Source organism: Pleurodeles waltl, chromosome 8 (assembly GCF_031143425.1).
Source record: "Pleurodeles waltl isolate 20211129_DDA chromosome 8, aPleWal1.hap1.20221129, whole genome shotgun sequence".
NCBI lineage: Eukaryota > Metazoa > Chordata > Amphibia > Caudata > Salamandridae > Pleurodeles > Pleurodeles waltl.
The window spans coordinates 1,493,818,556-1,493,924,851 of NC_090447.1; the positions used below are offsets into that span (position 1 = coordinate 1,493,818,556).

At 44.8% G+C, this 106,296-nt stretch overlaps 1 protein-coding gene across 1 annotated transcript; it reads right to left on the reverse strand.

Annotated features, from left to right (window-relative positions):
• Nucleotides 1-15,171: 15,171 nt before the first annotated feature.
• On the reverse strand, nucleotides 15,172-105,328 carry FBXO40 (F-box protein 40). The gene is made up of 4 exons (XM_069202713.1): nucleotides 105,200-105,328; nucleotides 77,969-78,001; nucleotides 48,421-50,325; nucleotides 15,172-20,484 (listed from the first exon to the last, which is right to left on the reverse strand). Exons 2-4 carry the CDS (start codon nucleotides 77,969-77,971, stop codon nucleotides 20,278-20,280), a joined length of 2,115 nt encoding a protein of 704 aa, XP_069058814.1. The 5' UTR covers nucleotides 77,972-78,001; nucleotides 105,200-105,328; the 3' UTR covers nucleotides 15,172-20,277.
• Nucleotides 105,329-106,296: the final 968 nt, after the last annotated feature.

The following is a 106,296-nucleotide window of genomic DNA, read 5'->3' on the forward strand; positions in this document are numbered from 1 at the left end:
TTTTTTTATTAAAGGAGAGGAAGTATGTGGCTCCACGCAGTCTCCCCTCCTGAGCTATTATCAGCTCCACCCTTCCCCCCGGGGCTTGCATTTCTTAAATGTGGATGCTTTGGTGCCCACCCAGGGCACCCACCATATACTCAGTGAGGGCCACAGGGAGCCTTATAGTCCTTGTGGCCCCAGCCGGCTCCCCGCATGCAGTGGGAGGCAGCATTGCTTTTGCTTGTAGGGAGCAGCTATGTATGCTATGGGAGCAATATTTTGATCTGTTTCTCTGCCTGCATCACTGTGGACAGGGAAACAGATAAAAAGTCTGCCCTCAGCCGGCTGGAGCATTTTCAAAGATCCAACTTCACCACCCAAAAAGCTGCAGTTACTGAGCTGAAGACTTCGATGCCCCCACTGGCGCCTAGAGTTAGGCACTCCAAAGAAGGTGTAAACCTTCAGATCATCGCTATATTTCATAAACCTAATCTTGGCCGGGAGCACACTCAGGCTCTCTGCCAGCCGAGTCCATCCAGTGCACCCCCGGACAGGAAACAGCCACTTTTCCAGGGCCGCACACCAGAATTATGCCACTCACAGCCTAAAGCACGGCCCTCTTGGCAGGGACAACAGATACAGGCTCCAAAACCACACCAGGGAATTGTCAAACCAAGGAGTGCCTGCCTTTGTGGGTTTGTGGCTAGGGAGTTGCTCGTCTCATCACCAAAAATGTTGTGGTTGTCGTATGGAACAACAAGAGATGCCAAAGGTAGAAATAAATGTAGTTCATTTTATCGATGTCCCAGAGCATGCACTCAAGCCAGGGACGGCTGCAAACTGACATTCCACACTCAAATCCCAACAATCCCAAAAAGGTGCTGTGCTCCATTCCACATAGCCCTGTACCAGAATATAAAAGTGCAGATCCCAGATCCACAGGAAGTGGCTCAGTTTTTGCCTCCATTAAGGTAGTATAGGGGAGGAAGGAGATGTAGACAGAGGTTAAAGTTGGTGGGGCTTCCAGGAAGGAGGATCCTCGAGGTACCCCTTTAAGACCTGCAATGGAGGAGGGGCTTCGCTTCCAATAACCTGCAGAAATTCAGGATGGCTCCCAATGTGTGCAGTTTTTCTCCTCAAGAGCTTTATAAAGCCCACAGGCAGGTTATAAATGGGACCTGAGAGCAAAGGAAGGATATTTGACATCCTGCCTTTCTGCATCCCAGGCAAGAGGGTCTCAAGACAAGGGGTTGGAATAGGTAGATCGAGGGAGGGAAAGATGCAGCTTGGTGAAAAGAAGATACTGCATTCCATTTAATTCTGCTTCATAGGTACCTTCACCCTTTTTAAACATAGGATTGCTTGGAATGGGGGAAACGTTGCAATTGAGTACCTCTGGTTAAAATAACAATATAGGGGAAGAGACTGTACCTGTTTATCGTGAGCAGAATACTTAGGCCTGAATATAAAATCCAAATTGAGGAACTCAGGAGAGACTAAGTAATATGAAGTAATGTCCACATGAGAGTAGTGATGTACAACAGGAAAATGGAAAGAAGAAGAATAGTCTGTGAGAAGGCCCTTATTCCACCTCCTGTGCCTTATTCGATAATGGAAATGTCACAGGTGCGCTAATACATTTAGTTGTAAAATCACCCTTGATACAAAATCAGTAATGTGGTATGACATGCCACTTACCACTCTCTGCAACCCAGCCCGCTACCTTCAATCTCATCTAAGGCCTCCCAGGCACATCAAGGACTTCATTGATGAATTCTCAGAGCTTCTCACTACCTCGTCCATCCAACACACCCACACCACCCTGTTGTGTAACTTCTACATCCAAACGCCACATCCTCAACCTCGTCTTTTCCACATCATTTGTTGCAAACCACCCTTAATCCTGGACTGGACTGGACCAAATACCTTGCCATTCCTAACTCCTTGATCACCATTCTAGCAACAAACCAAAGTCAACTCAAAAAAGAAGACCAAACTTTCAGATCCTTAGAAGAGTTCTTCATCGACAACCTTATGCATAAACTTATCTCTCACTTTGGCCACAACTGTTTAAACTTCTTTAGGTCTTTTTGGGGGGAAACTGTGAATATCCATTCACCAATGTAAAGACCTTGCTGACAATAAATGCTCCATACCCAGATGGAAAGAAAATGGAAGAAAAACAAAAACTGAACTCCTGATGCCCTCATGAAACTGAAGTCCCTGGGTGCACCATGCATACAGTTCATCACATTAGTCAACCCAAAGTACTATACCAACACCATAAATAAAGTCCATAGCAGAAGCAGACCACTTTTCAAGACAATCAAGCAATGAATCAACCTTCCTGCCTAAACCACCTATCTAACATATAACAGACAAGTGCAATGCCATCAACCTCTTCTTCAAGGGAGAAATAAATAAGATCGACCAGCATATTGACAAACCCAAGCCTGCTTCTCAACTTATGCCCACCCCTCTTCTCCTGGAATTTCATAATAGTCATCTTCAAACCCCAGTTTCTCAAAGCTCTCACCAACCTACTCAAATCCCTCAAATCAAGGATGTGGAATTTCTATTGCCCGATGACCCGGGACCTTTCGAAACAACTTGTGTCCGATGGACTAGCAGACAATCTTTCTACCCTCCTGCGTCTACTATAACCGGACTATCAATTATGTTTAACTTGCAGCCTAAGATCCATGTAATCACTTTCATCCATAATTACAGTCATTATGGGAAGCAGAGCCAGCACTACGGCGTGTCTGTGCTCACAACTGTTGAGAAACGTGGAAGCAAATCTCAACAGTGGAGGGAAATGTTTTATGGCTCTGGTGGGCTATAAGTCTGAGCCTTCGCACTAGACTGTGATTGCTGTTGAATTCAATAGGCTTTTGGGCCTTTAGTGTGCCTTTTCAATGGTGGGCGGGGTTGGGAAATTAGGGCTTCATTTAGATCTCAGCGGAGGGAAATACTCTGTCACAAACGTGATGTATATTCCATCCGACATATTACAATCTCTTTATATCCTATGGGGATCGTGATATGGCAGACAGGAAATCCGTCACATTCATGACGGAGTATTCCCTCCGCCAAGATCTAAATCAGGCCCTTAGTCTAATTTCTTTGTTTCAGGTGCAGTCTGTCATATTTTGCTAAAAAACATTTCTCCACGTTAGTGACAAGTGCTCAGGGTCAGCTGAGAGGTAGCCGGCAGCTGTGGAGAGAGATTGCACAACAACCCACCCCTTGTTTTCTCAAAGGAAGGCAGAGAACCCGGGGCGCAGAGGGGGACACAAGAGCACTGAAGAAGCACAGGGACATTACACAGCACACAGTCAAGCTTTCTCATATTCAGTGAACCAAATAATTAAGATATTGGTGTTTTCCATCTGGGCCAGTGCAAAGCAGTTCTTTAGGGCACACCTTACTGCTCTGTTCAGAGGTGCTGTGAGAGTTTGGAGGGCTTCTGAAGGATGTGAAGAGTTTAGGAGGGCGCAAGCACGCATTGCTACCAGAAAATAGCTAGCTGAGGCAGTATGAAAGGTCTGTTTACGTAATGCAGAGTAAAATGGGATTGTTCTTCAGCTTAAAGGAACTGACTGTGTCCAACTTCAAATTCTCACTTCACTGCTTAGTTATTATCAAACCAAGGCTGCAATGGAAACCCGGATGTTTGCCTTACAATGGCTTACAGCGCGCTGTGTGGGGTTCCATAGGAAAGAGTCCCAAACCCCACCTATGTCTTACCTTGCACTGTAAACACATAGAGAGAGTGCAAGAAGCAATGACTCGCAAAAGGATACCTGCCGAAAAAGCTACTTACCTCCGGTAACACGCATTCTGGTGAATAATCTATCTATCTGCAGATTCCTCACCTTTTGAATATCCCAGGTGCTAGTCTGGATCCAAAAACTCTACACTAGCTCTCCACACCAGTAGGGGGCGCTAACTCCACTTCAGTGCCGTATGCAGCAGCCCTGTGACATCACAGGAACTATAAACCGCCCCTGTCAGTTTCCATCCTTTTTTTACACATCTTCGAGGCAGATGGATAGAAGTAACATTAGGAAAAAAGGTGTAGAATTTGTTTCATGTAGGGACCTCATCAAGAGTATATGTGGGAAAAACAGCCATGCACCGGGGAGGTGCGTGGTTCAGTGAGGAATTGTCAGGTAGGTAGAATATCCACTAGACACAGCATTACTGAAGGTGAGTAACTTTTTCTTCCGATGTATACGTCTACCTACAGATTCCTCACCTTCTGAATAGACTCCCCAAGCACTATCCACCAGGAAGTGGGTGCACAGCAAATTGTAGCAAACAATCCTGTCCTGAACGTCTAAGCGCATGAATTGATCTTTCCTCCTCACTTCAAGGTCCAAACAGTAATGCTTTGCAAAAGTATGAAGGGAAGCCCAGGCCGCTGCCCGGCTGTTACCGACCCAGTGCAGAAGTAGAAGACTTTGCCCTGGTTGAATGAGCTTCAATACCTTCTGGAGGTTCCTTTTGCACTAAAGCATAGCACATCTTGATGCACAGGATTATCCATCTTCATAATGTCCTCTTATGCACTGCCTTGCATTTCATCTTCACCACATAGCCCAGGAGGAGCTGGCCATCCAGTCTGTTTTCTCATGGTCTGTTGATGTAAAAGCTGACCACTCTCTTGGGACCAAGTCTGTGAAATCTCTCTTTTCCCTTTGTTAGATGTGAAGGAGGGAAGCTATTCGGTAGGGTGATAGGTTAGCCCAGATGGAAAGGATTAACCACTTGCATCAGGAAACAGCCTTGGTTCTCAAGTCCATCTTGTCAGGGAAAAAAGGAACTGAGTAGAGTTTCACGCTATAAGCTTGTAAGTCACTAACACGTCTAGCTAACATTATAGCGATCAAAAAGACTGTCTTAAAAGGCAACAGTTGCAAGGGACAACTGTGTAATGGCTCAAATGGGGGACACATATGAAATGTGAGGACAAGATTGAGGTACCATTGTGGCATTATAAAATGAGTTGTGGGTAACTTGTTTGTTAGCCCTTTCAAGAACCTCATAACTATGGGTGACATATACAGAGACGGCTGGTCAGGCAGGCGGTCGAAAGCTGACAAAACCGATAAGTAACTTTTAACAGTGCCCATTGTGCACCCTTGCTGGGCTAGTGAAAGTGTGAAACAAAGAATGTCTGACAGCCAGGCCTGAAGAGGGTATACCAAGTTGTCCGTACAGCATTTGACAAACGTGTTTCATCTATCTGAGTACACCATCTTGGTGGAGTGTCTGCAGGCACATAAAATAACATCCACCACTTCAGAAGGCAAGGAAAAGGAACCCGGGTTGCCCCGCTCAATCTTCAGGCATTTGGTGGAGCCTCTAGAGCCCGGGGTACAGAACCTGCCCATGCAACAGTGAGAGGAGGCCTACCCTGTGAGGGAGACAGAGTGGAGTGCACCGGGTGAGGTATAGGAGGTCTTCACACCACACTAGTTGTGGCCTGAAATACTCGGGGATGGTTGAGGCACATCTTCCTCAAGACACAAAGAATCAATGGTATGGTAGTAAACATGTAGTGAAGTGGGGAGTTCCACTTCAAGCGAAATGTTCCTCAATGCTCCCAGCATCGGATACTGGAGGGTGCAGAATTTCCGGCAATGTGCGTTCTCAGGAGTGGCAAAGAGATCCACATGAGAAGTCCCCCAGAGATAGAAGACGTACTGGGCTACCTCCGGGTGTAGGCATCACTTGTGGTTGGCAAGATGACACTGACTGAGATTGTCTGCTCTCACATTGAGCACTTCAACCAGAGGATTTGCTGCTATGCAGATATGATGGTTCTGAGCTCAGGGCCAGAGCCTCAGAGCTTCTTGACAGAGAAGATGTGGCCCTACTTCTTCTTGTTTATTAATGTACCACATTGTGGTCATATTGTCTGTCAATATCTGGACAGACCGGCTGCAAAGGGAAGGAAGAAAGGCCCCAGGAGCTAGATAATTCACCTGTTATTCTAACAGACTGATGTGAAACATCTATTCTTCTGGAGACCGGAGGCCCCTGATCTCCAATTCCTGCAGATGAGCTCTCCACCCTAGTGGAGGCCTCCATGTTGACTGTTTCCATTGGAGGAGAAGAGTGAAACAGCTTTCCTTGGAAAAGTTTGTTGAGTACACTCCCCCCATTGTAGAGCCACTGCAGTGTCACTGGAGATTTTGATACAGCTGTGCAGTTTTTTATTGTGTTGCAACCACTGCCTTTCAATGCACCATTGGAGGGCCATCATGGGCCAGCATGTGTGGGTGACCAACAGAATGCGGAGGCCAGCAGTCCAAGCAGGATTCAGACCATCAGGACTGTAATGATTGCTCCATTCTGAAACATAGGAATCACAGCCTGATGTTGTGGATCCTCTGAGGAGGAGGGAAGGCTTGAATCAATGTGGTGTCCAGTACTGCCCCTATGAACAGGATGCACTGAGAGGGCACAACATGATACTTGGGCTTGTTGGTCGAAATTCCCAGATAGAACAGCAATATGGCTGTCATCTGCAAGTGGAGAGACACTATCTCTAGAGAGGTGGCTTTTATAAGCCGGTTGTCCAGTAAGGGAATGCCAGGATTTCTGCTTGCCTGAGATGGACCCCAGCCACCGCCATCAACTTCGTGAAGACTCGAGTGGCAGAAGTGAGACCAAATGGAAAAATTACATACTGGCAGTGTTTGAATCAGAATGTTTGGATCAAACTGCAAAGCAAAGGTATGTAGAAATATACATCCTGCAGGTCGACAGACCCCATCCGGTCTTCTAATTGTAGCACAAGCAGAACCTGAGCCAGCAATAGCATTTTGAACTTTTCCTTTTTGAGGAACCAGTTTAAAATCCTGATGTCTAGCATCGGGCAAAAGCCACGGTCCATTTTGGAGCCCAGGAAGTACCAGGAATAGTACTTGAGTCCCTGTTTTTGCCCTTGAACCAATTCCACTGCGCACGTTCGATCAGGGTTTGAACTACAGGACTCCCAGGTGAGAGTGCATCAGGTCAGTGAGGAAATGGTGGATGGTTGTGCTGGGAGGGCAGGGCATACACCCTTTACACAATCTGTAAGACCCTGAGGTCTGAATTAATGGCCCTCCATGGTTGTGGAAAAGATACCCTTTCTCCAGTGGGCAGCATGTGGTCAGACAAGGGAAAACTAGGGCTGGGTCCCTTCAGTGGCAGGAGAGAAGGGGATGTGGGAGGAAGCAGATGGGTGCATGCTCTTCCTTTTCCTCAACCTCTATTCTGCTTATAAGGAGGGTTTGCCTGTTACTTCTATTGTTGCTGTTGGGCGTGTTGCTGCTGACCTCTTGTGAAGGCTCAAAACTTTTAAAACTGCTGGTAGTTTCTTGTCAAAGTCTGATTGTCAAGAGATCTAGCTGGGGATTTACTGTCTTTAAGCCTTTCAAAGACCAAAACAGTTTTAACTGCGTAGAGGTAGGGACCATCAAAAGGGAGGACTAATAATGTTGTCTGTACATCTTGGGAATACAGATGGTGCAGATGAGATAGATGTCTCCATGACTCTTGCAACAGAGTTCACTGTGACCAGGCCAGATTGTATGACCTTTGGCCACTGTTCGACTATCTCTAGGCTGTCCTGATTTCATTTTTTATTTTTTTGTCGATTTCAGTGGTACTTTCTCGGTGTTTTTCAAACCTTGTGCAATCAAAGTTTGTTAGCGTTTATCAACTGTCTGTCCCCTTGATATAGAAAAAAATGTGTTTTTACAGTGTTTACAAAGCATGTTGTTTTTTGCAGTGATTATTACAAAGCACATATTTAACTTAAAGGAGACATAATGCAGGGTAAGTAGTGTCTTCCCATGAACAGTGTGCCTAATGAACTTATGTTAGGCTGGTTTAAACATAGAAAGTGTGTGCAGTGCACTCACACTCACATCTCATTACCTTCTCTCACATCTCATTACCTTCTCTCACATCTCATTACCTCTCATGCTCACTCTGTCAGGACTCTGGGGCTGATTTAGATTTCGGCGGACGGGTTACTCCGTCACACTGGTGATGGATAGCCCGTCCGCCGAAATATGAATACCATTACATTCTATGGCAAAGCCGCTGCAGCCAGCAGACCGCCAGTGTTGGCAGTCTGCTGCCCACCATTTAACGAGTCCAGAAAGGACTTCCACCCATTTACGGTCAGAAATCCAACCTGACGGAGTTGAAGAGACGGTTCCACCACCAGCACCGCCACGACAACAGACACCGCCAGCCATTATACGAAATGTAATACGGTGTGGTGGAGTCTTGTACGGCGGTGCGGTGCTGGCGGTGGAAAACGCAAGGACCATCCCCTTCTAGATGACCACGTCGCCGGAAAAGGTAAGTTGATCATCCAAAAGGAGGGGGTGAGGGGTGTTGGGTGCATGTGTGTGCGAGTATGTGTGCCTGAATGGGTGTGCATGAGTGCATTTCTGTGTGCATCGAGGGTGTGGGTGCATGTGTGTGGATGAAGGGAGTGTGGATGAAGGGGGGTGTTGATGAGTGTGGATGAAGGGTGGGGGGTGTGGATGAGTGTGGATGAAGGGGGGTGGTGGGGTGTGTGCATGTGTGTGGATGCAAGGGGGGTATGTCCATGAGTGTAAATTTGGAGGGGTGTGTGTGCATGTATGCTGATGAGTGGGGGCGTGCAAGGGGGTTTGTGGACGTGTGTGTATGTGCCAGTGACAGTAATGGGGATTCCTGTTGCCAGGTGCGTGACCGCAGGCTTTTTGTGGGGGGGCAACCGCTGCAAAAAGCCTGGCGGTATGCTGCCTTGTACTGCGGCCAGCGGTCTGAGGCCTGCCGGCAGCCCGGAGTAACTCACCGCCGGCCTCATCAGTGCGACTGAACAGGTGGGCCAGGTGGCGTTGTGGCGCTTTGCCTTCGGCCAAACCTCACAACTCGTAATGTGGCAGTCTTTACCATCAGGTCCGCGGTGGTAAGTGCGCCGCCGCGAGGCTGGCGGTCTGATGACCACCAGCCTCATAATAAGGGCCTAATTGTTTAAAGACAAACATTTAGCCTTCCCACTACGCTGGCATTGCAAAATGATTGACTGTTCATTAAAATGTATTGTTTAGATGTACTGTTCAAAATTTTTGAAAGATGTAAGGGACATTATTAGGAAAATGCTTCATATTTTCGATAGTCTCTCAGATAACACTTATCTGTATATCTATTACCTTGACTACTAAATTATTTGACATACATAATACATTATTTACCTTTCTGTTATCTTCAGCTATTAAATAAAATACAACTACCTGGAAAAATGCATCTTTACTATCAGTTCCTCGTTGTGGTTTTGGATTGCATTTACTCGACAAAGAGCACATTTATCTGTAACAGTTTTGTTAATTTAACTTCTTCTTTTCAGTTGTTTTGTAAACCCGCTGGTGATCATACTGCGTTGTATTTATAATGTCCAATGCATAAATATACAGATTAGTATTCCAATCTAGGTATTTCATTCTTTATAAGGGAAGTGGCTTTTGTTTGTTTCCTTTATGTTCAGTTTCAATTCATGTACAAATTACATCAGTGCTTCACGTTTACTAGTACAGTATTAATTGAATATATGAGGACGAAAAGCAAAATGCACCATCAGAGAATACAACAATTCTCTTATGTTCGTAGGATCCCTAGAGAAACATGGGGCACAGGACTTTTTGGATGTTTGTGGACCTAGAAAACCAAGGTCTGTTTTAAAGTGGAATTTTCATTGCATCATTGTTGTAATTCTTGTGCTAGGCCCAGAAAACTGCAATGCAACTCTCTCTCGTGATTCCCTGCTTTACATATGATTTAAACAGAAAAAGACTTCACAGGAACGACTCTTGCTTCAGTTCGGATTGTGACCCGCCAACAGAATTCTCAAGTCAAGCCATCATCTTGAGGAGGGTAATAATTCATATGCTTAACCTTGCCTCTCCCTTTAGAATTATGGAACTGGCTAAATACACAAAGGAGACCAAGTTTAACATCCTTTGTCCAGTGCAATATTCCACAACTCTATTACCACCCATCCTGGCTAATGCCACCAACATCTTTCCGGCTGACGATGAACCATCAGCGCGGCCCATGCAGCAAGACTGCTCAGCTATACACTTGGCGTAGAATCCAGCAGCACTCTGCCTGAGTTTGCAGCCCCTGCCCAACCTTCCTCTGTCCATGGATTTGACAGTGGTTTTCTGGAATACCCAATCCATATCCTATGAAAACACACATTAAAGTATTCTGAAACCCCAAAGATACAATGCTTATGCTTTAACACATTATTGTATGCCCACCCCTATACGGTCACAGAAATTAAAATACTCACCTCCAAGGGGTAAGCTTTGGCTTGCCCCCGAGTGCTCTGTTCCTGTGAAGTCACACATTAAAATACTCTGAAAGCCCTCAGACACAAATGCTATGCTCCGACGAGTACCTGCATGGCTCTTTTCTGTGATGTCACACCTGAACGTACTCTGAGACTCCTCATATTCAGGGGCTCACCTTTGGTGTTCTCGGTGTGCCCAATTCCTCTGTAATTACTCTTTAAAATAATCTGACTGCTCTCAGATATAACAGTAATCGCTGAATGCCCCCTCTCTATCTGTCAAAGAACAAAGGGAAACACTCCAGATGGGCTTTCCAAAGCCATGTCTTCAGGTAAGTTGCAGGTTTCTTTGATTGGCCCAGTACCATCATCTAAACATTCCAAATGGGGCAGGAGTCCTTCATAATATTAATGGTGGTTTCCTAATCCCCATTTTCCTGTTGTCACCACCAGATCCATGAAATGTGTGACAGTAACCACTAGTAAACTGGAAAGTATTACGTAATTCCTGCAGATCTCAATAATCTGCTATGAGGTCATTCTAAACTTCTAATGATGTGAAGGCAACCTTGAGATGTCGGCCCTTGACCAATCACAAGGACCATTTTGGACTATGCTCAGTAGCGTTTTGTGATCTCCAATGGTAAATAAACAAAGACATATGATTCAATTCGTTTTTAATCAACCAGTTTATTCTGCAAAACAGTCAAGTGGAAATACAAAACATGTGTATACTAAAACACACTTTCATAATGGTAAACACAAAATACATCTTTGGCCTTCTGTGCAATAGCTTGTCCATTTGGCATAGCAGTAAAAGTGCTTTTCATAATGTCTTAGTTGAGTAAATAGAAATATTGTATATTTTAACATATGATTTTATAGATCTAGAAATGTGAAATCCTCAACATGTTTAAGGTATCACAGGTTGAGAAATGTATTCAAATTACACAAGTCCCACATCTGGTATGGTCTTAGCAATGGTAAGCTGGACAATGTGGTGATCAAGTGCTTTCCCTCTGTATGACTTTGTCCACATGATTATGTACTGGTAGGCAAACAATAGGGTAAATGGACTTCAAACATTGTAGGGAAAGTGAATCACATTCCGATGAGGATCAGCTTCCGCAAAGGTGCTTCTCTAGTGCAGTGGTTTGTAACCTGGTACCCGTGGAGCAGTGGGGGTTCATGACACCTACCCACAGGGTCCGTGACTGTTCAGAAAATTAAATATTTGCATATCAATACAGTATATGTACATAAAAAAACAACACTGAAAAATGTAAAATGTTCTGTAAATGCGAAGGAATTTAAAAATGGACACTAAACTTTGGTTTGGTATCCTTAGATTGGTTTGTAGGAGCAGCGCAAGTACAGCAAACATAACCTAGTCTGGTTGATTAGTGGATTCATTCAAAGCTCAGGAATACACCAGCAAAATAAGAACATGCATTTCGACCAAAAAGACAGAGGACATGATTTGGAGTTTATCAGAAAGGTTACTCCATTACAGACATACAGATATCCCTTCTGCATTATATGCTATGGCACTTGTAAGAAGGCGGGATATCCGTCATGTTGTGATGGACTAATCCATCCTCCAAATTCTAAATGAGCCACAAAATGATATACTAAAGTCTCCCATATCGCATCATCTTTTAGAAAAAAATCTAATTTTTAATTTTTAACCTTCCAGTTAAATTATTTTGTTTGTTGATGAAATAATATATTTCACCATTTGTGTATGTGTTTGATGTATACTTTGTTATGTGTGTTTGTGTACTGGATTGAGATTCAATTCAACTAAATTGCTTAGGCGGGATATTTCTAGCTGCTAACAATGATTCCATGGGTGTCCATTGACATCAAAATGTTAAGAACCGCTGATATAGAGTATATGTTACTGTACACCAGCCACATGTATATGAGTTTGACCTTTGTGTGGGAGGACATGGATCAATGATCCATTTGATTTCAGTCAACAATTTCTCTTTGTTTAAACCTGCCATACTGAGTGGGTGACCTACCCTTCACTTATCAGGACCTTCATATTAACCAGCTTACTGGTCTCAACTAACTTTTAGCAACTTGAATTAGAATGCAATTTATTTCATGCTACCTAATACAGTACAGTATAATAATTGATTAGCCATCGATCAAATGCTATTTCAAACAATAATACCACCCTTCAACATCAACACAACATTTTATCAACTTGATTTTTTACTTGCTTATTCTGTTGTACGGATACATGGGAAAAATGAAAACCTGTTCATAAAGGCACCCAGCAAGTACAAACATTATATTGGATACAGGAGAAGATCATTCTTTCCCTACTCCTTCCCCTGCTATTTTACGGGTTGAGGATAGTCCTGGCCAGAACAGTTCAAGTCTAACTACCAAGGACTTTGAGTGCAAGTCAATGGATTCAAGCCCACAACAAATAGGCAAACAACCCCAAGATCGGGGACTGATAATTACCCACAAACAACAACAGTCAAGCGTGGATCAATCAATCTTAAACATCTGACAAAGTCACAAAATAGGCAACCTTCAATTCCTGATACTTTCATTCCAGCAGGACAACTGCAGACAACGGCCCTTCATAACATTGCTGACTGATGTAAAACAACCAAAAAATCTTCTGTTATCTCCCTTGAGCCATCACAACCACAACAGAGATAAACTTCATTCCACGTGACCAAACTTTATTAGCTGGTGATTGCAACAGTGACACCATCTATGGGAAAGAGGAGATAGGGCTTCAGGATTGTAAAGAAATCCCAAGCACAATATATTGATTAATCACCAGCTCATCAGGCTATTGGAATTAGATGATCTTCCTGGAACGATTCTTCGATCCAAACAAGAAAACAATTTGTCTCTTACTACAAACAGATGCTTTTTGTTCAAACAATTTGTCTCCTACTATAGATGCTTTTTGTTAAACCTCTGTCTTATCTGAAGAGATAACTCCTCCATTGGAGGCAGCCGTGAAAGCTGTCAGTGCCACACTAACTTAGGCCCTCAATACTAGTGTGGCGGTCTCAAGACCGCCACACTCGTGATGGTGGTCGTACCGCTGCAGTCCGACCGCCCCAATATGATCGTGGCGGAGCTGCCATGGTCAAACCGCCGGCACCACCAGGCTGCAGCCAGGCGGTTGCAATCCACCAGGGCAGCGCTGCCCTGGGGATTATGAGTCCACATCCGCCAGCCTTTCCATGGCAGTAAGCACCGCCATGGAAAGGCTGGTGGAATGGGAGTGTAGGGGGGCCTCTGGGGACACCTGCACTGCCCATGCACTTGGCCCATTGTTCTTTTCACTGCCTGGATTATGGGCAGTGAAATGCACAACGGGTGCTCTCACACCCGACACACCACAACATTGCCGCTGGCTCAATTATGAGCCGCCGTCAATGATGTTGTGAGTGCTGTGCTGGGCCAGCAGAATACTCCTATTATGGAGGTCAAAAGACCTCCAGGACTGGCGGTCTTTTTCCTGCAGCGGCTTCGGTCGGCCTAGAAAAGGAATGCCAAAGTCATAATGAGGCCCACAGATATCAAACACCTTAATTAGTCAATCTTAATTATTTTTGTAAAAGGTGTCCTTATTAAAAAGCATAAATGCTGACCTTAAATCAATACAGGAGAACTCAATGAGCATAGCAAGCATTGAATCAACATGTAACAAATATGAGCCCATTATTCCAAATCTGTCCCATATGGAAGACATAGATTTACTTCAAATAATTCTAGGAAAGTTAAAAATCAACAAGCAGATTTCAATATCTCTGGACCTTTTCAGCCTGTTACTTCAAATACAAGATCCATTACAACAACATATGACTGAAATGGTGTAATGCATCTATGTACGCAAACTCCACATGAATCAGCGCTGAGGGAGTTCAGGTGTTCATTTGACAAGAGCATTTACAGCCCACCGAGAGCATGATAAATATTTCAATGGAAGAGTTTAAACCCTACATCAGCAAAAGGTGACTAAAGAAGCTGTGGAAGTTGCAGAAATTGGGAAAAATCTAAAAAGCAAACAAAGTAACAATGCAAGACTCACAACAGTAACTGAAAATATCCCTGGAAAACAGAAACTCTATACTATATTTACTCAGGCAGACCCAAGTAGCCTGGAAAATGAGGCAATATAAAGAATAAGTCCACTCCACATAATTCCGACAGAATTGACGAGGATCCTGTTGAAGACCAAAATATTACTGTGAATGATCAATCATTAAGCTTGCACAAACTATTGCAGAACCTCTGGGACACCTAGAAAGAACATTAATACGTTCAAACTGTAATTATTGACCTTCACTTAATATGTTCAGCTATGATAGGAGTTCAAGGAGCTTAACCAAAACATCAATTCCAATAAAATGAAGTTGAATATGCGTAAGGCATTGGAAGATGACCCAGCCACACTTCATACACAATCATGATTATTGAGTAAAGTGGATAACTGTCAGCCAACAACACCAGATTGGCAAGGGGACAATTCTGAATACATTAAATTAGATTTATACCAAACTTATAAATTAGAGAGAAAACACAACATTTTAACCCAGAAAAACATATTGAAATGACTTGGGCATTTTCCAGAACTTACATTAATCAGTGCTTTAGTGGGTGCCGTTTATACAATTCAGGGCCTGATTCTAACTTTGGAGGACGGTGTTAAACCGTCCCAAAAGTGGCGGATATACCACCTACCGTATTACGAGTTCCATAGGATATAATGGACTCGTAATACGGTAGGTGGTATATCCGCCACTTTTGGGACGGTTTAACACCGTCCTCCAAAGTTAGAATCAGGCCCTCAATCTTGATTCACTATAATATTACACAAACAGCAGGAAACATCACCGCTAGAGTTTGGGCCAGATGGGCCGGCCTGGAGGCATGGGCTATTATTGCTCTTCAGGTTAAAAAAACAAAATAGTCATATAAGAGGATAAGATTCTAAAACAGAATATCCCATGACCCTAGTAAACACAAACACTCACTTTAAAGGTCTTGAAACCCTAAATGTCCTGGGGAATTCGACAATCACTACTTTTTGTCAGGATATCACAGCCTCCTTATGCTAACAGCATCAGCTAAAATGTGATGAATTACTTCGGCCTATCCACATTAACTCTAACAATTCTTTCACATTAACAACATTGTAACATACTTTTGGAACATTGCTGGAACTGAAAGACAAATGTGGTCTAACAATCTGAGTACTTTTCCAAATACCATGTTATATGTTTGCAAGAAACTTGGAAAACCTTGTCTTTTCATTTACCAAACTTGACTACCTTTGAAATATTGGCAAATAAAAGTACATTAAGCTGACTAGGTGGTGGCCTAGTTACATTATTTAATAAGAACCTCCATATGAAAGCTAAGGATCTTAACTCTAACTCTAGGGAGCTTTTAGTAGTTTGATTAGAAGATAGAAACAAAAATCAACTTTTCATTGCAACCTTGTATTTTCCTCCCTAGTTAGCAGAGAACAAAGCTCAATATCAATTAATGCTCAACTAAAATAATTGAAAAATATGCCGACTTTTTTTTATAACTTTGACTGGTGATTTAGTATTTAATCTTCGCCAGATGATTCACCAGTTCTGTGCTTCAGAAATCGAAGTAAGCAAAGAACACTGACTATTGGTAAAATACTAACTGAAAGAATAAACAGTTATGAGTATTTAGGGATAATCAATGACAAAACATTAAATTGAACTCTGCATATTGTTACTAAGAAGCAAAAAGCGTGTATAATGACTAAAGAATGATAGGTCATTTGGTAAATGTTTTAAGCATAAAACTAATTCCCTCACTTCTTTATGCTTCATTCATCTTTGGTGATACGGTAGTATTGGACCTGAACGAAATTTGTCAAATGCATGCTTGACTTCCTCCTGCTACACCTCACTGTAAACAATGCCTTAAATTACATTTGAAATTAATATTCTCCATCACATTATAGCTCAAATAAATTATATCTGTGACTGCAGCACAGCAAGTACAAATATATTAAAGTGTTAATTGTGAAAGAGTTAAAAATCCAGGCACTTTAGAAAATTAGCCTGGATTTTTCAACACTTAAAAAAGTAATCAAAGTACAAAAACTACTATGACTGGTCGATCTGGCCAAAATGACTAGGAACTCGAGTAAGAAATTATTAAGGAAGACTTTGCTGAGTAGCATTCATAATGGAGGTTTTTTTGTCAATTTTGAAGTGTATTCATACCAATTAGATATTTTACTCTTATTTCACACTAAAGCAACCATATATCAAGAGTAATTTGGAGGCTGCATTAAAAAGAAAGTATTTCTGTTTATATTAATGTACATTCAGTTACCTCAGTTTGAAGGATCATGGAACACCCATTTAACTGGCACCAAGGGATGCAGACTGTGAGGCAATGTGGACAAAGCCATTTACCATATTATCCACCTCTGTCTACAGCTTTTAGACTTCCACAAGAAATATGTACAGTCAGCTTTAAAGAAGCCAAAGTAGGGACGATTAGTGAGACTATAAATTACTGTTCTACTATGGAAACTAATTCCTTTATTAGCACACATCACATTTTTTGAGTATGCTTACTGTCATCTTAATCAAACTGTTCACAATAAGCAATTTTAAATTTACTCAGATTGTATACAATATATTTTCAAGGTTTTTAACTTCATATGCATGGTATTTATTGAGCAATATGCCAAATTAAGAAGTGATTTCATGTGTAATTTTATTTTATCTTTATTTCTAATTGTAATTATTTTTTTTTAAAATGCTGTAATCAGTGATCAGTACAATAACCTTAACTCTCTCTCTCTCTCTACAGGTAGCCTTCTTTGCACAGCTAGAATGCCCAGCAACATGTGATCCCAAGGACACATTCTGTCTTCCCAGTAATACAACGTTTAGGATTGACAGGATATTCAGCAGAATGGTTGTTGATTAATTTACCTCGATGCTGGTCCTCTCAGAAATTACAGTAGCATGTCATCCCACTGAAAGAGAATTGTACATCAACACTGAGTGAATGTTTAGGCACCAACAACAGAGTTTGGGGCTGTCTGTTCAATCCTGTACCACCGACTCAAACGAGTGACAGCCTAAAAAATGATGTCTGCTAACTTTCGCTTTTGATCTGGGGGCTTTCCAAATGTCACTCAAATTTAAAACCCACGGTCTCCCAACTGGTTGAATGTTACTCTATTTTATGCCACTATACAGTCCGAGAAATATATCAGGGCCAGTACATTAAGGAGACCTACACTGTTTTAGAAGATGGGGAAACTCCTGTGACCTCCCCTTTTATTTTTTTATAATTAAATTACAATTACCTTTTTTATTTAATTAAGTCTTACCCCTAAGAAGTACCCCACAAGTTAGTGTAGTGGGGGTATACTTTCCAATCAATTACTCTCTTCCCCCAGGCATAGTTTCTAATATACCCAATGCAGAGCAGCCCCTGGGTTTGTCACCAATCCAAGTGTCCAGTTTCAGTGAGAGTCCTGTAGTTACCAAAGCACCTCCCATCCTTTAACAAAAAAGCTCCAATGAATTTAATACAAAATTTGTTGGTGGCTGTAGGATGTGCCTCATTGGAGCTGACGCTTCCATTTATTGTGCACCAGTTTAACCACATTTTGCAAAAAGCATATTTAGCTGTTTCTGATATGAAATGCCATTCCCTTTAAGAAAACATAAACATGTGTTATTGTTGCCTTAAATGTTTATGCTTCCTTGCACATGCATATTACAACCTGTACTGTAATATTATATTACTGAACTGGATATCATTTTTTATTAACCTGAAGGGCTCATCAGCCTTAACAAGCATGCAATGTTTCATGATTTTAATAGGTCTAGAAGCCACTTTATTTGAAATAATGTATCTGCACATTTCCTACATCTCCTAGTAAAGCGTAGCATTATTTTCAATGTTGACAAAGAGAAGCATAAATTTAGCAGCATTTTTATGTCAAAGACTTCTTGCATTCTCTCATGAGAAGATCCTGCCTCCTGCTTATAAGAGAATTTTGTTGCAGTAACACTGTCAAGTGTTTATCCTCCATATTGTGCAAGAATCATCTTAAATTGCTTGCATATTAATGCTGTATGTTCCAACTGGCATTCTAATCCAGCGATATGGTTGATTAAAATAACAATTATCGACTGATTATGTGCTGTGCCACATGCAATTTTTGCCTTAAATGCATATTGGACCTTTAGGCCTTTCGACTTGTATTTTACTTCAACACTTGTAACCTAATTCTACACATTGTTTACATTCGCATCTATCACAATGCGGCATGTGACAGCATTTCATGGCACTATTACTCTGTCTGAGCAAATGCTCCACTCCATCAATATCCATTTAACACTTAAATACAGCAATCAGCAACTAAAAGGTGTCAAGTTAACTTTTACAAAGGGACTACCTCTCGCAGCATCATGTGAAATGGGTGGCAGACGTATTGTTTAGTAACATTTGATCCATTAAAGTTATATATATATATATATATATATATATATACATATATATATTTTTGCTGCTAACGTCTGTCAATTCTGCAGCATATGATGAAATCTGGGGGAAGTGCAGCAAATCCATAATTCTGCAGAAAACACCGCAGTTGCATAATCACATAATTCCAATGTTCTTGTTATAGGGTCTTAAATAGCAGATTCATTGGTTTAGCACTGGCAGTGGAAATCCATGAACCCCGCCATTACATAAAGAGTTTTAATCCTGGTTGCTGGCCACAATATGCCAAGGCCGGCCATCTCCAGCAGAGTGATCAACTGGCAGTAAAATCCATCCAAATAGATAGATTGCATTCACATGGAGGCCACATGTACCTGAAGTCCACCGCAGGCAGTGTTATACAGTTTGGTGTTCCAATGCTAGCTAGAATAAGATGCTAAGATTAAGAATCAAATTAATTTTTGTTTTTACCCTTGTGTTCCTTCAAAATGAGTACTTCAATAGCACTTAAAAAATACAGCCAAAAACAAAGCTATATGCATGCTGTCATGATTCAGTTTCCTTCCTTTAACATTCAATAAGAAAACCTCCTTCCAGAACCCAACAAAATGGCTGCGACATGCAGGTGGAAATGCTTTCTAATACCTCCAAACACTAGAAACATAAAGAGTGTCTAGGCTGCCAGTTGCTTATGAGATAAGAACAGTAGGAGAATGAATGTCCGGCCAGGAACTGTTATTCATGCTCTAAAATGGTGCACTGTGGTGTCTCCTAAGAACCTGAAGTAAGGAAATTAAGTATAGACAACTATCAATCATCAAGGTTCACAAAACTAATTATGTGTGGTTCAGGTGACCATAAACTGCTCTTGACGCGTGGTTCCACTATGGGAGACAACAATGCCACAATTCTATACCATGTGCACAGGATGATCACATATGTAAAAGACACAGTAATGCATTATATCTACTGCAAGTAGGTCTGTTCTGTCTAGTTGAAGTTGGTTTGTAATACACACATTGATGTCCTGCTATATCTGACTAACTTTATCCCACTTTGGGTAAGAGGTGTACTAACGCGACGAGAAAAGCTAGCTATGATATTGTACGCATGACAACTTCTTTTTAAAATGTGCTACTAACATTATTATAATCATTTTGTTTAAAGAGGTCAATTTCGCAGGGAGCAGGCTTTCAAAGGCTACTGTCCTTTAGAAGTTGCCCATCTTTAGAAATTAAGATGACAGCAATAGCTTGTTATCTATTTGTTTGCATTACTTGTTGATGTATGAAAAATGGAGAACAAGCAGACAGTAATTATTTACTGAGATGCCATGATGCTGCAGTCTTGCTCTGAAGCGTTTAGAAAGTCTCCATCCTCTAGAAGTCACTCAGCTTCTGATATACAACACGGCAAGTCTCTAAAGTTTCAACTGCTCAGAGCCTCTCCCTGAAGCTGATGAGTCGTGCCTGTGAAGGCCTGTTGGCCCTTTCTTTGGGTCCGCACATGCTCGTTAGAGGGAAAGGGTCCTTCTTCGGTTCTACGGCATAGAAAGGGCAGGTCTTTAGATGTTCGGACATCGACGGGATGTCATTGAACTGCCATTTGGACACCGTAGAGAAAAGGCTGCTGAACTGCCAAATCTGGTTGGAGCAAGAGAGAAAATACAGATTAATAAGTAAAATAAAAGATACTAATTATTATTAGGTTTTTAACATTACCAGTCAGTAAAGTCATATTTAAGAATATGAAAATGTAATACATTCTAATAAAAAAGCTAACATTGTTAAAGATACTTTGAAAAATAAAAAAGCTAACATTATTAAAGACAACCAGTGTTGAATAACACATAAGGCAACTCATAATATAATACTGAACAGCCTGTTTATGAAAGTTACCTTACCTAGAAATGGTCTTATGACATATATCAGGAAAGGCGGACTCATTGAGAAGCTTTTCCTCTTGTCTAAAGTGTAATATCATTAATAACCTCCCTAAATGGTTTCTACTACTGTCCAATTCTTGCAGAAAACAACCCGTTTACAAGTTTCTAAAAGTATGGCGGAGTTTTTTTGCATTGTGTGGGTCATCTCCTTGAAATATGGTCGTCTAGGTTGATGAGTGACCTGGACTCACACAGTATATAAATATTTTCCACGCCACTGAGTGGGTTACTGAAAATGAATCTTTTTAGAAATCCATCCACAATCTGACGCCCATACAGAAACCTTTTTTTGCACTGAGTTGTGGTTCTTAGAGTCTGGACGGGGGCTTATGCATAAGTCGCTTCTTTATCTAGACCAGTGGTTCCCAATCTTTTGACTTCTGTGGTCGCCCACTTTATCATTACTGGAACCTGGGGACCTCCACTGAATCATTATTGAAATTCAAGGACCCCCCACCACTGAGACATTAGTGTATACGCTGGGGACCTAATCAGTTAACAATATTTAATTTTCTAAGCTGTCGCAGACCCCCTGAGGAGGCTTTGCGGACCCCCAGGGGTCCCCGGACCACGGATTGGGAACCACTGATCTAGACAGAACCTTTTTCTCAGTAGAGGCACTGAATGACATATATTCTTTTACTAATGCCTTCTCTTCTACCAGCAGAATGGATTTAGAAAGGGCAACTCTTACAACAAGAGAGAGACCAATAAATGCCAAGTCATTGCTGGATTCTACCACTTGGTGATCATTCTCTTTCATCATAGGGAACTCTTGGTCTACCAAGCACTGTTCATTGGCAATGTATGGCACTGCCGTAAACTCTGTAATAAATAAATACATAAGTAAATAAATATAAATAAGATAACTCTTCTTGAGGGCTCAGAGAAAGAACCAAAGCTACTTGATCTTGGTTTGGACCCTGTTGAGCTTTTTCAAGGCACCTGAAAAATGTTGATATTACTTTGAGACAAACCAACTTGATTATAGGCTGGTGTTTCAGAAAGCCAAATTCAGAGAACGAGAACAGAAATATAGGACTAAACCCCCCTTGATGTGGTAGAAGATCCCCACTAGGAGCTCAAAGAAGTAGGGATCCATTTACCAGCCCCTGAAGGCTACAAAAAAAAAAAAACAGTTGTCCTGCTTAATACCCACAAGAGTAATCTACCACTCTTGGATTTTCCAACATATATGGGTGAAGGCGGGAGGATAGCATTGAGAAACTCTTCCCCTGTAGATCAAAATACATCAGTTAGGGAGTCTATGGCTCGATGTACAAAAGTTTTATGTAGTCGCAAAACCTGCCATTCTCAATATTTTAGCCTTGGCATTCACAACATCTTGTCTCACATCATACGGAAGGCAGATTACCACTTGCCAATGTTCTTGTGACTAACAACGTATACATTGTGCCCAATTACAAATCAGTAGGCAAGGGGGTGAAATGAGAGCCCACATCCTAAAGGTCTACAATGAGGTGAATACACTGTTTATAACTGTATTTGCAGTGTCATGCCATTGTTTGGATACCAACATCTGAAATGTGCGGTATCCACTTGTAAAGGGGAAGCTGCTCTGAGAGACTGGAAGAAAAGATCCATTTCAGTCTTTTAAGATATCTGTATATGATACATTTAAACTCAGTGAATTTAAATGGACATCATCAGTGGGTTTCTGAATATCTAGCATAGATATGACCCTCGTGGATTGCGGTTGGAGACTTCAATTCTATAGCATCAGATCACCTAACCTACATTTTAAGTGTAAACTGCAACATAGAGTATCCAACCAAAGAACTGGGACCTTAATTGACCCAAGAACTGCAGATCCCCACTATGCACTTACAGACTGAGCTGGAGGTGTTCTGGCATGACAACTCAGCTGTCAAACAATGGGAGGCAAATGGGTTAAGAGCTATGCCCAAGATATGCATCTTGAAGCAAGGATTGACTCAGCTGGTGCCACATTTACTCCTTAGGAGGCCCCATTCATCTCCGAAGCAGATGAACAGGGTAGCCCAGTTCCCATCCATAAGAACGTCAATCGTTAAATTGACCTCCAGAAGTTGGAACTAGGAAAGAAACACCATGACAAAGGACTGATGATGAAAGAAACTCATCATGTTTTTAAGACCACCCAGCCTCCTCATCAGCCCAATTAGGGATAGCTGGCTGTTATCCAGTAAGACTTCACCTCATTCACAGCGAGTCAAAGCATGAAGAGGAAAACAGTCACTTTGTGCGTCTTGTGAAGATGCTCTTGTCAGCCAGTCATCAAGTTAGGGGTATGTGTGACTACTGCTTCATCTACAGCACACACGTACATAGCTCTGGGGCCATTACAAATGCTCTTGGCGTGTGTAGGCTGTTACAGCCATGAACTTGGAGAAAAACATGAAGTGTAGTTCAGGCTTCAATGACCATGCATACGTGGTACATTGCACCCAGTCACAAATTGGCATGTTTTGTGTGAGACTACCAGATGTCAAAATGGAAATATGCATCCTACAGTTATGTCACATTGCAGGTCACCGGTAAACTGTACCAGATTTGGGCCTTGGTCCTTTCGTTCCCCCAGTAACTTGGCAGGTTAATGATCTGGGGGTTTAAAATGGTATGACAATTGCTTTGCGTCAAAAAGAGAGGTGCTTTGTAACCTCTCTCAAGTGTTTGTAGGCACTGGCAAGAAGCAAAAGATACTTTTCAGAATCCAATCGAGTGATCTCCCTCTGCACTAGATGGAATAAGGAGACTATCCTAAAATAGGTACCAATAGGTCCATAATCATTGCTGATCGAACATCTGTTTAGCCCCTTGTACACTATAAGCTTAGCACAAGCATGGAATTTCTTGCAAGGACCTCTGATATATCTAATTCTGTCTGATATGGCACAGTAACACGGGTGATGTCACAAAAATCATGGAGGCTCTAGATCTACTAAATTTGGATACAACCACTAACATTGGCTTGTGAGGGAAGATCACAGAGGTAATAGACAAGAAAAGAACAATCTCATTAAATTAAAGGTATGTCCTCTTTTCCTGTGCTTCTTATGTTAGATATGAGAAGTGCAGTCAAGTTTATCTGTGCATTGTGACTTCTAGGGACACTGTTGGTCTGCCCACCACATGTTCTTAAGCACCAAGAAGAGTTTGAGCAAAGCAGATTTCCTATTACCTATCAATCTCCTGGCATATTATTTTTTAAACTATTTTATTAGTTATATTATTTAAAAACAGCTGGAACCACAAAGTAGCATTTAGTCTTTACATATTTGAGGTATACAACAGCTAGTTCCACAAATAACTGTCTTCTCAGAGGATACCTGGAGGTGAACAACAGACTACTGAGTTTTCCTCGTTTAACCCACTCATAATGTGATTGTCCAATCAGTGGGCTGTATCATTTATAAGTCTACACAGTCCCTACCATTACTTATCATCCTTTTATTTAAGGAGTACTTTTTTCCAATTTGTTTCTGATATTTTCAGCTGTCAGACTCTTTCCTATTTAGGTTTAATAGCTTCAGAGTTCTTGGAGCAGTGTCTGCTATAAAAGGCATAGCAGGTGACTTTCTGGTATAGTCTTGCTGTAGAACTTATAAGAGGGTTTTTTCAATTTCACCATCTTCTTCCAGGGAATGTAGGCTCCCAGGGCCATGTCTAGATATATCACACTCAGTTCAGTTATTTCTAACATTTCTACTGATAGAGTTAATACATTTAGCTGAACCTTTGCTCAATTAGGAGGAAGGATATGTAAACCTGATTGTATCTAAGGATGAAAGGTAAAACAATGCACCTTCTTCTCGGTTGCTCTGCATTTGTTGTCCAACATTTTAGCAACAAACTAGCCGGATCACTGTTGTACGACATCTTGGCCAATATCCTGTGAATCTGGCCTGCCTGGAAAGAGGTGACTTGTAGGTAAATGGGATCTGAAGCACAGCAGCCAAGATGTCTTTCATCACCAAGTAAGGCACCATGGACTGAAGCCCCATTTAGCACACAGCATCATTCAGAAAGACATGAAATTAGCACTTTGGAACAGATCCCCTTCAAGTTTTCCTCGCTGTTCATATTTGAGTCTTCACCAGTCAGTACCCTGGGCAAGAGCATTAATCCTGAGTGCCCATGATATATTTAGATCAAAGTATTGAGGGGCCTGCAAATGTGGCCTCTCAAACCTGTAAAGGCTTAAATGGAAAAACTGAGATTAGTCATGTGTTCTGTGAGCTCCTTAAATAGATATTTCCTGATAAGCAACTTCATAAGCATGCAGGGCCAGCCCTTGGTCCAACATTTGTCTTGGTGGAACAAAAAACTGGCTCCCCCTTTTAAAGAAAGACCCGCCCCTACTAGGCTCCTCCTCTCCCAAGAACTACTCCTTGTCTTTAGTAAATAGTGGTTTATCCCACGCCAAAGATTCAGCTGAGCCTTATTGTGACCTGGAGCCTGATGCCCATTTTTATTTTATTGTCTTCTCAATGTTGAGACTACTAACAAGTTTAAATACCCCCTCGATATGCAACATCTTGCAAAACTTGACACACAACAAATCTTCACGAACATCTCAGTAAATCTTTTCATTTTTTTTTTAAAAAGCCAGCTCTACAGGCTGCTACTGCTTATTAAAGAATAGCCAAGTGCAGCCAATAAAAGTAATCAATGCGCTGGTACAGTTCAAGCCAAAGTGCTTTAAAAAAAATACATGCATATATAGGATATAGAGGCCACTTTAAAAAAGCATGATGACCAGAGTTAAATGCACAAGTATAGTAAAGACAAGCACATGGAATAAGCTATCCCTTCTTCCCGGGTGCGCTGCCATACTTTTAATTGCAGAGTAACAACACGTTTCTTCACAACATGTATTCCAAATCTCTCTGGTGAAATCCAACATATAAGGAAGCAACCAAAATAAAATACTCTGGTCCTAGAATGTCAAAGGCCAACTAGGAGGAAAGCAAGATTGAATGGACCAAAGCTTAGGGATCCGAGGCATCATGTTCAACCTGAGTAAGTATGTTTATATAGATAATTGTCCATAAAACCAGTACAGATTACATTAACACATTTACCTTAGTAATATTAAGTCCCACGTAAGATTATCTAAATTATCTAAAGTAACTGTGATTATCTAAATTTTTCACAGATTGTAAAACAACGTCCCGCCTGACTGCAACATCTAATAAAAATCGCATTTTGATAAAAGGTCAATCACAGTAGGGTGCATTTAAACACCATACTTTAAGAACAATGGTTTTAACAAAATGTTGATGCATATTTAAAAATAGCTGACAATTAAAACATGAACATTAGTACATTTAAGTTTTAAAGTGCATATGCAAAGACCTCCGTTTGCTCAGATTTTTTTAGCCAGGCTTGGCACACCCATTAGAGGATTACTTCCTAATCCAGTGTTTCCCAGACTATGGCTCACGACCCACTAGTGCGTGGTGAAAGGATATTTGGTGGGTGGCGAAAGTCCAAGCAATATATAAAGATGCCTTTAAATTCTGTATTTATCTTGTCACATTTGATGTGCTTGCTGGGGTACAGAGAGTGTGAACAGAAAAGCTGTACTATGTCTTTTTTGTAACAAAATGTAATTGCCTGTAAATTAACTATACACATTCAGAAGTTAGGAAAGTAAAAATGAAGCACATTTTTTAAATTCTGAAATGTGATGGAAACAACGATTGCAGTACAATCAAAATCAAGACACTTCAGTCGGCGATACACCAATAATAAATATTCACTGAACCCTGATTTCCTCACATTATCGTTTGTGTTCAGTATAGTTTTGTCAGTAGCACTGTATGTCTGTGCAAAGTTAGGGCCCAATGCAATGGAAAATGTCTTGTCTGTAAATGACAGTGTGCTGCCACACGGTGCTTTGTTACGTCAAAAAATCGCCTGCCACATTGGCCATTAAAGTGAGGTGGGTCACAAATGTTTGCCATTCTGAAAAGTGGGTTGTGGTTCTAAAATGTTTGGGAAGTACAGTTGTAGTCTATATTTTAAGATTTTATGGAGAGGGGTGAAGGACCTGGAAAGTAAAAAATATATGAAAGCATAACTGACTTTTCAAAGTCGGTAGGGTCATCCGAAATTACATTTTTTTCGGGGTGAGTACAGCTGAGCCTTTTCATAAGACAAGATTAGTGTGTCCTCTTAAAGTTGCTTATTTTGGGGAAATGGTTCTAACTATCACAGACAGGAAATCATTTAAAAAAAGAATTATATACTTCAAGAGAGCCTGTGCCCATTTTAACCCTCTTCCTTGAGCATCACACCAACAAATCCAAGAAATTCTATTTGGGCTTCCAGCCATTGAAAGTCTGTTTAGATATTTAAAAAGCATACTCCAGCTATATGAGATCATGAGAATAATTTTAAGTCACACTCTGGATCATTTGGGAGGTTTAAAATTGTTTTTAAACACACTCTGCACAGAATCTAAAATATCACTCTTTATCTATACAAAATATTTCTGAACCATAAAGTGCTAAGGGGGGGGATTTTGTGCAAAAATGCTTTCAAAGGTAGGGTAAAAGACAACCCCACGTACATAAGATTATGCTTCACACACAATTCAGATACGCATTTCATTTCAGATTTCCATTAAAAAGAAGTCCTAAATATTAATATGTTTTGACTTCCTCTATTTTAATTTTTGTCTAAAAAACACTCTTGTCCTAAAACCTAATACTCTATTCTTTTCCATATGAATCGTTTGGTGGATTGTCATGCTCCTAATGTGTTAAGTTTCTCCTGTAGGCCTCTTAGAGTATAATCTAAAATAACAAAGTCATCAGCCTATATTAAGCAGGGTATTATTGATAGGTTCCATTTTTGAATAGAAAGAACTTGAATTACTTAAAACACTTGGTAGACAGGCAATCTATGAACTAGTGAGAATCGGGGCAAGGGCGCAACATTGTCACAATCCGTTACATATTTTTATCTTTTTAGTAAGGTGACCCTTGTGGTTTATTACCAGATGAGTCCAATCTGAAGTGTGTAGAGCAAGGAGCATGGACAATAGGCCCCTCAGAAAATCCCAAGATTGCAGTTTAACCCATAGATACCGAATCAAATGAGGTTTATGTCTGATTTATGTCTAAGGATGTTTTTATAATTGACAAAAGGGCAAAACAAAGGGCAATTGTGGAGTGTCCTGCTCAAAAGCCACCTTGTGCAAATGGCATAATATTTTTCCATAACCCAAACTTCATGACTCTTGAGTGGGATTTCAGTAAAATATTTTGCAGACACATCTAAGGCCTAATTAGCCTATAATTTGCAGTGACTCTCCCATCAATTGTCTTCAGTAATAGTTTAATCACCAATACCCTCCATGAGCTGGAGATATTATCAGTTTCTGATTTCCATCTAAATAGGAGCATTACGTTTCTCCCCACCAATTCTTAGTTTTTAAAATAGTTGCTGGTCCAGCAGCCCTACTTAATTTAAATGTAGATATTGTTTCTTTTATTTGCCTCATTGTAAATAATGTAATTGTGACGGTGTCTGCACTATAGCTATTTTCTTGTATCTTTAACAAGGGAGAGACATATACATTTTGTACCTGTTTGAACCTATCCTCTTCTGATATCACAAAGCATGGTACTCATTGCGTGTACATCAAATATTTTGTTTACCAATCCTCACAGATTTTTCTGATCACCCACTTGTATAACCTATTACATTTCATTTTATTTTATATTATAGAAACTCACTGTGTTATTTCTAGTAAGATCCTTGTATTGTTTTCTTCAGCCCTAGAATCTATTCTACATTTGCCTCCATTAGACCTCTCCTGTAAGAGGGCTGCGATTTCGGCACTACTTTCTCATGCTCTTTACTCTCTTCATCAAACCACGCCTGATTAGATGAAAGACCGCCAGACTCGCGGTGATGGTCGGACCGCCGCAGCTGTGGCAGTCTGACCGCCACATTACGAGGTTGTCAGGCAGACCCGCCAACCTACCGCCATCCCCACCAGGATCAAGATCCTGGCAGGCTGACAGAGGTCCAGTTTATAATCAGGTAGGTCAGCGGTGAACAACCTTGTTCCCCGCCAGCCTTTTCGTGACAGTTTCACCACCATGAAATGGCTGGCAGATAACAAGTGCCACGGGGGGCGGGGCTGCACTGCCCATGCCTGTGTCCTGTGGCATGGGCAGTGCAGGGGTCCCCCTGCCCAGCACCATTGAAATGCGCATTTCAAGGGTGTTGTTCACCCTGCGTGCAGCAGCATTGCCACCGGCTCACTCATGAGCTGGGAACAATTCTGTCACACCTTTCCCACTGGGCTGACCAGCGAAAACCTTGGTTTTCACTGGTCAGCCCAGTGGGAAAGTTGTAATGGAGCCGGTGGGGAGACCGCCAACACCACATCGGTCTCCTCGTCGGGAGTTTGGCAGACAGATGTTTCCATCTGCCAAACTCCTAATGACCCTCTATGTTTAGTGAGAATATTATTCCCCCCCTTTCCAGCTAAGATCAAGTATAACTGTAAATATGCAAGTACATTCTCAGTTAGGGAGCAACCAATGTAATGTATTCATGTAAGAGAACATTTATTACCCGAATCATAAGACGACTGCAATTCCATAAGCACCTGGAGCGACACTGGACCAAGACGTTTGTGTACTCAGTCTTCAGGGAAAATCCACATTAATAGTTAAAAATGTTCTTCTAAAACTGGTTCCTTTGCATTTTAGACTCCCAAATGCTATGCATATTCACCACACACTCGCTTAATGGTGAGAGCAATTGCTTTTGTTCAAGAATTTAGTACAACTCTCAGTTAAATATCTCTCATTGGTAAAAGCAATACACAAGTTGTTGCTGGTTATGCTGGGTTGGCTTAAACCTCTGCCTCTCATTTCTGGAATAATTATGATATATATATATATATATATATATATATATATATATATATATATATATATGTAATTATGATATATATATATATATATATATGCTGTTGGTAAAAAAAAAAAAAACTTGATTATCCATCAGATCACCATGTAGAGGCAAAACATCACAGTCACAACTATGTGACAGAGAGATTACAGCCCATTGGGTTCAATCCCTGTCCAGTTTACAGACTGTCCTTGCAGTGAGGAGTGAAATTAAATCTACTGTAGTCACTCCTCCCCCTTCTTTAGTTGTCAAGTTGCCACAGCTTTAAAATCTGAAGAATTAACATCTGTCAATCCTGGGGTTTGTTTAAACGGGGAGAGAGGCTTCGATGTAATTAGTATTTTTGTTTTGCTCTTTTTCTTGTGAGAAGGATGTCAAAGACCAGGGTGCATGACCCTGTTCTTTTGTGATCTGTTTGCATGGCCTACTATAGTTTTGATTATTTGATACTTTGTCAGACTGAATATTTAGCTTTCGTTTATAATTACTTTTCTTTAAACTGTTGGATTTTGCAACTTTTTCCATAGACTTATTTTGTGCCAACATTTGACCATACGAGTTTCTTCTGTTTTTCTTTGTACCTTGGAAAGAACATCACTATTCTGTATTCTGTATTCTGTTGGTAGTTATAACTGCATTATGTTGGCTTAGCACAATTCCCTTTTTTATTATCTCCTGAAAGTTGAACAGGATTTTTTTTTCTCGATGTTCTGTAACCCAACTGACATTGCTTCCTTTGTTATCTCCAATAAGACAAATTGTAGTTGTGGGATAGCTTTAAATACCCTAGATTATAAAATCCAGGTTTGATAAGCATTGGCCGGAATGAGATAAATTGAGTCCACTTTTCGTCTACTTCATTATTTGACAAATCATTAGGGAGTAAATACGACTGGAACTTGATCTTCTCCAGATTACTCGGCAAATTGATAAGCCTGTTTTATGTGGACATAGTTATTGGTATTATTAAAGTAGGTAAACAAATATTCACTTTTATTAGTTCCCCAGTTATATTTTGCAGGAGAGTTGTTTGAGCCTGTTGGTTTTTGTTTAGAGCTCTTAGGGCTTCTAAAATACTCTTCTGAGACCCTTGCATTAGCAATAATACATCCAATAGAGTGGAAGGCATTGTAGGATGTATGTTTACACTTGATAACAATAAAGAGGGTAAACTTCTTTGCCCATAACCGACTGATCTCAGTTTAATGAAGTGCCTGTTAAACCTATTTGTTCTTTAGACACGTGGGAGTTTTCTGCTCTGAAGTTGGACCCTTTGGTGTCATTCAACATTATCCTTCTATACATAGTGATAGGCTGGGACCTGGAAAGCATCAAATAGACCAAGTGATCCTGTCAGAGTATCTACTGGGATACATTTGCTGAAAGGAAATGCTTTGATACTAATTTTCTGCTAGAGTATGATAAAGGGGATCTGATATCTTTAACATTTGAAAATGTAGTTTTTTTCCCCAATTCATATTCACTGTTTATCATTGGGGCTTCTAAATACACTGATTTGATGCTTTACCTTTTCCCCTGAACTCCATTTGATCTTTACTGGACCTCAATGCACATGAAGATACTTGAGTTTTTCTCAGTCAGGTATGGGAAGGTGAGGCACTTCTCCTTTCAGGTAATGGCAGAGAATCCACGGTTCCTTGCGGTATGGCTCTTAACCAAGGTGGAGCGTGCTCCAGGGTGCCACAAGCGGCACGGGAGCCATCTTCACTCAGTTAAAAGACCACAAACTAACAGAAGCTGCAAACAGTCGACCACAAACACTGCTTTTAAGCTTATAAGGTCAGCTACCTGGGCTGTAAAGTAGCTACAATGCAACAGACAACGACGTAAAGCAAGTTGATGTGGCAGCTCAAACACAAAGGGCACTCTCCTAAATGTTCCTCCACAATGTTGCATCACTGCACAGCTCCAGCTCATCTCCACAGCACTTCTTGGTCACCATCCCACCACATTCCCTCCTCCTTTGAGTTGGGGCATAAAGGGGCAAGTGAACAATGAGACCCTGTTAGTAACTTTGTCAGCGATGGCCCTCCTCTTAGTGCTGTGTAGGTACAGCCTAAACAAGCACAAATAAAGAGGATTAATGGAAGCTTCCCTTGTTCTCATACTCATTCCAGACTTGAAACTACCACTGCAGACCCAGGTCCCAGTGGCCAAGAAAATTCAAAATATATTGCTGAACAACCAGCAGAAGTCCACAGCCCATGGACAGGGGCCACTGCAGAAGTCAGAGGCAGCAAGAACTTAGACATGAAAGAGTGCATGGGCACTAACCCCAGAGGCCATTCACGACCATGCCTCCCTTTGGCATGCCCTTTGGAGAGCTCTTCCGGCCCATTGCTCAGTTTAATGCTGCTATGTTAGACCTGACAGCCTTAGGGTGGTCATCTCCCAACTTTTTGCCTGCCTCCCTCCATTTTTCTGACACTGTTTTTGCTGGTTTTAGGACTCTCTGCACTTTACCACTGCTGTCCAGTGCTAAAGTGCAGTAATGCCAGCACTGATGCCGCAGCTTGCTCCTGCTCCATGGACATCGCTGCACGCAACGACCGCAGCCTGCAACACAAATACAATGATGCCGTGAACCGCTGACATCATGCCGGACCATCACAACGCCGCAAAGCCAACACATCACATCTTGACTGCCTGGATCCACCGTCCCCGCCGGGTCACAAGGGACCAACGCATTGCCGCAGACGCTGCACCAGCTCCCCCAGCAACTGTGTGGAACCAACGCCTCACCTCCACTTGCCTCGCGATGCAGAACCAACGTAAGCGACGTCTCATCTCCCTGACTCTGTGCAATGTCTTTGTTTCTTTGTTCTCAAAAGGTACTGTACCCTGATGTCCGTGTGACTCCGTGACCGGCGCTAATGGCGTCGGATTATTGGGAACAACTCTGGGATAGCCCCAGTTGGAGCTATTGTGTTTCTAAGCGCTTTAGTGGGATTTAATCTTTCAAAATTCATAACTCTGCTTGTGTACATTGGATTTTCATTGTTTTATTCAGATGAATATTATCTATTTTTCTAAACCTGTGTGGTGTCTTTTTGTGGTGTTTTCACTGTGTTACTGTATGGGTTATTGCACAAATACTTTACACATTCCCTTCTGAGCTAAGCCAGACTGTTTACTGCCAAGCTACCAGAGGGTGGGCACAGGATAATTTAGATTGTGTTTTGACTTACCCTGACAAGGACTGAGGTCCCTACTTGGCCAACGGTGTAGATCACATTTCTAACATTAGTGACGGCGGTGGGATAGGACTTGTGTTTGTGCAGTGCCATACAATAGCTATGTGTACACTACTTTCCCACAGTTAAAGGGCAATCTGATTTGTTTCTTTTTGCTGCAATTCCCCTGCCTGACATTCTTTAATCAATCCTATACATCATGGCTGGGTCCACAAGTGGAGCTGGAGAGTTTGACCTAGCTAAGCTGGAGGGATACACATTTAGCCAGCTGAAGGGCTTTTGCAAGGGGATGGGGGTACCTACCCATGGAGCCTCCAAGAAGGAGAAGTACCAAGAGGTGCTGAGGGCCTGGGCAGAGGCCCGCTCACAAAAGCATGAGGAGTTGGGGGAGCAGGTGGATGGCTCTCCTGAGGAGCTGCCAACAGAAGTGGGGGTTAACAACCCTGGATTTGAGCCCCCTGCTAAACCAGGCAGCAGTGTCTCAAGTCACGGCCTGACCGTGGAGGAAAGGAGAAAGGAGAGAGAATATAGGCTGCAGTTGGCAAGATTAAAAATGGAGGCAGGGGAGAGAAAAGCTGAGGGGGAATCTGGGAGAGCTTTAGCAGAAAAGAAACTACTTCTGGCTCAAGAAAGATCTGGACCTCAAGGCTAGGCAGTTTGAGTCCAGAAGTGATGGTGGCAGCATACATACAGGACCTGATGGAGACAAGAAGGTTCGTATACCCAAAGATTTGGTGCCAAGTTATGTGGTGGGAGATGACATTTATAAGTGGTTTTCTGCTTATGAAGTTGCACTGAGGGCATATGAGGTCCATGAAGAGCACTGGGGGGCAGACGTGTGGAAAGACGTGCCAACACTTAGAGGGGCACACTTCTAACATTAGAGGCTGGGGACCAGACCAAATACACTCCTATGAAAGCCATTTTGACTGCCAAATTTGGACTGACCCCTCAGAAGTATCGCCAAAGATTCAGGAACAGTAGCAAGCTCCCCAACCAAACCTGGGTAGACTTTATTGATTTTTCCAGTAAGGCAATGAATGGCTGGGTGCAGGGCAGCAATGTCAGTGATTATGTTGAGTTGTACAATTTAGTGCTGAGAGAGCATATGCTCAGTATTTGCTGTACAGAGTTGCGTCAGCACCTAGTTGACAGTAGACTGATCCCAGAAAGCTTGCTGAGGAGGCAGACCTTTGGGCTAGCACCAGAGTATCCAAAAAGGTATCTTGGGGACACACCCAAAAAGGTGGTCAGGGTTCCTGTAGGAGGCTGGCCTGGCTTGTAGTAGGTACCAGAGGTACTTACACCTTGTGCCAGGTCCAGTTATCCCTTATTAGTGTAGAAGATGTGTTTCTAGCAGCTTAGGCTGATAGAAGGTAGCTAAGGCAAAGCAGCTTAGGCTGAACTAGGAGACATGTAAAGATCCTACTATACCACTGGTGTCATATGCACAATATCATAAGAAAACACAATACACAGAATTACTAAAAATAAAGATACCTTATTTTATGTCAATATGCCAAAAAGTAGATCAGTGAGTACCCTCAGTATGAGGATAAGTTATATACACAAGATATATGTACACAAACCAAACTTAGGTAAGTAATAGCAAGAAAAGTAATGCAAACAGTGTAGAATCACAATAGATTGCAATAGGGACACATAGGTATAGGGGTAACACAAACCATATACTCCAAAAGTGGAATGCGAACCACGAATGGACCCCAAACCTATGTGAGCTTGTAGAGGGTCGCTGGGACTGTAAGAAAACAGTGAGGGTTAGAAATATAGCCCACCCCAAGACCCTGAAAGGTAGGTGTAAAGTTCACTTACTACCCCCAGAGAGCACAGAAGTCGTGATAGGGGGATTCTGCAGGAAGAACAAACACCAGCAATGCAAAAACAGTGGATTTCCGGACCTGAGTACCTGTAAGACAAGGGGACCAAGTCCAATAGTCGCAACAGTGTCAAGGGTGGGCAGGAGCCCAGGAAATGCCAGCTGAGGGTGCAAGGAAGCTGCCACCGGATGGAAGAAGCTTGGAGTTCTGCAAGAAAGAAGATGACTAGGAACTTCCCCTTTGGAGGACGGATGTCCCATGTCGCGATGAAGCTTGCAGAGGTGTTCCCACGCAGAAAGACCGCAAACAAGCCTTGCTACCTGCAAGGGTCACGGTAGAGGTTTTTGGGTGCTGCTGTGGCCCAGGAGGGACCAGGATGTCGCCACTTGGAGGAGGAGACAGAAGGGGCGCCCAGCAACTTAGGGAGCCCTCACAGAAGCAGGCACCACCCGCAAAAGTACCTGAACAGGCACTTGGAAGGAAAGTGAACCGGAGTCCACGCGAAGTCACAAAAGGGAGTCCCACGACACTGGAGGACAACTCAGAAGGTTGTGCACTGCAGGATGGAGTGTCTGGGACCCAGGCTTGGCTGTGCACAAAGGAAATCTTGGAAGAGTGCACAGGAGCTGGAGCAGCTGCAAGTCACGCGGTACCCAGCAATGCAGTCTAGCGTGGGGAGGCAAGGACTTACCTCCACCAAACGTGGACTGAAGAGTCACTGGACTGTGGGAGTCACTTGGACAGAGTTGCTGAGTTCCAGGGACCACGCTCGTCAGGATGAGAGGGGACCCAGAGGACCACTGTTGCAGTCTTTTGGTGCCTGCGTTAGCAGGGGGGAGATTCCGTCGATCCATGGGAGATTTCTTCAGAGCTCCTGGTGCAGAGAGGAGGCAGGCTACCCCCAGAGCATGCACCACCTGGAAACAGTTGAGAAAGCCGTAAGGATAAGGCAATACAAGGTTGCTAGTAGTCGTCTTGCTACTTTGTTGCCGTTTTGCAGGCGTCCTGAGCAGTCAGCAGTCGATCCTTTGGCAGAAGGTGAAGAGGGAGATGCAGAGGAACTCTGGTGAGCTCTTGCATTCGTTATCTAAAGAATTCCCCAAAGCAGAGACCCTAAATAGCCAGAAAAGGAGGTTTGGCTACCAACAAAGGAGGATTGGCTACCAAGACAGGTAAGAGCCTATCAGAAGGAGTCTCTGACGTCACCTGCTGGCACTGGCCAACTCAGAGCAGTCCAGTGTGCCCCCAGCACCTCTAAATCCAAGATGGCAGAGGTCTGGGACACACTGGAGGAGCTCTGGGCACCTCCCCTGGGAGGTGCAGGTCAGGGGAGTGGTCACTTCCCTTTCCTTTCGCACCAGAGCAGGGCTGGGGGATCCCTGAACCGCTGTAGACTGGCTTATGCAGAGATGGGCACCATCTGTGCCCATCAAAGCATTTCCAGAGGCTGGGGGAGACTACTCCTCCCCAGCCTTCACACCTATTTCCAAAGGGAGAGGGTGTTACACCCTCTCTCAGAGGAAATCCTTTGTTCTGCCTTCCTGGGCAAGGGCTGCCTGGACCCTAGGAGGGCAGAAACCTGTCTGAGGGGTTGGCAGCAGCAGCAGCTGCAGTGGAGACCCCGGAAAGGCAGTTTGGCAGTACCCGTGCTACTATGCTAGAGACCCGGGGGATCATGGAATTGTCCCTCCAATGCCAGAATGGCATTGGGGTGACAACTCCATGATCTTAGACATGTTATAAGGCCATGTTCAGAGTTACCATTGTGATGCTATACATAGGTAGTGACCTATGTATAGTGCACGCGTGTAATGGTGTCCTCGCACTCACCAAGTCCGGGGAATTTGCTCTGAACGATGTGGGGGCACCTTGGCTAGTGCCAGGGTGCCCACACACTAAGTAACTTTGCACCCAACCTTCACCAGGTGAAGGTTAGACATATAGGTGACTTATAAGTTACTTAAGTGCAGTGGTAAATGGCTGTGAAATAACGTGGACGTTATTTCACGCAGGCTGCACTGGCAGGCCTGTGTAAGAATTGTCAGAGCTCCCTATGGGTGGCAAAAGAAATGCTGCAACCCATAGGGATCTCCTGGAACCCCAATACCCTGGGTACCTCAGTACCATATACTAGCGAATTATATGGGTGTACCAGTATGCCATGTGAATTGGTAAATTTAGTCACTAGCCTGTTAGTGACAAATTTGGAAAGCAGAGAGAGCATAACCACTGAGGTTCTGGTTAGCAGAGCCTCAGTGAGACAGTTAGGCATCACACAGGGAACACATATAGGCCACAAACTTATGAGCACTGGCATCCTGGCTAGCAGTGTGAGAAAGTAGCCTCTTTCTAGCCTTGTTACCCCCACTTTTGGCCTGTTTGTGGGTATATGTCAGGGTATTTTCACTGTCTCACTGGGATCCTGCTAGCCAGGGCCCAGTGCTCATAGTGAAAACCCTATGTTTTCAGTATGTTTGTTATGTGTCACTGTGACCCTGCTAACCAGGGCCCCAGTGCTCATAAGTTTGTGGCCTATATGTATGTGTTCCCTGTGTGATGCCTAACTGTCTCACTGAGGCGCTGCTAACCAGAACCTCAGTGGTTATGCTCTCTCTGCTTTACAAATTTGTCCCTAACAGGCTAGTGACCAATTTCACCAATTCACATTGGCATACTGGAACATCCTTATAATCCCCTAGTATATGGTACTAAGGTACCCAGGGTATTGGGGTTCCAGGAGATCCCTATGGGCTGCAGCATTTCTTTTGCCACCCATAGGGAGCTCTGACAATTCTTACACAGGCATGCCACTGAAGCCTGAGGGAAATAACGTCCACGTTATTCCACAGCCATTTACCACTGCACTTAAGTTAAGTAACTTGTAAGTCACCTATATGTCTAACCTTCACCAGGTGAAGGTTGGGTGCAAAGTTACTTAGTGTGTGGGCACCCTGGCACTAGCCAAGGTGACCCCACATCGTTCAGGGCAAATTCCCCGGACTTTGTGAGTGCGGGGACACCATTACACGCGTGCACTATACATAGGTCACTACCTATGTATAGCGTCACAATGGTAACTCCGAACATGGCCATGTAACATGTCTAAGATCATGGAATTGTCACCCCAATGCCATTCTCTAGCACAGACCCGGGTACTGCCAAACTACCTTTCCCGGGGTTTCACTGCAGCTGCTGCTGCTGCCAACTCCTCAGACAGGTTTCTGCCCTCCTGGGGTCCAGCCAGGCCTGGCCCAGAAAGGCAGAACAAAGGACTTCCTCAGAGAGAGGGTGTTACACCCTCTCCCTTTGGAAAAAGATGTCAGGGCTGGGGAGGAGTAGCCTCCCCCAGCCTCTGGAAATGCTTTGATGGGCACAGATGGTGCCCATCTCTGCATAAGCCAGTCTACACCGGTTCAGGGATCCCCCAGCCCTGCTCTGGCGCAAAACTGGACAAAGGAAAGGGGAGTGACCACTCCCCTGACCTGCACCTCCCAGGGGAGGTGCCCAGAGCTCCTCCAGCGTGCCCCAGACCTCTGCCATCTTGGATTCAGAGGTGTGCTGGCACACTGGACTGCTCTGAGTGGCCAGGGCCAGCAGGTGACGTCAGAGACACCTTCTGATAGGCTCTTACCTTTCTTACTAGCCTATCCTCCTTCCTAGGTAGCCAAACCTCCTTTTCTGGCTATTTAGGGTCTCTGCTTTGGGGAATTCTTCAGATAACGAATGCAAGAGCTCACCAGAGTTCCTCTGCATCTCCCTCTTCACCTTCTGCCAAAGGATCGACCGCTGACTGCTCAGGACGCCTGCAAAACCGCAACTAAGTAGCAAAGACGACTACTGCAACCTTGTATCGCTTCATCCTGCCGGCTTTCTCGACTGTTTCCTGGTGGTTCATGCTCTGGGGGTAGCCTACCTCCTTCTTGCACCAGGAGCTCTGAAGAAATCTCCCGTGGGTCGACGGAATCTTCCCCCTGCTAACGCAGGCAACAAACGACTGCATCACCGGTCCTCTGGGTCCCCTCTCAGCACGACTAGTGTGGTCCCTGGAACTCAGCAACTCTGTCCAAGTGACTCCCAGAGTCCAGTGATTCTTCAGTCCAAGTTTGGTGGAGGTAAGTCCTTGCCTCCCCACGCTAACTGCATTGCTGGGTACCGCGTGATTTGCAGCTGCTCCGGCTCCTGTGTACTCTTCCAGGATTTCCTTTGTGCACAGCCAAGCCTGGGTCCCCGACACTCTAACCTGCAGTGCACAACCTTCTGAGTTGTCCTCCGGCATCGTGGGACTCCCTTTTCTGACTTCGGGTGGACTCCGGTTCACTCCTCTTCTAAGTGCCTGATCCGGTACTTCTGCGGGTGCTGCCTGCTTCTGTGAGGGCTCCCTGACTTGCTCATCCAAGTGCCGACATCCTGGTCCCTCCTGGGCCACAGCAGCATCCAAAAACCCTAACCGCGACCCTTGCAGCTAGCAAGGCTTGTTTGCAGTCTTTCTGCGTGGGAACACCTCTGCAAGCTTCTTCACGACGTGGGGCATCCATCCTCCAAAGGGGAAGTTTCTAGTCCTCTTCGTTCTTGCAGAACACAAAGCTTCTTCCATCCAGTGGCAGCTTCCTTGCACCCTCAGCTGGCATTTCCTGGGCATCTGCCCACTCTTGACACTGTCGCGACTCTTGGACTTGGTACCCTTGTCTTACAGGTACTCAGGTCCGGAAATCCACTGTTGTTGCATTGCTGGTGTTGGTTTTCCTTGCAGAATCCCCCTATCACGACTTTTGTGCTCTCTGGGGGTTGTAGGTGTACTTTACACCTACCTCACAGGGTCTTGGGGTGGGCTATTTTTCTAACCCTCACTGTTTTCTTACAGTCCCAGCGACCCTCTACAAGCTCACATAGGTTTGGGGTCCATTCATGGTTCGCATTCCACTTTTGGAGTATATGGTTTGTGTTGCCCCTATACCTATGTGCTCCTATTGCAATCTATTGTAACTTTACACTGCTTGCATTACTTCCTTTTGCTATTACTGCATATTTTTGGTATTGTGTACATATATCTTGTGTATATTTGGCATCCTCATACTGAGGGTACTCACTGAGATACTTTTGGCATATTGTCATAAAAATAAAAGTACCTTTATTTTTAATATATCTGTGTATTGTGTTTTCTTATGATATTGTGCATATGACACCAGTGGTATAGTAGGAGCTTTGCATGTCTCCTAGTTCAGCCTAAGCTGCTCTGCTATAGCTACCTTCTATCAGCCTAAGCTGCTAGAAACACCTCTTCTACACTAATAAGGGATAACTGGACCTGGTACAGAGTGTAAGTACCCCTTGGTACCCACTACAAGCCAGGCCAGCCTCCTACAAGCAGGATCCCAGTGACACATAACAAACACACTGACAACATAGGGTTTTCACTATGAGCACTGGGCCCTGGCTAGCAGGATCCCAGTGAGACAGTGAAAACACCCTGACATACACTCACAAACAGGCCCAAAGTGGGGGTAACAAGGCTAGAAAGAGGCTACTTTCTCACAGTTCCCAACAAAAAAAAGAGGGGGGGGGAACTTAAAAAGAAGGAGTTCTCTAAAAGCCCTCAAAATAATTCCCACAGGAATAGTGGTATTCAGTCCCAGTCTGATCCTAAAAAGAAAGGGTTCCTTGATCATAAGACAGGGAGGTTTGTCCCCAATGTACAGAGTGATCCAGATATGGTCACTCTAAGGGCGACTACAAATGTCCAAAAAGGGCACAGCCCCCTACTGGTAGGAAGACACCTGGGTTGGCTACTTTAGCACTCGGGGAGGAGGTAGTCCCAGTTAATTTGGGGAGCAGACAGAGGTAACCCTAGTGTCCTTGGGAGATGTAGAGATGGTGCCAAAAGCCCATATGCCTGCCAATATGTCGAAGTATAGGCAGTGGGTCACCATTAATGGGAAACGGATGAAGGCTCTGCATGACACAGGAGCCAGCATGACTACTGTTAAGGGTCAACTGGTGCCAGCAGAGCAGGTCCTACCGAACATATTCTACCAAGTCATAGTCACTGACAATCGGGAGAGCCATCTACCAGTGGCTCTGGTTTACTTTGACTTGGGGTGGTCTCTGGTACTCTGAAATTAGCTGTGGCTCCTACCATGTCTGTAGACTGCCTGTTAGGCAATGACATAGAGCACACTACCTGAAGGGAGATAGAGCTCATGTCTCACTTGGAGATGCTGAGATTGCCTGAGTGGGTCTGCATGACCACATGGTCCATGGCGGCCCAGGAGGGAAGTCAAGGGTGTCTGGAGCCTGGAAGAATAGCCCAGACAGCTGCCAAGGGGAGGGGTAAGGGGTGCGGGATACCGGTTCCAGAAGTTCCTGCGGTGGAGGTTGATGGGGTCCCTGAGGAGGAGGTCCCTGACAAAAACGGGGAGGACAATGCCGCCCTAGGTGAACTTCCTGCGCTTGCTGGCTGGCAAGTTGGGGGTGGCCCCACCAGGGAGGAATTCTACAAACAGCCAAAAGAGTGTCCCACTCTTCAGGGCTCGAGGCAACATGCCTCGGCTCATGCAGTAGGTGAAGCCTCTGACGATCACCTAATTTCCTGGGAGAATGAGCTCAGATATATGGAGCTTAAAACTCTGGGTACGGGGGCAGCATGTGTGCTGGTGGTCCCCCAGTGTTACCAGGTCTTTCTTCTGGGTTTGGCTCATGACATTCCCCTGGCAGTACATTTAGGGCAAGACATGACCTTTGCCAGGCTTGTCACCCACTTCTATTGGCCCCGAATGAAGACAGCCTCAGATACATTCTGCAGGTCCTGCGTCCACCTGCCAGGCCAGTGGGAAGACAGGGAGGAAGCTGAAGGCTCCCCTTATCCCACTTCCCGTCATTGGCACCCCCTTTGAAAGAGTGGGCATCAACGTCATTGGTCCATTGGACCCCAAGACAGCCCTAGGCAACAGGTTAATCCTAGTCTTGGTGGACCATGCCACCCGCTAACCAAAGGCAATCCATCTGAGGATGGTGACTGCACTGGTGGTGACCAGAAACTTGATGGGGATCCTTACCCATGTGGAGTTCCCAAAGAGCTAGTATCTGACAAAGGCACTAACTTCATGTCTGTGTACATGAAGTCCATGTGGGATGCGTGTAGTGTAACCTACAGGTTCACCACACCCTATCACCCTCAAGCCAATGGTCTAATTGCGAGAGTCAACAAGACCGTGAAGGGCATGATTACAAGCCTACCTGAGGCCATGAGGTGTAAGTGGGACGTCCTCTTGCCATGCCTTCACTTTGCTTACAGAGAGGTGCCTCAGAAGGGGGTAGGATTTAGGGCCAGATGTAGGAAAGGTTTAGCAACTCGCAAACGGTGAAAAACGCCGTTTGCGAGTCGCTAAACCCCATCTGGTATGTAGAAATGCATTTTGCGAGCCGGAACCGACTCGCAAAATGCCTTTCCGAGTCGCAAATAGGAAGGGGTGTTCCCTTCCTATTTGCGAGTCGCAGTGGTATGCAATTCCATTTGCGACCGTGAAAGCGGTCGCAAACGGACTCGCAGTTACCATCCACTTGAAGTGGATGGTAACCCACTCGCAAACGGGAAGGGGTCCCCATGGGACCCCTTCCCCTTTGTGACTGGACCAAATAATAATTTTTCAGAGCAGGCAGTGGTCCAATGGACCACTACCTGCCCTGAAAAATACCGAAACAAAAGGTTTTGGTTTATTTTTCAAAGTGCAGCTCGTTTTCCTTTAAGGAAAACGGGTTGCACTTTGAAAAAAAAAACTGCTTTATTTAAAAGCAGTCACGGACATGGAGGTCTGCTGTTCCCAGCAGGCCTCCATCCCCGTGAGTGCCCTGAGTCGCTATGGGGTCGCAAATTGCGACCCACCTCATTAATATTAATGAGGTGGGTCTTTGCGACCCCATAGCGACTCGCAGAAGGTGTCTGAGACACCTTTCTGCATTCCAAATTGCGAGTTGCAATTTGCGAGTCGCTGGGACTCGCAAATTGCAACTCGCAATTTGGAACCTACCTACATCTGGCCCCTAGTCCCTTCGAGCTTCTCTATGGCTACCCTGTCAGGGGGCCATTAAGCATTGTCAAAGAGGGGTGGGAGAAAGCTCCCAGGAAACCCCCCTAGGATGTGGTCAGCTACATGTTGGCCCTCCGCAACCAGATGCACTGCTTTTGGAAGAAGGCCAAAAGCCACCTTGAGGCCAGTCAAGAGGTAATGAAACGCCGGACGAACAGAAGGCCACGCTGGTGGAGTTTCATCCTGGAGACAAAGTATGGGTCATGGAACCAGTAGACCCCAGAGTTCTCTAGGATCGCTGGACTGGCCCATATGAGATAAAAGAGCTTAAGTGTGAGGCCACTTACTTGGTGGACATCCAGGACCCTAGAATCCCCCTAAAGGTGCTCCATGTAAACAGACTGAAGCCTCACTGTGAGAGGTCTCAAGTCAGAATGCTCCTAGTGACAGATGAGGGTGTGGAGGACAGTGAACCACTCTCTCCGACCTCCTTTCTGCACAGGAAAGTGCTGGGTCAGTGGAGGATGTCAACCTCTCAGACTACCTGACCCTAGATCAGCGAGGTGACTGTTACCAGTTACTAGAACAGTTTTCCTCCCTGTTTTTCCCTCACCCCTGGACTCACACACCTGTGCGTCCATGATATTGACACGGGAGACAGTCCACCTGTAAAGAACAACATTTAAAGATTGTCTGACAAGGAGAAGGCCATCATCAAGGATGAAGATGCCAAGATGCTAGCTTTAGGGGTCCCTGGGCCAGCCCAATGGTATTGGTACCAAAGCCTGCCCCACCAGAGGCCAAACCAGAACTTCGGTTGTGTGGACTACGGAGGTCTCAATTCCATCACAAAGACTGACGCACACCCCTTCCCCCGAGCTGATGAGTTCATTGACAGACTAGGCGCTGACAAATTCCTCAGTAGCTTTGACATCCAGGTACTGGTAGATCGCCTTGACTGAGGGGGCAAAAGAGAGGTCTGCATTCTCAACCCTTGAGGAACATTACCAGTTCCGGGTGATGCCCTTTGGCTTGAAGAATGCCCCAGCTACCTTCCAACGGTTGGTTAACAGGGTCCTGGCTAGTAAAGGGCCATTTTGTGGAGCCTACCTAGAAGACATTGCTGCCTACAGTGCCAGCTAGGAGGAACACCTGTACCACCTTCAAGAGGTGCTGCAGGCCCTGCAACAGGCAGGACTGACAATCAACGCCAGCAAGTGCCAGATTAGGCAGGGTTCCTTGGTGTACTTGGGACACCTAGTAGGTGGTCGCAAGGTGCAGCCCCTCCAAGCCAAGATTGAAACTGTTATGACGCGGCCACTCACCTGAAAACCAGGCTGTCTGCAGGGGCAATGACTGTTCTCCCGACCTCATGAGGCACCTCTCGGTGCTGCTGATTGCACCAGAAGCCCCGGCAGGTGCCCCAAAAGGGAAGGGGGTTTGGAAAAAGAGACGAATAAACACTGCACTCCTTTTCACCAGTTCCAGCCGGTTGCGGTTCTTCTGGTTATGGAGGACTGTCTGTGGAGCCCCTGGAACCTGCCTTTCTGTGATGAATTACGGTATTGGTGAAGCTATGTGCTATTAAAAGACTGTTTCACAACATTCAATAAAGCATGCACTGGTCTCAATAAACAACATTCAAAAAGGCACGCACCATTATCATTAAATTCGTCTAATTTGGTTATCACAGCACATTCACCTGGTAATATCAGCAAATTGGCCCTCTCTTTCTTCTCACGGATTAATATACACAAAAGTTGACAAACTCTGAATGTCTCTAAACAAATTAGGAAGTCTCTTTCATGGAGCTGCACTTTCACATTAGGTTTTCTATGGTAAAACTACAACATAAAACGAGTTGCAACCCAAAAGAAAGAAAACTCATGTGTAGACTATTCCCAACACTGAATTGCATAATCACTATTAACATAAAATGAATTGTGATACCAAAAGCAAGTAAACTCACACATAAAGTAATCCTAGCACTGAATTGTGTAATCACTATTAGTACAAAAAATAAACAAGTGGAAGATAGTGAAGTTCTGTCACAATTTTCAATTACAAAACAAAAGTTGTCAAGATCTCTGCTGAGGCACTTTGCTGCCAGCCAGGGGGCAGTGGTTCAGGCCTGGAGGGAATTCCAGAGTGCAGAGGGCTTTCCTTTCCAGACAGGAAGAAAGCCAAGCAGAATCATGTGCGCAGCAAGAGTATTTATAGCCAGCATGACTCATGTTTTTGAAAAATAAAAACTGCTCCCTGGAGACCTTGGGGGCGTGGTAGTTGCCTGACAATCACTAAACAAGTGCACCTGACACATTTAGAAGCAGGAGGACTTGACACAGTCACATGTGTTCAACAAGCATTGTTGAAAACAACTATATAGTGCAACAAGCATTGGTAACATCAAGTACATATCAAACATTGGCAATATCTATCCTGAAATGCAGACAGTACAATGACGTTACAAGCAACCCAGTGGTGCTACACGCACATGATTAAAACAATGCCCCTGAGGATGTTGACAAATTAGGCAGATTTGTTGGGTCCTGACAGAAACAATCATGGCCTGGCAGCCACCTAAAACTCAAACTGAAGTGAGGGCCTTCCTGGGCCTCACTGGTTACTACTGCAGATTTGTAAGGGATATGGCACCATGGTGGCCCACTTAACTGAGCTGACTTCCAAAAAGCAGCCCAGTTTGGTGATCTGGACAGATCAGTTTGGTGAAAGCCTTTGATTCTCTTAAGGAAGCCATGTGCTCAGCACCTGTGCTCAGGGCCCCTGATTACTCCAAGGAATTCATACTATAGACGGATGCTTCAGAGCATGGCATAGGGGCAGTCTTAGCACAGCTGAATGAGGAGGGCCTAGACCAACCAGTAGCCTTCATTAGTAGGAGGTTACTTCCACAGGAACAGAGGTGGAGTGCCATTGAAAGAGAAGCATTTGCTGTGGTCTGGGCACTGAAGAAGCTGAGACCATTCCTGTTTGGGACTCACTTCCGGGTTCAGACAGACCACAGGCCCCTCAAGTGGTTCAGGTGAAAATTCTAAACTCTTACTCTTACCCTACAGGGAATGGACTTTATGGTTTGAGCATCGTCCAGGGACCCACCACACTAATGCTGATGGTCTCTCCTGATTCTCCCCCAAAGTGATGAGAGCTCTCAAGGGGTTGGGTAGCTCTCCCCACTTTCAGCTGGGGGGACACAAGTTAGACCGGACAGCCTTAGGCTGGCCTACCGCCAATTTTTTGCATGCTTCCCTCCATTTTTCTGACACCATTTTTGCTGATTTTAGGACTCTGCACACTTTACCACTGCTGTCCACTGGTAAAGTGCTTATACTCTCTCCCCTAAACATGGTAACATTGGTTCCTGCTAAACTGGCATATTTAATTTACCTGTAAGTCCCCAGTTAAGTGCACTACATGTGCCCAGGGCCTGTAAATTAAATGACAGTACTGGGCCTGCAGCATTGATTGTGCCACCCACATAAGTAGCCCCTTAACCATGTCTCAGGTCTGCCACTGTAAGGCCTGTGTGTGCAGTTTCACTGCAACTTCGACTTGACATTTAAACCTACTTGCCAAGCCTTAAACTCCCCTTTTTCTACATATAAGTCACCCCTAAGGTATGCCCTAGGTAACCCGTAGGGCAAGATGCTCTGTAGGTAAAAGGCAAGACATGTACTTATGTGTTTTACATGTCATGGTAGTGAAAAACTCATGAATTCGTTTTCCACTACTGTGAGGCCTGCTCCTCTCATAGACTAGCATTAGAACTGCCCTCATATACTCTTAAGTGGTAGATTCCGATCTGGAAGGAGTAGCCATGTCTTCTTTGGTATTGCCAGACTGGTAATAAAAAATCCTGCTTACTGATGAAGTTGGATTTAATAGTACGATTTTAGAAATACCACTTATAGAAAGCGGCCATTTCTCTGCACTTACTGCCATCTGTGCCTCACAGCCTGTCTCCAATCCACGTCTGGTCTGTGCTGGTTGACAGCTACCCTTGTGCATTCCACCAAGACAACAATAAACACAGGACTGTCAGTCACATCTGCATTCATCTGCATAATGAATGGGTCTTCCTGGGCAGGAAGGGTGGATAGGCTCACATTTACATTTCAAAGGCCAGTGGCCTGCCCTCACACAAAAGACTGATAACACCCCACAAGGATCCTGGCAGACAGGACTGGGCTGAAAAGGGAACCTGTGCACTTCAAAACCACTTTTCGAAGTTTCCCTCACTTCAAGGGCGTTTTTGGGTATATATAAGCTGGGTCTTTGGCCCCACCAAATCAGACTCTTCTGGAGCTACACCTGAACTCTGTCAGAGGAGCTGCCTGGCTCACCAACGGACTCATCTGGACTGCTTTGCTGAGAAGAACTGCTGCACTGCTGTTGCCCTGCTGGCGAATATGTGACAGAACAACTAGGTCCTAAACAACTATAGCCTAAACCACTACTGCTAAACAACTAAAAAGTCTCTACAACTAAGTACTGAACAACTACTGTCTAAACAACAATTGTGCCTGAATAACAATTGCCTGAACAACTAATATATATATATATATATATATATGAATATATATATATATATATATATATATATTCTAAACAACTAATAAACCATAAAAACCAAAAAGAAAACCTTACCTTAAAATTAGTTGTTCAGGGCAAAGAAAGGGGCTAAAGTAACTGTCTTTGAACTCTCAAGATCTGATGCTGGTACACAGAGAGTATGTTTGGAACCTCGAAATGCTGCCATACAAGACAGCAGAAGGTTGAGAGAGACTGCTGAAAGCTGCAGAGAGTTCAAAGTGGACTAAGGTCGCTGGTCCTCCTTTGACCCAATAGCAAATGACCAGTTTTAGGCTGTCGAAGAACCGATTGAATCATGCATGAAGGATATGTGTTTGGGTGCTCATGATTCATTAACTACAGTTAGAACTGAATGTGTCACCTTCGAGAAAGCTCCACTGTTTAGGTGAGTATTTTGTAAGTCTGATGAGGTTCTGGAGAAAAACACTTGCACCTACCGTGATATTAAGTTGCGGAAAAAGCAACTAAATGAATATACTCTGGTAACTCTAAATCTACCTCTTTGGCCTCAGAGATAGAAAAGAATTTCATTAATCCATCTCCATCCAACACATTTCATTACATTTTTAATTTGAAAAAAAATACATTTGACATGACCATATGATTTGTTTTTTTGGGGGAGGGCTGTTTAGGAGTGGTCGCTCTACTACAACAAGTCTTTTCATATTTTCTCAACCATAGTAGAAGAAAGCAGATCAAAAATTTCAAGTATATATAATTAAAGATTTCAGAGAAATTCAGAAGTGTGGTTGAATGATGATTTTCTAATCACAAACATCGAAGACCCAATAAGAGCTGCCATAGCAAACCACACTAAACTGTACAGTACCATTACATACTATTGATACTTCATCGTAGCACAATCACTTATAGACACTATTACCTATGTCTCTGGTACTCTTTGACATTGACTGTTCCTTGTGTATTAACATGAGTGTGCATGGTATCAGACATTTTACAAGGACTTCCAGTTAATTATTTCTTAACATATGTTGCGTTAACTTGCCTTTGCACGAGGTCTCCATGACTCGCCTCCATGTGAGTAGCTCTTCTTCTCCCACTTCAGGAGGACCATTCCTCGCTGATGCAGCAGCGTAGAACTGACATCTCTCATTAGACAAGACACCTGGGACAGCTGCGACAAGCTGAAACTGTCCAAATAACTAGCAATATGGTGGAGGATCTCCAGCGGTAGCGTGCTGAGAGCATCTTTGCTCTTTCCTAGCTTGCTCCTGGAAAGGTTGGGCTTGACACCCTGGGAGAGGACTGGGGATAACTGTGGTTGATTGGCAAATGTTCTGACCTCTTTACTGTAGATAATTTTTGCCAGTAGCCCAGAAGGACGGAACTGGTTCTGGACGAAGGTGCATCCCAAGTAAGAAAGTGGACAACGCAGTTGGAACCAGCCATTGAGGGAGGACTGGACATCCGAATGAACGTTCTTAAAGTGAGAGGGAAACTCATCCCTTCGGAAGAAATGATTACATGTGAAGGTGAAAGCGGAACTGTTTTTGTTATGTCTTCGGGTCACACACTCACTTTGGAGTCCCAGGTGAAGCCGTGGGCTGTTCTCAACCTCAAGATCTGCAAGGACAGTAGTAGGGGAGAATGGCGGCAAGCCAAAATCATATGTTTGGGTTGCAATATCTACCAGCAGGCCATCTGTGGCATTTGTTTGAGATATAAAATTCATTTTTAATTCCCTTTCCATTGAACACAGCAACGCATTCGCTACAGCATCCATGTTGGGAGTATCCTTAGGAGTTAATTCCAAATCTGAGGTATCTACAGTCTTATCTGCCTTTATCATCTTGAAGCCCTCATTTCCTATACGTGCTCTGTTGCCACTTCTGTAGCTGGTGGGAACCCTAAATGTGTTCACAATCTTCAGCTCTTGCGCCTCAAGGTTACCGTACACAAAATCCTTCTCCCTAGGGGTGCACGCTGCCATCTGCCCAAAATGAATGAGCATTCGTCCATGATGGACGAGGTACATGTTGTAGTCACTCACAGGAGCTTCTTTTCTCAGTCTCTCCAACACACCCTCCTGCCAAGGAGCAAAACCAGTTTTCTCTACATCTATCTTACGTTGCTCTTCTATTTTATGTTCAGCAGCTCTTGCTTCTGTCTGCTTATGGCTGCTGTCACCGCTTGCAGCATTGACATTCTTGGGTCCATCCTTTTCTTTTGGCTTTGACTCTGGTTCCTTGTTGAGAAGAATAGATGCAGAACGCTCCTTACTGAATATTGCCTCCCATTGTTGGTACTGAGATAGGTCCATTCCTTCCTTACTTGTGGCCAGTTCTTCAAAGTCTATCTGGCTGAGCTCTGCCTGGTCACTGTCATTCATATCCACGGTGTTAGCCTCAGCTGCATCACCTGGTTCATGAAGGATGCCACCAGTAGCACCTTCGTCCACGCTAGTGGCTCCGTTGATATCTTCCAGATCTTTGCTGTGTTCCACAAGTTCCGGGAAGAGGGAAGACATTTTCAGTGAGTCAAAGAGGGTGTTCTGGTCCCTGAGGGCCAGAGCGGTGTCTAGGCATTCCTCAGCTTGCCCTTCCTTCATCATGTTGTTATGAAGCATAATATCCGCGCCAATTGTGGGGAAGCGGTTCCACTCCATGGAGCAGCAGACCACGCTGGCAGGGCATGACTTCAGGTGTTTGGCCAACTTACAGCGGAGCATGGAGAAAGGGCATCCATAGGCAGAGTTGAGGCATGGGACCTGCTGCATGGGGCAAAGCAGTTGATGCTCCTCTTCCTTGCACAAGTGGAAGGTGGTACCACAGTGGGAGCGGCATTTGATCATCACACAGGAGACGGCGGGATCCACCGGTGCTCTGCAGTGAGTGTTGAAACATTTTTCACAGTGTCGGTGCTGACCGGGGTTGGTTCTGTGTACTCTTCCCTGAGAATGACAGGAAGAAGAAGAAACAGCAGTTACTTGCTTCATGAGCAATTCATTTGTCATTAGATATTGTATGCTTTTTAACATATATTGCAAAATTAGAGCATTATGTGGAGACTTTGAGGTAACATGGTTCAATTCAGTGCTGTCATTATGGATGTTGAGTTCAAAATATAAATCACATTTCCTGTCTCTTTCTGGAGTTTGGTCTGATTTAGCAATGTGCCCACATTAAATTATTCTATTGTCATTTATCTACCACAGGATTTACATCAGTGACTATCTAGTTTCCAGAAGCACGTGAAAATGTAGACTTGAAAGCCATCTTTTACAAAAAACATGGACTCCAAAGCAGAGACTACCAAAATCTTGACCTTACATAAAAATATCACTACGTATACTCCTTCCAACCTGCAATTAACTCTGCCATCCAGCACAAGTGTCTAGATCTGCTACCACTGGAGCTAGAATAGTAAAATAATCTGGGCATAAAATATTTGGGTAGTGAGTTTGGCTGGCTAGAAATTAGGGCGTGGTCCACGAGTGTTGTTCACTAGGCCTAGGCATTTTTTGCACATGGGGTGAAATATTTTGATATGTGAATCTGGTGAACTTTTGTGTGATTTTGTAGACTGATAAAACAACATTAATTAATTGAGATACTGTCAAGTACATTTTATGAAATTTCACATAACTTCACAAGTTTGCAGAGATTTTGCCTCTTTGACAATTACACACTGCACCAGTCCCCCTCTTACCCCTCCCCCCCCGGGAAATGCATTGGAAATCTCCTGATAATGTATCTCGTGATTCTTTCAATCATCAGAGAAGAGTATCCCTCCCATGTGGCTGCGATTATACTGGTTAGAAATTAATACAGTGAAATATGACATTTCCAGCACTGACTGAGCAAGTACTTGACTGCTTAAATAATTCAAATGTGAATAAACCGAGCAGCAAATAACTGAAATATAAATTGCCTCATCTGCATCTACCGTAATGCATATGCTAATGGACCAGTGCAGCATCTGAGAGGGCAAAAACATGTGTTCCAGCACTGACTGTTTAAACAAATGGGCACATCAGTAAAGTGAATTTCAAGATAACTACCACAATCCATTGAAGGATAACTGGTGCAACTTGTCAGAGTGTAAACCACGCCTGGGAGTTAGGATTTAAACACATGTTGAACTTTTTGTAGGGAGATATTTATGTAAGGTCTAGATTTTTCCTTTCTTTGGAGCCGATATGTTTACACAGGCTGTTGTCTGCAGTATGTTTTCAAGGGGCAATCTGAAAGTCCAGTGTGATGTCCTCTCTATGCAATCAGTTTCAATCTCTTTCACTCTATGCTCGATCCCCCACATCCTAGTGGCAAATGGAAATGCCCCCTTTAAGTTAACTTTTCCATTGAGTACTACAAAAAATTACCATTCTTTAAGCACTTAAATTCCTCTATTTGTAACTCCTGCCCAAAACTCTCATCATACATAGCGGTCCGGACTAGCCAAATCTCTTAAAGGGGGCACCCAGTGTGGAGGAAAAAAAGTTCTCTTCACCCAGCCCTGCCCCTTTAACAATCACCTACAATAGGCATTCTAGAATGTTGTTTTGTTTAATGACGTCTGCAGGGGTTTGACAGATTATACTACTGAATATCCACACCAACAATATCATGATATAAGGATAACTAGGGAGGGAAGGATATCAAGGAACAAAATATTGAAAGGTGGGTGCATACAGGAAGAATAAATGTACTGTTCCTTACTCCACAGTTACATATTTTGAAGATGTATGTACCGCATATGTAAACATATAGAGCTATAGAAAATCTAGACTTACCTGTTTATATTTAATTTTCGATATTCTGTCCTCGATATTGTGTTCCATTGTAAGACATTGGGTTGTTGGATTACTGGGGCGAGAACCCTGGTCAAGCAGCAACCACAATCCTTATCAGGGTAAGGCACAAGCAAATCCAAATTAACCTGTGCCTAGTCCCCTGATAGCTTTGCACAGAGCAGGCAGGCTTAACCTAGAGGCAATGTGTAAAGTATTTCTGGAACACTTAGAACAGTAATAAAGTGCAAAATACCAGACAGCAAAGGATTCCACACACTTTAGAAAATAGTACTTTCCTTAATAAATAAAACAAGAGCAAAACAACAAAAATTCAATCATCAGAACCGGAGATATTAAATTTTAAAGGTTTAAGTGAAAATAGTACCAAAAAAGCACATACTGCCAACTTTGTATATCTAGTCGTGCCAGATTGGGGACAAAGTCAAATGTTTAACCTGACTGCAATACAGCGCGGGCAGGCTACAAGGGCCCGGTTAAGCTCGCTGAATAAAGTACCTCAAATCCTGTTTTTCTGAACTTTGTGAGAATCCACATCGGAGAAGAGTAGCACAGTTGAAGCGATGCATCTGTTTCAAGATGCGGCGAGGCTGTGATGCAAGGGCCTATCGTCATCTTCGAGGATCACATTGATGGGGCTTGCGATGCGAAGACTGGTGTCGAGGATGGGGAGCGCAGTCGAGGTGATGCGTTGTTTCCAAAGAGCTGTAAGGCTGCAATACGGAGTCCGGTATCCTCGTTGAGGCTGCCGTAAATGAGAGATGAGAGGGCCTGCGCTAAGGATGCAACACACAGTGGCGGTTCTGAAGGCACGACGGGCTGCGGGGGCAATTTGGGTCTTTACGACGGGTCCAATCCACACAGCAGAGGAGATGCGTCAGTTCCTCTGGATCCAGAGAGGGTGGCAAGCACCTTAGGCCCACTTTCAAGGGTCCTGAACTGGGGGGGCACCACTTGGCAAGGTAAACTCACAGCGTTCCGGTGCAATGGTGTTCGAAGCCTATTGTGTCCCTGAGGCTTCAGATCAGGAGGTCAGCTAACTAGTGCTTAGTGTCACTCTGGGTTCTGGGTCCAAGAGATGCAGGACCAGTCCTTCTCAAAAAGGAAAGAGGGCAGAAGGCCAGCACAGCAGGGCAGCAATTCCTTCAGAGCAGCAGTCCAGCAGAGTGGCAGTTCTTTCAGCAGAACGGCAGTCCCTCTTCCTGGCAGAGTATCCACAGGTCCAGAAGTGTACTGAAGGGCTGGTGTCTGAGGTCCAGTAATTATACCCAGTTGTGCCTTTGAAGTGGAGAGAAGCTTCTAGAGACATCACTTTGAAGTGCCCAGGGGCCCTGCCTTCCTGGCCCTGGCTCCAGGCTAACTACAAGAGTTATGCACTCCTGTGTTTGAAGACAGGACACAGAATATTCAAGTGTAAGGGGGACTGGACCCAGCTCCTCCCTCCCATACTGTCAGTGATGGCCCATCCAGGCACACCTAATGTACAGTACTGAAAACAAGGGGAATGGATTCCCATGTTTGATGGTTATAGCATTTAAGTCTTGGTAATTGACCCAGAGCCTCAACTTACCATTTTGTTCTGGTACAAAAAATACAGGAGTTCTATCAGGAGACGACAAATGTCCAATGAAGCCCTAAGCTAGAGTCTCCTTTAAACATTTTGTAAGAACTTATCTTCTTTGAAGAGCAGAGGGTAAATATGTCCAGCCAGGATAAAACATAAGCCTCTTTTTCACTGAAAATGTTTTTAAACTCTCTGTAAAGTGCATCAATACAAACTGTTTCTCCCTTTCCCAGTTTTACTTTTAAGTGCAGAGGGAATCGGAGGTGAAGAGCTACATGAAAAACAATGCTCTTTACAGAAGTCGGACTGAAAACTAATTTTAGTTCCCTTCCAGACTATGCTAGGATTATGCTATCTAAGCAACGGTGTTCCTAAAACTATAGGAAAAGTGGATGAATCAATTAAAACAGACAGACTCACAATGTCCAAATCCATAACTAAAGTTAAGTTTTCAATCTCCTGGCATACATCCCATGAAGTTAATGGAGCCCCATTGAAACTTTCATTTTTTTTTTAAATGTAATGCTTTACCACTTAGTATTACTCCATATAGCAACCTGATTCTCCAGAACTAATTTACCCCAGAAAATGAAGATGTCCTATCAGGGTAACAATTGTAACTCTGAGCCGAAAGTGTTCTTGACTATTTGGAGACACTTGATTTTTTGATACATTCGAACCATGCCTGCTAATTAAAATGAGGTGCTGCTGTTAGCCTTTAATTGAGGACATTTGCAACCAAAGTGAGCAGACATGCCACAATAAAAGATTGAACCATTTCTTCTCCACCTTTCTCTATTGACTGTTCTTCTAATTTGCCTTAGTTCTTCCACTATCAGTGGTATAGAAGTTTCAGAAGGAATAGGGGTAACCCTGGTAATGTGCAGTTCATCTCTTCTCTGATTTCTGGTGTTTAAGCTGATGGTCAATTTAAAAGGCTGAATATGTCATCTCAATGGTTAAGGTTGGTAAGCATGGTAACTCTGAGAAGGAAGTGTGCTTGACTATTTAGAAACACATGAATTTTTGATACTCGACCCATGCCTGCCAATTAAGATCAGGTGGCACTATTTGCCTTCAAGTAGTGTAGGAGTTTTAGAAGGAACATCTCTTATCTGATTTCTGCTGCTTAAGTGGATGGTCAATTTACAAGGTCAAATAGGTCATCTCATTGGCTGTGGGTGGGCAGTCAGTAACCCTGCATAACACATCCTTAAGTCCTTGCTTTTGTCCATGGTAAAACACTTGTGCCACAAACGTTTCTATCCTTGCCGTCTCTACTTTTAGTTGACTGAACTGAAGGAGTTTGAGAAGGAAAAGGGCAAACCTGGTGGCGTAGAGTTCATCTCTAGTTTGATCCCTGCTGCTTAAGCTGATGGAGTATTTGCAAGGTCAAATCTATCAACAGAATCGTTGCAGCTGGACTATCGTCAATACATTCTTAAGCTCTTCTTAAAATCTATGGTAAAACATTTCTGCTGCATATTCTTCAGTCCTTGCCGTCTCAACTTTTAGTTGGCTGAACTGACTAATATAAAAAACTAGGAGCCAGATGTACCAAGAAGGCCTTTTGCGAGTCGGAAATAGCGATTTTTAAGAAATTGCTATTTCTGATTCGCAAAATACAATGTATCACATTTGCGATTCGGTAATAGCGATTTCTTAAAGATCGCAAATGCTATAACTGAATCGCAAATTGCGATACCGGCCCCATTCGCACCTATGGGCCTGTAGGCCCATATCTGTGAATTTTTTGCATTTCCAAAATTGCGATTTCTTAACTGGAAATCGCAATTTTGGAAATGCAAAACCCCAGGGTGCTGGGGGCCTAAGGCCCCCTCTGCTGCACCCCAAAAAGTTTTTTAGGACATGTAAGGTGCACACATGCCAAAAGGGCATGTGTGCTTTACATGTACATTTAAAAAATGTCTTTATAATGCATTTTTAAAATTTGCACACGGTTACCACCAAATTCAACTTGGTGGTAAATAGCGATTCCTTAATGCCCAATTCGCATTAAGGAATTGCTTCTTACATGTGCCTAGCAATCGCAAATAAGGAATCCTTATTTGCGATTTCTTATTTAGAGAGTCGCAATTTGCGACTCTCTAAAAAGGGTCACAATTTTAAGGAATCGCTATTTTAGAGATTCCTTAAAATTGCTTTCAGAATGCCTTTAATATATTCTGAAATGGCTTTTTGCATTCGCAAACGGGCATTCGCACCGTTTACAAATGCAAAAAGCTTTCATACATCTGGCCCCATATTTCTTAAACCTTACTGCAATGTTAATAAACCTGTTTGAGCACCTTCCAAAAACTCCATTAATGTCAATCATGAAGGTGCCACTTTCCTGAAGCATACAAAAAATGATGGAGGAAATTCTTGATTTAATCTCAGTCACTGGTAACTACTTGAGGCTGCAACTCTGCCCATCATTTATACGCACACTGTCACCTCAGTTTGAACACAGCCATCTGCAAATCAGTTTTGACCCTACTCCAATAGGAACAGTCCACCTCAAACTGCCAGGCCAAGTCCTCCCTGAACCAGAACACCAGCATCCCAAGACCTCTTTCTGCTCTTGCTAGGGCTCATCGGTCGGGCATAGCTTGGTTCCAGTGGCTCATTGTGCATGGGACCCACATTTGTACATACCCATGCAATGAAGGGCATCACACTGAAGCATACAGAAAGAATGATGGGTTGGAGTGCAAACATGAGTGATTGCCAGTGGTTTGACCTAATACAAACATTCTTCCCATCACCTCTTGTGTGTTTGATACCACATTGCTGTACACATGAGCTTTTATTTAAAATTAAAGGCAATGCCCATGTTATCAACAAGCTTTGAAAGGCATGACAAAATAAAGGTGGGTTTAGCGGAATCTAAGGCAAATTGAGCTGGTCTAGAGATGAAATGTAAGGGTTGTTGTGCTAAAAAGTCTTGGAACATCTGTGGATGTTCCAAGTATTTTCCTGGTGCTGCTAAACGTGGCTCATCAAAGCAAGATCGTGTTACATTGTGGCATGCTATTGCTTTACTGAAAGAACCTCTACCACGTGGTAAGGACTCCAGTGTTTCTTCCCTCTGGATTTTGCAGCAGTTGGTTCAATTTGTTAATCTGAAAAGGATAGTATTGGCACTTCTCAGAAGGTCTGAAGAGCTTTTTACTAGAGAGTACTCAACAGAAGTGCAGTGCTCATGATGAGAGACTACCAGTGCTTCTCAGTAGCACTTTTTATTTATGTTTCAAGAACTACTGGAAAGGAGCTATTTCCGTAACACTGCATGATTTCTCAAAGAATTGATTGATGTTCTCAATAGTATAACTTTGTTTCCCCATTCCTAAAGGATGTATCTATAGCTAGGAATAGCCTGAATGACTGCACACACTACAGAGGGATAACTCTTCCATAAACCCCAAAGTGATCAACAGAGTCGTCCTCAACAGAATGAAGTAACATGTTGATGCTCAGTTGTGAAACCAGCAAGCTGGCATCCACAAAGATAGATCCTGCACAGACCTGACTGCAACCCTGCACATAATCATTGAGCAGTCAATGGAATGAAACTTCCCCCTATATGTCAACTTCATCAACTATGAAAAGGCATTTAAAAGCATGGACAGAGAGACCCTTTGGGAACTCTCCTGCCACTAGGGTGTGCCAGAGAAACTTGTAAAAATCACAAGGAACTCTGGCAAGAGAATAACCTGCAAGACAGTACAGGAGGACAATCCATAGAAGGCTTCCAAGTGAGGTCTGGAGTCTGCCAGGGTTTTTTGCTCTCGACTTGTCTTCTCCTGAAGGTCATAGACTGGATCATAAACACATCCACAGCAAGGAGAAGAAATGGGATCCAGTGGATACCTTGGCCACAGGTCAACGACCTGGACTTTGCAGATGACCTGGCCCTGCTCTCCTATACCCATCTGCAGATGCAAGAGGAGACCAACAATGTGGCAGCCACATCAGCACACCTTGGCCTCAACATCCACAGGGGAAAAACCAAGATCCTGAAGGTTCATACGGTGAGCACAATTCTAGTCACCCTTGCAGATGATGCACTGGAAGAGGTTGAGGCCTTCACCTACCTGGGCAGTGTCATGTATAAGCAGGGTGGCACAGACACTGACATCAAGGCAAAAATCAGCAAAGCAAGGGCTGCCTTCATTTAGCTAAAGAAGATCTAGAGCTCCAAGGACCTAAAGCTGCAAACCAAGATCAGGCTTTTTAACGCCACCATAAAATGGTTCCTCCAGTATGGAGGACAACAGTGACCACCACCAACAATGCCCAGACCTTCATCAACACCTGTCTGAGGAAAATCCTCCAAATGCACTGGCTAAGCACCATCAGCAACAATGACCTATGGCAGAAGACTTTCCAGCTACCTGCTCATGAAGAAATCCCGAGAAGATGCTGGGGATGGATAGGTCACACCCTCCACAAGCCTGCATCAAACATCACTAGGCAAGCCCTGACCTGGAACCCTCAAGAGAAAAAGGTAAAGAGGAAGGCCAAAAAACATTTGCCACAGAGGCCTTGAGGCTGACTGCAAGGAGATGGGTTGCACCTGGAATCAGACTGAAAGAAAAGCTCAGGGTACAGATGGCTAAAGAGTCTAGGTTGATGGCCTATACTTCAGGAGGGGTAGTGACCATAAGTAAGTATTCCTTGGAGAGCAAGCCCATAAATCATTTACATAATCCACAAAACAAGTACATGTCTCTTGACTTATGATAACTATGCCACTTTACTATCAGGTGACAGCTGAATCAGAGATAACATGACTTGGCAAGGCCCTTAGATTTCAAATTGAACATACAGAGTTTAGCAATATCACAAGGACAATTTTTTGCCATGCTACAATCTACCACATAAAGAAGAAATATACTTTTTTGTATCACACCGGTGAATGCATCAGAATTAGTGGCTGCCGAACCACATTCCTCATTGGCTCCAGTAATACAGCATAGGATATGATGGCCAATAAGCTTTGGCTGATTTGTGTATCATTTACTTATTCCAACACAGTATTAGATCTGTATGCAAAAGTGAAGCTCATCTGTCGGGCTTTAAATGACGAAGGTATCAAAAGCCAGTTAGTTTGCTTGTTACAGTTTATTTGATAATGTAACAAGGAATTGTAACTTCACATTTTAAAACAGAGGCTTTATATGGGGATATTGTTCAATCAATACAATTGAAAATGATAAGTGGTAGAAAAACAAAAAGGATTTATATTTGGAGGACGGATCACTCTGTTACAAATATGATAGATATCCCATCCACCTTATTACAAGTGCAGTACATCCAGACTCTAAATCAGACCTTTTATCTTTTTGTGCTGTTCTGACCCAACGGCCAGCTCCTGGTGGCAGCCAGACACAACTTCAACAGATGATTTTGTGAAGGGGAGCTATCCTTAAATACAGCTGAGTATGTATGACTTGTGGTGCAGGGTAGTCCCCAGGCCTTTGCTTACGTCTTGTAGGAGTACAATGTATGTGCACACACCAACTCATTGCGATCCACGGCTAGCAACCCGAAAAATAGTCTATGGACTCTCCACATGGTAACAGTCAAGAACAATATTATTCCTAGTCTCTCCCTTGCGCCTTTACACCACACCCTTCTCTAGTATGCCACTCTGCTGCTACACAACTGGATCTGCACTTTATCAATAAGTTAATTTAACTTAGCTCAGCTTAAATGCTCAGTTAAATTCACCTCGCTTTAACTCAACACAGATTAACTCAGCTCATCCTACCTCAACTCAGATTAACAACTCAACTCAATTTAGCTCATCTTACCTCAACTCAGCTCAGCTCAACTCACCTCATTCAAATAAACTCAACATACCTCAACTAAGCTCCGCTTAACACAGCTCAACTTACCTCAGACCCAGCTAAACTTGACTACAAATAAATGTAAAGTGAATTAACTTGTGTCCTTTAGCATTTCCTGTGCGTCCATGTTTAAGTTAACAGTGTATTGCATGTGGTCTAGAGTCGATCATCCATAGATGCTGTGCCCAGCTATCGCCTGTTGCAGCTTGAAGTCTGCAGATGCACATATGAGGCACACTCTACCTTCATCCACATTTCACGCTGTGGTACCGTTAATACCCCAACTTATGTCACATATGCCAGTCCAGGAATTCTGTCTACCAATCCCACACTTGGGAGAGAGATCAAAGAGCAGGAAAGTTCTACCTTACACCCAAGATCATCCAAACATTGCCACCAGAACTGGGTCTTTTCTTTACAGAGGCAAGTTAACACAATACTACAAATCATGAAAATCCTTTAGGCAGCAAAGTAATCATCAAGTTCAACAAAATGTTCATTTTTACCTGACATACAGGCATTACTTTGCGACAAGGAGCATGAGGTGACTTCCTCTGGTACGATCATAGTAGTCTATTTCCATTAATGCTCAAGAAATATTACATTCCCTGGGTTCAAATGAACATGCCAATTCTGAACGACTCTTGAACATCATGAGGTGTTGTCAGCAAACTATGTAATCAGACGTTTCATGGTTTACAATTATAAATCAGAGTAAAGAAAAAAATCAGAGTGAAGAATAGGGCAAAATGATGTTGAACCCAACATGCATAAGGCGTGCAAATGTGGTGCAGATATATACGATTGAAACATACGGAGATCCGAATACTATTACCAATGCGCAAGGTAACTGACCAAATGTTTCTGTAGACAACATACAAGAAGCACGCACAACAAACATTGCAGAAACGTATGCACAGTTGTTTCAATGAAGAATGTTTATTCGCTTTATTAAGTCTAAATGTAGATAATCACAAAACAATCAAGGCATCCACGTGCATACATAAAGAAATATCTCTCAGACCTAAGTGAAACAACAGGCCTTCAAACAGGTGTTTGTCAGGATCAGCACACCAGTCACATCCATGGTTGGTGCTGATAGCAAACAAAGGAAGGCTCCATGCCAGTGGAGCAGACTTCAGTATTTTACCCACCACAGTCCCAACCTATCTGTAAAAGTCACACTCCTGTGCATTCATTAGCAATCAAACAGAACCAAATAAACTAGTAAAGCTTCTCTAGGCATTTCATGAATACTACCAGAAGCTTTTTGGGACTGATGTAGAGTTTGGTGATAAATGAAAGTCCTCTAATTTCTGGAGGATTCTTTAAACTTGGAGTAAAATCTGGTCACCGCACTTACTGCACTAAAGGGATAGGTGGATAAAATGCTACCAATGGATTCTCCACCTTAAGTATTAAATATACCACAGCCACACACAACTGAAAAATGCAGACTACACCTGACAAGACTGTATGCAAGATTCATTGCCTCTCTGGATACATTGTCAGGTGGTTAACCACTTCGCTGCCAGGCCTTTTCCCCCTCCTGTGCCAGGCCTTTTTTTGCCTATTTGGGGCAGTTCGCGCTTAGGCCCGCATAACTTTTTGTCCACATAAGCTAACCAAGCCAAATTTGCGTCCTTTTTTTCCAACATCCTAGGGATTCTGGAGGTACCCAGACTTTGTGGGTTCCCCTGAAAGAGGCCAAGAAATTGGCCAAAATACAGGGAAAATTTTGTTTTTTTCAAAAAAATTGGAAAAAGTGGCTGCAGAAGAAGGCTTGTGGTTTTTCCCCTGAAAATGGCATCAACAAAGGGTTTGCGGTGCTAAACTCAGCAGCTTCCCAGCTTTCAGGAACAGGCAGACTTGAATCCGAAAACCCAATTTTTCAACACAATTTTGGCATTTTACTGGGGCATAACCCATTTGTGCAATTTTTTGTGCTTTCAGCCTCCTTCCAGTCAGTGACAGGAATGGTCATGAAACCAATGCTGGATCCCAGAAACCTAAACATTTCTGAAAAGTAGACAAAATTCTGAATTCAGCAAGGGGTCATTTGTGTAGATCCTACAAGGGTTTCCTACAGAAAATAACAGCTGAAAAAGAAAAATATTGAAATTGAGGTGAAAAAAACATCAATTTTTCTCTACTTTTTACTCTGAAACTTTTCCCTGCAATGTCAGATTATCGAAAGCAATATACCGTTACGTCTGCTGGACTCCTCTGGTTGCGGGGATATATAGGGTTTGTAGGTTCATCAAGAACCCGAGGAACCCAGAGCCAATAAATGAGCTGCACCCTGCAGTGCGTTTTCATTCTATACCGGGTATACAGTAATTCATTTGCTGAAATATAAGGAGTAAAAAATAGCTATCAAGAAAACCTTTGCATTTCCAAAAAGGGCACAAGATAAGGTGTTGAGGAGCAGTGGTTATTTGCACATCTCTGAATTCCGGGGTGACCATAGTAGCACGTGAATTACATGGAATTTCTCATATAGATGTCTTTTTTACACACACCCCTATATTTGGAAGGAATAAATGTAGAGAAAGACAAGGGGCAATAACACTTGTTTTGCTATTCTATGTTCCCCAAAGTCTCCCGATAAAAATGATACTTCACTTGTTTGGGTAGGCCTAGCGCCCGCGACAGGATATGCCCCAAAACACAACGTGGACACATCACAGAAAACAGAGCTGTTTTTAGCAAAGTGACTACCTTTAGATTTTGGCCTCAAGCTCAGCCGCCACCTAGGGAAACCTACCAAACCTGTGCATTTCTGAAAACTAGAGACCTAGGGGAATCTAAGGAGGGGTGACTTGTGTGGCTCGGACCAGGTTCGGTTACCCAGAATCCTTTGCAAACCTCAAAATTTGGCTAAAAAAACACATGTTCCTCACATTTCTGTGGCAGAAAGTTCTGGAATCTGAGAGGAGCCACAAATTTCCTTCCACCTAGCGTTCCCCCACGTCTCCCGATAAAAATGATACCTCACTTGTGTGGGTAGGCCTAGCGCCCGCGACAGGATATGCCCCAAAACACAACGTGGACATATCACAGAAAACAGAGCTGTTTTTAGCAAAGTGACTACCTGTAGATTTTGGCCTCTAGCTCAGCCGCCACCTAGGGAAACCTACCAAACCTGTGCATTTCTGAAAACTAGAGACCTAGGGGGATCCAAGGAGGGGTGACTTGCGGGGCTCGGACCAGGTTCTGTTACCCAGAATCCTTTGCAAACCTCATAATTTGGCTAAAAAAACACATGTTCCTCACATTTCTGTGGCAGAAAGTTCTGGAATCTGAGAGGAGCCACAAATTTCCTTCCACCCAGCGTTCCCCCACGTCTCCCGATAAAAATGATACCTCACTTGTGTGGGTAGGCCTAGCGCCCGCGACAGGATATGCCCCAAAACACAACGTGGACATATCACAGAAAACAGAGCTATTTTTAGCAAAGTGACTACCTGTAGATTTTGGCCTCTAGCTCAGCCGCCACCTAGGGAAACCTACCAAACCTGTGCATTTCTGAAAACTAGAGACCTAGGGGAATCCAAGGAGGGGTGACTTGCGGGGCTCGGACCAGGTTCTGTTACCCAGAATCCTTTGCAAACCTCAAAATTTGGCTAAAAAAACACATGTCCCTCACATTTCTGTGGCAGAAAGTTCTGGAATCTGAGAGGAGCTACAAATTTCCTTCCACCCAGCGTTCCCCCAAGTCTCCCGATAAAAATGATACCTCACTTGCGTGGGTAGGCCTAGCGCCGGCGACAGGAAACACCCCAAAGCGCAACGTGGACACATCCTAAATTTTGGAAAAAAACAGAGCTGTTTTTTGCGAAGTGCCTACCTGTAGATTTTGGCCTCTAGCTCAGCCGCCACCTAGGGAAACCTACCAAACCTGTGCATTTCTGAAAACTAGAGACCTAGGGGAATCTAAGGAGGGGTGACTTGTGTGGCTCGGACCAGGTTCGGTTACCCAGAATCCTTTGCAAACCTCAAAATTTGGCTAAAAAAACACATGTTCCTCACATTTCTGTGGCAGAAAGTTCTGGAATCTGAGAGGAGCCACAAATTTCCTTCCACCTAGCGTTCCCCCACGTCTCCCGATAAAAATGATACCTCACTTGTGTGGGTAGGCCTAGCGCCCGCGACAGGATATGCCCCAAAACACAACGTGGACATATCACAGAAAACAGAGCTGTTTTTAGCAAAGTGACTACCTGTAGATTTTGGCCTCTAGCTCAGCCGCCACCTAGGGAAACCTACCAAACCTGTGCATTTCTGAAAACTAGAGACCTAGGGGGATCCAAGGAGGGGTGACTTGCGGGGCTCGGACCAGGTTCTGTTACCCAGAATCCTTTGCAAACCTCATAATTTGGCTAAAAAAACACATGTTCCTCACATTTCTGTGGCAGAAAGTTCTGGAATCTGAGAGGAGCCACAAATTTCCTTCCACCCAGCGTTCCCCCACGTCTCCCGATAAAAATGATACCTCACTTGTGTGGGTAGGCCTAGCGCCCGCGACAGGATATGCCCCAAAACACAACGTGGACATATCACAGAAAACAGAGCTATTTTTAGCAAAGTGACTACCTGTAGATTTTGGCCTCTAGCTCAGCCGCCACCTAGGGAAACCTACCAAACCTGTGCATTTCTGAAAACTAGAGACCTAGGGGAATCCAAGGAGGGGTGACTTGCGGGGCTCGGACCAGGTTCTGTTACCCAGAATCCTTTGCAAACCTCAAAATTTGGCTAAAAAAACACATGTCCCTCACATTTCTGTGGCAGAAAGTTCTGGAATCTGAGAGGAGCTACAAATTTCCTTCCACCCAGCGTTCCCCCAAGTCTCCCGATAAAAATGATACCTCACTTGCGTGGGTAGGCCTAGCGCCGGCGACAGGAAACACCCCAAAGCGCAACGTGGACACATCCTAAATTTTGGAAAAAAACAGAGCTGTTTTTTGCGAAGTGCCTACCTGTAGATTTTGGCCTCTAGCTCAGCCGGCACCTAGGGAAACCTACCAAACCTGTGCATTTCTGAAAACTAGAGACCTAGGGGAATCCAAGGAGGGGTGACTTGCGGGGCTCGGACCAGGTTCTGTTACCCAGAATCCTTTGCAAACCTCAAAATGTGGCTAAAAATACACATGTTACTCACATTTCTGTGGCAGAAAGTTCTGGAATCTGAGAGGAGCCACAAATTTCTTTCTACCCAGCGTTCCCCCAAGTCTCCCGATAAAAATGATACCTCACTTGTGTGGGTAGGCCTAGCGCCCGCGACAGGATATGCCCCAAAACACAACGTGGACATATCACAGAAAACAGAGCTATTTTTAGCAAAGTGACTACCTGTAGATTTTGGCCTCTAGCTCAGCCGCCACCTAGGGAAACCTACCAAACCTGTGCATTTCTGAAAACTAGAGACCTAGGGGAATCCAAGGAGGGGTGACTTGCGGGGCTCGGACCAGGTTCTGTTACCCAGAATCCTTTGCAAACCTCAAAATTTGGCTAAAAAAACACATGTCCCTCACATTTCTGTGGCAGAAAGTTCTGGAATCTGAGAGGAGCTACAAATTTCCTTCCACCCAGCGTTCCCCCAAGTCTCCCGATAAAAATGATACCTCACTTGCGTGGGTAGGCCTAGCGCCGGCGACAGGAAACACCCCAAAGCGCAACGTGGACACATCCTAAATTTTGGAAAAAAACAGAGCTGTTTTTTGCGAAGTGCCTACCTGTAGATTTTGGCCTCTAGCTCAGCCGCCACCTAGGGAAACCTACCAAACCTGTGCATTTCTGAAAACTAGAGACCTAGGGGAATCTAAGGAGGGGTGACTTGTGTGGCTCGGACCAGGTTCGGTTACCCAGAATCCTTTGCAAACCTCAAAATTTGGCTAAAAAAACACATGTTCCTCACATTTCTGTGGCAGAAAGTTCTGGAATCTGAGAGGAGCCACAAATTTCCTTCCACCTAGCGTTCCCCCACGTCTCCCGATAAAAATGATACCTCACTTGTGTGGGTAGGCCTAGCGCCCGCGACAGGATATGCCCCAAAACACAACGTGGACATATCACAGAAAACAGAGCTGTTTTTAGCAAAGTGACTACCTGTAGATTTTGGCCTCTAGCTCAGCCGCCACCTAGGGAAACCTACCAAACCTGTGCATTTCTGAAAACTAGAGACCTAGGGGGATCCAAGGAGGGGTGACTTGCGGGGCTCGGACCAGGTTCTGTTACCCAGAATCCTTTGCAAACCTCATAATTTGGCTAAAAAAACACATGTTCCTCACATTTCTGTGGCAGAAAGTTCTGGAATCTGAGAGGAGCCACAAATTTCCTTCCACCCAGCGTTCCCCCACGTCTCCCGATAAAAATGATACCTCACTTGTGTGGGTAGGCCTAGCGCCCGCGACAGGATATGCCCCAAAACACAACGTGGACATATCACAGAAAACAGAGCTATTTTTAGCAAAGTGACTACCTGTAGATTTTGGCCTCTAGCTCAGCCGCCACCTAGGGAAACCTACCAAACCTGTGCATTTCTGAAAACTAGAGACCTAGGGGAATCCAAGGAGGGGTGACTTGCGGGGCTCGGACCAGGTTCTGTTACCCAGAATCCTTTGCAAACCTCAAAATTTGGCTAAAAAAACACATGTCCCTCACATTTCTGTGGCAGAAAGTTCTGGAATCTGAGAGGAGCTACAAATTTCCTTCCACCCAGCGTTCCCCCAAGTCTCCCGATAAAAATGATACCTCACTTGCGTGGGTAGGCCTAGCGCCGGCGACAGGAAACACCCCAAAGCGCAACGTGGACACATCCTAAATTTTGGAAAAAAACAGAGCTGTTTTTTGCGAAGTGCCTACCTGTAGATTTTGGCCTCTAGCTCAGCCGGCACCTAGGGAAACCTACCAAACCTGTGCATTTCTGAAAACTAGAGACCTAGGGGAATCCAAGGAGGGGTGACTTGCGGGGCTCGGACCAGGTTCTGTTACCCAGAATCCTTTGCAAACCTCAAAATGTGGCTAAAAATACACATGTTACTCACATTTCTGTGGCAGAAAGTTCTGGAATCTGAGAGGAGCCACAAATTTCTTTCTACCCAGCGTTCCCCCAAGTCTCCCGATAAAAATGATACATCACTTGTGTGGGTAGGACTAGCGCCCACGAAAGGAAAGGGCCCAAAACACAACGTGGACACATCACATTTTTTTATAAAAAGCAGTGCCTACCTGTGGATTTTGGCCTGTAGCTCAGCCGACACCTGAGGAAACCTAGCAAACCAGTGCATTTTTGAAAACTAGAAACCCAGGGGAATCCAAGATGGGGTGACTTGTGGGGCTCTGACCAGGTTATGTTACCCAGAATCCTTTGCAAACATCAAAATTTGGCCCAAAAAACACTTTTTCCTCTCATTTCGGTGACAGAAAGTTCTGGAATCTGAGAGGAGCCACAAATTTCCTTCCACCCAGCGTTCCCCTAAGTCTCTCGATAAAAATGGTACATCACTTCTGTGGGTAGGCCTAGCGCCCACAAAAGGAAATGGCCCAAAACACAACGTGGACACAACATATTTTTTCACAGAAAACAGAGGTGTTTTTTGCAAGGTGCCTACCTGTGGTGTTTGGCCTGTAGCTCAGCCGGCCCCAGGGGGGGGGGGGGCAGAAATGCCCTAAAATAAATTTGCCCCCCCAACCCCCACCCTCCCCCGCCGGGAGCGACCCTTGCCTACGGGGTCGCTCCCCCTGCGTGACATTGGCACCAAAAAACAAATCCCCGGTGCCTAGTGGTTTCTGCCCCCTTGGGGGCAGGTTGACCTAAACTCAGCCAATCTGCCCCCAAGGGGGGCAGAAATGGCCTAAATACAATTTGTCCCCCAGGGGAGCGACTTTTGCCTGATGGGTCGCTCCCCATCTCTAAAAAAAAAAAACAAAGAAAAAAAAGAAAAATTCCCCTGGCGCCTAGAGGTTTCTGCCCCCCCCCCGGGGCAGAAATGGCCTAAAATAAATGTGCCCCCCCAACACCCACCCCCCGCCCTCCGGGAGCGACCCTTGCCTACGGGGTCGCTCCCCCTGCGTGACATTGGCGCCAAAAAACAAATCCCCGGTGCCTAGTGGTTTCTGCCCCCTTGGGGGCAGATTGACCTAAAATCGGCCAATCTGCCCCCAGGGGGGCAGAAATGGTCTAAATACAATTTGCCCCCCAGGGGAGCGACCCTTGCCTGATGGGTCGCTCCCCATCTCTAAAAAAAAGAAAGAACAAAAAAAAAAAACACAAAAAAAAAATTTGCCCTGGCGCCTAGAGGTTTCTTCCCCCCCTGGGGGCAGAAATGGCCTAAAATAAATTGCCCTCCCCCCCAGGGAGCGACCCTTGCCTAAGGCGTCGCTCCCTTTGTGTGAAATTCACGCAAAGAAAAAACTCCCTGGCGTCTAGTGGTTTCTACCCCCCTTGGGGGCAGATTGGCCTCATCAAAATAGGCCAATCTGCCCCCAAGGGAGGCAGAAATGGCCAAAATATAATTTTCCCCCAAGGGGAGCGACCCTTGCCTAAGGGGTCGCTCCCCACCCAAAAAAAAAAAAATGAAACAAAAAAAAAAAAATGGTCCCTGGTGCCTAGAGGTTTCTGCCCCCCCTGGGGGCAGATCGGCCTAATAGTAGGCCGATCTGCCCCCAGGGGGGGCAGAAAAGGCCTTCCCGAAAATATGCCCCCCCTGGGAGCGACCCTTGCCCGAGGGGTCGCTCCCTTTTGTCAATAACAATAAAAATAAAAAAAAATCCCTGGTGTCTAGTGGTTTCTACCCCCCTTGGGGGCAGATTGGCCTCATCAAAATAGGCCAATCTGCCCCCAAGGGGGGCAGAAATGGCCAAAATATAATTTTCCCCCAAGGGGAGCGACCCTTGCCTAAGGGGTCGCTCCCCACCTCAATAAAAAAAAATGAAAAAAAAAAAAAAAAATGGTCCCTGGTGCCTAGAGGTTTCTGCCCCCAGGGGGGGCAGAAAAGGCCTTTTCAAAAAAATGCCCCCCCTGGGAGCGACCCTTGCCCAAGGGGTCGCTCCCTTTTGTCAATTTCAATGAAAAAAAAAAAAATCCCTTGTGTCTAGTGGGGTTTCAAAAGCCGGATTGCAAGCAATCCGGCTTTTGAAACCCTCGGAGGGACTTCAAAGGGAAGGAAATACTTTTCCTTCCCTTTGAAGCCCCTCCGGGCCTCCCAAGTGATTGAAAAAGAAATGCTTTTGCATTTCTTTTTCAATCGCGCTGGAAGCAGAGCTTCCAGCGCGACTAGGGAGGCCCCTGTGACAAATCAGCGCGCGCTAGCGCGCTGACGTCACAGGGGGGAGTGGGGGGGGTCGGGGGTGGAAGGGGAAGGGATTCCCCGGTCAGCCCTGACCTAGGGGGGTGGGGGGGGCGGCCCTCGGGAGGAGCGCTAGCGCTTCTCCTGAGGGAAGCATTCAGGACGTAATGGTTACGTCCATGGCGCCACACGGGCGCTGCCATGGACGTAACCATTACGTCCGTGGCGGGGAAGGGGTTAAAACGCAGCTCACAAATGTAGTAAGCCACTTCTTCTAGATGATGCATCACTGATTCTGGACAGAAGTCAAGAATTGTGGTAAAGAGGAAATCAACATTTTGGTTTGACTGCAATTTTCTTACTTCACTTTTTCATGTTTCAAGTGTAAAACTGACTGGTTGTAATATTAAATAAATGATTATTACTGTTGAAAGATGGGAATGCAGAGTGGGCGAAACATGTGTCAGCTGATCCTGTGATGGATTAAACATATAGGCTGAGGATCATTCCTAATCATAGAAACCTGCAATGAAGAATACTGCATGGAGTGCATTGTACCTTTGCATTGCAGTACAACTATAATGTGGAAAAGCATATTTTTTCAAATTGAATTCATAAAAAGTGAATCCATATTCTCTGTTGGAATCTCTTTGCGCTGTGGAACCGTCTGGACCAAGATGTAACACCTGTCTATTAAATTAGGCATGGAAACTCCTTTTATCTTTGTGAAGAAGTTAACCTTTTTCTTCTAATTTCTCCTTTCTGCTACTTAAACCAATCATTAGAGCCACCGGCAACTTAGGCATATCATCCCCACCAATCAGAAGTGCATTCAGTTCCTCACTCTTCTCTTGCAGGATGAAGGAATGCTGCTGGCATTACGGCCTTGGAACACAAGGTCCTCCCAGCACTTAGAATTACCACAACATGAAATCTGTAATGCAGTGGTTCTACCTTTGAAACAAATCTACTGTATCTCTAAAATCACTTAACTAAAGTGCCTCAAATTTTAATGGCACAACAGTCTTTCTTTCATTTTGTGGCATTTCTTGGTTTGGTGAATTTTCACCCAGCCGTTTTAGAGATTTAAGCAAAACATTTAGCTGCCTGATACAAATACTAAAACTATCTATATATGTGTATATATATATATATATATATATATATATATATGCTCACGTTTATTGAAAAATATGGATTTCAAACTATAATTCCTTCTTACTGGCAGATTCTTCTGGGTGAACCGATCCATCTACAAATGAAAAACCACAATTTCTGTGAATTTGCACTTGAAAGTTACAGTATTTGTTCAGTGTGCATTACATTTGTGAATAGAAACACAAATATTTGTCTAAAATATTTTTGGGTTGTGTTTTCTCATTTATTTATATGATTTGAAAAACTAAAGACATGAGAATCCCGTAGGAAACAATTGTATTTAAATTTTGGTGGGTGGGATATCCGTCACCGTTGCGATGGAGTATCCTGTCCACCAAATCAGGCCCATGATCTTTTTAACATATTTCATTGACTATACCATGTAATACGTATACAGCGATTCAAAACCACATATTGTTTTTTCAAAAATGCATGTAATTTAAGATATGATTAAAATTTTAAATGTATAACTAAGCAGCAGAGAGAATGAGGTTACTGGGATGAAGCAAGGGAGATTTAGATTCAGTGACAAGACTCCTCAGATCCAGTGCAATATTTCATCAATGCATTTGCATACATCCCCATATTACTGTGCTTCAGATTGCGCACGTAATTTCGAGTGAGTTTCCATGAGACATTAATAATGGTGATTTGAGTTACTGTGAACTAAGCAGATTTTCTTTCTCATCTTGTATAATGATACTGAACACACTTAAAAAGCATAAAATAATGATTTGTGAATCAAATTAGCTTCTCCTGTCTTTATTTCAAAATCTCATTAGTAAGTAGCCAGTGGTAATTTTCTTGCTTTAACATTTGCACCTATCCTTCCCAGTACTAGCATGATTTGAGTTTGAAGTGGAACGACTAACTGATGCAAGCGTCTCAGACCTTTGCATTCTATTACATTTATGTTTTTGTCCTTTAAGCACAATGTATACTGTTGCATCTTACATTACTATACTCAACATTTTGGAGTAGAAAGCCTCCAATACCAGTTGTAAAGAAAGGCCACATTAGTGGGTGTTTAAAACCACTTGCTACTGGTAAGAGTTTCTAACTGAGTAACCTGGAGGGAAGAGAAAGTGGGCATTAAGATGGTGTAGCAGGTGGGGCCAATGAAGGGGGTGGTGGCAGGAAAAACTAGGAATGGACAGGGGGACAAGGGAATGCCAGAGGAGAGGAAAGGAGCTGGCCTGGGTGTTGTATGCATATCCTATCAACAGATCTAGAATGGCAATTCTGCTAAAAGAATCTGATCTCCATTCTCTCCATAAAGCCATGACCTTATCTATTCAGCGGATACCTGTCTTGGAATTGCATACTGTAGACAGTCTCAGCAAACCTTTGAGATTCTCCACACAAGTGATTGCTTTAGGGAATAACTTCTACATTCAATTAGTAGATATTTCAGAAGAAGTCTGAGCAACCATTGTGAGACCACATTCAGAAAACAAAATCAAAAAACCTATGCCTTGCACTAACAAGGTTATTTGAGGTATCTTGGAAACCCAAGCCATAAAACCAACTGAAGTGCTGATTCATGCTACACATTCTTGCAATGTTCCAATTGTAAATTGTCCTGTGATGGACAAAGTCTGCAGTAAGAACATCTGAAAAGAAACAGGGTAAGCCCAGCGAAGGCAAAACTAAGCAAACAACTTGCTTGCAATGAATAATTGCACTTTGCCTTCACTGCTGGCTCAGTTTGTTCCTCTTTTTATTGTTCAGAATAATGAAAGGAGTAGTCAATGGAGCGGTGCAATTGTTGGCTGTGTTCTCAATGAGCTGCAATGTCCTCATTACAGAGCCCAAACTAGTTCCAAGCACAACATGTGATGGTTGCACGGAAAGCACTAAAACATCTAATGATGGTTCAGCAATATCATTTGGATGCGACTGCACTGAACATTGGCTGGTGTTGTGTCTCATCATAAACCTTATTGCCTTTGATAAAACAGCCATAGCATAGCATTCTCTGACCTGTTCCTATCTAAAATCTTACACCATGTTTACTTGTATGCTGTGCTTTTACAACTCATAAGCTGTGGTTATTTTGGAGGTCAGTATTTTAACTGTGAGTCATGGTCTCTTTCATTAGCTTCAGAGTATCTTGAGATATTCAGTGAGCATCTCTGGTTGGTTCAGACCTCTCTGGCCTCATTTGCTATATGATTTTGTTTTCTCTAGAGCATCTCCAAACCTGAAAATGTGCTCAACGTTATGACTCTCCCTATATCATCAAAGTGTATTTGAACAACCTCATGTATGTAGGGACTGGGCACCTCCAGATTTTCTCTACTCTTTAGTACAAATCTTAGTACACACCATCAAAGAGACCTCTCCAAAGTCTAAGATGCTCCTCTATATCTTCTAGGATTCCTCCATATGACAGGGAAAAATGACCACAGGTGTTACCCCAAGGGTATACACATTGAAGTTATATACAGTTTCTGATCTGCCTCTATATTGATGTAGGAAGGAGGATTACATCACTGTGAGTCTGCAAATGCTGTTTGTGATGCACCACAATCATGTGTTCATTGATCTCCTACCGCTTCTCCCTCTAACTGTTGACTCCTTACAGCAGTGGTTTTCAACCTTTTGACTCCTGTGGACTTCAACTTAATCATTATTGGAACCCAGGGACCCCCAATGAATCACTATTGGAATCCGGGGTTCCCGAATGAGTCACTACTTGAAGTAGGAGACCTCAGCCTAAGCATTTTTGATGACTTGAACCAGAATAGAATACGCAGAAATATAGAAACCAGCATTTATCAAACAAATACACAAAATGTTTGATCATTTATTTAATTCCCAAACAAGTATAAAAAAATCTAAATTTTAATGGGAACACTGGACCTTTTCTAAACTCAACTGAGGCCACTATTCGTTCATACTACATTCCATTTGATGCACTTGCACTGCTTTCAATTCCTTCCCATTTACAGAACATTTTAAAATGTTCACATAAAAAAAAAAATTTAATTTATATACCCTTTATTAATCTGTCAATATTATGTCATTTTCTAAGCAGTTCCAGACCCCTTGAGTATGCTTTATGGACCCCCAGAGGTCCACGGACCACAGTGAGTTGTGAGCATTAATTACTGATGCACAACTGCATCTGGTTAACAAATGTTTCTCGTAAAAATAGGATAGAATGAAGGACTGTGGGGAAAATTTCAGGGCGACCCGGAAGAGTCAATACATGAAAGAAGTTAAACAAACCTGCATATTTTTATATGGAGGAAATGCTGGCTGCCAGATCAAAGACTTTAAATTGTCTTCAGGAAGATTATAGGTGTTGCACATGCAAACAAAAAGAATGATTAACATATGTTATTTAAAAGCACTACTGGTGATACATTATGGGCTGAAATGTATATGACAGCGTTGGTGCAAGTTTATATATAGGCATTAAACAGCCAACATTATGATCCTTCCTAAGAAGTGAGAGTTTATATGACATCTGCCACAAATCACCAGATGTACTGTCCGTCCATCTCTGCTTTCTCTGCCCTCATTTGCAGGTGGAGGAAGACCACTTTCATGATAGGGGAGAAGATACCAGTCCATTAACTGAAATTCCATGTTTGTGGGTGAGGAATCCCCAAAATGGTGGCGGACCAGCTGCCAATGAAGGGTTGCTGGTTTGCCACCATTTTCACTGGTATCCCCTCAATGACAGACCAATGTGTAAAACGTGCAGTCAGCTGGGATGAGTAACGTGGCAGAGTCAGGGTCATTATAGGATCTTGAGCTGGGTGGTAAGAGATAAGGGACACCAACAAGAACTGTAGAGGAGGGAATACAAAATACTGCAATAGACCAGGAAGACCTCATCAGATTCCACAGCTGACTGGCAGGGACAGTATGACATTTTGTAAGAGGATACAGGCGGTTTCATGTTCGTGATTATTGGTGGTATCTGGTTCATTAATTTAATTGGATCATCTATGGTGGTATTTCAATGGAAAAATCACACTTTATCCATGGTAGCACTGTGTCTACATCAACCTGCTCAGAAGGAACAAACAAGCAATAATAATGAGATGGAGAAGGATGACCCCAACTAAAGGTGCAGAGGAGATGCACTGTCCTACAGTTCTACAGTAGGAAACTCCCAACACCTGAACCACTCTCCAGTACGAGATACCCAACACCTGGACCACCCTCCTGTAGGAGGCTCCTGGCATGTGGATCACTCTCCAGTAGGAGGCTCCTGGACCACTCCTCCAGTAGCAGACTCCCAACACCTGGACTGACCACTCTCCAGGAGGAGACTACTGACACCTGAGTCATCCTCCAGTAGGAGACTCCTGGCAACTGGAACACCCTCCAGTAGGAGACTCCCAGCTCCTGAACCACCATCCAATAGGAAGCTCCTGACACCTGGACCACCCTCCAGTAGGAGACTCTGGGCACCTGGACCATCCTCCAGTAGGAGGCCCCAGACACCTAGACCACCCTCCAGTAGGAGGCCCCAGACACCTAGACCACCCTCCAGTAGGAGACTTTTGACACCTGCACTTACCTCCAGCAGGATACTCCTTACACCTGGTCCATGCTCCAGTAGGAGACTCCAGATACCTGGACCACCCTCAAGTAGGAGGCTCCTGACACCTGAGTCGCCGTCCAGCAGGAGACTCCCATCCTCAGTACTACCCCTCCAGTAGGAGACTCCCGGCACATGGACCAACCTCCAGTAACAGAATCCTGACACCTGCACCACCCTCCAGTAGAAAACTCCAGACACCTGTGACACCTTCCAGTAGGAGACTCCCGACACCTGGATCACTCTCCAGTAGGAGACACCCAACACCCTGAACACCTTTCATTAGGAGACTCCCGATACCTGATTTACCCTCCAGTAGGAGACACCCGACACATGGACCACCCTCCAGTAAGAGACTCCTGGCACCTCAACCACCTTCCAGTAGGAAACTCTGACACCGGGACCACCCTCCAGTATGAGCCTCCTGGGACCTGGCCCACCCTCCATCAGGAGAACCCCAATACCTGAAGCAGGCCCCAGTAGGAGATTTGCAGCACCTGGACCACCCTCCACGGAACAGGATGGCGATGGATAAAGGAGAGGTCTGGGTGGTCGTGGCTGTGGGTAAGGTATCACAGCTGAGCATATCCAGCAGACTCTGAATATGAAAAAGATTACTGTAGAATAAATGTTAAGGAATTTTTACCAGTCCCAGTACTGGTATACTTTAACTGTGCAGAAACTTCATAGCATTAAGTTACTGGCACTTCCATGCATCTTCTCACATATGTGATACAAGTTCAAGTCCCTTGCCTCGCAGTGTCTAAGATGATTAGGCGCTGATTCAGCACACCTGTGGCAACAATCACTAAAAAAAATTTTTAGTTCTGTTTTTCTCACTGTTGTAAAGTCCCCTTTTTGGATGGTCACTCCCACCCTACTTTTTGCTGCTGGATGCTTTTGCTTTTGACCTGAAAGTGTAAGTGAAGTGGTAAATAGTAGGACAGGGGGGCCTCACATTGCATGTACTGAAAGTGTAAGGAGACCTGCTAACCAGACCTCAGTACCAGTGCTCTTTCCCTTAAATTGTAATGAGATTTTGCAAACCCAATTGGCTAGTACATGGTACCAGTGGTACCCAGGGCAGGGATGGTAAAGGGGCCAGCAGGGCTGCAGCACTGATTGTGCCACCCTGTGTGACCCAAGTAAAAGTGAAGCCAGCAGAGCTGCCATGTCAGACTGCACGAGCAGCTTGTCTGTTCGAGCTCGACTCTGCCCACACCAAGTGCAGACACAGTCCCTTTACTGCCCACAGCACAGGTCAGTCACGCCTAAGGCAGGCCTATAGCCCAGGAGACATTGTTCACTGTGTTATGAGTGTGGACATATATGACCCTGTGATAGCATTTAAAACTTAATGCTACCACAAGTGAACGGGTGTCAATAGGATAGCATGGGCTGGCACCCAGGCAGTCCCCAGATTGCCACCTCCATGATTGCCCAGCTGAGTTCCCCCGTGATTGGTATCAAACACCGTGCTTTTTAACCGTGAGCATGATTTTCGTGCCCAGGATTAGGGAGCATGTACCCTGGTGGCATCCTTAGAGGATGCTCACCAAGATACCAGCTTTCTCTAGCCTTGACGGACTTCTGAGCTATTTGCTGCCAAGACTAGAGTCTGCCATCCTGCTGGTCATGCTAACACTTCCCCCAGGACAGAGACAAAGGACCTGGGCAGGAAGGAGGTCACACCTCCTCCCTCCCTGCCAGGATGGCTAATGTTTACAGTAATTAGGGTGGTGAGCCTCAAAGGCTTTCATTTCCCTTAGTGTGTAATCTCTTGTCCCCCACTTGAGAACAAAGCTCTTCCTGCCCTGCCCAGGTTGACAGGCGGGAAAATTAGTTATTCAGGAGGTATACACCTTCAAAAGGCAAGCCACACCTTTAGGGTGGGTTAGGTGGTCTGTACATCTGAGGGAAGGTTTGCCATGTTGGCAAACCTTAGAAATAGTGTGTTCTGGGAAGAAAAGTGACGTACTCCCACAGGAAGTCATCACTTTAGGGGTGCACTAGCCGCAGGGACCAGTAGCCCATTGGCCACTGCCCCTCACGCCCTTAACGGCCCTAAACTAAGGATTTAAGGGGCTCCCCTGGCACCAGAACCTCAGTTCTGCCTTTGAATCTGAGAAGAGGCACAAAGAAGATACCGTCAACGACAACAGGACCTTGGGCTCCGCTGCCGTGCAAAGAGAGGACACTTAAATGGCCTGAGGAGACCATATACTGAAACTGCATGCATGAAGGATGTGTGTCCGTGGTGAAAACTCATTGCTCCCAGCAAGAGGGACTCAAGTGGATGCCAGAAACTAAAGCAGACTCCCCTTATTGGTGGAACCAGTCACCGGCAACCTGCAGAAGAATCGTTGTGCTCTGTCCAAAGAAGTGCAACCCAGCGGACCCCTCTTTAGTGAGCCCAAAGAAAGCCGGTGACCTGCACCTCGGGAGTAGTAGTGAGGCTATCACCAAGTTTTGAACTGCAACTGCCTTCTGGGTGACCTCCAGCTAACACAATAATGATGAACATTTGCCGCTGTCAAGGCTTGTCGGCTAGCCCAAGACCCCGTCTTGGACATCACCAACTTCAAAGCAGTGTCCAGCTTAGTGACAGACGTCAGCAACGACCCCCCTCTGCACTCCGAGCCGCCAGGCATGCTCCAGCTGTGGAATCCAGGTCGTGGGACCACAAATGCCTCTACTTTCCGAGGGTAGAGTACGAGTCCCCCCAAAGTGTGCCTTGGGCAGTGCTGCAATTTTGACAGCATCCGCGGATCCCGTCAGCACCCAGGACCGCCAGAGCAGCTCTGCACCCAGACACCCTGAGAAAGGTAACTAGAAATTGACTGTTAAGGCTTGGACTAGGGACCAGCAACACCTTACCTGCAAGTTTGTTCCCCCAAGCTCACAAGTTACCAATTGCACACTGAGTTCCACCATTGACTTGAATGACAGTGGTTTGACCATTAAAAGTGCTTTATTTTTCAACGCTTTAAAAATTCAGAACTACCGTTGTATGTAAGATACAAAGTTTGTTTTAGTGTCTAAATTAAAATAAAAATTAGATTTTTTTTTTTTAATTGGTGTTGGATTTCTTTAAGTTGTGTCATTTACTTATCATCCACGCGGGTGTTGTGAAATGCTTTACACATGTTTCTCCAAGCAGCCTGACTGCTCTTTGCCACACTACCAGGACTGAGCTAAGGTTTATTGGTGTGAACCCAAGGTTCACTACTGGGTAACATGCTAGTATTACATGGTAAGACTCCCCAGTCATACCACATAATATTACCACTTTGCTACACTCACTCATGCTCATCTGTGTCATTAAATACAAACTTACAATGAAGATCACACTTACCATGGCACCGACAGTCTGAAGGCCGCACAATCCCTGTAAACCAAAATGGGAAGTAATTAGTTTTATGAATTGTTTAACTTTTAATTTGTTATATAGAGCGTATTAAAAACCTAAAATAAACAACAATTAAACTTTGTGAGCAAGAAAGCATATTTGATTAAAACCGTTGTTATGGCATCTTAGCTATAAAAGCGCTGCAATATGTGGCCAGAGTTACCGACTTTGGAACTAGGGAACCACGTCTGAGTCCCAGCGCCGGCTAAACATCCTTTGATTCTGGGCAAATCACTTAATGGCCTCGCGCCTACCAAAAATGAATGTGTCCTTATGTAATGTAACAGGTGCTCATGTAAAGCGCTACAATGGCTTCAGATCGAGTTGGCGCTACATAAAACTACTTTTCAAAAACTTCCTGCCTTTCTCATAACTTCTATTTAGTGATTTTTAAGGCCCCTTATGACTCTAGTGCCTACGTTTGCAAAGTGCTATGTAGGAACTGCAAAGGGGATTAGGGCAGTTCAATCTCGGACTAGGATAACGGAGAATAAGGCATATGAGAGGTGCTTACTGCGTCGTGATGTAGTGTTCTTTAAAGAGACGTGTCTTCAACTGGGGTGGTCCTGATGCTGTATTGATGACTTGTCCAGTGTAAATTGTAATGCAATTTTCTGTAGTCTGGCATGGTGACCTGAACTAATAAATATAAATATTTTAACAAAAACACATGTCCCCCATCAAACCCAGCCAGAGGGAAGGTTCCACTGGTCTGAAGTATTCGCCTAAAGGTAAGGATGGATGTGCATATATAAGGCTTTTGGCCTCCATCAGGTAACTACAACCCTTCTGTGGTGAAATGGATCACATATCTATAATCAGCACAACCTCACTTTGTACATCTACAGGTGTATTAAGATTATCTAGAAAGAGACAGCAATAATCAATAGTATTGATTGGGAAGTTGTTGGGGGGTCACACTCCTGGTGTGAAAAATGTCTGAGCTTCGCACCGCCCAACACCCACTCCCAGAAAAAGAACTACATATAAAGAAAGGTGTGGCAGCTTCAAACTGAGTACCCATGGCTCCCCTTTGGTAGCTTAGTGTGAGCGACAAGGCAGGGCTCAGAGAAACGTGTAGTGATAGAGCACAAAGTAAAGAATTGGGGACATAGTTATGACATTTGTGGCGCAAGGCAGTGCAGTAAGTCACCATGCTGTACTGCCCTGCGTGACAGGGTAAGGGCAGGAATGCATCAAATGTATTCAATACAGGGAATTCCTGTCCTTTTCCCTTGCGCTGGCAGGCTTTTGGCAGTCTAGCGCCAACTCAGGCACCCTTGCACCATGGTGCAAGGGTATCTGTGTTGTAGGCACAATTGTTTTTGTGAGGGAAGGGGCACTTTCCTACTCAAAAGAAATCTGTTGAGGTGGTTTCCAGAATGCAGCACACGTAGAAAGAGGAAAACCTGAGGAGAAATAAAGATACTTCTCCTTGTTACGTCTCTCCTGAAGATGCTTATCTTTTTTGCACATTCCTAGGTTTACCAAGTTTAGTGAATCTGGAAATGCATAAAAAACCATGGGTGTTCCCACGCAACGCCCATGGGACGCCTCCCTGGCGCAGAGTAATGCAACACAACGATTTGCGCTCTCATCCGTCCAGCGTGGGACATCTTATGCCACCCAGAGAAGCCCAGGCAAACTGTAAGTCACTCCTATGGTAGGCCCTTTCAGCCCAAAGGGCAGGGTGCCGGTCCCTGTGTGTTTAGGTACCCCTGCATGAGCAGAGGTGCCCCTATGAACTCCAGTTCCAATTTCCTGGACTTCGTAAGTGTGGGGAAGCCATTTTAGCTACGTACTGGCCACAGGTCAACAGTACCTGTGGTCCAGCTACATAATGATAACTCCGAACCTAGGCATGTTTGGTCTCACAAATGTTGGAATCATACCCCAATACTCATTCCAGTATTGGTGCCAGGATTCCATGCACTCTGGGGGATCCTTAGAGGATCCCCAGTACTGCTCACACCAGTCTTTCGGGGTCTGCGAGCAGCCCACGCTACTGCAGCCTCTCAGACAGGATTCTGCCCTCCTGCTGCTTGACCAGCTCAAGCAGGGAAAGGCACACCTAAGGATTTCCTGTAGGAGAGGGGATGGAGCCTCCTCTCCCTTGGAAATAGATGCTACTGGGCTGGGGAGGGGCACATTTGGTACCCTCCTTGCATAATCTGGTTTGCACCAGTCCAGGGACCCCCGGTCCCTGCTCTGGCGTGAAACTGGACAAAGGAAAGGGGAGTGACCACTCCCCTGTCCATCACCACCCCAGAGCTCCTCCAGGTGGCCACTTGGTTCTGCCATCTTGAAAATAAGATGTGCAGAGGCCCCTGGGAGCATCTGACTGGCCAGGTTAGGTAGCTGATGTCAGTGACGCCCTCTGAGGTCAGTGATACAGAGTGCCCAAGCCCCTTTTTGGGCTATTTAGGGACTCCCTTGAGGGTAGGTCCTTGGATTAATCATGCAAGACTCCACCAGGACTCCACGGCAACGACCTCTTCTGCTCCTGGCCACCGGAACCGTTAATGGACTTCACAGGAACCGAACAATACTGCAACACTGGGACGACCTCTCTTTGCAACATTGTTTCCATGGCTCCGGTCACCAACTTGCAACATTGCCATGGCTGTGCATCCTCTGGTGTTGGCAAGACTTCAGCTGTACCAAAAAAAGCGAGAAAGAATCTCTCTTGGAGTGAAGGTGTCACTCCCCTGCATCCGCAAGCACCTAAGGCAACGACGTCTGGCTGCTGGGATTTGCTGTCCTCTGGACCTGAGAAGATTCTCCAACACAGGTTGTGGTTCTGATGGGTTCTCAGAGTCTTCTCTGCCTTCTGTCCAACTTGGGAGACTGTGAGCCCTTGTCTCTTTCTCCAGGACAGTGTACCACAACTGTTGCAGAAACCAAGGCTTGTTGACTCCTTCTCTGAGGAATCTTCAGGCTCAAAGTAGCCCCGGCCCCCAGCACTCTACCTCTGCAAGGGCAGTCTCCTCTCTGCTGCTCCAGCGATTCCTCTCCAGGTGTGCTGACTGCTGCCAGTGGGTTGCTCGTGGGGGATTCAATTGCTTCTGATGGCTCTCTTGTCTGCTGAGGATCAGCCCAGACTCCCCTCCGAGGGTCGAGTCCCCAGGACCTTACTGGTCCTCTTCAGCTCTGCAAAGCTCCAACAGAACCAGTTGCATTTGCTTGTGGGTGGTCCTCCTAACCACAGACCCGTCTGCAATCCAATGAACATCAAGGGACAGCTCGTAGGTGACTTCAGGGACTCCTCTGCAGCTCCTGGACCCCACAGCTGGGACACAGTCATCCCGGATCTTCACCCACAGAAGGGTGGGCATTGCCTCCTGCCCTGCCTGGACACTTCTGCGGGACTGGACTCTGTCCCTTCTTTTTCAGGTCCTCTTCATCCCGAATCCACAAGTGGATTCCAACGGCCTGGTCCTGTTCTTGCAATATTCCAATCAGAAGTCCTCTTGTTAGATTATGGGACGATCATGTAACTTACCTCACCTCTCCCGGTGGATGGGGATCTTCTAGATACTTACCTCATGGGGTTTTACTCTCTCCCAGCCCTTAACTAACTGCATATCCTCTGGTGGGCACTTGCCATTTTATGTTATTTCCTAATACCTACCTGTGTATATTTGGTGTGTACTTACTTCCAGTAGGGGTCTACCTATAGTAATCTAGTTTGGTGTTCCTGTAATAACGTACCTTTATTTGTGCAACACTGTGTGGTTCCTTTCAGGTGTGATAAGTTACTTTGTGACTACTGTGGTATTGCAAGTGCTTCACACTCCTCCTGGATAAGTCTTGGTTGCTCACCACAGCTACCACTAGAGTACCCTGGCTTTCTTGACACCGTAACACTATTTCATAAGGGTTGCCTGGACCCAGTATAAGGTGTACAAACATAGGTGTCCACCACACACTGGGCCAGCATCCTACAACGTGTCTTTGTCCAGGAGAGTCTGCCATGTGAGACTGGTCGTATTACGAGAAGGGCTCAAGTGTAGGGTTTTAAATACCATCTCGTAAAACCAAAGTCTATGCCTCTGTATAGACCCAGTGCATATAGAAATTGGAGGATAGGTGACTAGAATAGGTCGACAGGGGGCACACCACAGGAGGTGCATAGACAGTGGGCTAATTGGTGGTACCACCAATGATCTGTGTTTCGGAGCCCAAATTCATGCTGCAGGTGACAAGTTCATTTTGTAGCCTGATGCTATGCTATTGTATATGGATTTCTAAAGCGCATGGCTATCCGTAGGCTTCCCAGCGCTGGCTAAGACATACCATTGCAGTGGGACAAATGGATAAGCACAGGGGGCTATTAATGTAGTTATAGCCATATAGCATGCTTTTACCCTTTTTCTGAGCGGTGATTTGATGTTTAGGCATCTTAATTCTATGAGGAGCATATTCCAAAGTTTAGGGAGGAAATGTGAAATGGACCTACTGCCCCATCTGGCCTTGTGAATTCTAGGTATCTTCAATAATCGGCCCATAGAGGTGGGACACTTTGTCATTAAAAGACACCATTGTAGCTATGGGCGTGGGTGGGGCAGAAAAAGCAAAATATTTTCCACATAGAATAGGGCCTTTATCTCGTCTCCTTCGGTAGAGATCCCTTCTACATCTTGCACTAGTCGGATTGCTAATGCTAAGGGTTCTAATGCTAAAGAGAAGAAAAGAGGGCATCCTGCTGGTACCACATCCAATCTTGAAGGCCTCCTAATGGAATCCTCCACATGGAACCTCCTCTGTGGGTTCATCAGGCAAGAGGTGAACCTTGGGTACGAAATCCTCGACCACTAATATAGGACATGGCGCAAAAGACACTACCCCCAGTCAAAAGATTTCTCAACAGCTAGTCAGAGTGCCAGCATCTCAGTTAGGTCATATTTCATCAGCTTTCAAAGGTGTGCCACCATCCGCAGATGATTGCAGGAGCTATGGCCAGGGACAAACCCCACCAGAGATTCACAGATAAGTTAAGGGATCAGTTTAACCAGGGGTGTCGCAGGGATTTTAGCCATGATATTTAGATCCAGATAAACTGAAGCGATCGGGCAGTAGCTGGCACAATCTAGTGGGTCTTTGTTGTCTTTGAAGAGAAGGATAATGGTCGCTTTATTGGACACAGTTTCGAGGATGCCAATGACCTCAGCCTCCCGGAATGCTTGGATTAAATGGGGTGCCAGAAGATCCTTGCTTACCTTATACAACTCCCCCAGGAAAGGAGTTATTATTAATAGTAAATGAGTAGGCCAAAATAGATGGTAATTGGCCATTAATTATCTTATAACTGCCTTCTAGAGGGAAGCAATGCACCAAGAATCTCCACCCAGAGCCAAGTATCTTCACAGGGGCCAGTGGGAGGGGGAGAAGTCACCTAACTTCTCCCCCTCAGCTGCTGCTCAGGCACTTCACTAAAGCCCATAGTTCTCTATTGCTCTATAGCTTTGTTCAGAGATTACTTCTGGTCTGTTTACACAGCTACAGTCCTCTTGAAGAATGTTGTAGGTTCTGCCTGCACCTGATGTAGGGGTTTCTAGCTGGCGACAAGGGGCCTGAGCTCTATAAACAGGTCAGGTGCTAGGAAATTGTCACTCAGGAATCATCCAATGCCATGGTCTCCCAGTATGCATCTCAAACCCCAGTAGTCTCAGGATATTGCCCAAGCTGGCTTGGGTATCTCTGAGCCTAGAGACCAGCCAATGAAACTGGCTACCACAATCCTGGAAAGTGTACTGGAAGCAGAGATTCAACCATTCATGATGCAGGGGAGAAGCCTTCCCAATTGTTTAGTTTTCAGACTTATTCTGAAGCGAGACAGGGTTCTTGAAAAGGCCTCTAATGTTTTGTTGGATTGTATCACTAGACCAATCCCTAGAAAATGCCTCTAATCTATCCCACTACTTTCTTGTCACTACAGTGCCAGTCCACCCCTACTGATAGGCTTGGTAGACCCTTTTTTCTACAGTCATTTTGTTAGAGCTAAGTCCAATAAAGATGAATTTTCAGAACTGTTGTTAGAACTACTTAGTCTCCTCCACCCCTAGTTGATCTTGTTTAACTTAAAAGCCCACGGATAGTCTATCTCGTGGGTCAATCCACAACCACTGGAGCCGGAGGATCTTCTCAAAGACCACCTTTGGCCACTGGCACTGGACGTAGGGGTTGAGGGCGCTATAGCACCCCCAAATACCCATGATGCAGTTCAGGTGGGAATCTGAAGTAACCTATTACCTTTACCTATTAGTTCTGAAACACTTACTGTGCATTCAAGTACAAACTTCGTCATGACAGACAGCTTCATGCGACATACAGCTGCTAATTGTTTGTTAACATGGACAGCAGTGTTTACTATTCCTTTCTCTGGCTGTATGTCTAGGGTAATTTGCCTTGTTGGGATGCAGGTGAAAGAGAAGACCACAGTATTCCAGACTCTATACAGTATATATATATATATATATATATCACCATCATGGAAAGGACACTCAAGATCAAATCAAATCAAATCATTAACATTTATAAAGCGCACTACTCACCCGTGTGGGTCTCAAGGCGCTAGGGGAAAGGGGGGGGGCTACTGCTGCTCGAAAAGCCAGGTCTTTAGGAGTCTCCGGAATGCGGAGTGGTCCTGGGTGGTCCTGAGGCTGGTGGGGAGGGAGTTCCAGGTCTTGGCTGCCAGGAAGGAGAAAGACCTCCCAACCGCCGTGGAGCGGCGGATGCGAGGGACGGCAGCGAGCGCGAGGCCAGCGGAACGGAGGAGGCGTGGTGTTTATGGCCAGCACCCCCACTCTGAAAACTGTTCCATCTCCACAATCTTTGGCAGCGGTGACAGAGGCCTCTGGACCCCCCTAGGAGAATATATCATTCACAGATGAAGTCACTTACCTTGGTCTCAGGAAATCTACATTCTGTTATGTTTGCAATATTTCCTCATTGACATTTTCAAAATGAAAGACTTAGTGCATTTTCTGATACCTTGAAGTGTACATTTTATATTTAATAAGACTCAGACTTAAAGCAATTAGATCAAATCTGATTTCATACGTGGCTTTTCAGGCCAAGCTCTCAATGGAAACTGATTCTGTGCCCTTAGCAGCCACCAAAACCTAACTTTATGTTTGTATTTTTTTTTTTAAGAGAGACTCTCCACCCCCAGGCCATCCTAGCAAAGACCTATCGTTCTGGAATCCTGTTTTGGGCTGGGTTTGCACCCTTTTATTATCATATTTAGTTTGGTCAAAACAATGGACAGCATGTTTTGAATGTGGGAAAGGGTGTTGCTGTGTGTCAATAAAATCGCCAGGTTCCCACAGAATTCCTGGCTCGCAGCATGAATATTGTTATGAATAGCGTAGATGTAAGATCTCTGGCAGGTTAGCAATGTCTTCTGGCGTGCTCCAAGCAACTATTGTTAAAACTTTCCTGACTTAGGCCTACGTTCCCTTATTCTACACCTGTAAAGTTGCCCACCCTATGAATACAGAAAACGCAGGGGTTTAAGGTTACTGTAAATGAAAAATGCCCCAAATATCCAAGAATTAGAGAAAGAAGGGCCTTGGCTCTGCTCGGCCTGTTTATCTTCTTTATGGGCATTTGATTGGTCAATATCTGTGTTACTCCGCCTATGAAGTAGTTTCATTGCTCATAACTGATAGAGACACGGTTAACGCAGAGCCCGTTCCACCTATAGGGCTAGGGTGTTTTGTTCCTACACAGATGTCTAGTTTAAGAGGGACCCGAGAGGTTTTGTTTACATTGTGTACTTTATGTTTTATTTTGAGTTGTTTGTAAATTTAACCATTTCTCGTTTTAAAATAAAAAAAACACTGTTTGGACATTCATTCATTCCATGATATTGCGCACTTTGTGGATCTCCGAGTTTCTAACCCACACCACCTCTCAGTAACTGAGTGCATGGAGGGAGGGGTGAGTGACAGCATAGATGGAAGCTTTCAGACACTTTCACCGCAAGTCTTTGCCAATGCTCGTTTATTCTGTGTATGGAAAATATATTTTCCATGTGAAAACGTCCATTCCCCTGCGACCCCTGGAATAATGTGTGTGTTACATGCTCTTCGGGGACTGTGCTAATAACGCCCTGTGCGTTTACGTGCAAGTTTGAAACTGCAGATACGTAAGAGGAAGATTCCACACCAATTATACTTTTTGTTTCTGACTCTCAATCTTACCTTATCATTGCAACGTTTAAATTGCACTTAGGCGGATATTTCATTTTGCGCATGGAGGCCAACACTACAACATCGTCTGGGTAACTTGTGCACTTACAAAGCTCACTGAAACGGGGAGGGAGCTGTGGTAATTGGATAATTACGTAAGGGGCGTTGTTGTTTGGCAGCTGCCGTCGTCCTCCACATACCAGATGGTGACGCACGGGTTCCCATGAAGGAGAAGTTTGCCCATTTCTATGTTTGGGATGGAAACAACAAGGTGGCCCGAGGCCAGTCACACTTCACGCTGCAGGACCGGGGTGTCCGCACCAGCGGCGAGAAACCAGACAGCCCATCCGTTCCTGCGTCTGCAATAATTACCCAGAGTGTATGCAGGGACGTAACTATCGATGGTGCAGCGGGTGCAGCGGCACCGGGGCTCCGTGGTGGGGGGGGACTATTTACAACTTAATCACACTTGGTTTTACTGCCCAACCATTGGCCAGTGGGCGCATTTTCCTTGCTTGCATTAGGCCTAGGGCACACTTTATACACCACTGGAAACAGGACACAGCATAGTACATGCCATGGACAGGGCACGGGCATGTTTGCAACCAAAAACCATATTTAGCCAAACCTACTCAAAGTCGATATCATGAGTAGCAGTTTTTAAACTCAAGAGAGGGATGCCAACTTCCAAATCCCCTAAGGCGGGTACAGGCACATTTCAGCCTTGAGGCACGGCCATTGGTGAAATTGATGTAGCAGGAAATTACGTCACAGAAAGTGGCATCCAGTGTAAATGACATTTTATGATATGTGGTTCCCTGAGGAAGCCAGAGGGCCATGAGTGTGTACAAAACTGAGCTCAGAGGCGGGTTATTTTGCAGTTTGGTACTGAGGAGGTGGATTTACATGAAGCTGGCACTGAGTGATGGCACTGGGACAGGTGAGGGTGCATGGAGACTGGCACTAGATGCTGGTACTGGTAGAGGTGGGGCTGCCCAGAAGTTGGCATTAGGTGCTGGTACTTGGGCTTGTGGGGGTATTGGGTGTTGGTACTGCCAGAGGTGGGTGTGCATGGTGGCTGTCACTGGGTGCATAGAAAAAGACGAGATGATGGACGGAATGCTGAACAATGTCATATATTCACTCCCTAGTCTCAGATCTGGGACTAAATTCATCACTTTTTGTTCGCTACCCCATTCCTGTTTGGGCTCAGCCGTATGCAAGTCAGTCTTGACCCTGCTGCCCTTGAGAATAGTCGAGCCCGAACTGCCAGGCCAGGTACTCCCTGGACCAGAAACAAGCATCCTGGGACCAGTTTCGGGGTGTCACCCCTCATCAGCCAGGCTAGCTTGAATCCAGTGGCATAGCAAGTATGTGACCCACGCACGGCTAAGCATACCCTTCCCACTTAGGGCGACAAATTCAAAAAGAACAGATGATGGACAAAATGCTAAACAATGCCAAACATTCACCCCCAGTCACACATCTGGGTCTAAACCCGTTTTTTCGCTTGCTACACCATTCCAATTTGGACCCAGCCTTATGCAAATCAGTCTTGACCCTGCTCCTCATGGGAACAGTCCAGTCTGACCTGCCAGGCCAGGTCCTCCCTGGACCGCAAACAAGTATCCTGGGACCAGCTTGTTTCCGGGTGCGTGGAGGCTGGCATTGGTTAGTGCACTTTGGCAGGTGGGGGGGGGGTGGCACAGAGGCTGCATAGAGGCTGGCATTCAGTGCGAGTAGTGGGGGTGTGGAGATGCAAGGAGGTTGCATAGAGCCTTGGTATTGGGGCAGGTGGGATGCACAGAGGCTGGCATTGGATGCTGACACCAGGGCAGAAGGGAGTTATGCAGGCTGGCAGCCGATGTTGGCACTGGAGCAGGTCAGGCTTTTTGAGACTGGCATTGGGATCTGAGGATACAGGGGTGAATGAAGGCTGTACTGGACCCTTGCCCTGCGGCAGGTGTGGAGTTTTGGAGGATGGCATTGGGTGCTGGTACTGGGAAGCGGATGCATGGAAGCTGGCATTGGACGCTGGCACTGAGACAGGTGGGGCTGCATGGAGGATGCCACAAGGCACTGGCACTGGGGAGGTGTGGTGCATGCAGGCTGGCAATGGATATTAGTGCTGGTGGGATGCATGGGGGTTGGCACTGGGTGCTGCTTTGAGACAGGTGGTATGCATGAAGGCTGGCCTTCGACACTGGCAGGTTAGGACAATGAGAAGGTTATCATTGAGTTCTGGCACTGGGGCAGGTGAGGGTGCTTCGAGGTTGGCATATGGCATTGGTATTGGGACAGGTGGGACTGAGGCTGGTACTGGACACTGACACTGGAAGGGGGGGAATTTATGGAGGTTGGCACTGGGCGCTGGCACTGGAGTAGGTTAAGGTGTATGGAGGCTGTCAATGGGCACTGGCGCAGCAGCAGACAGTGTTGCATGGAGGTTGGCACTGGTGGAAGCAGGGGTGAATGGAGGCTGGCATTCGATACCGGAATTGGGTTAGGTGGGGTACATGAGTCTTACATTAGGTGCTGGCACGGGGGCACTAAGAGTGCATTAACACTGGCATTGCATGCTGTCCCTGCTGTAGGTGATGATGCTTGGAGGCTGGCATGGAACGCTGGGGCAGATGGGGTGCGTAGAGACTGGCTTTGGAGGCTGACTCTGTGGGATTTAATGATGCACACTGGATGCCAGTGGATGAAGTATGCCATCTTTGTAGACCAGTGGTTCCCAACCTGTGGTCCGGGGACCCCTGGGGGTCTGCGAAGCTGCCTCAGGGGGTCCGTGACTGCTTAGAAAATTAAATATTATTAACCGATTAATAAAGTGCATATAAATAAAGTGGCTAAATGTACAACTGAAAGTTTTAAATTTAAAACATACTGTAAATGTCAAGGAATTTGAAATTAAAGGCTAAAAATTAAATTAGTATCCTCAGATTGATTCGTAGGAGCAGTGCAGGTGCATCAAACAGAATATAGAATGGATGATGTGTGGCTGGAATTGAACTTAGAAAAGTTCCAACCTTCCAATTATTATTTTTATTAATATTTGTTTGCAAACTGAATTAATGTGTGTTCTCATTTGTGTATGATGAATGCTCGTTTCTGTACTTTTTGTATATTGTTCTGCAGTTCAAATCATCAACAATGTTTAGGTCCCTGGCTTCCTGTAATGAGTCAGCGGGGGTCCCCAGACTGTAATAATGATTGAGTGGGGGTCCCGAGTTCAATAATGATACAAGTGGGGGTCCACAGAAGTCAAAACTTTAAGAACCACTGCTGAAGACTAATAACCGTGGGGATGATAAGTGTTGAGGATGACAAACTATGAAGGCTAGTAATAGGGGAACTGCTGAATGACATGTGTCTGGCATTAGGGGCATTTGCTGTCACCCTTCTTCCTCCATTCATCTTTATTTCTTCCCCTCTTCCCCATCACTTATTTTCCATCTACTTGCTATCCAACTTTCCTCTCCTTGCAACCCCTGCCCATCCTCCATTATATGAGGGATTCCAGACTTGCTTTTCTGTGCATTGTGGTACTTGTAGTCCTGTATTTATAACCTGGAACACAAAACTACAAATGTTAGAATGAAATGAAAAAAACTTGATCATTTGAAGCTCTTCTCAATGACAGCTGAACTGAGACAACTTCAGGCCACTGATGCTTGCTTTCTTCTGCCTCTTCTTTCATCCCACTTTTGCCTGTGTGCTCTTTGTCCTTCATCCTCTCCCTCTGCTTTCCTCCAGGACACTCTATCTCTCCTTCCTCTGCCTCAAGCTCTCAGGCACATTTTACTCTCTCTCCATGCCTTCACTTTGCCCTGTCTCTCTAATCTGCCTCTAGTTTCTTTGCCAAAACGCTGTATCCATTCCTTCTTCTTGCTTCTTCAGTATCCCTCTTCCACTTACTATCTCCCACTTCTCTCTTCTTCTCACCCACTCACCTTCCCTCTGAGTGTCCTCATGTTAGTTCTGAGTGGCTCACTGATTCCTATTTTTCTTTGTATTCTTGTAGTTATAACAAAAAAAATTCAAACCTATAAATTTAAAGGAAAACAAGGACTGATAAGCTACTCAGGCTAAGGTATCCACAGCTGATACAGGAGAACTTTATCTGCCTCTAACTCTCTCCATATTCCTCCTTCCAAGTCCTTCATCTATTTCCCTTCGGCCTATCTCATTCCTTTAATGTACAATTTCTTCTACTTTCTCCACCTCTCTCTACAGATCATTGGCTTCTTTTATTTTTGGTCTTTCACTTTTATTCGTCTTCCTCGTTCCTATTCCACGCTCTGCTCACCATCCTTAATCAAGAGTCCATATTGTCACTGGAAGACAAGGCTGATTCTCACAGTGTACCAGATGCGTCAAATCGTATTGATGTTGCACATCTGGGCGCCCGTGGATTTAAGACGGCACAGACAGATGCTAAGTGTGTCCATCATATAAAAGGCTGGCCTCAGCTTGATCGCTCCCTTGCTACTCTAGGAGCGAAGCTCTCCTTCCATAGACTTAGGGGCATATCTAGAAGTCCCTTGCGCTGCTGATGCATTACTTTTTGTGGCGCTCCAGCTTCGGAAACCTAGAAATCATATCTATGAGGCCACACAAAGCCACTTTACGTGGCTTTGAATGGCCTCATAGATATGGAGTAAGGCAAGGCAGTGCAAATCGCTGCGTTGCCATACTCTGCGATGGAGAGGCATTCCATGGGCGTTGCAGTGGGAGTTCCCATGCAACACCCATGATTTTAGACGCATCCCCAGATTTACAAGAGCTTGTAAACCTGGGGATGCGCCAAAACCTGATGCCTCCCGGGGAGGCATAACTAGGAGCAATATCTTTATTTCTCCTAGTTTTTCCTCTTTCCATGTGTGCTGCAGCACACATAGAAAGAGGAAAAAGCCTCCACTGATTTTGTTTGTGTGCAGGAATGTGCCCCTTCCTGCACAAAAAAACCCTGCCTATAACACAGACACCCTTGGACCAAGGTGCAATGGTGCCTGTGTTGGTGCTAGGCTGCCAAAACAGCAACAGTGCCATGGAAAGGACAGGAACGCGATCTGTGCCATAGATGCAGCCCTTTCCTGCCCTTTCCCTTTGACACAGGGCAGCACAGCAAGGTAACTTGCAGCGTTGCCCTGCGACAAAAGTCCATAAATATGGACCTTGGTGTTTTGAAGAGGTCTGAGTATGGAGGTGAACATCTGTTAGCATCCTCTCCCACTGATTTAATATTTAAGTGATAAACTGTTACTTTTAATTTCTCTTTAATTGAAAAAAGTTTTTGCCCATAGTCAACATACCTCCTGCTCACCTCCCACTATTCAGTAACAAAGCAATAAAGAGAAACTAATCTTTAAATAATATACAATAAGATCCAGCCAGCCACTGTTTGATCTCCGAAGACCAATTCATAGGAAAATTGATTAAAAGAGCTTTCTTCCTCGGGTCATTGATGGATTACCCTATTCTCTCAACACCAAATGGACTTCTGCCCATGCCAGGAACTGGTGTACACTCCCCAAACACTCAGAGCAGGGAAACATCCTGAACAAGGAGGTCTAAACCAGTACTTGCCTGAACCACTACTGCTAAACAACTAAAAAGTCTCTACAACGAAGTACTGAACAGCTACTGTCTAAACAATGATTTTGTCTGAATAACAATTGCCTGGACAACGAATTTTAAGGTAAGTTTCTATTTTTGTTATGGTTTATTAGTTGTTTAGAATATATATATATATATATATATATATATATATATAAGTTGTTTAGTATATATATATATTTATAACTTTGGGGGGGGGGGGTCCTCTCTAGGACATCTACACATGTCCTCATTTTTAAATACTATGCGCTGTCGCTTAGCGACTTGTTGTATATACTTTGTGGGCCTTAAGACCCCATTGCTTTTCATTTGTCTATGTCATTGTCCTTTAAAAATCCTTACTTACTAATGGTTAATCCTTCCTCTTTGTCCCTCCTTTTTGTCTTATTTTTCCTCCCACAGAGCAACGACCAAGAACTGTATCCTTAAGCCTTGATTGTTTTTCTGCTGGTAGTAACCATCTTTTGTATGATATTACCCCAGCTTTTTGCCTTCACTACTCTATTTTTTTGACCTCACCTGTTTTTATTGGCATTAGGACTCTGCACACGTTACTCCTGCCAACCACTGGTAAAGTGCTCGAGCTCTCCCTTTCAAACATGGTAAAATTGGTATCCACATAATTGACATATTTGAATACTTAAAGGTACCTAACAAATAGTACTACATGTACCCAAGGCCTGTAAATTAAATTATACAAGTCGGTTGCACCACTCATTGTGTCACCCACTAAAGAAGCACAGTAAAACATTTCTCAGGCCTGCCACTGCAGCCTGAACTGCAGTTTGAAACTGTAATTTCCAGTCGAAATAAACCTTTTCTCAGGCTAAACCTTTCTGTTTAATACTCATATGTCACCCCTAACATAGGCCCTAAAGGCTCACAAGGCAGGAAGCATGGTATTTGAAAAAGTAGGACATCTGTAGATGTCCAAGAGAGAAAAAGCCCTTGTAGGAAGCTGGCCTGGTTTGTAGTGGGTACCAAAGGTACTTACACCTTTATACCAGGTCCATTTATCCCTTATTAGTGAAATGTAGTCAGTGTCTAGCAGCTAGGCTGTCTACAGGTAGCTGTAGCAGAGCAGCCAAGGCTGAACTAGAAGACATGCAAAGCTCTTGCAATACCACTGTAGTCACACAGTACTCACACACATGAAAGAAAATACTCAGTGTTACAAAAAAAATAAAGGTACTTTATTTTGGTGACACAAATGCAAAAAATTGCTTAGAGACTATACTCCCTTAAGAGGTAAGTAATATACACAATACATACACTAGTATCCAAAAACAGGTAAGCACACAGTCCACAAACAGTGCAAATAGTGAAAATCACAATAGGTTGCAATAGGCCTAGGGGGAACACAAACCATATACTAAAATAGTGGAATGCAAAAGTCGGTTTCCCACCTAGGCAAGTGTTGTGTGTAGAGGGGTGCTGGGAGTGTAAGAAAACACCAAAGGTAAGTAACAGAACCAACCCCAGAGCCCAGGAAAACAGGAGTAAATTACAGTACGTTTCCTGAAACACACAAGAAGCCGTGGTAGAAGATTATGCAAGAACCAGAAGAGACTGCAGGACACCAACGATGGATTCCTGGACCTGAAGACCTGTGGAAGAAGGGGACCAAATCCAAGAAGCACTGAAGAGTCCAGGGAGAATAGGAGCCCCTGCTAACCCGAATGACGGTGCAAAAGAAGAACCACTGGAGAGAAGACAAAGTCAGTTATGCACCCAAGAAGACAGATGCTGATTCCTGGTTGGTGCAGAAGATGTCCCACGCCAGATGAATGACTGCAGTCTGGTTTGCAACGCTGGATGCCACCAACAAGCCTTAGCACACGCAAAACTCGCGGAAGATGGCGCTGCCTGGGACCAGGAGGGACCTGGTGGCCTCTACCCAGGAGGAGACACATGGGGCTCTCAGCAACTCAGAGAGCCCTCAGAATACAAGGCAGCATGCACAGGAGTCCCACAGCACAGAGAAAATAAGGTGCAAATGGAGGCCCATGCAGCACGACATAAAGGGATCCCACACCGCCGGAGAACCACTCAGGAAGCTGCGCGTCACAGGATGGAGTGCTAGGGGCCTAAGCTTTGCTGTGCATGAAGAACTTCTTGGAAAGTCGCACACAAGCCTTGGCAACTGCAAGTCACGTGGTGCCCAGGGGTACTGTCTTGCATGGGAAGGCAAGCTCTTACCTCCACCAAAGTTGGACAGCTGGACCCTGGGACTGTCAGGGTTACTTTAGTCCACCACCCGTGTTGCTGGATCCACGTTTGTCATCTGGAGAGGGGACCCATGACACCAGTTGTCGCTGCACAGAGGTGCCTGCTGAAGCAGGGAAGTGACTCCATAACTCCACAGGTGATTCCTTCAGTTCCTCTGGTGCAGACTGAAGACAGGCAGTCCTCGGAGGACGCACAACCTGGAAACTTTGCAGTTGCTGGCAGGAGCTGAAGTTACAATGTTGCAGTAGTCGACTTTGCTTCTTTGTTGCAGTTTGTAGAGTTCCTGGAGGGTTCAGCTGCGGTTCCGTCTGTAGAAGATGAAGTAAGGGATGCAGAGGATTCCTGATGGAGTCTTGCAATCTGAAATGACACCCAGAGGAGAGACCCTAAATAGCGCTGAAAGGGAGATTGGTCACCTAACCAGGTAGGCACCTATCAGGGGAGGTCGCTGACGTCACCTGCTTTCACTGGCCACTCAGATGCTCCCAGAGTGCCCCACCACCTTGGAATCTAGATGGTCAAACCCAGGGACACTCTGGAGGAGCTCTGGGCACCACCCCTGGAGTGGTGATGGATAGGGGAGTGGTCACTCACCTTTCCCTTGTCCAGTTTCACGCCGGAACTGGGGTCCCTGAACCGGTGTAAACTGGATTATGCAAGGAGGACACCATCTGTGCTCTTCAAAGTATTTCCAGGGGCTCTGAGCGGCTACCCTTCCCATGCCTATAACACCTATTTCCAAAGGGAGAGGTTGTAACACCCCTCTCCCAAAGGAAATCCTGTGTTCTGCCTTCCTGGGCTTGAGCTGCTCAAGCAACAGGAGGGCAGAAACCTGTCTGTGAGGTGGCAGCAGCTGGGGCTGCCTGGAAAACCTCAGAAGGTTGGTAGGGCAGTACTGGGGTCCAATGGGATGCCCCCAGAGTGCATGGGATTGTGCAACCAATACTGGAATAAGTATTGGGGTACAATTCCCAGTTGTTACACCTTACATGGCCATATTCGGGATTACCATTGTGAAGCTGGAAATAGGTATTGACCTATGTCCACTGCACGCATAAAATGGCGACCCCGCACTCACGAAGTCCGGCAAAATGGTCCTGGTGGACATGGGGGCACCTGTGCTAGTGCAAGGGTGCCCTCACACACATGTACTTTGCACCCAGCCTTCAGGGTTGGAAGGCCTGGCATATAGGTGACTTATAAGTGACCTGGTGCAGTGTAAATGTCTGTGAAATGGTGCATGCACCATTTCACACAGGCCGCAATGGCAGTCCTGTAAAAGCCTTTGCATGGGCTCCCTATAGGTGGCAAATGTAATGCTGCAGCCTATAGGGATCCCCTGGAATCCCAATGTCCTGGGTACCTAGGTACCATATACTAGGGACTTATCAGGGGTGACCAGTATGCCAACTTGGAGTGAAATACTGGGTTACCAGTATGTAGTGATCGATTTGGAAACAGAGAGAGCATAAGCACTGGGATCCTGGTTAGCAGGCCTCCAGTGACACAGTCAAGCATACTTTCAAAAACAGTGAAACATACTGACAAGCAGGCCAAAAACCATAAGCACTGGGATCCTGACTAGCAGGATCCAAGTGACACAGTCAAAACACACTGGCATCAGGCAGAAATTGGGGTTAAAATGCCAAAAAGAGGGTACTTTCCTACGCTCCTCAAAGTAATTTTTAGGTCTAGCCTTGACCTCGTTTGCGGTGTCGTTAAGTGACCTGTTGTATATACTTTTTGGGGTTCAAGACCCCCATTGCTTTTCATTTGTCTATGTCAGTGTCCTTTAAAAATACCTGCTTACTAATGGTCAATCATTCCTCTTTGTCCCTCCTTTTTTTCTTATTTTTCCTCCCACAGAGCACTGACCAAGAACTGTATCCTTAATCTTTGGTTGTTTTTCTGGTTGCTTGGGGGACTATTTTATTATTTATTTCCTGCTCGTGTTACACTGTGGGTACTTGGTCACCTTTGGCGCAAGTATTTTATTGCATCTTCACACCCTTCTTCCCCTGCTGTTGCTGCCGTCCTCTCCGCACTTCCTGCTCTGTTTGTTCCACCCTCTCCCCGGCCTCTCTCCTGCCCTGCAGTCATGTCCTCCCAGGCCCCACAAACCGTTGTTACATCAGCGCTGCCACCAGTCTGGCGGTGTTCTTTTCTTTCATGTCCTTCCAATCCCCACAAACCGTTGTTACGTTGGTACTGCCACCAGTCCAGCAGCGTTCTTTTAAATTGCTTATTCTCTTGTTATTTCCATGTTTTCATGGGCTTTATTTGCTGCAATCCTGCCTGCTCGCAACAACATCTCCCAGCATGACAGTGACCAGAAATGGTGCAGTCCTTTATGGAAGCATATTTTTTATGCAAACACTTGCTAAAATTGCCATGTTGCACTTGAGACCGTGGAAAATAAAAGCTTGGTTATAGAAAAAGGTCCTCCAATAATGAATGGTCGCTAACAGCAGGAAGCCTGGGGTTTCTCCTGGTAAGATGCAGCGTGCAAAACTACATGCCCTATGATTTCCTTGTGGGCCACACGTGGACATCTGGCAGAGTATTTACTTAGGAAGGAAGTTACTTTGGTGGGAACCGGCCGCACCAGGAGGTAAGCCCTGCGTTGCAGCAACGTTGAAGGTAGGTCCTCCGTCCTTTGAGGACAACCTCTCTTCCCCTTTATTTAACATGAATTCACCCGATAGGGGAATATCATTGACTTTTGTGATTGCGCGCATGCTGTTGCCTCCCCACTAGCACCAGAGCTGCTGCATGCATGTGGACGATCGAGCAAGTAAACAGCTGATTGTGACTCAAGGGCTCTGTTCTGCACACATTCAACCCTTTGAATTAAAGTGGGTTGACAGCTCCTTTTAACTTCCTTACTGTTTGATCCATGTGTGGTGCATATAACCAGCACTACTAAATGGGCAATGCAACTTCAGGCAATGTCTTGCTATTTATACCCACTGAGGATTACCTCTTACTTCAAAACCAATGCCATATTATGTACTTTATAGGACTGGTCTACATGAAGAAAGACAAAAGTCTCCTTTACATAAGTAAGAACCTGTAAAACCATTTTCACTGCACCATGTGTGCTGAGTATAATGTGTTGCCCAGAAATCTCCCAGTGAACTGTGGACTTTTAACATTTCTGTTCAGAAAACATTGGTATCATCCATCTGTCTTTAGTGCTGTTTATGGGAAACTTGACAGATGGGAAGACAAAAGATAAGTAGTAACAGCAGATGTTGTAGCACCCAGGATAATTTGCTGCATGGCCATACACTTATAAGGTCTCAAACGCAAGACCTATTGGCTATGCCTATGCATGTTTAATTTAGCATGGCTAGCTCGCTAGCTTATTATACTTTATAAGTGATAACTTCAATTTGGGAGCAGATGGAGAAATATTTCCACTCATCTGAATTGTAAATTAAATCCTCTTTGATAGTAAAGTCAGATTTTAAGTTACTAATCTGAGAATGACACTTTTAGAAAGTTAGCATTTCATCTGCCTTAACCAAATATTCCTTTTTGCCAGTGTCCAGAGTCACTTTAAAGGTAATGGTTCTCCTGTGGTGTGATGTGCATTCCTTCCAGGAAGGTGATAAAAGGTGTGTGGTATGGGGAACTGTGTTCCTCTCATAAGCAGGATGGTCTGCAGTAGTACTCAGCCCTTCCTGAGCTTCAAAGTGTAGCCTGAGGGCTTTGCCCAGCCCTTCTTGATTTCTGAAAATGGGGGCCTGGCCTGTCACTTGCAAATGCAGCTCATAATTGGGCTTGCCTAGCCTCCCCACCGCACAGAATGGAGCCAGACCCAGGGAAAAGGAAAGAACTGATTACAATCAGTTTAGGGGCAGACAAAGGGGATGCCCCCCCACACACAAGCTGGTACTAAAAGTGGCACCTCTAGAACCTCTCGTCAGAACACACCTTGACCTGTGGAGACTCAGAAGAAAGACTACCCTGTTGTCAGCAGCCTGAAGGACGACTGGACCGGTTGGCCTTGAACCCAAGACCCCGGAAGTGAATCCAAGGGTCAGTTGGCTGACCTCTTTATGAGCTAAGGGACACAACAAGCTTCCAGAGGCCTTCCCTGCAGCTGTCCAGCTAACAAGTACCAATTGGACCTGCCTGACTGCTGCTCCTGGCCTTTACTAGAGTGAGTCCAGACCCCACAAGAGGTGTCTTGCCAGGCCCTGAACCCTTGGCTGGTGTCAGAGAGTGCACCTCCAAACTCAAAACTGCCACAACTGGACTCCAGGTGATAAAAGGTTATGGGTTCTTTGTATCGAAAAGAACCACCCCCGGTCGCCACGTGAATGTGAGCGGACTTCTCCAAGGACAATACAGGACATCCATCTGATTACCGATGTGACCTTCTGAGACATAAACCCCAGACTGAGGCACCCAGAGCTTGTTGCGTTAACAACTGCCCTGCGTTTCCCACCAACGCAAAGCCCTTATTGGCGACCAGCTCTTCATGCCGCAGATGATTGCACCACCAATGGAAAGTGACGACCGGGGTTTCTTACGTGGACAGGAGTCAGTTAAAAGGTAACCTTTCCATTGGGACAAGCATGGTCCCTGGATTCGACCTGCGCTCCATCACAGTTGGCCTAAACTTTTGAATTAGCCCCAGTCAAGAACGAGCAAATAACCACAATTTGTGCTTTGTGCTTCTTGTTGGTAGTTTTACTTATAACCTTAAAAATGGATAACTGTAGTTGTACTTATTGGATTTTTGTTGTTTTGGTGCCATTTTATTTCCTAAACTTTTCTCTATTTTTCTAAATTGTTTGGACTTTTCGTGTGTAACGTGGTTCGATTTATCTTGTGTTGTGTTTTCACTTTAACATTTAGTGCTGCCTATTTACTTTACATATTGCCTCTAAATTAAGCCTGACTTCTTCTGTGTCAAGCTAGCAGAGGGTTACACAAAGGTTTATTTAGTGACTTTTCTGGTTAACCCTCACAAGGATTGTGTTTATTACCCGAGTGGGGCTTTCTCCCATCTCAACAAATAACTACATTTCTTACATCAACTTACAGTCTACTTTTATTGTTTTTAGTTATAGATGCACATAATCCATATCTGAATTGAGATGCCACATTTGCTGTCATGATTTCTAGTCTTGAGAATGCTTTAGTGTCTGGAAGCTGATCATTTGTTTTCACAATATAAGATAAAATTGGTGATCTGATACTATAAAAACCCATGTATCAAATCATAGTCGGAGAGGGATTACATGCTGTGACTATCACGCCAGAGGTCATGTCGATTGTCAGTCTCAGTCTGAGGTGATGCCGGGGACAAGAAGAAGTGGGGTTATGGGCGATCGCTGTTTATTCCAAATCCCTGAGCAAGCTGCAACAGAGTATAGATGTGTTGCTATTTATTAACAAAATAGGTATACTGTGGGATCCATTTATGAAACTTAAGAATGGGCTTGCAATTTACTGCTTTAGCTAAAACTTGGAGAGTGCCTAGAAAACACTTGAAGTTGTCAGGATGGCAAGAACTAAATAACCGTGGCAGTAATGTTCTTGCTGTTTTCACTGAATATGATCTGCATAGTTGCATTTCTCTTTGCATTCTGTGTGTTTACCATTCATATTTTGTGCACCAGGCTAGGATGCTAAAATAAACAGTTTAAAATGCATGTCCCATTTCTTAGTGGTATTTTGAAAGAGGGTCTGGAGTTCTGCTGTGCACCCAAACTCATGTTCTGGGACTGATCCTTAGCGGAAACACTTCTTGTGTAGTATTGCTCAGTGGGTTGTGTGTGGGTTGCAGTCCAAATGGATTTCTAATTTGTATTTTTGCATTGACCGAGTCCTTGCGCCAGGGGTTCGAAATCTGACCACTAAGGCTCCGGGGTGGGGGACCCAGATCATAGGAAGAGCAGGCAAATATCTGACAGTCAGACTATAGGGCGGTCGTTAGACAGTACAAGCAAAAGACAGAACAATGGGGATACGACAGGCAAACAAGCTAGTCAAATCATTGAAACAAAGAGCAGACAAAACTCAAGACTACTTAAGAGGAAGAGTCTAAATACCAGACCGTCAAATTCTAAGCACTGATGCAAGACAAAAACAAGGAGCATGCAAAACATGTAACAAGCAGTAGAGAGAGCAACAACACAGAACAAGAAAATCACAGGACAATCAAAACACAGAACACGCAAAACACAGGTAACCCAAAATACAGGATAGTCAGAACACAATACACCCCAAAAACCGGTCAATGAAAACACACAGGTCAGTCAAACCACAGCACATTATAACTGGAACCCCAATGTACCCACAAAACACTGGCAATCTAAAACATGAACTGGAATCAGTTGCAACCAAGGGATGGGATGGCCAAAAAAAGGAGAAGTCACAACACGGACCAATGAGCCTTGTCAATAAGCTGCAGTGAGGACAGATGCTGGTTTATTCGCTGCAGACCGACACAGGTGACCCATCGGATCTGCTCCGTGGCACAGGCAAAGATCACCTGCTGTGTAAGCTGCCTGGGTGAGTTATGGTGGGGGGTCTGCTGTGCCAGCCTCTGGGCTGCCACTTGGTCTCCAGCTCGATTTCACTGTCAGATATGCAGCTGTACTTCAGCCAGGGGCGCTGCTTTATTTTATTAAGTGCAGTCCTGCAGCTGAAATGCAGTGACGTGCAGCAGCCCAAGCAGTATTGCAGTGCAAGTTAACCAGTTGCACTGCAGTGCCAATACTGCTGCTAGACGTCGGTTTCAGTTCTGCTGCTGGTGTGCACTGTTAGTCTTGCAGCTGAAATGCAGTGTCATCTCTGCTTGAGAAATGCAGTGTCTGTATTGTGCTTGGCTTGCAGTCACGTTACGGCTTATGGATTGCAATGTCAGCACTGTGGCTGGGGTAGGGTGACAATTTAGCAGCTCTTCAAATTAAATGAAGTGTTAGGACGGCAACAGCTACTGCACTGTTCCTGAATTCCTTTGTCGGCACTGCACCTGTGAGAAAAGCAGGTGGATTGCACTACCAGAGCTGCTGTTGAACTGCAATGCAAATGTTGCTGCTAACTTGCAGTACCAGTACTGCTGTTAGGCTGCAGTGTAAGTTATGCAGCTGCATTGCAGACACAGCACTGCTGCTGAGTTGCACTGCAGGTGGTCCAGCTCAATTGCCACCGGAGTACTGCTGCTGTGGTGCAGTGCCAGTTCTTTAGCTGGATTGTCACCAGAGCATTGCTGATGTGGTGCAGTGCCAGTTCTGCAACTGGACTGTCACCACAGCACTGCTGCTGTGGTGCAGTCAGTTCTGCAGCTGAATTGCACTACGAATATTGCTGCTGTGGTGCAGTATCCGTTCTGCAGCTGGATTGCCACCAGAGCATTGTTGATGTAGTGCAGTGCCAGTTCTGCAGCTCGATTGTCACCAGATCACAGTTTATTTGGTGCAGTGCCAGTCCTGCAGCTGCACTGCCACCAAAGCACTGTTGCTGTGGTGCAGTGTCAGTTCTGTAGCTGGATTGCCACCAAAGCATTGTTGCTTTGGTGCAGTGTCGGTTCTGCAGCTGGATTGCCACCAGAGCATTGTTGCTTTGGTGCAGTGTCGGTTCTGCAGCTGGATTGCCACCAGAGCATTGTTGCTTTGGTGCAGTGTCGGTTCTGCGGCTGGATTGCCACCAGAATATTGGTGCAGTGGTGCAGCGTCAGATCTGCGGCTGGATTGCCACCGGAGCACTGTGGCTGTGGTGCAGTGTCAGTTCTGCAGCTGGATTCTACTGCGAGTATTGCTTCTGGATTGCACTACAAATTCAAGAGCAGCACTGCAGTTCCGGTGTGGCTGCTGCTTAGGTCTAGTGTCAGTAGTGCGGCTGGTTTGCAGTTAAGTTCAGCGTAGAATGTGTAGCTGGACTTAAGAGGTCTAATTTGTTATTCTCTTTTCTGCATGCACAAGGACTCACCATTTCACTGGTATGACTGTTGCGCTGCACGCAGTGGTGTAGCAATGGTGCCACTGGCCCGGGTGCAAACAAGGTTAATTGCCACCCCCCATCTTCACATCTGACTGGACAGTAAAATACAGCCACAATTGGGGTGCACTGGGCTACTAACACCCTTGTGTCCAGGTGTCACTGCACCTGCTGTCCTATTGATAGCTACGCCCGTGGGGCCAGGGTGCTCCCCGAATATTCATTTTTGTTAAACATGTTCCTCGCTCTCTGATGTAGGGCTCTGCAATTGTGACAGTACGGACAGCACCCCGTACGCTCCTGGTTTATTATACATATTATATCTCTCACGTTTATATTAAATATTCTCACAAATTCACAGCATAGGGAACCGAAGTGATTTGACCAGAATCACACGATTTTTGGCAGGCCAAGTGGGATGCCAGGATGCCAGCCCAGGATGTTTGTAACATGAAAAAAAGCAACAGGATTCACAACTCTCTTGGCGCCCAGTCGCATCCTTTTGGAAACAATGTGAATTTACTTAGGCCTCTTGTCATATAGCATGATGCACCGATCTAGTGGGGTTCGTTGTCCAACACTGACATGATGCCAAGGTCACGACCTTCCTGTCATTGGGACTATTTGCCACAGCCTCCCATTTCCAGCAAGCCACGAGGGCATGGGAAGGATAACACATGCACACAGACCTTCTCCACTTGTGGGTGTCGAGGCCAAGCGTTTCCAGCAAGTAGCTCGTGAGCTACTGGCAGCAGTCGAGGTACCTATGAGTAACTTTCTTGTGTACAGCCCAGCCTGCTAAATCTGAAACTTCTGCATGGCTGACTTCATATATGTATACCAAAATTGTAAAATGTGTCTCGTATGTATTTTCAGAACTCAAAAGCTGATGTTTGGAGAAGTTTTCAAAATATATTTAAAGCCGATATTTGAGTGATGTGGCATTAGGGGACACATTGCTAATATTACTGCCTTGTGCAAAGGACATTGCATCGATGGCTACTGTGTATTTCTCATACAGATGCATTCCACATTCACAGAGTATTTTCACTTTACTGAACGCAAACCTGCAAGATGTACTGGAATGTTATGGCTGGTAATCTCGCATAGGATGTAATCTTGTCTGATGCGGTCACTATTATAACTTTAATTATTAATAGTGGCTCTTACTACTAGGCAAACAGCAAGTGTGGACCCGAAGGAATGTTACAGACATATGCAACTTGGACTAAGATGTTTTTTTTAAGGCAGGCAGATCCCAGTATTTCTTCAGCATAAACTCTGCATCTACCACCCAACCAGATCACTAGGTCTAGCTCGGGCACCCGCGGGGCCTTCCCTTGCTTCAAACCAAGTCTTACACTGGCGAAGGCTCCATCTCAAGCGGCTAAGGCCAGCCAACCAACACCTTACCAACCAGGCACTCTCAACGAGTGCATGGAGCTGTTTGTGAATCATAGCGCTTTACGGGCTCGCCAGAGGTATGAGGCACTATATAAATTAAAACATATACTCTACGACAGATATCATAATAGCAATTTCTTATAAGCCCTTTCCTGCTTTTTCCAATCAAAATGTAGCAACCAATAACAGTGTGTTTTTGTAAGACAACATCCAAACTGGACTTAAAACCCATGTTAGAGGCCTCAAATTCAACTCGACGGGACCCTCTTCCTCAATGTGAATGTTCAGAGGGTACAAAAAAAAACCAGTGTATTCACCAAAATCAGCCTCGCGTTGGCGTGTTAATTAATATGTTAGTTTATGTGTAAATTCACAACTGTGCCTGTTATGTCTGCGTCAGGAGTACGTTTCTGGATTTCAAGTACTCTCAGGGCATTCCAGGGGTACTCCTGAGACACTTCAACTGTTGCACATTGTCAGGAGCGCTGACATGCATTTGTATTTTCGGACACCGAAGTGCATAGATGTACTCTTGTCAGTGCTTAATTTGTGCCGGTGGTTACTGGTGGGGCCCACCGGCGCTTGTTTTTTCCTCAACAGACTCTGATCCAGAGCAAGAGAGGGAAAAACACACGAGGGTGGGAGTGGGGAGGGAGAGGGACTGAAAAACAGTGCCAAATTAAGGGGGAAAGCAATGACCAAAGGGAACCCTGAATAGGGAGGTAAAAGCGTAGTGAGTGTTTGGTGGTGGATTAAAGAGGCCTGAGATGAAACCAAGACTAGGCAGCCTTGATGTTCGACAGTGACCTTCAAGGGCTTCTGGTCTTCTGGGAAAAACCCCGGGCCCCGGCGTAAATATATCTTTTTATTTTACAAAGTAAAAACTGGTGTGTGGTAATTAAATAGATCTTAGCATAGCTCCACACTGTGAATCTATCCACAATTTGAAGACAATACCATTTTTGCTCACAATGATATTTCATCGCATTGAGTAAATCCCAGTTACCAGAGTAAATTTCAACCAATCCCGAGTTTGTCCATCAGGAGCAGAATTTTTTCGTCATACATGGCTGTAGTTGCATCCAAGGTCGCCTTAGGTGTTCACGTTGAGATGTAGGCCCAATATCTATAGAACAGTATCTATTGGTCTAGGAGGTGGCTGAGTCAGTAACAACAAGGATCATGAAGTGGACTGTGACACTGCAAGGATGGCAGGTTCAGTAGGCCCCGCTGAGATTAGTATTTGTGAACTGCGCGTAACCTCATATGTCAGCGACGGGCGATTAACTCACTGAGCCACCCCCTCAGCTGCACTTCAGAAAGTAATATCGGATCGGTGAGACAGGAGGGCAGAGTACCACAAAAGCAACGTCAAGTTAATTAGACTAAAACATGCCGATCAACTCAAGGTTATACCAATCGTTATCATGTACAAGTTCTCTCCCTGCAGTTTCTCTAGTTTTGCCCTGAATACCACTAACTTCCTCTACATCACAGATTGGGTCTCCTTTCTCACGTACGACCCCCGCGGGGGAGGGGGGGGGGGGCTGAGGGGGCGCAGGCATGCTCTCGGGACCCCTGCAAAAACAAAAGTCTTAAAGTCAGGAAACACCATTTTCGAAGCCCTGAAGCGCCTAAAAAACCGAAACGCAGCTGCACGCTTCTAGGCGCCCGTTGAGTGTGCAGTTATTTGCTCGTCTCAGCCAATAAGTAACTTTCTGAGATTTTTTGCTTCCTTTTAATTGTGAATTTCCAAACCTTCCCTTACCTTGAGGCCGGAAGTCCGGAGTGTTCACGCGACCTTTTGTAAGAGTTGAGATGTGCGCGCGGGCCCCGGCTGTGCACGAGGGTTCCTGGAAGCGCAGAGGTGTGCGCGCGGGCCCCTGGAAGCGCCCAGGTGTGCACGCGGGCCTCTACTATGCACGAGGGCTCCTGGAAGCGGCCAGGTGTGCACGCGGGCCCCTGCTGTGCGCGCGGGGGGCCCCTGGAAGCCCACAAGTAAGCGCGCGGGACCCTGCAGGTCTGCTGGTGTTTTGGTTGTTGTGCTTCTCGTAAACGGCGGCGCGGAGCGCAGCTGCAGGAGGGGGAGACGGGGAGGCAGCCTGCAAACATATTTCAAATGCTGCTGTGGTTAAAAATAAAGCACAGCCTGTTGGCCCCGGGCATGCCGCGCCTCGGATTTCCAGGACTTTCTCTCTGGCACGTGTGGATTAACAGTGTCACCGCTGGAGGCGTCCGCCATTGGGGGGGAGAAATGAGAGAGAGTGCCAACAGTAGCACGAGGGAAGATGGAGGGGGCTGGCAGAGCCACCCGGTGGAGCACCACACTCCCAGTCGTACACGTAACTCCCCTTAATATCATCTGTGCCCTCTGCCAATGGTCATTGGCTTGGAGTGTGGCTGCCAATTCACCTTCGTCCTTTCTATGCCCTCTGCCAACCCTCCATCTTTCACTTGGAGCTTGGATGCCAAGTCACCTCTGTCCTTTCAATGCCTCTGCCAACCTCAACACCCGCCATCACTTGCTTGGGGCTTGGGTGCCAAGTCACCTCTGTCCTTTCTATGCCCTCTGCCAACCCTCCCTCAATCTTTCACTTAGAACTTGGGGGTGAGAGAGCGTAATTTAGTGTTGACTAATTGTGTGATTAATTAACTAAACGGATGTAAGTTTAAACAGTACACAAATGAATTAACACGAGCACACGTTTTAAATGTGGCCTACACTTTACTAATGAATGCACAATGTTACATTGATGTATTTGTGAAATAAACACACTGTCAATCAGTCAAGGAATTTGTAAAGCACACTACTCACCCGTGAGGGTCTCAAGGCGCTGAGGGGGGAGGGGAAGAGGTGCTGCTACT

What these genes read in the sequence shown, in the direction of transcription:
- FBXO40 (XM_069202713.1), bottom strand. An exon ending in CATGGAGACCTCGTGCAAAG is followed by an intron (nt 20,485 to 48,420) that starts GCAAGTTAACGC and finishes TGCTCCAACCAG; the next exon opens with ATTTGGCAGTTCAGCAGCCT.